We start from the raw sequence: 144179 nt of genomic DNA, 5'->3' as shown, positions 1-144179 counted from the left end.
CAGAGTTCTAGGAATAATGATTAACCCTTTCCTCTCCCTGGCTGAGTCAATGATGCATTTTTCTAATGTATCATTGTTTTGCCTTTTGCTGCAGACCCCGTAGGTTATTAAACAATGGTTTGAAGGCCTCCAACTATGTATATGGTTTCAATTTAATAAAAATGTAGTAGCTTCTGTATGTTGTGGAAAATGTAAATCTTCTTTAGACTAGGGGTATATGTGATTTCAGAATGAAAAGGGCAAAAACAAACTGTCTTATGTTGGAGGGTTTCAACAAATAATGTCAAGGCTTTGCACAGTTTTCTCTCAAAATTACATCCCCTACTACTGGAAGCAATCCAAGATATGGCCTGGTATCTCTGGCACATCTCCTAGAATGTTAATCAAAAGTCTATATTTTCAGGTGCATAATAAAGGACCTTGGGACATTCAACAGATAAAAGCCAATACCATTAACATTCCTTTATTGGGTTTATGTGAATTAAATAGTTTTATACAACTACTGTCTAAGTTTCACACACACAACTCCCAAGGCATGTTCTACACTGGTAATAAGAGCTAAACCTGGTATATTTCATTTCAGCCTTGCTGATAGCATTTATCAGCAAAATCTGGCTAAAAATGGAATATGCAACTTAAGCCTGATCATAACTGGGCTGCAGAGAAGGAAAGTGGGGGATTATCTGGGGACTGGGAGCACAAATATAAGATTGTATTGTCATTGTGTGCTATAGCCCTTTTGGCAAACTGTAGTGTAAGCCCTAGCTGACAGGCCTTTTCACAACTGACAGAGGAGTATATGAAACTTAAATTCTTCATGACAGATAAATCTGCTGAATGAAAGGAAGACCAATAGGATAACTGTGGGACAAAAAACATATTGCTTTTGGGTAACTCCCTTAAAATCTACCTCTTTTGTGAATATACAAAATAGGCATTCAATGAATATCTTCTAAACTCCTACCTACCAGCTTTGCTAAGCAAGCTGTTAAGTTGGAATGATAAAATAAGCATCTTTTCTTCAGTAGATGAATACAAAGTCTTACAAAACAGGGGTGGCAGATTAAATTTAATATGTGGGCATGAAAGACATTTCCTGGATGACTATCAACTGGAGTGGATTTCTTGAACCAAAGTTGACATGTTACTATTGTAGAAGGCTCATTAATTGAGATATTAAATGTACCTAATCCACCATGATGGGGATCTTTGTCAAATTTAAAAAATATGACTATAAGTAATTGCTCTTTTCTGTCAGTGGGTCCCAAGTCCATGAAATGTAACCAGAGACCATCTCTTAGGATTAATATCATTGGCCTTTCCATTGGTGGTACATACCTTTTACCCTTGTCAAGGGCCCTGGAGCCTCCAGGGGTTTAGGGTTCTTTACCTTTCCCATGCTGGTTTAGCACCAGCATTTTTCCTTCATCCTGATCAGCTATGCTAGTTCTGTCCAATTCTGGTGGTAGACTATGGAAAACTACCTCAAACCATGAAGAAGCCAGATTAAACTGAAAAGTAAAGTTTCTTGTATAGTTTTTTTTTTTTTTAAATCTTTGCAGCTACTTCTACTTAGCTATTTATAGTATAGCCCCACTGCTCATTGGCATCTCCAGGAGGAAGATATCTGAGTAGCACTACTTCTGGGGGAGAGGAGGAATTAATACAGGCTGCCTCTTTTATTAATGAATGGCTGGACTGCCTTGGCAAATCCCAGGTCAAGTTGATAGACAATACCTTGCTGAGATAGCCCGAAGCAAGTTTCAGGGCCCAAGAGCAGGTCTGCCTTGAACTGTCACTTTCCCTAGCTGCCATGCAATTCATGGCTAATCTCCACAAAAAAATCAAGGTGAGAACTAGACAGAGGTAGGGAGAGGGAGAGAAAGAGAGAGAGAGAGAGAGAGAGAGAGAGAGAGAGAGAGACTGAATGGGCAAAAGGAAAGATGAAACTGATAAAAGTGCTAAGGGTCATTTTTTTTTTCCTCTGAGACTTCATGTCCTGACAAGCATGGGTTTTTCCACCAGTCGAGAAAGTCCTGGAATTTCTGGCAGGAGGACTAGGGCACAGTATCATGCCAATGGAATCACCCACCAAATCACTGGGAGGAGGAAGAAAGACAGTGAGAGACAGAGTTAGAAAGACAATAAAAAGGAGAAGGAGGAGGGATAAAAAGAAGGATGAGGGGAGCCAGTCTGGAGTGTGAGAGCAGAATCCAGGCACCATGGTATAACAGCTGCCTCAGGTATGCTAGCCAGTTTCAGCTCATTCCCAGCTCTTTTTGGCAAGCCCAAGGCTCAGGTGTGCACACAACAGACGCACGCATGCGTGCGCACATACATGCTCAGAGCTGCGCCTGTTGTAAAGAAGCTTCTGGCCTTTCTGCAGTAGTGTCTTTCAGATGCGGAGAGAGCTGGGCTTGTTGGGCACTGTTTTTCATAACTGTGGTAAAATTGCCTAAGACCTTGGTAAATAACAAAATCTACTCAAATACAAAGGGATTTAACTTACTCTAAAGATTATTATGTTTTGTCTGCTGGATTAGAATTGCTTCCAAAGTCATTAGAGAAACTCAACATTAGCACTTACTTTTCTATAAAGAAACAAACCACACACACACAAAGGTGCAGCATTATACAGTAATTATCCAAAATGCTACCGCTTGGAATAATAAGATGCTGTGTGTTTACACATCATCTTTATTCTCCTAAGAATTCAAATAGCCACACCACCCATATCCCATTATTTCTATCAACAGTCTTCAATGAGCTATGCGGGTGGCAAGAATAATTATCTATATTACATGGCAGGATTAACTGAGGCACAGAGAGGCATTCAGGATCACACAGTAATGAAATAGCAATTCTGGACTTACTATACAAAACATTAACTGTCAAGAGTTTGCTTTTGAAAATATATATTCCTCTTTTCCATCTTGATTTTCTTAAAACAACTTACAAAAAGTCTTTTGTCTTTTGGTGACTCATTTCTGGCCCTTCTTTGTGCTCCATCTCAACCTTAGCACTTAACAATGTTTTGTAATACTCCATTTATTTGCCTACCTCTTTCCTGATAATATATTCTTGAAGGCCAGGACTTACTCATCTCTGCATCTCCAGTGCTTGGAACATGGTTGATATTGCTTAAATGTTTGCTGGTGAAATGAATGAAAGAAAAAAGAATGAATTAATTAATGGACAATCTTTATAAGAAGAATTTCTGACAATGTAACAATAAATGGAAATTTGGGCTTAAACTAAATATGTCTGATCTGATTTTATCTTTGCTGTGACAAATATGTCCACTCACGAGCCTTCTTTCAAAAATCCAGTGAATACATTTAGAGCTAATTCTTTCCCTGCCTGGGATGTTGGATTTATTGTTTGGAACAATAAACTAAGACTTATGGAAATACTAGGGCTCCAGATGGTCTATTGTAATTATTTTCCCCATTGCTTTTTTTTTTTTTTTTTGATATCTAAGGGAAAGCATTTTAGGTGTGGAGGTTTTGGGGAGTGCTAATATATGGTTATTATGCTGTCCCAAAACCCTTTCCTCTGTGTATTGAGTTGTAAAGCTGGTTTGTTATTTGGGGGAGGGGTGCAGACCCCAAAATAACAATAGGAACAATGATTGTTCTTCAAGGAGACTACAAATTTAACTCCCTTTTATACATTTTTCAGTGATCAATACAAAAAAAGGCAAGGTAATATATGTTAATCTTTACCAGATGTACTTTATGTATCCCCTTACGTTGGAAGCCTAGCAGGAGTAGAATGTCACAACAGACATTTACTGAAATACCTGGGGAAATGTAACAAAAAGTGTTAGAGGAAAAATGGTCTTTCAGCTAAATTACCTAATATATTTGCTAATGGTATCTGATTTAAAAGCCATAAAAATACCAAGTTAAAAGCACATTAGAAGATGTGTTATATTTATAAGTGTTTGTCACCTTGGCAACAAAAGCTATATTCCAAATCTAACACTAGCTATGATGGGCCAAGACCTTTTAAAATTGGTAAATACTTCTTTATGGCAATGATCTGCTTTCAGCTACTGAATGTTAGAACTAGAAAAGGTAAGTTCTTCATTGCATAGTAAGTTTTTTTGCTAGCATTCTACGATGGATAAGCTTTTTCTTTCTATTAGTAAGTATGGTTTTATTCTTAAAAAGAAAAACAATGCATTTTCAAATAAAGCATCAGTCTTAATTGCACTCAGGAATGCAGATATAATAGCTTGAAGATTCTTGAAAATAAAGAGTTTATCTATCAACTCTATATTTCAGTTTATCAACCATAGGACTGACCTTGGTTCATGTATGAAATATCACTGGTATATACTATAAAACCGACCTTATTCTACAAAGTCTAACCTCTACACAACTGGGTAGAATATGTCTAGTTTAACGGGGAAATTTTCACATACCTTTACCTTCCAAGTGAGTTGCATGAGGACTGAAAAATTATCTGCCAGTGTGTTTCACTAAAATTCTGTTTCCAAATTATATCTAGTAAAATTAGATGGTTTGATGATGGGAACCCATGCTTTAAAAGGTAGATTTAAAATAGACCTGAAAGAGGTTTAGACTAAACTCTTACTATTCTTCCTTCATTTTTTAAAGTTGCAATCTGCTTTCCAAATCCTATAAATAATGTTTGGGTTACATGCCAGTCAAAGATTATAATTCCAAGAGTCTAACTAGATTCCCATGCGGTTGAACTAATTTTCAGAAGTAAACCATGGAAAAGGTCTGGGTAAACACACATTCTCTGTGGGCTGTGGCTGTTCACTGGGAGCCTAGACAAGTTGTCTCTACAGCCAGCTTGGGAAAACCCAAGCCCAATTGGTGATCTGTAATCATGCTCAGCAGGTTCTCAGATAGAGGGGCAGCTCAAATGGCTAAAGACCATCACCCCATGTAACTTTTTGAACACAAGGAGACCATATCCTCTTCTACCCAGAAGAAATCAATAAAAATTCCCTACCAAATCAGTCCAAACTAAATATTGCTAGGAAGTATGTCATTGCTTCTTTTTTTATTTTCTTTTTCTTTTTTTTTTCTTTTTTTATTTTCTAAGAAATAAAGTCTTCTTAGTGAATGTAAGAAAATGTTTTAGTCTATGGGATGGCGATATTAACAGTGCACAAAGGGAATGTTCTAGAAGAAGAGAGATAAGCCTCCAGCCTAGAACTAACAAATCAAGGTATCACCTTTGAGTTCAAATATAAATTATGTGAACAAAGCTGATAAAATGCATTTAAACATAGTTAACCAGATTTACTTTTCACTGAGGGCAAAGGAATACATGGATTGACATGTATTCTAGTACTTAAACATATTCATTTGACTGATAAATATAACTCTTGAGAATGTGTTCTGATTATATCACTTTACCAATAAGCCCTTTGTTTAACTTCTAACAAATCGATTACCAAGTCATAATCTGTTGGAAAATTTAGAAGAAATTGTCTATTTTTGCTCAATATAAGTTTTAGATAGCCTAGATGGCATTTTATTTATTTATTTATTTATTTATTTATTTATAGATGGCATCTTATTTTAAAATCATCATATATTATATTATTTAAAGCATTGACTACATAATCTCACTTCACTATCCAGAAAAATACAAGCAAAAGGCTATGGCCTGAATTCTGCCAAATATAAAGACACAACATAATTCATAATAACTCCCTTACTAAGTGAAAAATACAACATGCGGCATTACTCATTTCTTCCCAAGGGAATAATGGGCCTACAAGGGAAGAACTGATTTTTCCCCCTCAACTTTATATCCTCTGCATAGTAGCCAAGCAATAAAATTTGGACAATTATAAATGTCACACAAATGAACTTTAGTAAGTCTATTTTATGTATTCCCCATGATATCTGCAAATTAAGGAATGATCACTTTACACAAATAGGTAGCTAAAAATATTAGAGGTAGAAGTAAAATAAAATAACGTGACTCATTTCCATTTATTTTCTTGATATTTATGTGTAGATGTTTGCCTTATAGATGTGAAAGAGCAGAAACTAGGCAAAGAGAATGAGAATTAGCATGGCATGAACATTAAGGCGACTTGCCTTGTTGGAATGAAAGTTGTAAGTTTAGAAGTGAGCAGGAAATGTGGTTAAGTAGGTAGAGTGGGGTCAGTTGTAGACCAAGAAAGAAAACTAACATCTGCTGAATGCCAGGCATTGCACAGAGGTTTCCTCAGGTTTTCCCTATAATTAAGACTGTGAAATGGGTATGATTATCCCTACAGACTGGAGAAAAGCTCAGAAAGTTTAGACACCTGACTCAGCAGCTCTCAGAAAGTATGGGTTAAAGATGAGCCATAATTCAACATTCTTTTTGTGACATTTTAGTGTACTGAGAAGTGGGCAGAGAGATGTAGAGGTTAACACACATTGAAAGCAACAGCTTATAAACCACGTCCAGAAAAGTCAAATCTGAATAAATGACTTAAAAATACAAATGGTTCAATAGGACCTCTAACTGCCCTAGGATTTTTCCATGTGTGAAATGAGCAACATTATCACATAATCATGTTCTTAACCTCGAAAGGGCAATGTGATTAATTTTCAGTTACAAATTTCAGAGTAATACTGATTAAGACTTTGCTGCTTAGGATGTTACTGTTCATCATTCCAGAAAACCCCAGGTCTGATTTGGAAAACATAAAATATTCTAAAGGCAGATCTAGTTATGGAAATGTAGACATTGTCTTGTATTGGCAGCCTGACAAATCTGCTGCTATACTCCTCCCTTTGTGGTTTACATGGTGCTTCCATATACGACACTGGCATCCCATTCAGAAGTTGATTGTTGTGTTTTGGTTTATGTTTCATACAACAACTGCCCTGAGCCACTTCTAAGAGAGGATAATAATGACAAATTTGAAATTTTCTCCCCAGGAAAAGAGGCTGTGGTGAAAACACCAGATGACATTTAAGCAACTACCATTAAAGGCATTTTAATTTTCTGTTGACAAACATGATTTTCCAAATGATTTACAGTGAAGTTTCTGGGCTGACAGCCATACAGCCTGTCTAGGACTATGTTTTCTGGCTCTACAAAAGTGCTAATGAAATCTTCATTCTTCTGTGAGAGACTTAATATCTTGAAAGCCACAGAGCTATTCAGGTTCCTGGTTACTCAGCTTCTGCTGTTACCTTCCTTTAGAGTCCCTTGTCCCCATCTCTTATATCAGGCTCTTCTAATCCCAGACTCTAACGTCATACTCAAGAAAGACAACAGTGCTTTAAGGAGCATAGGTTTCATACTTGGCAGCATGTGTATCTGTCAGCAAAAGCAGCCTCATTCTTAGGACCCCTCTACCCTCTCACTCCTCCCCCTCCCCTGTCCCTTCTGCAGCCTGTAGTTTCATCTGGATCAGGGAATTCAGTCTCCACTAACTTCAGCATATGTTTTCCTGTCTTAAACTCTGTCTGCCTTATTAGCTCCCTAGATATCCAACCTCTCTTAAGAGTTAAGATCTGTTATGCTCTTGTTACACTGTCCTCTCTGACTTCCTATTATACTCAGAGTCTGGAACTTGCCAGGTGCTTAAGGCCTGCCCTTCTGTTTGTCTGGATTTTCACTTTTGTTTTTAGTATCATTCTGTACAATATTCTCACATGCTAGACAAGAAAATAAAAATGTAATGAAGTCGGGAAATTTGCCCAAGTTCTCAAGACAGTATTTGAACTTAGGTCTACTAGTTTGAGATCTATATGCTATTACATGTTTGGGTTAAGCTTATTCGATGCCCCCTTTTAAGACAAAATCCCCTCTATTTATAATTTATCTAAATGTCAGAACATCTTTGGGAAGAAAAGCTGTTCCTCAACTTTTTTATTTTTATTTTTTTAAAGATTTTATTTATTTATTCATGAGAGACACACACAGACAGACAGACAGACAGAGAGACAGAAACAGAGACACAGGCAGAGGGAGAAGGAGGCTCCATGCAGGGAGCCCGATGTGGGACTCCATCCCGGGTCTCCAGGATCATGCCCCGGGCTGAAGGCAGGCCCTAAACCACCGAGCCACCAGTCATCCCCTATTCCTCAACTTTTAAAAAATGTTAAAATAAAAAGCAAAATACCCATCCTTGTTCAAGAATATTAGTCTATGGGAGGTTTTGTTTATGAAGTTTTAAGAGATGCAGTTTTTTTTTTTTCTTTTTGCAGTTGTTTTTTTTAAACGTGAGTTTGTATTATCAGTCAACCTGTTTCTAAATTGTTATTATGGAGACTTCTACTTTATTAAAATGGTCCCTTTTCCTCTGGAAGAATTTTTGCAATAGTATAAAAAGTGAAAAATCATTTTCCATGTCAAGGATGTGGTTTTTGTTATCCTTGTGCATGAATTCCAGCTGAGACCTTGCCCATTTTCTTTTCTTTTTTTCTTTTATTTTATTTAAATTCAATTTGCCAACCTATAGTATAACACCCAGTGCTCATCTCACCATGTGCCCTCCTTAATGCCCATCACCCAGGTACCTCAGCACCCCCTTCCTTCCCTTCTACAACCCTTTGTTTGTAAATACCTAGTAGCGGAACTACTGGATCATAAGTTACATTGATTTTATTTTATTTTTATTTTTTTATTTAAATTCAATCTGCCAATATATAGTATAATACCTAGTGCTCATCCCATCAAGTACCCTCCTTAGTGCCCATCGCCCAGTTACCCCATCCTCCCACCCACCTCCCCCTTTTACAACCCGTTGTTTGTTTCCCAGAGTTATGAGTGTCTCATGGCTTGTCTTCCTCTCTAATTTTTCTCCACTCAGTTCCCTTCCTTTCCCATACAGTCCCTTTCACTATTTATTATATCCCACATATGAGTGAAACCATATGATGATTGTCTTTCTCTGTTTGACTTATCTCACTGAGCATGATACCCTCCAATTCCATCCATGTCAAAGTAAATGTTAGATATTTATCCTTTCTGATGGCTGAGTAATACTCCATGGTATATATATACCACATCTTCTTTTGAAGGACATCATGGCTCCTTTCACAGTTTGGCTATTGTGGACTTTGTTGCTATGAACATTGGGGTGCAGATGTCCCATTGTTTCATTACATCTGTATCTTTGGGGTAGATGCCCACTAGTGCAGTTGCTGGACCATAGGGTAGCTCTATTTTTAACTTCCTGAGGACCCTCCATACCATTTTCCAGAGTGACTGTACCAATACTTGCATTCCTACCAATACTGCAAAAGGGTTCCGCTTTCTCTACATCTTTGCCAACATTTATTGTTTCCTGTCTTGTTAATTTTAGCCATTCTCACCGGTGTAAAGTGGTATCTCATTGTGGTTTTAATTTGTATTTCCCTGATGGCAGAGCTTGCCCATTTTCATTTCTCTACTTGCATGTCTTGCCATGAGATTCCACTTTCCATCTCGCCTACAACAGTCCTTTCATTCCAAGAAAGGGATTTGTTACCAGTTTGTTCTCTTAACCCCTAAAATGTCAATAGAGCCTTTTCTAAGTCTATTACATCTTAAGACATCTTACATTATATTGAAATACAGCAGATACCCAGTGATTTAAAAAAAAATCTGTAACTATCTTAGTGTTTTGAAGACCTCATATTTTTGGGAACTAGATATGCCATATGTTCTACAATGGTTTTCATTGTATAGAACCTATAATAAACAAAGCCACAAATCTGTGTTATGGATCATATGATAGGAAATAAAAACAAGACATCACAATGAGATGAGATATGATATGAGAGTCTGTGTTTGAGTTTTATCCTTCCCATCCACCTTACCCTTTTCTGGAGTGGAAGTAAGTCTTCCTCATGGGGCACTTAGCTGGCCACCTCCCCCCAACACACCTGGTCTACACAACACGTTCTCTGTCTTTAACTCTGTGTTCTTATTATGTCCCATCATTTGGATGTGATTATGATGCCCAGTGTAGAGTACTAGGAAGGACCAATATCTGAAGCATCTGACTTTTATCTGACTGGACTGTTGGGTTTTTCAGGAACTAACTGCAGTAAGACAAGGTAAATTTTGTCTTTCCTGTTTTTTTTTTTTAAGATTTTATTTATTTATTCATGACAGACAGAGAGAGAGGGGCAGAGACACAGGCAGAGGGAGAAGCAGGCTCCATGCAGGGAGCCTGACATGGGACTCGATCCCAGATCTCCAGAATCACACCACAGGCTGAAGGCAGCGCTAAACCACTGGGCCACCGGGGCTGCCCTCTGTCCTGGTTTTCAATGTTGGTATCTTGTCTTCTCGAGTCAACCATACCCAGAAGCCTTAAAGCTATTCTATTTTCTTCTCAACATTTAGAATTTTTGAAGTTTTGCCATTCATTGGTAAATCATCAAACCATTCTGAAGTGTATGTGTGTGTGTGTGTGTGTGTGTGTGTGTGTGTGTGTGTGTGTGGGGAGAGAGAGAGAGAGAGAGAGAGAGAGAGAGAGAGAGAGAGAGGCAGAGACATAGGCAGAGGGAGAAGCAGGCTCCATGCAGGGAGCCTGATGTGGGATTCGATCCCGGGTCTCCAGGATCGCGCCCTGGGCCAAAGGCAGGCACTAAACCGCTGCACCACCCAGGGATCCCTGTCAGCCCTGTCATAAATGAAGTTTCCATATTGGGTGAGTCTCTTCCTAGACATCCTATTCTGTTCTGTCAGTTTTCCCAAAGTAACAATACTACCTTACCTTATTAATCAGTGCTCTGGAATAAGTTTGTATCTGGCAAAGCAAATCCCTTCACTTTGTTCTACTAGTTCTTCAGGAGTATCTTGGCTATTCTTAGTTCTTTGTTCTTCCAAATGTGTTTTAGAATCAACTTTTCAATTAAAAAACTGTCTGCTGTAATTACATTAATATCAGACAAAATTATAAGAAAATGCCTTACTTATTTTGTAAAATTTGAATTCTTATAACTCAGCATTATTTATATCTTACGCATTTTATAGCTTCTATATTCTTGATGACATAAGTACATATCTGTTGATGATGAAATAGAGAAAATTCAAGGACAAAGTTAATTTGACCATCTTTGTACTACATTGGCTTTATTTGCTTTTTTCCTACCTGATTGGCTCATGTGATCCTTTTCTAGATCATTTATGTATTTGTGTCATTTAGGATTCTATGTTAGTCAAGGTTCAATGCAGTAAAGAAAGACCACTTTCAGTATTTATAACCAGGAAGAATTTAATACAAAAAAATGAGTTCTTATAAAATCATTGGAAGTGTGTAAGGATCAGACTGTACTCTGGGTCTCTAGAAGTGATGGCAGGATAATAAAGAGCCTACCAACAGCTACTACCACTGAGGCACCACTGGAGCCATGCCTAAGTTAAGAAAGCTAAGCTACCATTCTGCTGCCACTGCTACCAGCATTTCTGGGTACCCAAGAAATTACAGCACAGGGATTGGGAGATCAGAGCAAGTAGCCGCTGCTGCTGCTGCTGCCACCACCCCCAACTTCTCATCACCAAGGAAGCTAGAGAGTGGACAGTGGGACACTGCTGCAGAGAAATCTCAGATTTTCACAGCCATGTTTATCAACAAAGATTGCCATAAAAGAACAGGAAAATGGCCTCTGCTTCACTTCAGACGCTCACACTCATTCCCCATTCTGCTTTCATCCCCTATGATGATGGAATTACTGCCCCAGTTCTTTACTCTCTCTCTCTGGGGTCTCCTATTTCCCCATTCCAGTAGTGCCCAGGCTATGTGACTTCCTTTTTTTTATGTGACTTCCTTTAACCAATGAGATGTTTACAGATGTCACGGGCATTTAGGCTTGGAGTTGTTGGTGCAGTGAAACTTGTTCTCCCTCATGCCTGTTTTTGCCTTGAGGGGACTATGCCTCAACTAGCCAGCTGTTCTGAGAAAGATGGGGATAATAGCCCCCTGGCTGACCTACAGACCTGCATCTTAAAGCTGAGAAGCCCAGTCGCATCTAGCCTAGCGCATCTAGCCTAGAGCAACTGATCTTCCCTTGATTTGCATATGCATGAGCAAACCCTACAGAAACCAGCAGAGTTGACCCACAAACATATAGCAAATACATATTTATTGTTGCATGCCACTGAGACTTTATATTGTTTTATCTGATGTCAGAATAGCAGTGGCTAATGAGATTCACTTCTAATTCCCTCCCTTCTTTCTCTCCCTTTCTTTTTCTCTCCTTGTTTTTCTCCATCTTCTTCATCCTTGAAAAGTCTCCCTCCTCAGCTGGTGCTGGTCCAGTAGATATATCAACTGTCTACTAGCTAGTAACACAAATCCTGGGTAATCTAGTTTGAAGTTTATCTCAATAAAGGAAAGAATTTGAGTAGGCTACTCTTGCTAGCAATCAATGCCTCTTCTCTAACAGGCATTTTTTAAATGTTTTTATTATTCACTTCTATATATCACTATCATTGTAACTTTCACTATACCACCATGTATGACAAATTAAGTCATATAGTAAAAATGGTATTGAGGGTAACTGACTTGTAAACTATTCATATCCCATATTATAGGATTTTCCAGGAGATAATCAAGTGAGAGGAATCTCAAAGGATCCACGCCCCCCCCCCCACCCTACATACAATATAGGACATCTTTTCTTCTCCTTGATCTCTTGTTTGTTCTGTTATTTTCTTTTTTTTTTTTCTGCCAGCCTATTAAGGAGCAGTTTGCCAGGCACAAAGTTACTGTTCCCTTTTCTCCCTTACCATGTAAATGTCAGCTGAAAATATGCCAAGTTCCAGATACAATATAATCATAATACTACCACTGTGCCTCTGGATTAATTAATCATAATGAATGAAATTTTTCTTGATTTTATATGCCAAGCCTGGAAGCATAATTCAATTTCATCTTTGACTTCTGTAGCCTGAAGCAACCACTTAAACTCAGCTGTCATAAAGCTTTTGGAAGGAGATCAAAAAACATTAAATAAATTTTTAAAAAGATCCAAGTCACAAAAAGGCATAAGAGGATGTAGAAAAATATTCTTTAACTATCTCAAAGAAGGGCATACATGTATGCATAAAAGAAGGGTACAATAAAATTTTGTTTGTTTCCAAATATGAGGATAAAACATGATGACACTGCCTTAAAAAAAACTTGGGTTTTCTTTCGTCCAAACCATCTGGAAATAGTGTTAGATATAAGCAAAACACACATTGGAACACTGAATAGGAACACTGAAAGCCTCAATGAAAACTAATTTAAAATGTATCAGAACTTGTTTTCACTTTGAGAACGAGTAAATCATTATGAAGCCTCTTCGTTACTCCTTTCATACAACTGTAACATGGACTTCTTGTTCTGTGAATTTCTAATGCAAGTCCCATCCCCTTGGAGGCCTTCTATACATGAAGTCAAATTGCCTGTGGTTTAATTTATAATACATAATATTATTTTCATTCACTGTGAAAATAAAGATGACCATAAAGAAAAATAGAAGATTCCTCTGTAATCCCAGCACTTAGAGCGATTCCCAGCTAATGTTTTGGTGTATGTAATTTAATTCTTTGTTCCCTGAGTTATGTGTGTGTGTCTGGTCTGTGTGTAACAAAATCAGGTCATGTAATGCACACCCAGTATATGTTTAACAAGGTAGAAGGAACATCCTTCCCTGTCATAAGGTTCAACTTCCTCCTTTTAATGGCAACCTATTTCAATGATGTTTCAAAGGGCTCCAAACTGAGATATGCTCAGAAAGAAATAAATGATATTGATGGACATTTAGCAAAAAAGAGAGTACTGGGATGAATGCAGTTTGTGCTTACACTTTGAGAATATATCTTGGATCTCCAATATTCTTTGAATGACAACTAAAATCTTAAACTTCAAGCTCATTCACTATGATTACAAGTCCCTGAACACTAGAAATTAGTAAGCTTCATATTTCCGGGAAAATAGTTCTACTCTGAAGAGGCTTTTTCTGTATCCTCTGAGGATGGTATTTCTGCATTCTTTGCCACTTCACTGGTGACACAAGTTAGACACAGCTTTCAGTATTACTCAAAGCATCCACCCGATCCCAGGCATCTACTCCATTGTAACATGACAGAAGCCAAGAGATTTAAATGAACATCTCCATGCTTCTTAGCAGCAAAGAACTGGGGAGAGGCAGTAATAAAGCAGCTGACAATACACAGAAAGCATATTGAACAGTCAACACCTTTTATTCATCCATAGAATGATTCCTGGGCGGGATTAGTAGGAGGAGACAAGAGGGAGTGCATGCAAGTTTAAATCTTGCACAACAAAAGAGATGATGCAAAGAAGCATGAGCAAGAAGGGATGGGAATAATTATTTGATCAGAATGATGAAAATATAACACAAAAGCCACAGGAATCTATTAGAGTTGAAGGGGGGAAAGTGTGAAAGAACCAAATGAGTTACATTACAGGAATAGGGCTCAATCCAGAGATTAGAGATGCTTTGGTGGTGAGTGGGGACCCCCAGTGAAGCAAATCCACTTAATCTTTGATTACCACCTCTAGCCACAGTGGAATAACTGTGGATTTAATTTTAGGTTGAATCTACAACTTGAGGAAAAGTATTTGTTTTGAATTTTCACCCCATACAGATTTTTAATAATCATTTTACAAAATAGTGTCAACCCTGCTTAAATCCTTTCACCATTGATGCTAGCACACAAAAATACTGTATATAGAAGATATTTACTAATACTTTTTTAAAAATGAAAATCTAAACATCAGACTAGTTATAGCTACATATGTGCCCAATTTTTCAAGGAAAAAAAATCCTATTGGTTTGTAAATTGGGAAACAGCCATTGTGATATTTCCCACCCTTCTACCCCAAAGTAGCTGTGAACCAATTCATTGTTCATTTGATGTAGTAATTTTCACCATACAGAATCCTGTGGAAATCTGGAACTGATTCCCAGTGATACCCATTACTCTGTGAAACTCTAAAACAAGTTCCAAAGAACAGCATTAAGGACTAGAAAAGCCTTCCTCTGCCTCAGGATGAGATTATGTACTTGTACTGAGGCTTCAATCCATTTCCAACAGAAAATAGCAGCCAACAGTGCTGATAACTGACTAGCTAACTACCCCTACATGGGGTCTTTTTGCTACAGCACTTTTGTAGGCATTTCTGGGACATCATACTCATAATTAAATGGAAAACCTAGGAAAATACTTTTCCCCATGGTGAATGCTTGGTAGCAATTCTGGCCCTGTGATTCCACAAGACTTGGCAACAAGGTCCACTGACAAACCCCTTTCTGGTCTCATACACAGTTTCAGGGGCCACCTCTCCTTCTCCAAGAATAAATTAACTCTTTTCAGAGTTTCCAGAGAACTGGATTTTTTTATTCTACCTCACTTGAAATGGAATTTCAGTTTAAGGACAGGTGCCATAGTATAAGTTTTCCAGCCACAGTGATTGGCATGGGCCCACTTAGTTACAATGTACTCATTGTGATTACTCAGTGATGGTATGTCTTACATGTGATGCCTCCCTTCAGCATCCCCTTCTCTGCCCATCCTGGGAAAAGCAATGCTTGTTAGATGCTAGATAAGCCATTCTTTACTGTTTCTGTCAGATATCATTCATTGGGGGGCACTAATGTGGCCTGCGGAGATATGGTGAATTGCCTGTTTCATGGCACTAATCTGAAAGCATCCTTGAATTCAATTCAATAGTCTGACTGCCAGACGGCTCTTGAAACCATGTAAGAAAAAAGAAAGAATGGGATTCTTATCTGAGAAGTGCTCTACTGTAAAACTATGAGCATAAGGTGCTGACTGACTGACCAACTGATTAGTAGGTGGATTATGTTAAAACCTGAATAGCAGAAATAAGATTTATTGGGAGGAAAAAGAAAATGGCTTTATTTATTAAAAGTTGTCTACTTGCATGCTTTCTAATTTAAGATATTTTTTCCATTTTTGTTAAAAAGATAGATGATTTTACCCCAAGCAAAACTATAAAGTGGTTGAATTTATCTCTGTCATTCATTCCCTTTCCACCCACTTTCTTGCTCAGAGAAGTCACTTGTCCACATTATGTTCCTTGTGGTTCTCCCACTTTATTTTATACTTTGTTAACTGGGCCCCCTCCCAGTTAAATATCATTTCAGGGGAAAATCTGATACTTTCACTCACACATGATGCGAGATCTAGATCACTAGAAAGTGAGCTTTACAAGGGTCAAAGAGTATTTTGACTATTCTATTTATTCGCACAACCCAAGCACCTAAAATGGACCTGATACTCAGTAGATACTCAGTAAATACTTGTTGTCCAGTGATAATGGCCCAATACCTTTCCTGATCCAAAGGTAAAAGTAGTTTTTATTATGTATTCTTGTGTGTGTGTGTGTGTGTGTGTGTGTGTGTGTGTGTAAGAAAGAAAGAGAGACCACTGGCTATAGAAGCTGAAGGCTTAAAATACTTTGAATCTCTTAGCTTTAGAGGTAAAAGTAATGTGTACAAGATAAGACTGTGGGGATTTTCTCTTCTATAGCCTAGCCTATTATTTTACTCTTGAGAGGGAAGGGAGCACTGCCTCAGGATACCTCTGTGAGGAGGTGAGGCCACATTATAAGAAGCTATATGGCAACCATTCTGTGGCCTGTTCACACTCAATAAAAAGACTGTGCCCGAAATTATGTCGAAGGCTGAACTCAACCATGACCCAATGGAGCCAAAAGTCTGACACAAGTCACTTAGAGGATAAAAGGTTTTCTGGGAAGATTCTTTGGTACTACCTAGAACTTTCATTTCTGACATTGCCTAAATCTTCTTAGTTTCTGACTCAATTTTCCCCTGAGGTTTAAGTTTCGAGAACATCAGACAGAGCTCATGGTGTATCTCCCATGATTCCCTTTTTCCCTCTCATGTCTCTGCTTCCTGAATTACAAATGTAACCTGACCCTGGTCATGCAAGTGTGATGCTGTGTAACATATTCTAAGGCCTTCGTTCTGCTCCCACTTGGTGTAGAGGGCAGCAGGTAGGTGTAGTAATGTGGTCCTTTTATCTCTAATTCCTGAGGAAAGGATACTCAAAATACCTTAAAACTTTATTTTCTTATAATTATTTGTAAGGTGATCAAATGTAAAAGAAAAAGTATGTAAATAACAACTACTATAGTAAAAGTTAAAACGATAGAAAAATTTAAGAAAGACTTTTAAGAATTATTCATAACTTGTCAACCTTCTGCAAAATCTTCCCCAAACCCCAAAGTGGAGTGTGGATTCTGTTTACCCAGCAACACTTTTCTTGGTGAAAGAACAATTCTTGACTCTTAGGGGAACTAACTTTTCCCCTACAAAAGACTCATGAATAATGCACATAGGTTTGAAACTATGTAACACTGTGTGTCAACTATATGTCAATGGAAAAAATACACATAGGCACTGCTCTGGTCCCTCACATGATTCTGGCAAACCTCAACACAGAATTTTCCAAGGTTCTATTTGCTTAGTATTTAGTCTAACTCCATATGAACATCTCTTTGAGCTGTGGGCTTGTTTTATCTTTACTTTCTTAGTGCTTAGTACAGTAGTTGGCACATAGTAGGTACTCAATAAACATTTGATAAATAAATGAACAGATTCTGAAAAGATGGTCTGATATTGTTGAGTTACACGGAGAAAGCAGAATTATTTCATTTTTAATTTTCCTTTATCTTTTTTGGCAAGGAGAATGATTTCCAAACAAAGTGAGGGATGTAACTGACAGAGCAGTGTTTCTTAAAATGTGGTCCCTGGACCAGCAGTATCACCATCACCTGCGAGCTTGTTAGAAATAAAAATTCTCAGGCCCCATCTCAGACGCATTGAATCAAGAAACTCTGATTATATGTATGTTTTAAAAAGCTCCAAAGATGATTCTGATAATGCTAAAGTTTGAGGACCAGAAAGATAAAAGCAGTAAGATAATAGAACACAGCACCACTGCATTTTAATGAATAAATATGTCTATGCCTAAATACTTTATACTCCAGGGTGCTAAAGAACTGCAGGAGTGGTTTTCAAGTCAACATTAATTCTCTTGGGGACATCATAGAAAATAACTGAGAGTCCTAAAGGGTCTTGATTTTAAAAGAAGAGTAAAGAAGATATTTTTTGGAAATTGCCTAAAATATGAAGTTGATTTCTAGTAAAATTTTAGAGTTGTTTGTAAACAGATGATGTATGAGCATTTTGAAAATGATACAGGGATCTTAGTGCCTAGAAGCCCAGTAGAAAACCAAGAAGGTGAAATTTAATAGGGTCATTTGTAAATAGAATTTGAAGACAACATGGCTTAGTAACAAATGAAAAATGTCAGGTAACAGATAAAGACATTAGTCATTTTGCCTCCTATTATCAATTCTCTATGGAAACTCAATCCCTTCTCAATCTTACTCCATGTGGTTCAGGTGGGGCTGAATCCACCACTCAATTTTGGAAATAGACAAGACTCAGGTCTGGTCCACCAGAACATTCTAGTCTCCTAGCCAGTATTTTGGGTTCAGAGATAGACACATGACCCAGTGGTAATTAGGTTGGGATTTTTACTTAAAAAAGATTTTTAAAAATATTTTATTTATTTATTCATGAGAGATACAGAGAGAAGCATATTTCCTGTGAGGAGCCCAATGTGGGACTCTATTCCAGGACCTGGGGATCACTACCTGAGTCAAAGGCAGATGCTTAACCATTGAGCCACCCAGGTGCCCCCTAGGCTGGGATTTTTAATATTCACCATGCTCTGTTATTAGTTGTATCAGTTCATCTAAAAAAGTGACAGAGGTTTTTGAGCTTATTTCCTAATAAAACTATCCCTTAGCTCTTTTTTTTTAATTTTTATTTATTTATGATAGTCACAGAGAGAGAGGCAGAGACATAGGCAGAGGGAGAAGCAGGCTCCGTGCAGGGAGCCCAACGTGGGACTCGATCCTGGAGACCCAGGATCGCGCCCTGGGCCAAAGGCAGACGCTAAACCGCTGCACCACCCAGGGATCCCCTCCCTTAGCTCTTTTTAGAGACAAATATACTTGACTCTAAGTGTAGAGGAAGAAAAATATTGGGAGGTCTGTGTGTGTGTGTGTGTGTGTGTGATAGAGAAAGGCAGAGGAAAAAAGGGAGAAAGAAAATCACTTATGCCATCACATGAACACTTGAAACCAGACATGTCTGAAATCTCTCCCTGGATGTTCACTTATATACAAAGCCACCATACAACTACACAGGATGTATACTGCATAGCCTACACAATTATATGTGGAAATCTCATTTATATACACAAAAAAATAGTCTTTTTTTCTTTGACAATATTCAAAGTTCTATATGTCTCAGAAATGAAACCCATTACAATGTCTTGCTAAGAAGCATCTGCCTAAGAATCATCTTACTCTGTACACATTGAGGTCCATAAAAACACAATAGAAACCATGCAATTGGAATCTAGTCATTTTTAGGAGTTTTGTCTTTACATTGAGTTAGGTCAAATTTTGGAGCAAAGCTTCTCCAATCTCCTTCCTCTAATCCTCATACTTCCCCACCTCTGCATGAGGAGGAGGGCATCAAAATAATTAAATAATTCTTTGGAGAAATTTTTCAGAGAGCAAGGCAAAAAGTTAAGTGCTTATCCCAGTTACCTCCTCTGAAAGATTCAGAAGTTGAATGCTATTCACATTTATAGATCTGAAAAGAAGAGAGTGGAGAGAGATGAGGGGGCCTACTCATCTGACATTTAATTCAACTTCAAGTTTAGAGAGGATATCTGAAGATTTAAAATAAGTGGGTCTTTTTTTTTTAAAAGATTTATTTATTTATTCGTGATAGACATAGAGAGAGAGAGAGAGAGAGAGAGAGAGGCAGAGACACAGGCAGAGGGAGAAACAGGCTCCATGCCGGAGCCCGACACGGGACTCAATCCTGAGATTCTAGGATCATGCCCTGGGCCAAAGGCAGTCACTAAACCGCTGAGCCACCCAGGGATTCCAAAATAAGTGGGTCTTAAGCTTCAGTACATAACAGCTTAGAGGACATTGTGATTTGGTCAGTCATCTAAGTGACTAGTCCTACCCTAGGGAGAGACAGAAGTGAGAGAAACAAAAAAGCAGTACCATCTACCTGATAAACTTTATATTCTCTCTCTCTCTCTCTCTCTCAACCGCTTTCTTTTTAGAGAGTGCATGTGCTACACAAGCAGGCAGGAGGTGGGAGTGGGCAGAGGGAGAAGAAGAGAGAATCTTTTCTTTTTCTCTTTTTCTTTCTTTCTTTTTTTTTTTTTTTTTTTGGAAAAGACAGTCTTAAGCAGACTGCATACCCAGAATGGAGCCCAACTCCAGTCTTGATCTGACAGCCCTGAGACCATGGTCTGAGCTGAAATCAAGAGTTGGATGTTTAACTGAGCTACCCAAGTGCCCCCTATCCCTTCTCATTCTTAATCTAATTAATTTCCTCTTTCCACCAAAATACTACCAAGTGGACTTTTTAGGACTCTCATTACTTTAATGAATTTACAAGCAAACTTCTGAGATTACTATTCCCAATTTTGAGTAAGTAACTCCAAAGATGTTCATCTTAGTATCTGTCCTGCCAACAAGTGCCATATCCACAATAAAAACTCAATAAATGTGTGACAGATGAAGGAAAACACTTTCCATTTGGCTAAATAGCCTCTGAAAGCACCAATGATTTCTTGAAACATTTTAACAATCATCCCCATTTTTCTTATTTTTACAACCTTAATACATTTATTTCATTGAAAAGCTAGTTAGCTTTGGGGAGTTTAGGCCCCAGTACGTTACAGAACAGGAATGATCTATCTCTGCCAGATATAGAAAGGACTCGGATTCAGGGGTTTGCAGTTACAAATGAATACAAGCCTCTTGGTGTTGAAATGCATTTATACTTGGCAAATCATTGCTTCTTGTTTTTAGAATAAAAGTTTCTTTAAAAGTCTCAAAAGCTTCTTTGACATCAACCAACTTATAAAAAAACACCATTTTGATTATTTAAATTTAAATGAATCAAAAACACATGGGTTAAATTTCCCTTAAAATAAATATGGTTTTTAAAATGAGAGGAAAAGGTGCTTGGCAAAAAGCAGCTTGGGTTTTATTGAACCCAAAACTTTTCAAAAATGGTTTAAACTGCTTGATGAGCCCAAACCATGGTTATTTAAATCATGATTTTTAAAAACTGAAAGCCAAAAATATGTTTAATAAAAATACTCAAATTTTGACCTTCTATAAATATTGCTAATAAACGACTTTAAGAAAGTTCATACAATTTACTTAATGGATTACACAGACCTACAGAATTCTTTGAAATTGTGACCCAAGAATATTACATATGGCTTAATACCTTCAGACCTGTTCTTTTTTGTGAGCTATAGATTATCTTTAGTCTCTTTAAAGCATGGCAACATGCATTATTATTAGAAACATCCCCAGACAAATTCAACACTTTGTGAAGCTGTTTGGAAGGACCTATTAGTTGTTATGTTTTGTTGTCATCTATTTTGTTTAAAAATAATTGGTAATTAATCCAAATTGCTTGGCTGATACCATCCAATTCTCTTTATCCTTCACCACTGTTCCCTTCTCATCCTGTTTCTCCCCCTCAACGAAAGAATTTCTAAGAATATTTTTCTCTAGGAAAATAACAACGGTGTTAGTTTCATAGATTCATCGTAACTCAGGGAGAAAAAAATGCCTCTGTTTTCTATGATTAGTGCCATTATCAGTCATTTATTTGTCCAAACCTAATTAAATAAATATATACTATTGTTCTATTGGGTTAAGCCTAATGGTGGTACAAAGATAGGTATTCAATACTTCACAGGGGGTCCTAAGTGAAATTTGAATTGACCATAGGGTCTCAAAAATGGCAAAAAGTTAATCTGGAAGTAGACTCAGATTTATGGTCTTCTACCTCCCTATCTTTCCCTGCCTCTCCTCCTCCAAGTTGAGGCTATTGTTGAAGAGAAAAGCCTTTTGAAAATTTGACACATGTATCCATAGATCTGGCCAACATGAGCCCCATTTCACAGAAAGCATCACTATATATGATGTATGTGGGGGTGGAGCTATAATGTATATGTGTGTTGGGAGCAGTGTAAAATATAGTGTGTGTGTGTGTGTGTGTGTGTTGGCTTAACTTATGTTGCAATAACAAGAAATCTTAAAATCTCAGTGATCTAGCAAAAAAAAAAAAGTTTATCTCTTGCTTCTACTATTCATCTGTCACTGGCCACCTGTGACTCTGTGCTTTATTTTCTTTGTTCCAGGATCCCAACTGAAAAAAACAGTTCCCCATCTGGGACATCACATAGTCTGTGGCAGAGGGAAAAGAAAGAGAAGAAAGCCACATAATGGCTTTTAAAGCTTTTGCTCAGATATGACACATACATTTTCACCCATGTTTCATGTTGGTCAAAGTAAGTTATTTGATCAGATTTGACATAAATCTCCATAAGAAGGGGGTATTTTAAATAATGATATACCTACTAGTTATGCTATCATAGTTAAAATATGACCAAAGGTATATCTTAGGTCTGTTCTTCAAAGGATTTGCAAATTCATATCTCAAAACTGTATCAAAACTCCTTTTAGGGTTAAGTCAATGAGGTGCTATGGAGCTGGTTACTGGATACTTTTATGCAGGAAAGGATTTCTTCTTGTACTGCTGCTTTTGCACTAGTACCTTAATTGTTTCATAGAACAATGTTGCTGTATGAGATTTTTCTATTTGTCATCTCCAGTATCTTATCTTAACATTAATTTTTCCCTTAAAAAGCTTAAATTCAATTAATTTAAAGTCAATAAAACCCTAGACTAAAATACCTCTATTTTTCCAATGTTGCTAACTTAAATTTTCTCAAGAATCCTTATTATGCCAAACTGAACTTATTTTATGTTTACACTATTCTGTAGATACTTCTATGAGGTTGTTTTTCTAAAGCAATGAAAAGTATTCTTTTTTCCTCCCTTTTCCCACAACGCAGCAAGGTTTAACTGATTTTATTCATTTGCCTTGAAAATTAAAAAAACTCATCTTTTGGCTTAAACCCAGCCTGGAAAATTTTGGCCCCAAAGGAATATTTTGGAAGACAGTTGTATAAACAAACAAACAAAAAAAGAACTTGGATTAGAAAGGCTTTTCACATTTAGCTACGATAAATCCAGCTAATTTAGGGCCATACACATAAAACATTAGTTTGTTCTTAGTGATGATAATAATAAAAATAGTTAACAATATATATAATAATAATAAAGTAGCTTTTATTGCACTTAACGGTTATATTATTTAACTTATATATATAACTTACTGGTTATATTATCTCATTTAATCCTCATCAATCATATGAGGTACCATTATTATCCCTATTTTACAAAAAAGAAAATCAAAGATTTGAGAGATCAAAAAATGCAACCAAATTTGCACAGTGAAAGAAACCACCAACAAAATGAAAAGGCAACCTACTGAACAGGAAAAGATATTTACAAACGATATATCCTATAGGGGGTTAATATCTGAAATATATAAAAAACTTATATAGCTCAATACGTGCATAAACACACAAAAATCCCTCAATTAGTCCAATTGAAAAATGAGCAGAGGACCTGAATGAAAAATTTTCCAAAGAAGATGTACAGATGGCAAACAGACACATGAAAAGATGCTCAACATCACTAATCATCAAGGAAATATAAGTCAAAACTATAATGAGATATCACCTTGTATGTGTAAGAATGACTAGAAACAAAAAGAAAAAGACAAGAAATAACAAGTGTTGTTGAGGATGTGGAAAAAGGAACCCTCAGGCTCTGTTGGTGAGAATGTAAATTAGTGTAGCCACTGTGGAGAACAATATGTAGGTTCCTCAAAAAAATAAAAAATAGGAATACCATATGATCCAGTAACTCCCACTACCAAGCATTTACCCAAAGAAAATTAAAACACTAATTCAAAAAGGTATATACATCCCTATGCTTGCTACAGCATTATTTACAATAGCCAAGATATGGAAGTAACCTGCATTCACTGAGAGATGAATGGATAAAGAAGATGTAAGATATATACATATGTGTGCATGCGTGTGTGTGTGTATATATATATATATATATATACATATACATATACATATATATATATATAGGAATCTTTAAGCAGAAATGGACCAATGAATACTGAAAACAAACTGATGGTAGCCAGAGGGCAGAAGTATGGAGGATGGGCAAAATGGGCAAAGGGGAGTGGGAGATACAGGCTTCCAGTTTTGGAATGAATAAGTCATGGTGATTAAAGGTACAGCATATGAAATATAGTCAATAGTATTGTAATAGGATTATATGATGACAGATGGTAGCTACATTTGTGGTGAGCAGAGCATAACATAGGTTTATTGAATCACTATGTTGTATACCTGAAACTAATGTAACATTGTGTATGAACAATGTATTTCAATAAAAAATAAATAGAATAAAATAAACTTTCCAACTGCCTACCAGCTGATTTATAATGTAATAGTGGAAAACTGCTTCTAAAAAACAAAGATAGTGAGTTGTATTTTTAAAAAAGATTTTATTTATTTATTCATGAGAGACACAGAAAGAGGCAAAGACAGTAGAGGGAGAAGCAGGTTCCTTGCAGGGAGTCCAATTTGGGACTTGATCCAAGGACCCTAGGATCATGCTCCTAGCCAAAGGCAGATGTTCAACCACTGAGCCACCCAGCATCCCATGACTTGTATTTTTAAAAAAAACAGACAGAAATGCTACCAAGATCTCAAAATGAGTATATGGCTGAATAGGGTTAACTAACTCTAGAATTTAAAGCTAACTCCTATCCCAGTGGTTCTCAAGAGTGATCTCCTGGAGCAGTGCCACCGCTGCTGCAGCAGCAATAACACCTGGGAACCTGCTAGAAATCCACATTCTTGGCCTCAACAACTGACCCAGCAATCAGGAATTCTAGGGGTTGGTTCAACAATCTGTGCTCTAACAATACAAACCCAGAGGTAATTCTGGAAGTTTGATATACACTATATTCTATGCTTCCTCAAACAACACATTTTACCAAAAACTTTGCCTTTCATCTTTTCACTTTATTTTTGAGGTATACATACAGTAGAGAATATAAAGTACACAGTCTCCTGATTTTGGCATGTCTGGGAAATTTTTGTTTGCCAGTTTCTGTGAATGTTATGTTGTTTAGTGTTGTATTCTGTTGCCTTTCTTTAAGGAGTGTTTAATTAGTTCTGGTAGATTGTTAAATTGGTTGCATTTTATTTTAGTTTGATCTTTATGAGACTTGCTTTAACAGTTTTTAGTGGGTCTACAGTAGCTGTTACTCTAGGGATAGTTTAGCCCCACCATAAAACGGATGACCCTTCCGGGATCTCTACTGAATATTTCAATTAACTAGTGAGGAATCTCCAGTTTGGTTGATGGGAATTCAAACAATGCCAAGCCCTGTATGAATTCTGAGAAGTTTAGCTCATGACTCTGTTGCTATTTTCCTGAGCTCAAAGAGTTCTATCCCATGTGTGCAGATCTTAGTGTTAAGCAAAAACCCAAGGGGAACTCTATATAGATTTCTGAAGCTTTCTTTGTTTAGCTGCCTCTCCTCTGGAATTCTCCCCTGCAACTTCCAGCCACCTCATATTCTCTGAACTCTCATCTCTACGTCTTCAATTCAGGAAAACTGCTGTGTTCTCTTTGACAACCTTCTTCCTATTCTACAATTCAAAATGTGCTTCAAAGCAGTAAACTGAGGTGATCATATGGCTCAGTTTATTTATTTTCCTTCTCTTGGGGACCACAATCTTGTAACTGTCTGTTGTTTAGTGTCTGAAAAAATTAATGTTCATGTATTTTGTAGAATCTTCCAAGTGGTTTATTATTTTTATTTTTCTTCTTTTTTTTTCCCACATGGTTTGATTGAAAAAGTAAATCTAGTGCCTGTGACTCCTTCATGAACAGTAACAGAATTTCACCACGCATTTTTAGAAAGGCACTGACAAGCTGATTACAAAACTTATAAAAGCAAAGGATAAGGATAGCTGATACAATTTTGAAAAATAACAAAGGTGGAAGACTTATACCACCCCATTTCAAGATGGACTATAAAGCTACAATGTGGTATTAGGAAGAGAATAGATCATGCATTCTCAATGGGAGTAATATCACCCCCAAGGAGGTGGAAATTGGTTCTTGGAATAAAATATTCTTATTCTTTTCACATATAAAGTACATGTATACCTACAGTGCATAAATTAATACACCATATGTATCTGATATTAAAAGTTCATGGGGGGAAGGTGTGATTAGGAATAAAAATGTCTAGGAAGACTTGTTAGGGGAATAATAATAAAAAGATTAACAAACACTGAAGTAGACAATTAGATAAACAGAAGAGAAGAGAAAGTCCAGAAATGAACTCACATTCAGTAGTCAATTGAATCTAGTCAAGCCACCAATGAGGAAAGGTTTTTTATTTTTTAAGATTTTATTTATTTATCCATGAGAGACACACACACACACACAGAGAGGCAGAGACACAGGGAGAGGGAGAAGCGAGCCCCATGCAGGGAGCCAGATGCAGGACTCGATTCCCAGACTCCAGGATCACACCCTGGGCCAAAGGGAGGAGCTCAACCACTGAGCCACCCAGGCATCCCAGGAAAGTCTTTTTAACAAATAGTGAACTAGATATTAATAAGGATGAAAATGAACCTCAACTTCTATCTTACTCCACTCACAAAAACACACTCACAATCACTCATGGTTCAAAATATACAACTTGGAAAACTAAAGTTTCTTTAAGAAAAGAATGGAGAATAACTTCACAAATTTGGGAAGATAAAAACAAAGATTTTTTTTTAGAACACAAAAGTACTAACCTTAAAATATATATTGATAAGTTAAACGCTTCACCTCCATTTAGAAAGGCCAATAAACAAGTTACAGAGTGGGAGAAACATCTGCAACATATATATCTGATGAAGGAATCATATGCAGAGCATACAAAGAATGCCTACAAAAACAATTAAAAGAACAATAACAATTAAAAATTAAGCAAAAGACCATGACTTAAGTAAAAAGGTAAATATAATAAGAACAAGAGAAGATGCTCAATAGCATGAGTAATCATGAAATCTAACAAGACACTCTTTACCTTCACTAGAATTGTTAAAACAAAAATGATTGATAGTACCAATTGCAGGCAAATGTGCGGAGCAACTAGGGGTCTCATGTATTGCTCTTGGAAGTGTAAAATGGCACAAGCTCTTTGGAAAACTGGTTTTCAGTTACTTACAAAGTTAAGCATACATTTACACTATGACTATGAATTTCACTCAGGTATTTATCCAAGAACAATGAATACAAATATTTACAGTAGTTTCTCAACTGAGGGTGAGTGTTGACACTCCCACGTCCCCCAGTCAACGAACCCTGGCAATGTCTGGAGACATTTTTTATTGCTACTCCTGGGGAGTACTAGCATCTAGTAGGTAGAAGCCAGGGTCCTGCTAAAAACCTTACAATACACAAGGCAATCCCCAACAAAAAAGATATTCTACACTTTAAGTCAAGAGTTCTGAGGCTGAGAAACTATAGTCTACACAAAAAAGTTGAAAATGAATGTGGTTTTTGTTTTAATGAATGTTTAAATAGCCTTATTCTGGGACATGTGGGTAGCTCAGTGGTTGAGCATCTGCCTTCGGCTCAGGGCATGATCCTGGAGTGCTAGGATCAAGTCCTGCATTGGGATCCTGCGAGGAACCTGCTTCTCCCCTGCCTATGTCTCTGCCTCTCTCTCTATGTCTCTCATGAATAAAGAAATAAAAACTTTTTAAAAATATAAATAAATAGTCCTATTCTTAGAAGACCCTAGCTGGAAAATTCCAAATATCCACCAGCAAGTGACTGGATAAGTAAATTGTGGTAAATGTACAAAGAGCAATCTATAATATAAAGAAGCAAGCTACTAATATATATAATAATGTGGATGAATTTTAAAAACATTTTGTGGGGGGGAAGCAAGACATAAAAGAGTATGTCTATTTGATTCCATATATATGAGTGTCCAGGAAAGAGAAAACAGGGAACAGATCAGCAGTTTCCTAGAACTCAGGCAGAGAGTGGTGACTGTAGGTAGAGTAGCAGGGGAGACCTTTTGGGAATGATAAAAATGTTTTATATCTCAATTGTGGTAGTAAATACAATAGAGTCTACTTTTTTCAAATTTATTTAAGTATACATTTAAAATGTGTGCATCTTATTGCATGTTAATTTTGGCTCAATAAAGTTGATTTTTAAAAAATAGTCTTTAGAGGTTGCATTGCATTTATAGGTCAATTTGGGAAGAATGGATATCTCAAAAATATTGAGTCTTCTAATCCATGGGTATGGTTTATCTCCCCACTTAGTTCCTTAACTTCTCTAAGAAAAGTTTCATAATTGCTAGAGTAGAAGTTTTATATATCTTTGCAAAATTGATTACTAGGTGTTTGATATTTGATGATGCTATTGTAAATGATAGTTCAAAAATTCCCAAATGTTGTTATGTCTGTTTGCTTCTAATTTAACAAAGCTGTGGAGAACTAATGATATGAGATTTTTAAATGCTCTAAACAGGTATGGCAGTACTATTTCAAAAATGTGGATGAAGAGACCTGGTCTTTTTACAAGATGTATTCCAGCAAACATTATGCATTATATTTTATATGTCAGCTAGGTTTCCTGTACATTTACTGAATACACCTAATACACCAAAATTTATTAGGTCACAACACTTGTACAGTGAGATGGCCTCACCAAGACCATGGTATTTTGTATGATAGTCATGGAGGTTTCCTGCTTATATCAAGAAGCAGCTTCTCATGGGATGCCTGGGTGGCTCAGCAGTTAAGCGTCTGCCTTCCAGTTCAGGGCGTGGTGCTGGAGTCCTGGGGATCGAGTCCCACGTTGGGTTCCCTGCATGGAGCCTGCTTCTCCCTCTGCCTATGTCTCTGCTTCTCTCTCTGTGTGTCTCTCATGAATAAATAAACAAAATCTTTTTTTTTTTTTTTTTAGTAAGCAGCTTCCCATTCATCTGCAGGGAACATGGTTAGTTAACAGCTTCTAATTGCACAGCCTTTAGTTCTCCTCAGCTTTTGAGCTGAGGCCATGTCTTCCTGGGAATGAGTGGGCATGGCAAGGGTATTAGGGCCTGGCCATCCTGCTCAACTCAGCCTCTGCAAGCCAGTTATCTGTGCTTGGAAGCTCCCTGCTGTGTTGACCAAGACCTTGTTGAATTTTAATCATGGTCTGAGGCTCTTCCTGCTGAGTTCAGTTTCCCCAGGCCTCTTTCCTTGTGTAAGTGTCAGAACCACATCTTAGTCTGAAGGCTTCCCCTGGCCAAGTCAGCTTCCTCCCTCCTTTATCTTTCCTAACGTGTATTCCTCCTCCACTTGCTGGCCTCCCAATACCACTTAAACTCCACTTCATCTCAGCATCTGCTTCTCATAGGCTGCAAATGACAATTTCATAATACTTTCAAAGAAATTAGAATCTTTGCTTCAGTTATCCCTGCCATCAAGCCCACCAAATTTTAACATTTCTTTTACACTCAAGTGGCCTTTCTCTTCCTTTGAATGTAAAAGCTCTTCCCCTTCTTAAGCATTTATATCCAACCTTGTGGCACATCCTACCTTAGTTCTAGGGTTACTATGTGAGATTCCTCCTCTTTTTCCAGAAGAGAGCTCTGAAATGTTATGCACAGATTACAAATCTCATCCAATGAGTCTGTCTTGCACATGGATCCTTAGCTCTCTTCCTAAAGACTACATTTTATATTACCAGTGAGTCAATTTACAGCTGCATAGCTACCAAATTAATATCTCTTCCCATCATGCTACAAAACCACTCTCTTGTTGGCTGGAAACACTGTTGAGTTTTCTATCTTTCATCGTAGGAAGGCTTTTTTTTTCTTTTTTTCTAAAAAGTACTGCCAATTCTTTATGCTTGGTTTGAGTTGTAAGGCTAAGATTAAGAAAGGGGAAAAAAAACAGTATTTTTCTCTTCAAAAGTTCTTTCTTTAATGGAATATGTTGTTTGAAGGCTTTTGTCCAAGTCTCTGGGGTCTATAGAAGTAAAGGATTTCTGGATTTCTCATCGCTCATTGATTTTCTGAAAATGCCTGAGACATATAGTGGTTCTTATTTAGACTCTAACAACATTGCCTTGCTCTCCTTCCATTCCTGTGTGGTCTTTTCAGGAAAGAGTAATTGCCCTGTGGCTGCCCCACTACCATTCATTCATTCAACAAATATTTATTCAACGCCTACCATGTGCCAGGCATTTTAATGCATATTTCACTTTATTAGACAAAATAAAACTAAAAAGCAAAACTAAAGCATAGTACAATCGTCATGTGAATTTTAAAATGTGGAATAAAAAATGTTTTCTGTTTTGTTTTATACCAACAGGTCAATGGGAGGCTGTATACAATTGGGGTGGTAGAGAAAGGAGCATTAGATAATCTGTTGTTCTCTTCATGCTTTGTAGTGTAGTAGAAGCTTCTATGCCAAGCTGCATCTCAAAATTCACTTACCCAAAATGGAGCTCCTGATATGCACACCCCAAGTCCCCTTCTGTCACAAAATCCCCTATTTTAGTAATGTAAACTCCATAGTTGCCACTCAAAAAATATTTGTTGAGTGACTATTCAAATTCCATAGTGGAATGTAGTTTGCTTTTTTATTGTTTGTATACTGCAAGCTTATAGTCATCTCTTTGTTTTTGTTTTTAAACAAAATCAAAATCAATGCTTTATAAAGCCATAGCACCTTACACTATACTTAGAAATTCTGTTTCTAAAAAAAAAAAAAAAAAAGAAAGAAAGAAATTCTGTTTCTAAAGGACTCTGGAGAAGGAGATTCCATAATTCTCTCAGGAACTCCAGTATTTAATTCTCATTATCAAAACCTTTTTTATTCTAGCCCATCTGTGATGGTCTGCATGTTGGTGTATTATCAACATTCATAATGTTGAAATTCTAATGCCCATGATATTGGTATCAGGAGGTAGGGCCTTTAGGAGGTACTTAGGTCATGAGGGTAGAATCCATATGAATGGGATTAGTGCCTTATAAAAGAGACCCCAGAGAGATCCCTCACCCCATTCTGCCTTGTGAGAATATAGCAAGAAGTCTACAATGTGGAAAAGGGCCCTCACTACTGCTGTGGGCACCCAGATCTCAGACTTCCAGCCTCCAGAACTGTGAGAAATACATTTCTGTTGTTTATAAACCACCCACTCTGTGGTATTTTGTTAGAGCAGCCTGAATGGATTAAGACACTAAGACCTTTAGCCTTTGTTTAGACCTATTTCTTTGTGTCTGTTTTCAGTGAAAATGGGTAAAATTGTCACCTTTGTGAATTATTCTCTTCTCCAAATCAAATCATTCCAGTTCCCCTAACTCTGTCTTCAAGGTTGGATTCACAAACTCTTTAGTCAGCAACTCTGTGGCTCTTCTGTCACTCATGCTTAAGATCAGTATCCTTTCTAGTGACGAATTCTCTCTTGGGCACAAGCTTTGATAACGCAAAGAGCATTCCAATGAGACAAATGGAGAAAAACACACATCCCTTCTTACTTGCCACGACAAACTGGCCTCAAATTAACACAATAAATGGAGTTTGCTTAATATCATGTAGTAACAAAATTTAAAAGGCATACTAAAAGCATACACATAAATACTATAAAGCAGATCCATCTATATCACCATTGGCCTTGCTCAGGCCTGCCTCTCCTGAGCTGACTCATACAGCAGCCACCCTAGTACTCCTGTCTTATAACAATCTCTGCAGGTTTTCCTCCACACTAGTCATCATTATCTCAGAAAAAAAAGATTCTTCCAGGTGGCATGAATGGCTTCTACTTCTCTGTCCAACCTAACTCACCATCTAATCTTCCCTGACTTTGCACTTTAGATTCTGGTTACTGAACTAACTAGAATTTCCTGAGTAGACCACAACCTCATACTTCATTGTTTCTGTTTACAATGTTTCCTTTGTCTAGATTGTCCTCTCCCAACTTACCTGCCTAATTTTAATCATCAGGGGGAGGCGGTCTTTGAAGGGCTTCATTATAAAATATCCCTCTTCCCTACCATCATTTATGAATAAGTTGAAAAATAAAATAAAGGATGAGAGGATCAGAGATCAAAATAGCATCCTGCTTACTGTTGGAGCTCAGATTAGAGGTCATGGCTTCAGGTGTGTAAACCCAGTGAAGAAGCTAATGAAGTACCCTGGAGTTGGACAGCTCACCAGCTGAAGTGGTGGGACTAGGTGGGACTAAGCTTCCCCCATGACCAAGGAAGACCCTCTTCTGGTGACCAAAGGGGACCCTGGAGAAGCATTGTCACAAGTATGCCTTGAAGGCAGCAGATCACAAAAGAAAAAGAAAATAAGCCTGTTAAGCCTAGGGATTTGGGCACCAGAAGTGGGAGAAAGGCAGTCCTCTCTAACATTCTTCAGGCCTTACTCCAATGTTTATTCCTGTGAGTCTCCTTCCCCAGTTTTTGCTAAGAGATTTAGAGGTTCTTTCCCTCAGTCAGTGGTTTTCAACTAGGAGTGATTTCCCATCCTTCTCCCCTAAGAGGGGACATTCGGCAATGTCTGGAGATATTTTTGGATACCCCAACTGGGAGTGGGCGTGCTACCAGTGGTTAGTAGGTAGAGGCCAGGAATGCTGCTAAACATCCTACAATGCACAGGATAGACCCCCAAATAAAGAATTATTCAGCTCAAAATGAGAAGGCTGGGAAATCTTGCCCTACACATGTATTGCTCCTAATTTGTACTTTTCTATCCTTGCCTCCTTAAAGTCCCCAAAGGTACATTATATGTTTCAATTGTGGATTCCCAACACCTACTAGGTAATCAATAAGCATTTGTTGAAAGACTTAATGAATGAATGAGCCAGATCATAAACATTAAAACTACAAGATAATAGTCAAATAACCCTCTAAATTATCTAGAGATCATTTATTCATTTATACCCTAGGGTTACTAATTTGGAGGCTGAATGTGTATGATGTCTGTGAACTTCTAAAATTCTGTGTAAAATGGTGTGTGTTCATATCTACATTTTTTAAAAGATTTCATTTATTCATTCATGAGAGACACAGAGAGAGAGAGTGAGAGAGAGAGAGAGAGAGAGGCAGAAACACAGGCAGAGGGAGAAGCAGGCTTCATGCAGGGAGCCCGATGTGGGACTTGATCTCGGATCTCCAGGATCAGGCCCTGGGCTGAAGGTGGTGCTAAACCGCTGAGCCACCTGGGCTGCCCAATGTCTGCATTTTTCTAAGTAGAAGGACTAGGTTTCATCAGATTTTGAAAGAAGTGCATTACTCCAACAATTTAAAAACCACATTTAAGACGCTAATTAAAAAAATCATACCATGAGAATCAGTGCATCAGGCCCTCTTTCTAGGAAAGGTCTGGCCATACCTGTCTGTCATGAAAAGATTACCTTGTGGTTCTGACTCATTATACCCAAATTTAAGAACCGCAAGTGCTTGTTTTTATACCTACAGTATCCTGCCTTTGACTTTCTCATTGTTCTGTTACTGTTCATGACCCTTAGGTCACATTTGCTGTGCTGACTTTCAAATATTGTAACCTGAGTATTTTCATTTCTCATTCCATTTTGTTTCTAATTATGCATTAATTTACCAGGAGCGCATTAAATTTTAATAAGGACATGAGAAATTGCCCAGTGCAGTAATTTTATAGATGACAAAATGGACGCCCAAAAGAGATAAATCAACTGCTCAATATCAGGACTATGAGGGTCTCTTGTTTCCTAGTTTAGTGTTTTTTTTAGCACATAAACTAAATTTTAACTATCATGACTTCCTACTGATTGCCCATACATGACCTTGCTTAAGAAATTTTAGCTTTTTGTACATAGTGGAAACTGCCAAACATTTTTTTTTTAAATCCCAGCCAAAATCAAACCAGAGGGGGAGAGAGAGGGTGGAGGTGAAGGAGAGAGAGAGAGAGAAAGAAAGGAAAGAAGGAGGATAATAGAAAACACAATGACTAATAATAATTATTGACCTTGGAACAAACCCCAGAGAGTTCCTTACACAGTGTCTTAACTTACAGTTCCTGGAAAATAGGGTTGCTTGGGCTGTTCTCTCCTCTTAGGAGAACACAGAACTTAGTATCAGACCACAGCAGATCCCCAGGGCCGACCCTGCACTGAAGTCTGGCTTGAACAGGTTTAATGAGCTGGGGTCTCATATCATGAGTTCCAGAGGACAAGAAAGGCATATAGAATGGAGATCAAAACCTTGATCAGGTAAGCTGTCAGAAGGGAGCAGAAACTTGGCCTACCAGGAAAAGGCATGACTCCACAAATCACCTTCTTTTCTACCTAACTCTAGGTAGAATCAGCTTCTCTGCTGGTGACAGTTTCCTGTGAGAAAAAGGAAACATCTCTTAGACCTGGTTGTTGTTGTTTTCCATCATTTTGGTCATTTATTAACTAAATACTTTCCATTTCTAAGTCTGTTTCCTCATTTGTAAAAAAAAAAAAAAAGATGATAATAATAGCAATCACCTCATAAAGTACCTGCAGAATGCTTAGCTATTGTAAGCTCTTAATAGATATTAACTATTCATGTTTTAATATTTTAATAGTATTGGAAAGTAGCAATACTCCAGCTAACTATATTTTTAGTTTCTTAGGTAGTTAATAAACTCTTCTTTCTCTTTGAATAATTTTGATGAAACAACTTCTTGACATTTTAGACAAGAATTTTACCACTGAGCAAGAGAAGTTGGGGTTTAATTTCCTGTTGGCAATCTACTAATCAAAATTGCTGTTTAATTATCTGATTCCCCAATTAACCTGCACCAAGAAGATTCAGTACATGGAATGGGTATATTTTGACTAAATTAATTTGAATTCTATCTTATCTTCACAAGTTCCTTTTCAGTATTTAATATTATTAATTCATTAAAGCTGTGGGGAGTAACTGATGTGGGGTGTGGTGTTGACTGGACAGAAAAATCAGTGTAAGGAGAAGAGGAAAATAAAAGTACAAACCATCTTAACTGCCTTAATTGATTTGACTAGTTGTTAGACACAAAATAAAGCCTTCCAATTAAGGCTTTAAAGACATTTTTGTCTGGCTTGGCTCCTTCAGGGTTTGTGTGTGTGTGCATGTGTGTGTGCACATTTGTGTTTGTGTGTGTTTACATTCTATAGTTGAGATTATGCGAGAATTTGTGTCAATAATTAGACAAGGCATTGGGACTTTCTTCCTTTGAGATTCCAGAAGCACAGCTGTGTTCATTACACTCTTGATTTCCTGGCTCTATGCAGATCTTCTCTCTTGTTTTATTTTTTTTTCCTTTCAACCCCAGTGCCCACTCTTTCACCACTAGATAGCCACTCAAATTTGCTTAATATGCCCCTGGATACTTACATGTCTTTGAAAACTGTATCAATATGTACACTGCTTTTGTCATGTAACATTGTGTTTTTAAGATCTATCCATGTTGCTGTATATACACTGAGAGTATGTTTCTATCTGCTGTGTAGTATTTTAGGCACATTCGCTACATTTCATTTATGCATTTTCCTAGTGATTGCACTTAAGTTGCCTTTAAGTCACTTAACTTACCAAGTCACTCATCACATACCACTTCACATTAACATCCTTATATATAACTTCTATGGATCTGTGAGTATATCTTCCGAGGTATAAACCCAGGAATGGGATTGACAGGTCAGCAAATAGAGAATATATATTAAATGTATATAAATAAATATATGCTTTTATATATGTGTATACATATGGATATGTATTTAAATATAAGTAGCAACAGACTACTCTCCAGAATGGCTATTCCTGTTTCCATTCCAACCAGTAGTGCTCTGGTTTTCCTGTTTCCACATACATCTCACCAATACTTAATACTATCCTATTTCTAGTTTTTGCCTCTTAAATCAGTAAAATATGATATCTCGTGTTGTTTTAGTTTTCTTTTTTTTATCTTGATTACTAATGAGGTTGAGAATTTCTTCACATATTCATTGGCTATCTTCCATTTTGTGTATCACTTCTATAGCTATGGTTCCTTTTCTCTGTTTTTTTTTTTTTTTTTTTTTTTTAGTTACTAGGCAGTCTCTTTAGAGCTAGCAAACATTTTCTTCTAATGACCTCTCTATTAACCTCATCTATGGTACCCTTCATAGAAATTACTAAACTTTATATTGTTATAGCCATCAATTTTGGGCAGTATTGTGTATACTTCCTTGGTTCAAGAAGCCATTCCTCAAGATGAAATTAAAGAACATTCCTTTCCATTCTATGTATTAGTTTTATAGTTTAACATATAAGCTTTACAGTTCATAGTGTATGATGTGAATAGAAAGCTATTCTTTTTTTTAAAGATTTTATTAATCTATTCATGCCCTACTTTATTCTTCTTTATATGGTAAACAACCACAGTCAGAATCATAGATTTAAAACGTAGTCTTCTCTAATGCTTTGCAATGCTTCCTCAATCATAGTCTAGTTTTTATGTATTCATGGGTCTGTTTATAAGTTCTCTGTTCTTGTATCAATACCATATTGTTTCTATTGCTATGAATCAGTGGTGCCTCTTAATTTCTGAGGTGAATCATTTAAAAATGACTTTGCTTTTCCTTTTAAAAATGGTCCTAGGGCAGCCCGGGTGGCTTACCAGTTTAGTGTCGCCTTCGGCCCAGGGAGTGATCCTGGAGATCTGGGATCCGCTCCCACGTCAGGCTCCCTGCATGGAGCCTGCTTCTCCCTCTGCCTGTGTCTCTGCCTCTCTCTCCCTGTGTCTCTCATGAATAAATAAATAAAATATTTTTTAAAAAATGGTCCTAGTAATTTGGGTGCTTTTATTCTTTCATATATTTCATAATCAGTTGGTTAAATCCCTAAAAACATACTGCTAGAATTTTATTAATATTTTCAGGTGAATATTTAAAGAAAAAAATGTGATGCTGCCACTTTATCTACTTCCTAATATTTTCTTTTATATTCTTAATACAGTTCTAAAATTTTCCATGTATTTTTGTGTGTTATATACTTTAGTGCTTGTAAATGGTATCTCCCTCCTATTAATGTTTTTAAGCTATTTATTGCTGGTTAAAATTTTTAAAAAGATTTTATTTATTTATTTATTTATTTACTTATTTATTTATTTATTTATTTATTTATTTATTTATTTATGAGAGACACACAGAGAGAGAAGCAGAGACACAGGCAGAGAGAAAAATAGGCTCCCTGCAAGGGCTCCATTGTAGGCCTCAATCCGGATCCTGGGATCACACCCTGAGCCAAAGGCAGAGGCTCAATGGCTGAGCCACCCAGATGTCCCTTGTTGGTTGAAATGTTTAAACTGATTTTGTTTGGCAAATTTGCCAAACTCTCAAAAAACTCCTAATATTTTTTTTTGTCTGCTAATCCCTTTGAGTTTTTTTTTTTTTAATATAGATACAAAAAGCCACAGTTGTTTATTCCATTTTAATCCTATACCTCTTTTTTTTTTCAAATATTATTATTTGGCCAGAACTTCAGTATATCAAATAATGGTAACCACTGCAGTCAATCTTCAAAATTTCTCTATTTAGTATAATGTTGCCTATAAATTTTTGTAAATAAGCTTTATCTAGGGAAAAAATTTCCTTTAGTAACAGTTTTTAAGAATCATCTTTATTAAATTCTTTTTCTACAGCTATTTGAATAACAGATTTTTTTCTCTTAGTCTCTTAACATATACATTTTCTTAGGTTGAAAGACCTTTGTATTTTCCAGAGAAAAACTTACTGATCATGATGTTTTTTTTTTAAATACACAGCTTGATTCCATTAGCTAATAATTTTATTTAGAATTTTCTCATCTATACTCATAAATAAAGTGGATCTACACATATATATTTTTTCTTATACTGCTTTCACCTGGGTTTGAAATCAAGGTTTTGTTGGTATTATAAAATTACTTAAGTAGTTTTCCCTTTATTGTATTTTCTGGGATAACTCATATAAAGTTTAATAGCTCTTCAATAATTTAGTAAAATTCGGGATCCCTGGGTGGCGCAGCGGTTTGGCGCCTGCCTTTGGCCCAGGGCGCGATCCTGGAAACCCGAGATCGAATCCCACATCGGGCTCCCGGTGCATGGAGCCTGCTTCTCCCTCTGCCTGTGTCTCTGCCTCTCTCTCTCTCTCTCTCTCTCTGTATGACTATCATAAATAAATAAAAATTTAAAAAATAATAATAATTTAGTAAAATTCAACTGTAAAATTGTAAAAATGCTTTGATTGCCATAAAAAATGTAATTGTATTAGTCTATTAAACTTTCCTATTTCTTATTGGGCTAATTATACATTTTATGTTTTTTTCTCAAAATGTATGTATTTTATCCAGGTTTTATTGTTGCTATTCTCTATTTCATTAGAATGTGTGCTTGAGAGAGTGTGCTTTACTCTTTTTTTTCTCTCCTTAGCTGAATTCTTAGCTCATGTGTTTTCATACTTTCTTGTTTTCTGATAAATATATTTAAATATATATCCCACATTATCTGTTTTGATTGCCTTCTGGTCACCCCTATGGTGAGAGAAGGATTTTCCCACCTTAAATAGTATGAGATGGCCAAACACAAGACACCTGACTTGAGACATATGTGACAGCAGTGTATTAGGAGGAAAGGAGGACACCACACACCATGGGAGGCCACAAGGGTTGCATTTGGCATCAGAGTGATCTATTTTTTTTCTACTGGAAATATTTGTCCAAGAGTATATTTTATGGAAATCTTATAATATTCTCAGCCTTATATCATAATATCATAAAACCCCAAGTTCAAGGACTTTTCCTTTAATACTTTGTGTTAACCGGTAACACAGATATTACTCTATATTATCTTTTTCAATCTAGGAAAAATTTGATAATAATAATAGTTAACACCTACAGAATGCTTGCTGTGTGCAGGGGAGTGTCCGTTACAATTTGCATACATTAACTCATTTAATGTTGATAATAGCAACCTCATTCTTACTTCTTTATAGGTATAATACCCTGTGCCCACTCTCTACCCCCATTTTGGAAGCTTGTAGAATTTTTGGTTGATGGTCTTAGATGTTAGTATATTATGCATAGGTATGATTTCTTTTTTTCATCTACTCTATTTACCAGCCCTTTTCTATGTAAGATCTTATATATACATCTTCAGTTCTGAAAGTTTATTTATTATATCCTCCAATATTTCCTTTCCTCCATTTATTTGGTTTGGTTTTTGGGCTTTTTTTTCCACCTTTATGGAGATATAATTGACATGTAACATTGTGTAAGTTTAAGATGGATATGATGATTTGATACACGTGTATTATGAAATGATTACCACAATAAGGTTAGTTAAGACATTCATCACTTCACATAATTACCTTTTTGTGTGTGTGCTGAAAACATTTAAGATCCACATTTAGTAACTGCAAGAATACAATACAGTATTGTTAACGATAGTACATTAGAGTACATTAGATTCCAGAACTTATTCACCATATGACTGGAAGTTTTTACCCTTTGACCAATATTTCCTTCTTTCTGTCACTCCCAGCTCTTGGCAACCACCCTTCTACTCTCTGTTTCATGAGTTTGGCTTTTTTAGATTCTACATGTAAATGATATCATACAGTGTTTGACTTTGTCAGACTTATTTCATTAAGCATAATAATCTAAAGGTCTATCCATATTGTCACAAATGGCAAGACTTTCTTCCTCCAACTATTTTTTCCCTCTTCCCAAGACTATTTTATATATATCTCAACATTTTTTAACTTCTATTGTCTGTATCTCTTATCTTTCCTTTTATATTTTCTTGCCTGTTGCTTCCTAGAAGAGTTCTTCAGCTGATCTTCCAGTTCACTAATTTATTTGCAGGTATATTGAGTTCTTTATTTCAAGACTCATGTTTTGATGCCCAGTTTCTTTCACTGATTCATTCTTATAATGATTTGTGTCCATTTTGTGTTCCTAATAATCTCCCTTATTTGAAAATCTTAATTACACTTTAAAAATATTTTTCTTCTATCTGATACATTAATGGTGCTTCATCTAGTATAGGTTGTTCAGTTTGTCTTCTTTTATAGTGCTTACAACTCAGAAAATTCCTACTTTGGCTAGTAATGTTTCCAAGCTAAAACAGCAAAAGCCTAGGCCCTGTCTAGTACTCATCCAAGTGTATTTGGAATTGGGGAGGGAATGCTCTTCTTGGAACAAGGTCTCTGGTATTATAACTCACCCTCTATCACTCATTCCACTTGTTCTTCCCAACACCAACTATGCAGCTGGATTTGAAGCCTTCCTATACCTTGGCCTATGGCAATAGTATTTGTCAAAAGCTACCTCTCTGAATGACAATCACCTATCTCATGGAGTATTAAAAGGTAAAGGGGAGAGGGAGGGATAAATGCTTAAAGATTAGCCTCCTGCAAGTATGGGTTATGTTCATTTGTTTGCTTTTTATTACTCTCCCCAAGCTATAGAGCTCTTCCCCATCTGACTCTGATCCAGAGCACAAGACAGCCCCTTGCTTTTGAGTTGATATGCTCCTCACACCTGGACCTAATCTCCTTCCATCTTCCAGGAGCTTCTCACAATTTCAATGTCAGGTTCTAGGATTCCTCAACCTTTTTTTCTTTTTTCTTTCTTTTTTCTTTATTATGTTGAGGTACATGCCAAAAGAGGCATCTCCAGAAGTGGATTAGGGGAAAGCCAGTCCCTAGAACTACTTTACTCTCTTAACAGAACCAGCCAAGTATTGTCTGGGTACTCCCAACTGTATCTCAGCCCTCACTTATAAAATATTTTCTAAGGAAACATGTCTGTCCAGAAATATGTTAAGGCTGAATTTTTTTATCCAAAAAGTTGTATTTCTACAATGATAGAAGAGGGTATTTCACAGACTTGAGGTGGCAGGTTAGTGCCAAAGTGTATAGCTTTCAGAAAGAACATAGCCAGGTCAAGACAGTATGACAAGCCATGATAAATACACATACTTCAGTCATATTTATTGGCCTCCAGTAACCCTGTAGAGAATTTTCATTCACTTTCCTCTTTTTCTCCTTCCTTCTCTTCTCTTCTCCACGATCCCACTCCATCTCCTTCCTGCCTGCCTTCTTTTTCTGCATGTGAAATAATCATAAGCTGCTTGCCCACAGCAATATGAATCCACACAGTGGGACACAGGTAAAAGCGGATTTACAGCAGGATGTTTGGTGGAAGGGCAAAGAAGCACTTTCCTCCATAGTCAGAGGATTATGCCTAGACAAGGATGACTGATTTGACTTCCAAATTAAAATATTGCAATGCAATTTCCCCAACAACAATAGGTAATTCTTATAAGCAAAGCATTATATGGTTCTTTTTTGCTCTTCTAATTGTAATGTCCCCTCTGATTTCTTCCATTAATGTGCTTCTTGCCAGAAGCAAGCCAGATAATTGAGTAAAGACAGCTGGATTAGTCACTCCAAATTACCTATAGTCTACAAAAGAAAAAAAAATTACCAGAAATCGACAGTCAATTTTTATTTTCTCCTAAAGTAAAAATGTGCAGGGGACTATTCAAAAAATGTTATTTTATTTGCATTCTACGTTTATGTAAATTCACAAGAATAAATGGTTTCCAATGACATCATCCTCCCTCCTAAGTAGATAATTAACTGACTGGTACACTTTCCGAAAGAAAGATTTTACCAAATAAGGGCCATTGCAAATGCAAATGCACAAAGCAAACACTTGCTGAATAGAAAAATAAGTCTACCCCCAGAAGAGAAAGAATATACCTAAGTAACTGCTTTTTAAGAATAATAATGTTATTCATTTACTTCAGATTTTCTTATTCAGATATTCTTGATTTATTCAATAAAGAAAAAAGGTTCTTAAAGCTATCCTTTTGCATTTTTTAACATCTAAATTTATTTCATTATGGCCAGAACGTGTTTCACCCAATTAATTTATCCTTCAAAAGTATGTCATAATCATTTCATTCCTCCTTTCTATACCACTATTACACTCCTAAACCCCTGTATCAGTTACTATTGCTGTATAACAAATACACCAAAACCTAATGGCTTAAAACAATTATTTAGTATTTATTATGTGTTTGTGGGCTGCCTGGGGTTAGGTGGAGCTCAACTGCTTCCCATCTCTCTCTCTCTCGCTCTCTCTCTCTCTCTCTAGGCCAACTAAAACATGTTCTTCTCCTGATAACAGCTGAAATAGTCCAATCATACAACTGCTTCTTGAGTTCTACTAACATTCTAGCAGCCAAACTAGATCATATTGTCAAGTCCAAAGCCCAGGGGTGAGAAATGTAGGTAGAAGAGAGAGAGTAAATATTTGGAATAGTAATTTAACTTACCTCATCCCCTTATTCATTTATTATGGTACACTGACCTCTTAGCTGCTTTTGATGATTATAGAAACATTCTTGTCCAATGGTTTCTGTATACATTTCCTGGATTAATCTTCTTTAAACAGCACCTTTATTATGTCATTCTTCTGCTCTAAAATCATGAATGGGCCTCCATTTCCAACTATACTCTATCTAAAAACTCTATCAAAACCCTTCATAATTTGGCCATTTTCCATTTTTTTTTTTTAATTTTTTTAATTATTATTTATTTATGATAGTTCACAGAGAGAGAGAGAGAGAGAGAGAGAGAGAGAGAGAGAGAGGCAGAGACACAGGCAGAAGGAGAAGCAGGCTCCATGCACCGGGAGCCCGATGTGGGATTCGATCCCGGGTCTCCAGGATCGCGCCCTGGGCCAAAGGCAGGCGCCGAACCACTGCGCCACCCAGGGATCTCCCATTTTCCATTTTCTTAACACATATCCTCCACTCTAATGAAGATAGATTCTTCAATATTTTATGAAAATCTTTTACCTGTTCTCACCTAGGTACATTTGTTCATACAGTTCCTCCCATCATAAATGCCACCTTGTCTCCCCAGTCTTAATGTCATCTTCTCCATAAAGTTCCCTAGGTAATTTCCCCTAACTTGTATGCCTTTTATGCTGTTGAATCAATGTGTTACTTCTCCCTTGATTCAACAAGGTTTCACTTAGTATTTACTAAGCATTTCCAGGCATTATAGTAAATGCTGGGGATAACACAGGGAAAAAGACCCAGCCCCTATATGACAACAAATTGGATAATCTAGAAGAAATAGACAAATTCTAGAAATACTCAACCTTCCAAGACTGAATCATAAAGAAATATAAAGGGACGCCTGGGTGGCTCAGTGGTTGAGCCTCTGCCTTTGGCCCAGGGCATGATCCTGGAGTCCTGGGATTGAGTCCCACATCAGGCTTCCTGTCTAGAGCCTGCTTCTCCCTCTGCCTGTCCCTGCCTATCTCTGTGTCTCTCATGAATAAATAAATAAAATCTTTTTAAAAAATAAAGAAATATAAAGCCTGAATAGACTGATTACAAGTGACAAAATTGAATCAGTAATTTAAAAACTCCTAAAAAACAAAAACCCAGGACCAGACCACTTCATAGGTGAATCCTACCAAACATACAAAGAGAGTACCTATCCTTCCACAATTATTGTAAAAAATTCAAGAGGAAGGAACACTTTGAGGGCAGCATTACCCGATACCAAAACCAGACAAAGACCCCCACAAAAAAAGAAAATTACAGGCCAAAATCCCTGATGAATGTAGATGTAAAAATTCTCAACAAAACATTAGCCATCCAAATTGAACAATACATTAAAAGGATCATATATCACCATCAAGTGGGATTTATTCTAGGGATGCAAGGATGGTTCAACATCTGCACATAATCAATATGATACTACATCATGTTAATAAAATAAAGCATAAAATCATTTAATTACTTCAATAGATGCAGAAAGAGCATGTGACAAAATTGAACACCCATTTATGATAAAAACTCAACAAAGTGGATACAGAAGGAATGTACCTCAACATAATAAAGATTATGACAAATCCACAAGCAGCATCATGCTTGAAAATGAAAAGCTGAAAACTTCCTCTAAGATGAGGAACAAGACAAGGATGCCCATTCTCACCACTTCTATTCAACATAGTAAAAGAAGTCTTAGCCACAACAATTAGGCAAGAAAAAGAAATAAAAGTCACCCAAATTGAAAAGGAAGAAGCAAAACTGTATTTGTAGATGACATAAATATTATATGTAGAAAATCCAAAAGCCTCCACCAAAACTTATTAGAACTAATGAATTAACTCAGTGAAGTCACAGGACACAAAATTAACATACAGAAATCAGTTATATTTCTATACACTCATAATGTACTATTAGAGACATTAGGAAGACTCCCATTTACGCTTGCATCAAAAAGAATAAAATACCAAGGAATCAATTTAACCAAGGAGGTGAAAGACTCATACTCTGAAAACTATAAGACATTGATTAAAGAAACTGAAGACAATATAAATAAATAGCATAATATTCCATGCTCACAGAATGGAAGAATTCACAGTGTTAAAATGTCCATATTACCTAAAGCAATCTACAGATTCAATGCAATCCCCATCAAAATACCAATGGCATATTTTTCATAAAACTAGAACACAGAATCTTAAAATATATATGGAACCACAGAAAATCCTGAATAACCAAAGCAATCTTGATTTTAAAAAAAAGAACAAAGCTGGAGATATCCTCACAAAAACTAAAGACACAAATACCATATGACCCAGCCATTCTACTTCCAGATATTTATCCAAAAAACCCCCAAAACACCCATTTGAAGAGATATGCACCCGTGCATCTTAATTGCAGCATTACTACAATAGTCAAGATATGGAAGCAACCTAGCTGTGTCCCTCAACAAATGAATGGATATGTATATATACATTATATATGTCTACATATGCACACATACATACATATATCTCTATATACACATACACACACAGTGGAACATCACTCAGCCATAAAAAAGAATGAAATCTTGCTATTTGCAACAACATGGATGAATCTAGAGGATATTATGAGTAAGTCAAGTAAATCAGAGAAAGACTATCATATGATTTCACTAATACATACACTCTAAAAAACAAAACAAATGAATAAAGCAAAACAGAAATGCAAAAATTTTGTCCTTGTAGATATAGGACAAAAATTCTTGTTTACCAACTGGAGTAGGGTTTGGGAAGTGGGCAAAATAAGTGAAGGGGATTAAGAGGTAAAATTCCAGTTATAAGTCAGTCATAGGGATGTAATGTACAACATAGGGAATACAGTCAATAATATTATAATAACTTTGTATGGTGACAGATAGTAACTAGACTTATTATGACAATTATTTCATAATGTATAAAAATTGAATCACTATGAGGTACAGCTGAAACTAATAGAATATTGTATGTCTATTGTACTTCAATAAATATAAAAATCAATAAGTACATTAGTTAAAAAAAAGTCCCAGTCTCTGGGACAATCTCTAAGGAAATATTAAGGTGTGATAGAGCTGCAGAGAGGTGAACATAGAGGGGGGCACAGAGTGCACAGGAGGGCCATTTAATCCTGTCTTGGAGGACTATGGAAAGACTTGGAGAACAAGTTGTCTAGAGTTTAATCTACATAGTAAATGAGAGTTATTCAGTTGAAAAGGGATTAGTAGAAAGCATTAAAGGTTGAAGGAACTAAGATGAGGAAGAACTAGCATATTTAAAGTGCTGCCCATAATTCTGTGTGGCTGGGGTATTGAATGTGAGAAAGAGAGAGGAGGGAAATAAGCCATGTGTAAGGATATGAAACTCATTGAGGTCAGCAGAGAAGTAAGTAACATGCTTAAGCAGGGACATGACATAATCAGATTAGTGTTTGGATTTTTTGTTTTGTTTTGCTTTCTTCAATTGAGATATAATTAAAATATAAATTTATATTAGTTTCACATGTACACTATGATTTAATATTTGTATATATTATGGTATGATCACCACAAATCTACTTAACATCCATCACCATACATAGTTACAATTTTTTTAAAAAAGATTTATTTATTTGAGAGAGAGAGAGCATGTGCACTCATGAGCAGAAGGAAGGGCAGAGGGAGAGGGAGAAATCAGGAGTCAGAAACTAAAGCAACTAAGCCACCCAGGTGCCCAGTTCTTAATTTTTTTCTTATGATGACAATTTTTAACATCCACACTCTTAGTAATTTTTAAATATACAATATAGCATTGTTAACTGTATATCACATCCCTATGTCCTATTTATTTTATATTTGGCAGTTTGTACCTTTTGATCCCCATTCACCCATTTCACTACCACCTGCTTGCCTCTCACAATTAACAATCTGTTCTCAATATTTATGAGTTCGTTTTTAAAATTCCACATATAAGTGAAATCATATGGTATTTGTCTTTCTCTGACTTACTTCACTTAGTATAATGACCTCAGGGTCCATCATGCTATTGCAAATGGTAGGATTTCCTTTCTTATGTCTGCATTCCATACATATATACAACGTATATGCTATACATTTCTGTTATAATTATATATATTATTGTATATATAAATATTATACATATATTATAAACACTATAAACTACAAATACTATAAATATATTATGGTATATAATGTAATAATAATAGTACATAATACACGTATATCTTTTTTTTATCCATTCATCCATGGATGGACATTTAATCTGTATTAATGTCTTGGCTGTTGCAAATAATGCTGCAGTGGATATGTGGGTGCAGGTATTTTTCTGAGTTAGTGTATTTGTTTCCCTTGGATACAGAATTCAACAAGTGAAATTGACAGATCATATGCACAAGTGCACAAGTGTTCTCTTTTCTTCATATCTTCCTCTGTTTTAAATATTTTAACACAGATTAGTGTTTTAAAAGATCACCATGGCTGCTCTATGGACCATGGATTAAAAGGAGAGAAGAAGAGAAGCAAGACCAGTTCAGAAACTGTTGTAATAATCCAAGAGAGAGATGAGTGTGGATCAAACTATAGTAGTGAAGAAAAGTGAATTATTTTAGAGATATTTGGAAGTGGATTTAACAGATCTTGGCTATTAAAATGAAATAAGGGTGAGTGAAGTGAAGTAAGTCAATCGAAGAAGGATAATCATCATATGGTTTCACTCATACAGGGAATATAAGAAATAGTGAAAGGATTATTTTCCCTTTCGGAGGGAAAATGAGTGGGAAAAATTAGAGAGAGTGACAAAACATGAGAGACTCCTAACTCTGGGAAACGAACAAAGGGTAGTGGAAGAGGAGGCGGGGCGGGGTGGGGGGAGTGGGGTAACGATGACGGGCACTGAGGAGGGCACTTGATGGGATGAGCACTGGGTGTTATACTATATGTTGGTAAATCAAACTTCAACAAAAAATAAAATAAAATGAAATAGGGGACAAAGCATAGCAGTACCACTAGTTTGGGGGAGCTTGAGAGGAAAGAGAGGAGATATGGAGAAGTGGAAAGTAAGACAGGAACAGGATGAAGAGGAGGATGATAAAGTGTGGTGAGGGAAGAATGTCACACCTTGATGCTAATTAAAGAATGATGTTTGTTGCAGATATCACCAAGCAGGCAGATAAGGAGGACCTTCCCAGCACTCTTGAAATCACTCCACGTTGGTGGCCACCTAGCCTGCTCATGAGTGGGTGTAAGTTTAAGTTGGAATGGGTCTAGGAGGAGTGCTATGGCCCAACATTGCCTGGGATCCAGAGCAGCCCAGTTGTGGATACAACAGGTCAGGTACAAATTTGCTGAATCTAAGACTATGAGTCTGTGTGCTCTTTCTCCTTATTTGACTTAGAAGAGTGATAGTTAACAACTCCTCATTCCTTAAATACATATCAATTGGTGGGATTCCTGAGACTTGCAGCTCATTCTTACCCACTTGATGTTGCTAAACTAATAGTGTTCTATTAAAAAAAGAAATGAAATAATTAACTCCAAAAAGTTAAAGTCAGTTTTGCATTTAATGAAAATTTATATTCCTTTTAAGGAAACTGAAATTAATACTTAATCCTTTATATCTGGAGAAGTAAAATTTTCTTTGCTGGGAAGAATGGTCAAAATATATGTATGTTGAATCTTAAAAACAAAGACAGACATAGAATTTTTATGGTAATATCAGTGATCCTGGAAGGTTGCCCCAAAAGAAAATAGTGCCTATAGGAATGACAGCTCCACACTCAAGGGAGGGAACTGCGTATTTCGTGGTTTACAATGTGTTCAATTACTGGGTAGATCAGTGACTCAAGGCCCTTCGCAGTGCAAAAGACTATTAGATCACTTACCAACCACCCCCGCCTCCCCATCTCACCAGTGCAAGATTCTTCTCTTTGGTATGTTCATAAGGACTCTGTTCAGTCTCGTTTTAAAGGTCTTAGGCTTGGAGGTTTTAATCACCTTCTTTAGAAGACTCTTCCCTCCTATCATAGGAAGTATGTCCTTAAGGGAAATTCACTGATACTTAACCCATATTTTACTTGTTATAATTTCCTATTACTCTAATTAATACCTTTCTCTGAGCTTTTGCTTGTGACTCACCCACCATGTATCACCTCTTCCTCTGTGGTGTTTTTCCCATTTAGATCCCTTGCATGTGGACAGTTATCCTGAGTCTCTAGTCAGTCTTAATAGTTAGGAAATGTTTAAGCCTGTAGTACTAATAAATCAGCTCAAGGTATAATTAGAGGCTTAACTCTGTGAAGAGAAGATGTAACCCATTTGTTAATAACATCACTTAGGTCTTTTGAAAACATTCCTGCCTAAAATAACTGAGTCAAATTAAGAACTAGCCTTAGACAAAATGTCAAAATAATGGCCTTCGAGGACATTAAGGAGCCCAATTCCTCTACTGAAAGTGTAGCTAAGAATGTGCTGCAGCTTTCTGCTAGTTATTCCATAGGTATGTTGACTTTCAGCTTTTCCAAAGTTGATTAAAATTCAGATAAAATTAATATGCATTGATGTGCTACAGGCTTTTGTTTAATCCTTACATTATAGTCATCTTATAGATAATTACAACACAGCCAAGAGATGTTAAGTAATGTTTACAATGCCACGTAGTAGGAAGTGACTGACCCAGGATAGATACCCAGGTCTTTTGACTCCAAATCCTGAGCTCTTAAAATGTCATTCACCTGTTTCAGAGATGATAACACTATTACTTAGTAGATCTGAGTCTCTCCACCACACCATGAGGCCTTAGCAAAATATCTGCTTCATATTTTCTGCTGTGCCATAAACCATATGGGCATTAAGAACAAACATGCTTATGGATGTATAAGAGCTATGGAATTGATATTCTCCACCTTATAGTAATCATGCCTCCTTGCTCAACCTATTTCACATTTATTCATTTTGTCTTCTTACACATATGGCTACTGCCCCCTTTTATGGACAAGGTACTCTCAAAAGTTTTCTAAAGAGACACAGTAGAAAGTGGCTAAGTTCAAAATCAAACACAAATCTCTGATTCCAAAGCCCTTCCTTCATTTGTTGAAAGTGAATGAAGGAAGCTTTACTTTGCTTCTTCATTAGGAATGGGGGGTTGGGTGGGGAAGATAACCAAAGAGCAATTGCAACATGTTTTGCAAAGTAAAATATGCTAGTGAACTGATTGTATCAACCAGCTCCATAGGAATCCTGCACATGATAAACTTTAAGACTCACTAAACCAGTTTTTCTGTTGTGTAATTCCTCCTCCTGTCACCCTCCTAAATATGCAATGTCATCTCTTATGTATTGTAACCTGATCAGTGAAAGCTAGTTTTAGTTCTATTGCTACTTGGATAAATTACATTTAAGGTTAATAATCTTTAATGAAGAGAAGATTCTCTATGATTAAATGAAATTTCAAAAGAGCATGTAACCTAATAAAACTACCTTGGCCAGGTGGTCAAGGTGATCATCAACAGTGATAAATCATGGGATTAAATTGGCACTTTATGTCTGTGGTCTTGCTTCTAAAGACTGTAACTTCCATCTTACCAACAGAAAAAATATAGAAAAAATCTCAATAGAAGGACATTTTACAAGATACCTAATATAGATATAGATATAGTTGAAACCAAAATACCTAAGTATTCTTCAAAACTGTCAAAGTCATCAAAAACCAAGGAAGTCTAAGAAATTGTCACTGTCAATAGAACCCTAAGGAGACATGAAGAGTAAGTGTAACGTGACCTCTTAGATGATATCCTGGAACAGAAAAAGTACATTGGTAAAAACTAAGAAAATATAAGTGGACCTAGAAGCAGCTCCTCGAGCTCCTGCTACCTCTGTCAGGTTCTGCCTCCTCGCCTCCACTCCAGCCTCCACCATGTCCATCAGGGTGACCCAGAAGTCCTACAAGGTGTCCACCTCCAGCCCCCGGGCCTTCAGCAGCCGCTCCTACACGAGCGGGCCCGGCTCCCGCAACAGCTCCTCCACCTTCTCCTGGGTGGGCAGCTGCGGCGGCAGCTTCCAGGGTGGTCTGAACAGCAGCATGAGTGTGGTCGGGGGCTACGGCGGGCCCGGGGCCGTACGGGGGCATCACGGCCGTCTCAGTGAACCAGAGCCTGCGGAGCCCCCTGAAGCTGGAGGTGGACCCCAACATCCAGGTGGTGCGCACCCAGGAGAAGGAGCAGATCAAGAGCTTCAACAACAAGTTTGCCTCCTTCATCGACAAGGTCGGACACCTGGAGCAGCAGAACAAAATCCTGGAGGCCAAGTGGGGCCTCCTGCAGCAGCAGAAAACGGCTCGGAGCAACATAGACAACATGTTTGAGAGCTACATCAACAGCCTCCGGAGGCAGCTGGACACCCCGGGGCAAGAGAAGCTGAAGCTGGAAGTGGAGCTTGGCAACCTGCAGGGGCTCGTGGAGGACTTCAAGAATAAATAGGAGGATGAGGTGAAATTGCGTGGAGACATGGAGAATGAATTTGTCCTCATCAAGAAGGATGTGGATGAAGCTTACATGCACAAGATGGAACTGGAGTCCCGCCTGGAAGGGCTGACCGGCGAGATCAACTCCTTAGGGCAGCTGTAGGAAGAGGAGACCCAGGAGCTGCAGTCCCAGATCTTGGACCCGTCCGCGGTGCCGTCCAGGGACAACAGCCGCTCCCTGGACCTGGGCGGCATCACCGCCGAGGTCAAGGCCAGTGCGAGGACATCGCCCACCGCAGCCGGGCGGAGGCCGAGACCATGCACCAGATCAAGTACGAGGAGCTGCAGACCTTGGCCCGGAAGCACGGGGATGACCGCCGCCGCACGAAGACTATTTCCGAGATGAACCGGAGCATCAGCCGCCTCCAGGCTGAGATCGAGGCCCTCAAACACCAGAGGGCTGCCCTGGAGCCTGCCATCGCCCACGCCGAGCCGCGCGGGGACCTGGCCATCAAGGACGCCAGTGCCAAGGTGCCGGGCCGGGCGGGAGCCGGAGGCCGCCCCGCAGCGGGACCAGCAGGACACGGCCCGGCAGCTGCGCCAGTCCCGGGAGCTCCTGAACGTCAGGCTGCCCTGGACGTCGGGACCGCCACCGCCCGCTGCCGGAGGGTGAGTCTGGGATGCAGAACGCGAGCATCCACACGAAGACCACCAGCGGCCACTCCGGGGGCCTGGCCTTGGCCTACGGGGCCTCACAAGCCCCGGCCCCAACCGCGGCCAAGCCCCTTCCAGTCCGGCTTTGGCCCTGGGTTCCTTCAGCCGCAGCAGCTCCTCCAAGTCCGTGGCTGTGAAGAAGATGGAGACTCGCGATGGGAAGGGGGTGTCTGAGTCGTCTGACGTCCTGCCCAGGTGAACAGCCAGCGCGGGCCCTCCCAGCCTCCTTGCTCTTGTGGCCCCATGAAGCCTTTGGGGGAAGGAGCTGTGCAGGGGGCCTCGCGTACGAGAGACCCGCCTAAGGCTCAGCCCCGGTCCCCAGCCCACCCTTAGGGGGAGTCTACTGCCCTGGGTACCCCTTCTTGTCCATGCCCCCAACCGAAAGCCAATTCAAGTGTCTTTTCCCAAATAAAGCCACTGCCAGTCAAAAAAAAAAAGAAAGAAAGAAAAGAAAATGTAAGTGGAGCACAGACTTTAATTAAAAATAATTGTATTGATATTGGTTCATTAATTGTGACAAATATACCATAAGAAGGTAACTTACTAATGACAGGGCAAACTAGTTGTGGATTATATGAAAATCTCCATTCTCTCCTTATAGTTTTTCTATAAATGTAAAACTGTTCTAAAAAATAAAGTTTTAAAAAAATAAAGTTTATTAGAAAAATAAAATGAAAGAGAATGTAAATAGGATTTTGCTTTGAATAAATTCCTTAAAATGTACATTCTCCTTCTCCAGTTCTTGTTTTGTTTTTATATCACAAGCACACAGAAAATAACAGCATTTTAAAAGATTCACAGGAAATGTGTTTATCATGGAAGTGTAATAAGTTTCTTTTCCCATCCTGCCATAATGAACAGAGATTAAGAAATCCAGAGCTATTTTTCTTTAGCTTCATTATTGATTGATTATGATCTTTAAAAAGTCATTTTTGTTTGTAAAATAGATACATTTTTACCTCATGGGAGGCTTATGAAGTTTAATGAAATGAAATAGTTTATAAAAAGAATTACTTTACGGCTAATGTTACAGTATCAGAGCTTTTTCAAATCAATTTTCATCCATTTCACCAAGTAATCAGAATATTTGACTTTCCTGTCAATGATGATGCCTATGATTTTATTCCTTTGTTGAATTTTCTTCACACAAATCAGCATGCACTTAAACTTTGCTTAAATACCAAGACATGTTGACACAGGCTGGGGACAGAATTGCATAGACAGTCCACACCCTGGTTCCCGCTCAGTTTTTTAAATCCAGGACACGGTATAACCCAGCAAGTCACTGTTTCATGAATCAGCCCCTCGATGTGAGGGGAAAAGTCCTTGGCAACCTGACTGTGCTGTTCTAAGGTAAGAGAAGTGATTGCCTAGGGAGAAGACATCAAGGCCACCACATGTACAGACTTGCTCTGCCCAGGATGTAGGGAATTTTACTTTGCTTGGAATGAGCCCCAGAATTCAGAATTAAGCTAACTACAGTTTGCTTTTCTAATATCCTAAAAATAAGATCCAAGATGTTGTCCTTCACTATCTGTGCTTGCTTCGCCTCTGCTCACCATCCCTGAACCCTTGGAGTTGACACACTATTCCTTGATCTTGTCAGGTAATGTGAAACAGAGTGAGGCAATCAGCTATTCAATTTAGTCACAGGTGTGAGTGTAGAAACAACCCACATGTAATCAGAAGTCACAAGACAGAAAAGGTGACTGCAGGTTCTGAAAAGAGACCTGATTAGGTCTATACTAGAAACTAGGCAGCCAGGGTGGGGTATGGTCATCACTTCTGTGGTGTCTGTTGTTCTTATGGTTTGTGCTATCATTGCCTAATTCAAGAGAATCTCACCTGGTAGGACCAACAGGAGACAGGCAGGCTATTCTTCTGTGGAACCTGCTGGGTCCAGTCTCTGGCCTAAGGTAATTTCCAACTGCTCCTTTTCTTCACTCATGTAGGTCCCTGGAACTCAGGGTGATTAAAGCTTATGACTCATGGTAGCTACTGACAAGAATTTTATGAAACATAAATTCACTACATGACTTTAAAGTTGTAAGACTTGAATTCCATAGCTTGCATTCCTTTTCTGTTTGATACTATGCCACTGCATCTATCCCTATAGATCCCTGTTTCTTCTCATCTCCAAGATTGGCTATGAGTGGATCATGTACTCTCTAGTACTTTCTTCTTAAGTGTATGGACATGCACACCATTTCTGCTTTATAGATTTAAGTACTATACAGGAATGAGGACACCAGAAAGGAATGTAATAAGCATGGAGGAAGTTGTAAAAACTATTATAGCAAAGTCTTCCAGTCATAGTCCCTAGTCTGAAGTTGTGAGATAACACCCTTTGGTTTTTAGTTCTTGTTGATAAGAATGAAGTTCACAAGATACAATAAGGAAAAATGTTAATTGGATTCTTATTTGGGGGTAATGTTTCTTTTTCAAGAACTTTCAGCTGAATGTTACCAAATTCAGTGGGCATTTTTCATAGAAATAGGTATTTAAAGAATTACTCTTCCCTTAAACATACTGAGATACTTACATTACTTTATCATATTCTACTCAGCAATGTTACTTGGACTCAATGCTAGTCTAGGATTTTTTCCTCAGTCCATAGATCCAGAACCTCATCTAACAGTTTGGCTTATGTTCCATAAAGTCACTAGAAATCTTTATTAATTTATAATGCAAAGTATTTACACTAAGACATTTTTTTTCTCCAGATATTGGCCTCAGAAATGAACCAAAAACAGACATAGGCTTAAGATTATGGAGGCAAGGAACAAAGCAAAGAGAAATGTTTTCAAGCTAAAAGAGCTTGATGAAACCTCCCCTTACAATTATGGCACCACGGACTTCTATCTGCCCAGGAGCCTAAATATTCCTGTCACTCATCTGAGAGCCCTTAGTTTACGGACACGCCAAAAAATTCTTACTTTATAATTTTCATTTTTCTGGGTGCCACATGCACCCACACCTTTATAATTCTGTATCTTCACCCTCACTGCAAACCGCTTATGACTTTTGGACAATGTGTTTTATGTTTCATTTAGCTGACTTCCTATGGACAAGAAGTATCTATGTATATCAATTGCTGTCAGTCTCACAATTGGACTTGCCTTTTTTTTCTCCTTTCTAAATTTTTTTCCCTAGCATTCATCTTATTTAGGTCTATTTTGTACATCTAATTACTACAATTGCATATAGCAGTAACTCACCATATTTCAAATTTGTAATCAGTTAAATAAGTACTATAAGCACAAACAAGAGTGAAATGTTATTATAAAATCACAAAGGGGAATCATATAGGAAAACATTCCTTTGTTTCTCATCCTATATGTGTGAATAGGAGAATTAATATAGGTTGACATAATGGTAGGGATGTGGGTACTTTAATACATAAGAGTGAATGAAGGAGTCCAATTGAACAAGCCTATCTTATGGTCAGTCATTACTGACTTGAAATTTTAACTCAGAGGACATTTGTTTTGTTCTAAATACAGTGTTTACAAAGTTTTGATAAGATAGTAGGGAAGCACCCAGAGAGGAAAAATAGTATTGTAATTAATATTAATAAAAATACTTAATGCAACCTTTGAAGTATTTTTAACTAAAATTTAAAAGGATCCTATGATCAACAAATGGTGCTGGGATAACTAGATATCTATATGGAAAAGGATAAAATTGGGCCCTTTTTTCACACCATATACAAAAATAACTGAAAATGGATCATTGACCTAAATCTTTCATGACCTTGGATTAAGCAATGGTTTCTAGATGTGACCTAAAAGCACAAGTGATAAAAAAACAAATAAATTGGATTTCATCAAGATTAAAGACTTTTTAATGGTAACTATGTGAGGAAATGATATATTATTCAGTTTAATTGTAGTAATCATTTCACAGTGTATATGTATACCAAATCATCAAGTTGTACACTTAAATATATATAGTTTCTACTTTTAAAATATATAAATTACAAGGTTAAAAACTTTTTGCTTCAATGGACACCATCACAGAAAGTGAAAAGACAACCCACATGGAAGAAACTGTAAATCATATATATCTAATAAGGAACATGTACCTAGAATACATACAGAATTCTTATACCACAACAATAAAAAGACAACCCAATTTAAAAATGGGCAAAGGACTGAATAGACATTTCTCCAAAGAAGATAGACAAATGTCCAATAAGCACTTGAAAAAATGAACAACATCATTAGTCATTAGAAAAATGCAAAACAAAGCCATAATGAGACACTACTTCACACCTAGGATGGCTATAATCAAAATGACAGGCAATGGCAAGTATTGGCAAGGTCATGGAAAAAATGGAGCCCTCACACATTGCCAGTGGTAATGTAAAAGGGTACAATGCTTTGGAACCAAAGTTTGTTTTGATAGTTCTTCCAAAAAGTTAGATATAGAATTACCATATGAGTCGGCAATTCTACCCCTACTTGATCCACTCCTAGTTATAACATATGAAAAAATAAAAACAAATACACACAAATTCTAATAGCCAAAAAGTAGAACAACCCAAATGTGCATCAATTGATGAATGAATGGATAAACAAAATCTGGTGCATCCATACGGTTTTATATTATTTGACCATAAAATGAAGTACTGATTCATGTTATAACATGGATAAACCTTGAAATCATTATGGTAAGGGGAAGAAATCAGACACAAAAGACCATATATTATATGACTTCATTTGCATGAAATGTCCAGAGTAGGCAAATACATAGAGAAGGAAAGTCGATTAGTGATTGCCAGGGCCTGGGGGAGAGGAAAAACAGAATAAGTGCTAACAGGTATTGGGTTTCCTTTTCAGAGTGATGGAAATATTTTGGAATTAGATAGCAATGATTGTTGCAGAACTGTACATATACTAAAACTCTGGAGTTATACTCTTCAAAATGGCAAATTTTCTGATTTGTGAAGTAGGTATGTGAAATATCCACAGTTTAAGATAAAGAAACTACGGTTCAAAAAGGCTGAGGACTTTATTGACATTGGGGGTTGGTGGTAGAAGTGCATTGAATTAGGCTAATGGTTCTCAAAATGTGGTTTGCAAATCAGTAGCATCAGCTTCACCTGGAAACTTGTTAGGTATGAACATTCTTAGGTTAAACCTCAGATCAAAAGAGTCAGGGCTTCTGGAGAGAGAGCTCAGTATTCTGTGTTTTAACAAGTTCTGCAGGTGATTTCGAGGAACACTCAGGTGTGAGAGTCACTGGGTTAGTTACAGCTTTAAAGCTTTACTGCTCCCCTGGTCACTAGATATGTAGTCTTTGGTAAGTTTCTTGACCTTTTGGTACTTCAAATTATTCATCTAGAGAAATCATTCCTCATAGAGTTATTATGAGGATTAAATGTTTTAATACAACTAATTTGCTTGGAATAGAGTTTGTCACTCAATGAGCTGAGTACTCAATAAGAATCAGCTATTTTTATGCAATAGTTCTGAGCTGATACAGGGAACAAATACAGATTCCCCCACTTGGAGAAATCGAGCCACAGATAGAAGTTTAAATTTTCTAGTAGCCACATATAAAAAGTAAAAATAAATAAAATATTTTATTTAACCCAATGTGTTAAAAATATTAGCATTTCAACATATCATCAACATAAAAAATGTTTAGTTTGCATTCTCTTTTTCAAACTGGGCCATCAAAATCCAGTGTATTTTATATTTAGAACTCATCTCGATTTGGACTAGCCATATATCAATTGCCAGTAGTCACCCGTGGCTGGTGGCTGGTGTATTGGACAACAAAGGTCTTACTCAAATGCTGTGCTCTTTTCCTTATCTAAAGTTCCTAAGGGAATGACCAGATGGGGACAAGTCGTGAAGCATCCTTTCCTGACATATCCCACCTTAAAAGGTGATACTGGGGGGCAGCCCCGGTGGCTCAGCGGTTTAGCGCCACCTTCAGTCCAGGGTGTGATCCTGGAGACTCGGGATCGAGTCCCACGTCGGGGTCCCTGCATGGACCCTGCTTCTCCCTCTGCCTCTCTCTCTCTCTCTCTCTCTCTCTCTCTCTCTCTCTCTGTGTGTGTGTGTGTGTCTCTCATGAGTAAATAAATAAAATCTTAAAAAAAAAAAGGTGATACTGGGTTGCAGATGAGCCTCCAACATATGTTCTCAATTGCAGATTGTTACACAAGGATGACCTGGTGAACTGCCTGAGAAGAATCTTAATGGAGTAACATAGTAGACTGCGGGCTTTCCTGTATTGTAATTGTACTCTTTTGTATCCATAGGGTCTAGAAAACTTGCCAGGCACACAGCAGGAACTCAGCACAATTTTTTCAATTAATGAATGAACAGTGAGAGGGCTTTTCTAGCTTAATTTTTAATTTTATTACAATTTTTTTTCAAATATCTGAAAACGTTTAATAATTCCTTTTATAATGTCTCTACTTCTCATAAACAGACCTATTTTTTTCTAAACCGATTTCTTAATGTTTCTCCTTACATTTAAATATTCATCAAGCCCCTAATAAAGACTAAGTTTCAACAGCATGAGCCAATTCGAGCCCCTAATAAAGACTAAGTTTCAAGAGCATGAGCCCATAATAGAATTGCTGATATCAGGATTTTATTTTCTGTGACAGAAGACATATTTCATATATGTGCGAATATAATACAAAGATCACAAATACAATTTTGTTTGGATTTTTTATTGCTGATCTAAGAATAAATGCAAGCAAATATCCAAAATTTCAATGCTGATGAGTCTTCCTCATTCTCAGTAGCAGTAACTATAGGACATATTTTTACATTAAAGGCCCACATCCCTGGATAATGCTGACATGAGTAAAGCTTATAGACTGAAGTAATCTGCAGAAACACTGTTGACATGTGGGTGGAGTGGTTTCCCAGGAAAGTTGCTACCTGGCATAAATTAGTTTCTCACTGAGTTTCTAGAATCCTAGATGCAAAATGTGGGTAGTTAACTCAAATGGAGTAAAAGACAAGATCCTAATGACCACCTAGAAGGCTTCCTTGACTCACTCCATACTTTTCCTTATGCTCATTCCTCTCCAACCACACTAGTCTCCCTCTTCTTCCTCAGACACACCAGATTTGCTCCAACCTTCCTGCTATATGCTGAATGTTCTTTCCCCAAATCCACCTGGCTACCTCCTTTCACTTCCAGTCTTGCTCAGGTGTCTCTCCTCCTTGAGTTCTTCCCTGGTTGCACTATTAAATAGTCATTTGCCCAGATTCCACCCCCTACTTTTTACCCCACTTAGCACTTACCACCCCTTAGCTTATATCATCCCGTGCTGTTTATTGCTCCTCATAGTAGAATGTGAGTATCACAATAATAGAGGTCTTGTCTGTTTTGTTCACTGAAGTACCCTATCCTAGAGTAGTGGCTGGTGTATAGCAGGCACTCCATAAATCCTTGTTGAATGAGTAGTTCACTCAGAGACCAGATTCTTTAATAGATTTCTTTCTCTTTTCACTTTTTAAGCCTGCTCTAGTATTAAGATCAGCTGGGAGTTTTTGCAAGCCTAACTGAGAAGTTGAACTCTCCCAACCTTTTGGTTGGGTTTGCTCACTGAAGGGTCCTGTCTCTGGAATTCATTTCTCTGGGCAGGTTGCCAGAATCTGAATTTATTGTCTTTGGTATATGATGCAAGATTTAGGGTTTTTGTTTTTCTTTTTTGGAGGGGCGTGTTTCAATTTTGGCTAACTTTATTGTTTTGTCTGGGATTTTATTCTTGTGTGAGTTTTGTTTGTCTGGGTTGATCAAGCAATTTAGCAACTATTCTTCACAGAGCTATGGAATACAAGAAATTAGAGCTGGAAAAGACCTCATGGTTGATCCAGTCCATCCCCCTTGCCATTGAAGTCTTGCTCTCCATAATACAATGTCCACGGCTTTGTTCAATGAGGTTTTAAATGTCCTCAGAGATTCCTTTAGGCGCCCACTCAACTAACTTAATACTCTCAGCAACTAACACAAATTCCCAGTGTAGCTCTAAACTCTCCCTTTTATATTTTCATTTGATTTCTATTTGTAGTCCAAGGTAGCAAGACTTTTATGGGATTTTACATCTTTCAAGAAGTGTGGACTAAAAAAAAAAAAAAAAAAAAAAGAAGTGTGGACTGATATTTCTTCTCTTAACAGTTCTTTAGCCAAACTATACATGTGTTCCTACCTTTCTTTATTCTCTTCAATTTTGGTTTTGCTTAGTGAATTCTTTCAAACCCCTCACCTTGATTTTTAGTATTGTGTAGTTTCACTAGTAATCCATTGAATGGCTGTAAGACAACGCTTTTCCTTCTGAAATCTTAAGACAAAGCACTGCCATCTACTATTGAAATTGCAAATATATCATATTTGCTGCCATAATCAAGCTAGGCTGTTTTTATTTTATTCATTAGAATATTAAACAAGTTCTGTACAATGCTCTTCTTACCTTGACTTTAAAATTTTGATAGTAATTGTGTAATACCAGACATCTCACTTAAGTCCTTGGTACTTTTGTTTTTATATCTGCAAAAGGAGAAAATATCGGCTTCAGCCTCCTTTGCTATAATCTTATGAAAATAAAGATGTTATTTTAGGACTAGAAAGAGATCTTTCAGAGATAAAAAAACTTTCACTTCCTAGCTTTCAGACAGAATCACATAGGATAAATTATTTTCAATAACATGAAGTTCAAATGGCACTTTTTTTTTTCTGGTTTATAATAACTTATGCTGAATCAGTGCAACTCAAATTAATTGTACTAAATTTTAAAAATTCCCAAATGCCATGGGCTGATTTTTGTAAGATATAAAATCACAGGATTGGATGAAATGGCAATGTCAAAGTGCTTTAAGAGTCACTGTTTGTATTTATCTTTTCCCAGATAGGCACTGATCCATGGACCCTATTTTGAGTACCCCTAATGACCATTTTCCTCACTTTATATATATTTCTCTTCTGAAGATTAACATAATACTTGCTTTTACTTATCAGCTTGCTTTCAGCTTCACTTGAAAATCAACTTTTAAAAAACAGAAGAGTCAATCAATTAATCATTTTCCCAAAACATTTGGTTACATGTTTCCCACTTATTTATCTTCCCTTTTTTAAAAGTGTAATAATCTCTAATTTATTTCATAAAATCAAATCTGAATGAAAAATAATTTTATGAAAGAAAAAAAAAACAATTTCTTGGAGTTTATACCAAGTCAGTACCTTACAGGATAGTCTCTTGATCACACAATGCCAGCAGCTTGACTTCTCAAACTGTTTCTAGTCTCTAGCAATCCTGACCAAGTCTAGGGCAATACTGTGAACAGCAGAAATCCACCAATCCAAGAAGGTAAAAAACACTCGCTTATTCCACCCTGCCTGGCACTCTGCCATCAACCTGCACTTTTTGGATTTAAGACACAGATTATATGTCAGCAATAACTGGAGTAGCTATTACATAAGCTGGTTATGGGATGCCATGTGCTTTCAACCGGCATCTTTTATAGTTTGGGCATTACGAAAATTTAGTTTTAGCACTCTTTTCTGAAATAAGCTTCTCTTATTTTTAGTGGGTTTTAATTACTTTGAGAGGGATTAAATAAAAATATACTGAAATATCATTTCTCCAGGGAATTAAAAAAATAAAGTTTATGGGAAAACATGAAATGTGAGGAAATATTAAATATAGTAAACTGCACAAATGTAATACATAAGTTACACCTTGGGCTTTTTATGATCTAAAAATCTATTCCAAGAAAAAGAAAAAAATGAAACTTGAAGACTTATGAGCTTGTTTCAAAAAATACTAAAAATAAGTTCCAGCTGGTGTGAGAACACGGTAAAGGTATAACATTGTACCAGGGTAAATAATAGCACAGGATGGGTGAGGCATTGGCAGGGGGAAACTTTAAATGCAGAACATTTTATACTGCTTTTTAAAGGGATTTTTACAAAAGTAAGAAAACATATATACACACATCAATAGCAGAGAAAATGTATTGAAACAATATATCAGATGATGTTTTCTTTACACAATTTTCCAAGAGCAAGCACATAGCTAGTGTGGATTAATCACTAATGAATTAACAGATTATTAGCTCCTAAAGCTAGTTATTTTATTTTCTAATGTTTCAATGTGCCAGATGTTTCATAAAAATAGTTTTTACTATTTAAAATGATTTATGAAGCTAGAATGCCCAACTTTTATTTCTGTGTTAAAATTTAAGAGTTAAAAACGTTAACAAACAGAATTTGCAGTTCAGTTAGCAGTCACTGAATGTAAAAAGAGTTCTTAAAATGCTCCTCTTCAAAGCCATTCTTGTTCCCATAGAAACCAATGTGAGATCCTGGAAAACAAGGTAAGTTCTAAAATAATCACCATTATAAATACCCATTATATAAATGTAAATACAGGCAATTGAAATGATTTAGATGATTTTGAAATTGCATATCATTTCCCAAACCATAATGATTCCTTCAGAGTGGTTCTTGTCTGTCATATAAATACAGCATTTACAAAATTTTTAAAATTCTTATGATTTACTTGTGAGACCATAATCGCCTTTTCAAACAAGTCTTGGGCATGCAAATATCGATTTTTGAACATGTATTTTGGTGCAAGATGGGTATTTTGGCTGAGCTTTTCCTTTGTGGTAGATTAAGTACTTATTATTACTAGTCTTTGGATTTTATATAACCATTTCTTTATTCATTATTAATTGTTCTACAATGAGATTTAGATATTTTAGAGTTATTTTACAACTATAATTTTTCACATTTTTATTTATGCAAGCATTTGTCATATTAAAAGAACCAAGAAATCTCCTTTTATTGGGATTGTAATTCTTTCCAAAGTCCAGAACCAATCATTGGATATAGAGTACTCATAATGTTAATGAACATGGTAGTGTGCCTTGTTCACAGATATACATGCCTCTAAGAGATAAGCCTCCTAAAGTTTAAGAAGCAAGGGCATTTCAGAGGTCAAATTCCAATAGCAGGAAGGAAGCATTTTAATTTTGCCTAATTGATGAAGGAGTTCTGGACACGCCATCCCAAAACATGCCACTTTGGCATAGTGATTATTTTGAGGTGAAAGCACTTGAAAAACAACAGATACAAGAGAGGCTTTCTCTGAACTTCCCATTTCTGCCTAAAGACTGGGCCTTCAGGGGATCCCTGGGTGGCGCAGCGGTTTAGCGCCTGCCTTTGGCCCAGGGCGCGATCCTGGAGACCCGGGATCGAATCCCACGTCAGGCTCCCGGTGCATGGAGCCTGCTTCTCCCTCTGCCTGTGTCTCTGCCTCTCTCTCTCTCTCTCTGTGACTATCATAAAAAAAAAAAAAAAAAAGACTGGGCCTTCAAAAGGAATTCAATGGTCTTTAAATCCCCTTCCTGGGATTGGCTCCTCCCACTGGGAGGGGTCTAGAAGTCAACTCCACACCCAGACAAACTTTGTCAAAACTTATCCTATCTTATCTTCCACCTATTCTTCTAACGGCCCATTCATCTTTCCTAAAATAATTTATTCTCTCCTAAATTGCCTATATGCCCTCCTTCCTCTGTTAAAGATGGCATATAAGCTCTCAAAATCTCACCACTTTTTTTGGCATTTACTTTTTTTTCCCTGCGATGTCCTGGTGGGCATGATATTAGAAATTAATAACTTTGTTTCCCTTTTCCTGTTAATCTGCCTGTTGTCAATTTATTTTATAGACCCAGTTATTGAACTGAGGAGAACAAAGGGAAAGTCTTTTCTACCCTACACTGTTAAGGGAGTTACAAGTTATAGACTAGTCATACAGTATTGTTAATTTGATCTATGTTCAGAAAGTCAGGTATTTTGTTTTCCATTTCATCTAAAGTTTTGCTTCTTAAAATGTAATCTAGATCAGCAATATGAAAGCTTATTAAAAATGTAGAATTTCAGGCCCTAGGTAGATTACCTGATTCAGAAGCTGCATTTTAACAAGATCACCAGGGTTGAATGCATATTAAAGTTTAGAAACAAAGCCAGTCTCAACTATTTGCTCCAAGCAAATTATAGCTTTATTCCAGGTAGACTGATGGAAGCTAAAAAACACACTAGGATGTAAACTTTAAGAGGGGACGGACTGTGTTTGCAATTGGCATCTGCACATCATGTGGTTTAGAGCAAAATCCATAAACAATGTTAGATAATTTTGAGAAAAGAGAAAGAAAAATATCCCTTTATTTCAAGAATGACATATTTTCAAATTTTATGTCTTTAGAAGAAAATGTTTATATTTCATTTTGTTTTTATCCCCACAAGGCAAACATACATCATACCCCAAAATCAACTTAATATGGAAGATTTAAATGTAACACCTGAAGTTGCAAAACTCCTAGAAGAAAACAGGCAAGAGCTTCATGACATTGGTCTAGGCAGTAATTTCTTGCATATGACACCAAAAGCACAACCCATAAAAGCAAAAATAGACAAGTGGGACTATATCAAACTAAAAAATGCTGCACAGCAAAAAAAATTAATCCACAGAGTGAAAAGACAACTTACAGAATGGGAGAAAATATGTGCAAATTATATGTAACTAATAAGGAGTTAATCTCCAAAATATACATGGAACTTCTACAATTCAATAGTAAAAAACCAAATAACCCAACTAAAACATGGGCAAAGGGGGAGGGGTGCCTGGGTGGCTCAGGCAGTTAAGCCTCTGACTCTTGATTTTGGCTCAGGTCATGATCTGAGGGTCTTGAAACTGAGCTCCCCACTATGGGGGCTTTACACTAGGTGTGGATCCTGCTTAAGATTCTCTCCTCCGTCCCTCCCCCAAACTCATGAGTGTACACACTCTCTTTCAAAATGGGCAAAGGACTTCAATAGATATTTCTCCAAATAAAACATACCAATGACCAGTAGGTATGTGAAAAAATACTCAACATTATGAATCATCAAGGAAATGCAAATAAAAACCACAATGAGATATCACCACCTCATATCTACCTGTCAGGAGGCCTATAATAGTAGGAATAATAATAATATTAATAAAAAGGTAACATGTATTGACAAGGATGTGCAGAAACTATAACCCTTAAATACTGTTTTGGGGAATGTAAAATGGTGTACCTACTATAGAAAATAGTATATAGATTTCTCCAAAAATTCCAAATAGAACTACTAAATGATCTAGAATTTCCCCTTCTGGGAATTTATTCAAAAGAACTAAAATCAGGATCTCAAAAAAATATCTGCACTCCCATGTTTATTGCAGCATTGTTCACAACAGCCAAGATACAAAAATAACCTAAATTTCCATTGACTGATAAAAGGATGGAATATTACTCAGCCTTAAAAAAAAAGGGAAACTCTGCCATATTCAACAACATGGATGAACCTGGAGGACATTATGATAAATAAGATAAGCCAGTCACAGAAGAACAAATATTGCATGATTCCACTTATATGACATCTACAATACTCAAATTCATAAAACCAGAAAATAAAATGGTGATTGCCAGGGGCTGGGAGAAGAGGGAAATGGAAAATTGCTGTTCGATGGGTATAGAGTTTCAGTTATACAAAATGGGTAAGTTTTAGAGATCTGCAGTACAGCATCATGCCTTTAGTTAACAATATAATGCATTAAAAAATGTAAGAGGGTAGGTATATTAAGCGCTCTTACCACAATACATTTTTAAAAAAATAGATCACAGCAGGATTTAGAGCTAGCTGCAGGTGTTCAGAGTCTGATCTCACAGACTTTTCTTAAAGACCTTCAAGATCTTTTTTAGGGGAGAAAGAATAAATTTTAAACGCCCAGAAATAATGAAAATTTGAACATGGACTATGTATTTATATGAAATAGAAGATGTTCTATAAAAGATATCCCAAAGTTGACTTTCTAAATCTCATCCTTTCTATATTTCCCCTGCTCTATTTCCATTGCTGCAAATTGCATATGATTTAGTTTTCCTCACCCTTTTAAATTTCCATTTTCTCCTAACAGAGTTACACCTACATTTATCACAATATATGTGAAATTTTGATGATGATGTTGGTAACTGCCTAAATGTTGTGTCCTGGTAGGGAGGGGAGGGTCCTGAAGGTGTGCTTACAGATTTAATTTCATCTAGCACCCGTCCTTTGGAGACTCAGAGAGAAGCTCCAGCAAATGGTTGTGTTCTGGAGGTTAGAAAGATATGGCACAGCAAACATTCAGTACTTCTTTTTATTTTTAAAGATTTTTTTTCATTTATTCATTTGAGACAAAGAGATAGAGCAAGAGCAGGAGGAGAGGCAGAGGGAGAGGGAGAAGCAAACTCCCTGCTGAGCCAGGAGCCTGGGGTGGGGCTTGATCCTAGGATGGGGAGATTGCAACCTGAGCTGAAGGCAGATGCTTAACTATCTGAGCCACCCAGGTGCCCCCCCCCCGCCATTGAGTACTTCTTGACGACAAATATGGATGCTGTTGGAATTAATTATTTTCTCTAACCTCAAGGAGTTCTATGAATTGCTAGAGAGTATGAATCAACATTATCATTCTCTTTCTACTTCAAACTATTTATTGCCTATTCACCATATGCCAGGCATCCTTCTGAGTGTTTTATATGAAATAGTTCATTTAATTCATTTAATCCTTCCAACAGCTTTGTGGAGAAGGTAACTGATTACTCCTACTTCAGAGATGAGTAAACTGAGGCCCAAGAGGGAAAGTAATTTTCTAGGGCCCCTCAGCTGGTAAGTAGCAGAGTCAAGTAGAGTGACTGTGGAGCCAAAGCTTTTTACACACCCTGAAAGGACATCCTAGAGACTTGATGTGTGGACCTGTCTTCTCAGTTCTTCATGGCTGGCTAATTAGCTGTACCTTCCTGAGGTTAAAATGAGTGACTTTGAAATCAGTCCTTCCTCCAGATATTAGCCATTTAGCAGTCCCTTACCATTTCTTCCCGGATAGAGACAGATACAGAAAGGTCAATCTTGTAGAATCCATTCTGCCTACTTATTGAATGGTCACTCTACAGCAAACTTAAGGATTCAGGTATTTGTGTCATAACTAAAACTATATAGATCCCAAATGGGATATAGAGGGAAAAAAAGATTTGCTAGAGACAAACTGAATCATCAACTATAAAATCTGCTGCTAGCTTGACTTCTTGTGAAGTTAAATATAATCAACCAATTGCAGATATGATATGTAGGTAAAGGCATAGTTTTGATTTCAATGCTTCTCTCTAAGTATTATAAGGGCCATATCATTATTTTCTAAAGTTTTTATCTAATTGAGGTTCCCAAATTCTGGTCCAAATGTGTGCTATATTTACTTGCTCTATTCTCTTTACACGCATACACTGTGTTCATTTCTCAGATAATTTCCTTTTAAAATAGAAATTCAAGTGTATTACTATGTACCAATGTGATTTATCTGATTACATGTCTCTGAGTGGAATCTGAACTCCTGGAAGAGAAGGACTTCGTGCATACATGCTTGATCTCCAATACAGCGCCTCATGGGTGGTATGAACAGATACTGTAACTAATGTTATTGAATGAAGGAATAGGATTTGAATAGATAAACATGTATCAAAATTTATAACGCCCAATTATATATTATATTACATAATATCCATCTATAATATTACATACACGTGCGACAGTTTTATAAGTTCACATCCACATTAAAAATGATATTTAATAATATCTGAAAAATTCAAAATGATATATTTGAACACCATTACATGTGAAGTACATCGGGTTTTACATAGTGTGACTTTATAATAACTTGTAAACTCGTTATTACACACACAGAAACACACTGTTTAACAGGGTATTCACCACTGCGTAATTACAAGCTGCAGGAACAACGAATAATGGTTAAAGTTTGGAGAGTCACCTCAGGTAAACAAACCTGCATTTGGATTGTCTAGCACTACTTGACTGATTTTGGTTATTTCTTTGTGAACCTGAATTTTCTGTGATGTGGAGATATTTAATATCATGCTTACAGAATTGGTTTAAAGATGGGACTAATAAATAAAAATCTTTAAAAAAAAATCTGGCTTGCTGCCTATGATAAATAAATAAAGTCTTTTAAAAAATCTGGCTTGCTATTGTTTATGTTGCTAAAATCTTTAAAATTTTTATTTTAATTGTGGTAGTATAGAGATTTGATGTTCTAAAATTTACACAACACTCACAAGATTGTTTATTTACAAATACTCATATTTATTGTAGAGATATAATTCAGCAAGCAGCTTGAAGTAAGAAGAAAAATTCCATCTCCCAGAGACAGTAACTGTTAATACGTTAGAATATGTCTTGAATATTTTAAATATCTAGCTATCTTCCTTTCCATGTCTACAAATATGCATATCAAATATCATGTGTATATTTTTTTAAATGTGAGCATATAATAAATGATAAGAGTACACAAATTATTTTTAAAAATCTGGCTTGCTGCCTATAATAAATAAATAAATAAACAAACAAACAAACAAATAAATAAATATAATAAAATCTTTAAAGATGGGATTACTCTACATTAAAAGGCCCTTCAGGAATTTTGGCAGGCATTTTATCCCTCAGATTTAAACTAGGTAAAGGTGTTCCATTTTTCTACACTCTAAGAGTTTTTTCCAATAAGGGAAACCTACCCGGATGCCAAATTTGCCAACTCATTGAGTCCAGGTAAAAGAATTAAAGGCACAAAACGCTTCACCTCTAACCTCTGACGGATTGCTACACCCGCAGGAAGCGCCGGGCGGACCTCCAGCATCCCAGCGTTCCCCGCGCTGCGCCCGTTGCTCTCCTACCGCGTCTCTATGGTAAGTGCCGGCCTCGGAGGCAGCCGGGGCGCTGGTGGCTCAGGCGAGGAAAAGTCAAGAGTTCCAACTTTCCTCTCGGCCTGACAGGCTTTTGGCGCGGAGCGTCGCCATGTCGGAGAAGAAGCAGCCGGTAGATTTGGGTCTCCTGGAGGAAGACGACGAGTTCGAGGAGTTCCCTGCCGAAGGTAACCGGCCGCGCCCCGGCCTCTGGGGCCTCTGGGGCCTCTGGGGCCTGTGGGCCGCGCGGACGGTGACTCAGGCCTCCGGGGTGGAGTCGGCGCCGGCGGGAAGCCTGGACCCCTGCGGCCGGTCCTCGAGGCTCCACACGCGCGACCCTCCTTGCGGCAGGCCTGGGGCTCGGCGTGCCCGGGGCGCCTCCTCAGCGAGGCCGAGTGCCTCCTGCTTCCTCATTGGGAGGAGCCACGGCGTCCTGGGCCTCTGGCCCCGCGTCCAGCACGCTGGGCCCTTTCACTCTTCCGCTGGGTTACCCGCCGCCTGGTTCTAGCCTCTATAAATCCCCTCCCCCCCCTTTTTTTTCGTTATTTTCTTGTAGTGTGCCAGCCTTCCTCTGCCCCTAAGCCGTCTAGAACGGAATTGCTGTATCTGGTTAGGCCAGAGTTGCTCACTTTCAGGACTTTACAAATGAAGCCTGTGAGGTAGAATGGGAGGATCGGTGTTGGTGGTTAATAAATAACACGTTATTACCTTATCCTTGTTTTTCATTTTTGACCGCTTCAAACTAACAAAGTTAAGTATTTGTAAGACGCTAAAACGTCTCTACATTTTTATTAGTTTCATAGTTACCAGGAGGAGCTTCGTTTTCTCATTGTAACTGATGGCAAATAAGTAACATTTATTGGGCGATTACTTGTCTAAGTACTTTGCTTGTATTAATTCATTTTCCAGTTCTAGCAAATAGGTACTGGTATTACCATTTTTCAGATAAAGACATCGACGTTTGGAACTATTAAGAAACTTGTCCAGTGGCACATAGCTGGCCAGCCATGATGGATACCTTTTTTTTTTTTTTTTTAGAAATAATGTACTGCCTCTGTTTATTTTTTACATCGTTGTTGCCAGGTAGGCTTCCAGAATAATTTGCTTTATTGGGTAATTGTAATGTGTAGGATAAATATTTGTCTTGTAAGAAGAGGCTACTATGGGGTAGGCTTTCTGAAGGTGGTAGGAAGAGAATTGTGGTTAATGGTGTACAAATCTGTTGTTGAGCAATTACTGCTTCACTAACATTGTCATAAGTTGTACCCCCCGGTGATCCTGTTGTGCATAAAAACCACATAGCTTGAGCATCTGTTCTTTTTACTTATGGTGTGTACTCTCTTATTTTGCTTAGTGGCAGAAGACATTAGTGTTCATAGGACACAAACTCATAAGCTAACCCAGAGGACATTTCAGTGGGTTTAATCTGTCCACACGTGTTTTCTCCCTCTCTCTTTTTAAACGATTTTATTTGTTTTATTTGAGAGAGAAAATGAGCTGGCGGCAGTGAGCAGGAAAAGCAGGCCCCGGCGGAACAGGGAGCCTGGCGGAGGCTGGATTCCAGGACCCTGAAGTCATGACCTGAACTGAAGGCAGATGCTTAACTGAGGCACCCAGGCACCCCCAGACATGTTCTTTACCTCACTGTTAAATTGGTTCATAATCCAACATTGAACTGTATAGTAGAGAACTGGTTTATTGAGGGAAGGATCAACTTTTTACTCAAACTTCATATTTCAAATAGCTTTATCACATACAAAGTACAATGTTAAGCACTTTATTTACATTATATAGGCTGTCACCACAGCCATCAGGAAACCGATGCTTAGATTTAAAAAGCTTGCTATTAAGTAGTGAAGCCAGGATCTGAAAGGTCTCTGTGACTCCCCAATATAAACTCTAGTTTTAACCTTTATCGAAGTGCCTGGCACATATGTAGTAGCTGGTTAATAAATGCGTGATGAATGAATGAACCTGTATTTAAAGTAAGTAGTTGAGAACTGTTTAGAAAGCTCTAGAAATAATTCTGTACCTAATGATACACATGATTTTTCTCAGCAACTTCCATTTCATCAGTTTTTGCAGAATATGTAGTTCTTACTCTAAGCTTATGTTGTGAGCAGCAGACTGTTCAGTCTTGTTATATAGTAAAAAATCTCATTAAATAGGAAAAGCAGAGGATTTTTCTAGAGGGGAGAAGAGGGAGAGAAAAATCTTAAGTAGGCTCCATGCTCAGCAACCCTAAGATCATGACCTGAGCCAAAATCAAGAGTTGGTGGATTAACCAACTGAGCCACCCAGGTGCCCTGAGAATTTTTTTTTCTTTTTTGAAGACAAAGCCCTCTTACAGCAGAACCAATTTATTAGAATTAGTAATTCACCACTTGTTGGTAACTCACCACTAAAGAATATTTGTTGTCTTCAGGTTTGAATGTGTAGAATCTAATTCATTTAGGAATTTTTCCATTTAGAATGAAAAATAACATTAAAACGCCATTGTTTGGTTCAGGTTTCTGTGTTTCTTCTGTGGTTTGTAACTTAGGTTTTCGTTTTGTGTTAATTTGAATTGAGATTTTGCGGGGCACAAAATTAGCCCAATAGGTGAAACCAATCAATATTTACTAATAAAAACTGCTCTTATAAAAAACAAAACTAAAAGAAAAAAAACCTGGAAAAATATCACCAAGGAATTACTGAATTATTCTCTCTTGAAACTACATTTCTTCCTTTGGGTAGTCATAGTTTAGTCTCACTGATGCTCAGTGTGATCCGTGGACCAGCAGTTTTGGCATTAGCTGGCAGCTTATTAGAAATGCAGTGTCTCAACCTAGACCTTCTGAATTAGTTTGGACTTTACCAAGATTCTTAAAAGATTTGTATGCACATTAAAGTTGGAGAATAACTAAATGGCCTATTTTGAATTTTCTTGTATGTGGGTTTTCAGTTCAATGATTATGCCCTGAATTACTTTCCTAATTCTCTGCCTTCTTAGGAAATTCTCTTGAGATTGTCCTTACAGTAAATGTGCCAGTGACAAACTCACTAACAGATACAACTTAAAATGACCTCTAATCACCTTTTCTATCTATAGGAGGTCTGATTTTCAGTGGCCTTGTTGCCTCTCTGCTCCAGAAAGTGGATGATACCCATTGTCTAGGGTAGCATGCCGTTACAAGAGACTGCTACATGAAAGCCATTCCTGAAGTTCTGTATCCCTGGTTTGACTAATGGATTGTCCATCTTTTTTGGGAGTGTTGTTGCTACATCTCATCCCAGATAAGAACTTGTTTGCAAGGATGTCATCCAGTCATTTTAAGGAGGGGGAATTTCTGTATGAAAATGTGCTTTCCTGGAGCTTCTTTGTTTCTTCTTCTTTTTTCTTTTTTTTTTTTTTTTTTAAGATTTTATTTATTTATTCATGATAGAGAGAGAGAGAGCGAGAGGCAGAGACACAGGCAGAGGGAGAAGCAGGCTCCATGCCAGGAGCCCGATGTGAGACTCAATCCCCGGACTCCAGGATCACACCCTGGACCAAAGGCAGGCGCCAAACCACTGAGCCACCCAGGGATCCCCTTCTTTGTTTCTTCTGAATAGTTACTCAGTGTGACCTATAACGGTGGTGGTGGTGGTGATTCTCTGAATGTCTAAAGGAACAAATGCTTCTTTAAAAAAAAAAAACAAACTTGTCATTATTTAGTCTGTGGATCTGTGTTACATTGGTAGTTCCTCACAGTTACTCTAACTGATAGATGTATAATCTGGTCATTAAGAAGTGTTTAAAAATCATGTTTAGGATCTTTGTGAAATGCATTCTGCAGCTTTTTTGAGTATTTAAACTGAGAATAGGCTTTATGAGGAGGATATTCAACATACTGGATATGATTGATTATAATTGTGGAGGCTTTGACATGGTTAGAACTGGAAAGCAACTTAAAATCTGAAGGTAAAACTTGTCAAGCTCACCAGCTAGGTTGGTAATAGTAGAGTAGGGTCTAAAACTGAAATACTTTATAATTTATTTGGAATGTCAAACAATTTTTCATATCAGACAGATATTGAAAGGATATTTAAAATATTTTCATTAATCACCTTCCTTTGACAATTAGAAGTGGGTGAGAGTAAAAATGGGAAGAACAAGTGGGCTTTTAGGTTCTTTTATTCTTTCTGTGCTAGAATTGAGATGGGGTTTTTTGTTTGTTTTTTGCTTTTTGCTTTTGTTTTTTTGGTAGGGAAAAAAGTCTTTAGAGTATTTAAAAGGAAATTGAGTTTGCCTCTAGAAGTAATGGTATTTATAAGAAATTTCTGTTATACTAAGTATTCTATAATTTTTCTATGATCAGTGAAGCTACTTTATTATCTGATAAAAGGCAGTGTACTACCTATGTACCTTCCCACCCTCCTTGAGAAATTGCTGCAGAAGAGACTGTTATTGATGGAAATCTGTCTGTTGAGACAGACAATAAACAAACTGCTGGTTCCCTCTGGAATAACTGAGGTACTCCCACCTAACAAAGTAGGACAATTTATAATGGTTCTTATCCAGGGAGGTATTTTTGAATGTCATATTCACCTGACAGGTGCAAATGTGAAGTGATGACCAAGATTTAGGGGTAAAAGCCAAGGATTTTAAATGCTTGTTATGCATAGATCTGTACTGCACAAGAAGAATCATTCTGTGAAAAATGCCACGGAGAAATATTTACAATGATTGGATACTAACTGGACTAAACCATCAATAGGATTTCTTAGAATCTTAAATATAAAGGTAGATATAACTGAAACTGACTGTGTCAATAATGTACTAGTCAGTTAACCAGTGCCCACAAGGGCTCTGCTATTTTCAATTATTAAATGTAATATAATGGACATGTAAATAACACTATCACATTTAAATTAGTTACATGGTAGTAACAAGAAATGAAGAAGTTGTATTACTAAAACTAAAGATAAATACGATGAATGACAGAGTGCTTGTTGAGTGTCCATTCATGGTAATTCTATGCAAGAAGAAAGTTTTTGAACCCTGGGATGGAAAAAGCACAGTGAATCTAAGATCAGACCTAGGTTTACAATTCATCTTTCATCAACTTGTAGTTTTTCAATTCATGTTAGTTACTTAATTTCTTTAAAATACTTTTATTGTATTATATATATGATAATTATACAAGTAACTGCTTGTAGTAAAAATTTAAGCCTATAAAAGCGCATAAAGTAAAAAGGAAAAGCACTGTTTCTCTCTGCCTTTCCCTCAAAACATTTGTCATACTCCAGGGGTCGCCACTGTTAATTGGTTATTTTAGTATCCTTCCAAAATTTATGTATATATTGTGTGTTTATATATTTTTTTAAAATACAGAGGACCATATTATAGTATTTTTCATTCTAGAGCAGTTCTCAGTTTGTCTTTGACTTTCATAATTTTGACACTCTTGAAGTTTACAGGCCAGTTACTTTGCAGGATATTCCTCAACTTGGATTTGTCCTGTTTTCACATGATTAGATTTAGGTTCTACACCTTGGCAAGAGTATCATAGTTGTGATTCTGTGTTCTCATTGCATCCTGTCAGGTGGAACATGATTCACATTTGTTCCATTACAATGATGTTCACTTTGATCACTTTATTAAGGTAGTGTCTGTGAGACTTTTCCAACATTAGATTACTCATTTTCCCTTTTTAATTAATAGGCATTTTGTGAAACTATGGAAATAACAATATTCCATTCGTTGTATTCCATTCGTTGTTCTATATTTGAACATGGGGAGCCCCCTTATACTGTCTTCTGTGACCTTTTGACACATCGTCGTCATTCTTTGTGCATTTCCAAGCATTCTGACACAAAAAGATATTATAAGTTGATCTTGTTCTTTCCCTTCTCTAATTCTGGAATCAGCTATTTCTCCAAGGAGCTTTTTTTTTTTAGTGGAGAATGATATTCAGAAGGCAAGATCCTAACTCCAGTTGTGCTATTTGCTTTGGGGACCCTCTTAGTAAAGGGAACTAGGAAATATACAAATGTGTGTATACACTTAAACTCTTTTGCATTTATATGTGTGTGTTTATAAAATCATGAGTTCACACAGTATCTCCAATCACAGTTCAGCACCGCAGGGTCCATTCTAGCTTTTTTCCTTTCCATATTTGTAACTCCCTTCCCCAACAGTGAGAAACCTGACTTTCATTGTCTTAAATATATTGTCTATTAGGTCATCCTACCCCCTAGCCAATCTTTGTTACCCCCTCCACCGTAGTTGCCTTCTTTATGTCACTTGGGCTTCAACATTCTTTGCCAGGCCACCCTCTCCTTACTTCAGCACAGGATAACTTCTTCACCCTGTTCAGGTCTGACACACCAGTCATGCTATGCTCTGCTTCTATAGGAATGCCCTCTTGGCTTTGCTTGGGCCCTGACACCTCATCTGGTACTAGGTGCATTTTTAATTTTGACATATAGCTTTAAATTGCCTTCGAGAAGGGTTAAACCAATTAAAATTTCTATCTGTAGTTTACTTCTTCTCTCATAAGGTTACCTATACTTCATATTAAGCTTTTTAGTCATTGTGAAACTGATGGATGAAGAACGGAATGTCATCATTATGATTTTGGGATTGATTTGAGTGAGATTGACCATTATGTTTTTCCTTGTACTGTTACCATTTTAGGCTAAATCCTCAGTTTCTTCATATGTAATTTGTAGATAATAGAGTCATGTAAGTTTTACATGAATGTGTTGAGATATTTGAATTGCCATAGCAGAATACTGTAGACTGTGAGTGGCTTAACAATGGAAATTTGTTTTCTCACAGTTGGAGGCTGGGAAGTTCAAGATCAAGGTGTTGGCTGCTTCAGTTATTGGTGAGAACTCTGGTTTGCAGACTGCTGCCTTCTCATTATGTCCCCATAAGGTGTAGAGAGAATGAGTGAGCTCTTTGGTGTCTCTTCCTGTAATGGCACTAATCACATCATGAGGACTCTACCCTCATGACCTTATACAACTCTAATTACCTTCCAAAGACCCCAGCTCCGAATACCATTACATTGGGGGTTAGAGCTTCATCATAAGTATTTTGTGGTGGAGGGAGGGACACATTCAGTTCATACCAGTAGTACATGTAAAATGCATAGCACAGAGTTTGGCATTAAGTGGTATTCAATAAACATTAGTCCAGTTTCTTCTTTCTAAGCTTCTTAGGGAATTGGATTTTGGTTATTTGGTATATACTTAGAATTTCAGTTTCTGGCAAGTATTTTATTTGTAATTTTAGGTATATCCAAAATTAAGGTTGTTAAGTTTGTTGATTATTTAAAAATTGATTTTTTTTCTAGTATTAAAAACTTTTAAATAATACTGTCACTTTTTTCCCAAAAGTGCTTTAAAAATAGTGTATTATTCACATAAAATATAAAGATACACAAAACAACAGCACATATTATTTAAGGATGCACAAGATAGATGTACAAGAAGTATAAAGAAATACAGTGGAGTGAAAAAGCCCTAAATCAGGATACTGGTGCTTGGGAGGGGATAGTGAGAGGTGTAGTCCAGGATATTAAACAGTAAAAATTACTTTGAAAAACTATTTGGATTAGCTGTTTCACTGATTCTATAGAATAAACAAGCAGTAAGTAATTGTGACTTCAGTATGTAATATTATTACTGGTTTGTTGTTAAACATTACTCATTGAAAGATGTGATAAATTGTTGAAAACATTGAGAGGAAAATAAAAGTTTCAAAGTTTCAAAAACTATACTCTTCTGAAATATTAAAAATTCACCAAGTATATTTTTTTCCTGTGTTGTGTATGTAATGTTTGGTAGAAATAGTATTGTCTTTTTTCTGGAACATGTTTTTCTTCTTACTTTCTTTACCCCCTCGAGTACCTGTGAAGTGATTAGTGCATAATAAATGATTTATTCATTCAGTATATATTTGTTGAGTGCTTCCTATAAATCTGGCACTGAATGGTGGAGAGAGAATGATGTAAGCTGCCATTTATCAGCTATAAGTGCTTTAGATACATAGTCCCATCCATATAGTAGCCTTATGAAGATTTTATGCTTGGGACTCCAAAAATTTCAGTAATTTACTAGGTCACAGTTAAGTAGAGGCTGCACTGAGACAGATTTTACTCCTTAGGTAGATACTTGTCTTTGAATTTAGAAATACCAGAGAGTCAGGGCATAGTGATTTTCGCAGTAAGTTTGAGCTTTTTAGTATTTTGAAGGTGTTTATCTTGTGGAGGTAGAGCTCCAAGCCCTTCCTTCTTCACTCCATTAAACCAGAGCAACTTTGTTTTTGCTTATCTTTTGGGCGTCTGGGTAAGATTTCATTGAGTTTCTTTCCAGTGGTGGGCGGGGGTAAGGAGGGTTGGGAATTAGACAAATGGTAATAAGGTGTAACAGCAGTTGAAAAGAAAGGGGGAAAAAGAAGGGATATTATTTCCAGTTGTATACAACTGAGATAGTAACATTTGAACAGAGCCTTAAAAAGATAGAAACGTAGAAAAGGGTTTTCCAAAGAAAGAGAAAAGCATAGATTCTTGGAGGTGAAAAAATAATGTGTTTTTATTTGGCTGTGAAATAGTGTTTATAAGTGCAGGTAGTTTGGGCTTAATATCGGAAAGCTTTAAGCCAAATGTCCAGTTTGGAGTCTATCCTTTGATACATGAGAAGTGGAGTTTTTTGGTTTGGTATGTGTGAGCTTCCTTTAAGCAGTAGGTAGTTTAGGAAAAACCAACCCAGCAGAATTAATTTGGAAAGGTAGAAAAGAGACAGTCAGGGAAGCCGATTAGCAAATTGTTGAAATAGCTTAGCTGCGGACTAAGGGCCTGAGGAAGGTTGTTATTAGGAAAGAAGTGAAGAGAGTGATGCAAAAATAACAAAACTTTGGCAGCTAGTTTGATAAGGACTGTTGGGAATAAGAAGAAATAGGTTGTGATTTTGCACTTGAATGTCTATTGAATGTCTAGTGGAAGACAGGTTGGTGGGGTTCCCATCTTAACTCAGTCATTTGGAGGATCAGAATGAGGGAATTGAGACAAGTGTAGGGCATGAGGGCTTACAAATGATGAGATTAATGGCTTTTGGGAATTTTCTAAAAGTATAGAGAAAAACACTTAGCACTAACAAAGAGAAAGTCAGCATGACTTTATTGTGGAACCATTCTCCTAGAGGCTTGTATTCTTAAATTATTGATGAAAGGAATCATGTTTGAATTTTCTTCTTTTAAAATATAAGAACAATTATAAATGGTTATGTAAGTTTTTTTGAGCCTCTGTTTCAGACTGCTGAGCATAAATAACTGAAAGCTCTCCAGTAGTATGGTAACATCATTTATGACTTGCTTTTGGTTGTTTGGTCTGAAGTTCCTTGATGAAATTTTTGGGCCTTGTTGGAGAAAATATGGTAGTATGATGCTATGCTAGGAACTGATTTTTAGCCACTGAATAGACATGACATCTGTAGGGTCTAGTTGTTTTTGTATCATGGTAACCTATAGAAATTACATTTTTAAAAGGTTTAATCTACTTTATATAGTTGAAGCAGGAACACGTATAGATCTCAAAATGGCTAGATCTGGTGTGGCTTTATTATATTCATGAGCATAATGATGATGATTGCAACCATTACTGTTTTATTTTACACTTACCTGTGATGGGACATGTACAATTAAAATTTTTTCAAACTTTAATCTTTTCTTTCTTTCTTTTTTTTTTTTTAAGATTTTATTTATTCATAGAGATGCAGAGAGAGAGAGAGAGGCAGAGACACAGGCAGAGGGAGAAGCAGGCTCCATGCAGGGAGCCCGATGTGGGACTCGATCCAGGGTCTCCAGGATCGCGCCCTGGGCTGCAGGCGGCGCCAAACCGCTGCGCCACCGGGGCTGCCCTAATCTTTTCTTTAAAATACTTTTCTTCATATAATGTTCTGCATATAGAGGCACATTTTTTATTTGAAGAAACTTTGTCGAAGATTATTTTGTTTATATGCGGATTTGCTTTACTATTAAGGAATGAATGAAAATTTGATGCCCCACATTGGTATAAAATAGGGCATTTGCAACCTTATATGGTATAAGTGGAATTTTTTCTTTATTTTTCTTCAAAGTAGTGTACATCATACATTTAAGAAATTTTGGAATGTGTATTGAAGAGTAGGGAAAGTAAGTAATTTCACAGATAATAAGTTGAGAGGAAGCCCTTTTCCATCCTTAAGTATCAAGGTGCTACTTAAAGTATGTGGGATCTTTGATAGTTCAGATTTGTGAAATTTAAGGCCAGTTACAGATGTAATTCTCTGGCATATGTGGGCAAATCCAAATTTGGGGGCCAAGTCTTAAATAATTTAGAATTCCTAGAAACTTATGTATTAGGCATCTGTTATTGGTTATTTCCAATACTGACTTCTTAAAATATGGTAATTTTTTTTTACCAGTACACATCTGGAGGCCTGCACACTGAAGTAAACACAGCTGTGGTTATTTAAATGATTAATCACAATCCTGGCAGTGCATTTAGTGTTGAAGATAAAGTGTATACTTTTATAAAGTCATCTATGTATTGAAGAAAAGCATTAGACATGAATCAGGTATCCTTTGATTTTTTTATTTTTCCCTTTTCAAAAACTAATTTTGGGTTTAAAGCTTTAAAAAGGGGTGATTAAATAAAATTGCATAGTTATCAGTATAGAGTTATAATTGAAAATTAAAACACAAATCAGGGATTTATTACAAGAAATGCCAGATATCAGCGATTATAACAATCATGGCTTTTTAATTTTCACATCCATTTATTATGAGTATACATACATTGTAATTTGCATATATTGTAACATGTACAGTGTGGAGGATTTATAAGTGTTGGCAAATAATACTTAGGTGTATTATACCTTATCACTTAAACTTTTACTAATATACTATGTTCAGTACATTCTTTATTAATAAGTCTAGGGGCTTTTGGGTGGCTTAGTTAGCTGAGTGTCTGCCTTCAGCTCAGATCATGATCTCAGGGTCCTGGGATCAAGCCCCATATTGGGCTCCCTGCTCACAGGGAGTCTACATCTCCCTCTCTCTCTGCCCCTGCCATCTGTCTCTCTCTCTCAAATAAATAAATAAAATGTATAAAAATAAATAAAATCTTTAAAGTTTCCACCAAAAATAGATTATGGATTCCCATTTGTCAGTGTGAATGAACACGTTTTTTCATTGGTGTTCTTGTTAAATAATTTAAGATGCTTAATAAGTTGTAATTCAAAAGGTTATATATTATCTTAGATTCTTCACCTGTGATAATTGGAAGGATAGTATGTCATACAGAGTTCTTCAGTGGATCTTTCTCCTAAGATAAGGCGTTAAGATTAAAGAGTAATATACTGAAATTCATATGATTATTTATGAAGAATTTAACCAACTTTTCCATTTTTGTATCTTTGTCTACTCAATAGTGTCGTAATTATGAAGTACCCTGTAAAACTTTTAAAGAAATACAGAACTATCATGATGAATCTTTTTGTGTGTTCTACCTAAAATTTTGCTCTCAGTATGGTCCTGCCCCTCTCATGAGCCAGTCTTTTCTTTCAACTTTATTTTTACCTTCTTCATTTTCCTTTCCTTGCCATTAAAATAGCATGAGACAGTTTTAAAAGGAGAGACACTTTATCTGTATGCTAAATGATCATCAGAATTCAACTTGATAAACCAAAACTTGTACCATTCTTAAACATTTTTTAAAGACACTGTTTAAACTAGTATTTTTTTGTATATTTTTTTTATTGGAGTTCGATTTGCCAACATACAGGATAAACTAGTATTTTTCATGTTAAGAATTTTGATTTTTTCTATCCTACTTAGAGTTAGGAATTGGGAGCTCCTACAAAACAAGTTACTGAGTTTGTTACGTTTCTTTTTGGTGAGTCTCTGAGGCTGTTGGATACAAATTAGCAGGTGTGGATTTCTTTTTGTTTTTTTTTTGTGTGTGTGTGTTTTTTTTTTTTTTTAGTCTGTTAAGTTAAAAATTCGTCAGTTACAAGCCAGCTTGAAGACATTTGAATGATAACAAGTAATACAGTATTGAAATCAGCATTTTGAATCAGGTCATAGTAAGATTAAAAGTTCCTGGTGGAGGGTGGTTTGCTCTTCTTGAAAGGGTAGGCCTACAAGATTAGCAGAGAAATGTGAAGTATTTTATTTTACAGTTCTAGACACAGTATTGTTTACTAGGGAGTAGTATAGGTAGAAACAACCTAGTTAACAGTTCAGGAAGCTGGTTAGTTAGAACCGTTGCAGGCTGATGATAGGAGGCTTTATGTCTTAGAACTTTTAAAAGTTTAGTTGTGACTTGAGTTACGTCACCCCCTTTACTCAAGAGCATATTATCTAGTCTTAATGTATTCAGATTATTTTGTTGGAACATTATACTCTATTAGATATCTTTATGAAGAGTACTTAAAGTACAGTAAAACAAATACTTAACAATTCCTATTTCTAGGCTCAGTGCAAATATATATAAATTTTAGGATTTGAGGTCATGAAATTTTATTAGAAAAAGTTAAATATTTTCTTGTAAGACAGTCTTCACCTTCTTTGTTGTATAGTAGTGATAATGGAGCTGGTTTTCAAACAAGGGTATAATGTTCAGTGATCTCCAAAGCTTTTTCTGAAATTTTGTAACTTTAAGCAGTATTTCATCTTAGCCATTTTATAAAAACTTAAAGTATTAAAGCCATGCCTTGCTACATTGTAGTGTAATTATATAGTTTTATGCCAATTTTTTATACTGGAAGGCTTAGTGTAATTAGCACAACATAAGAATCATAAAATCCTAAGCTGTCTGTTAATACTATTAGGTAGCTCCAGAGCTATAGGTTACAATAAGACTGGGGGGAATGTAACCTATAACTCTGGAACTATCTAATAGTATTAATAGAAAGTATAGTTCCATTTACCCAGTGTTTTATTGAGTGTCAACTGTGTGCCCAGCACTCAGCTCTGGATATCAGACTTGAAGATTTAGTAAAATCTGGTTCCTACCTGAAGGTTTTGAAAAGTAATGGGTAGGAATGGTGGTGATATTTTAGACATCAGTGGAGGATGGATATAAACTGTATAAGACTGGGGTGGGGGGACAGAAAGACTACAGTAATATTTATGAAGGGAATAATCCTAAATTAATATGTGACAGTAAGAATAGAGAAGTGGAGACTTATTCTGAAGATAATTGGCACTTGGAATGGAAGGGACATAATGAGTGATTGTGGTAGTTAAAGGAGAAAGCGTAGCTAAGATTCCTCCTAAGTTTATGTCTTGGGGGACCAGATAAATAGATGTACTTTATTCTGTTCTTAAATCATGATGATGATATGTACTGTATTTAAAAATTTTGTTAGGTACATAACGTAATGAATAATATACCCATGTTATGAAAGATTGTTGAATAGTTTTAATTTATATGTACATTATAAGGGAAACCTAATATCACACCTTTTGTTATTTTTCAAGTTGAAATGTTCTTAGCCACGATTCTAATAAGTAATTACTAAGGTGATGCTTATGGCTAGGACATAAGAGAAGTATAACTTTACTGTTTTGGGAGGGAAAGGGGTCATTCAACAATATACAAGGTCTGATTTAGAGTTCTGTTTCATCATTCATAGCCATTTGGTGTGCATGATGCTAGGTCCTGTTTGTGGTTTAAGAATAAAAAGGTAAATAAAACAGAGTTGTTACTTTTAAGGAGCTCAGACATAAGTGATGGACATAGACATATAAATTGATAATTATGGTTGTAAGTGCTATAATTTAGACACAAAAGAGGAACCTAATCTCTGAAGGTAAAGAGGGGGAGATGGGCATAGGGAAGGCTTCCAGAGATGATTTACAAAATGATTTTTTTAAACTACTTTTCCCACCTTTTAATTTTGAAACTTTCAACCCTATAGAAGAGTTTTTAAAAAGAGGACCAAAAAAAAAAAAAAAAAAAGAGGACAAGGTCCGGAGTGAACAAAATGGATGATGGGTCAAAAGGTACAACTTCCAGTTACAAAATAAGTCATAGAAATGTAATGTATATAGCCTGGCAACTATAGTTAGTAATACTGTATTGCATATTTAAAAGTTGCTAAGAGAGTAAATCTTAAAAGTACTCATCACAAGAAAAAATTTAGTGACTATATGGTAATGGATGTTATCTAAACTTATCGTGGTTATCATTTTGAAAAATATACAATTACTGAATCATATTGTATATCTGAAACTAATGTTCTGTGTCACTTGTACTTCAATTTAAAAAAGACAAATATCTAAGGTTTTTCAGTTGCTAACATTTTGTCATGTTTATTTCTATCATATATGACAGAAGTATATATGATATATATCAAATCTGTTTGAAAACCACCTGCAAGTAAACTGTTGACAAAGTAACACAATTCTTAAATATTTTAACATGCATGTCTTAAAGGGGGGCATGCTCCTCTAAAACAATTTTACAATCATGTTTCAGAAAATTAATATGATATCCAGATATACAGTCCATAACCACAGACATTACTGACTGTTCCAGAAAAATATCTAGTCAGTTTTTTTCCGCAATCCAGCATACATACCATTAGTTTACCTACACATTATATTGGTTGTTTTATCACTCTAGGCTTTTAAAAATGTAAAGCAGTCTCTTTTTTTTTTGTTTGTTTTTCATGACATTAACTTACTTGAAGATACTAGTTATAAAGAGTTTCATATTCTGGATTTGCCTGATAGTTCTCTCATGGTTAGATTAAGGGTCAGCATTTTTAATGAGAGTACTAGATAGGTGATGTTTATTTCTCGTTGCATTACATCAAGAGACATATTACAATTTGTCACAAATTTTTGGTGATGTTAAATTTAATCTTTGGTTAAGATTGTGATGATCAGATCTCTCCATTTTTTTCCCTTTGTTGTAATAAGTATGTAATCTACCCTGTAGTCCCAGCTATTTTTCACTCACTAGTTTTAGTATCCATTGATCCTTGCCTAAATTGCACTGAGGATTGCAAAATGGTGATTTTCTAATTCTGTCGTTCTTTCTGCATTTATTTCCGTGGGAATTGTAAAGAGCATCCCCTCCCCAGCATCTTCTCCCCCAACATATTGCTATGGACTCATGGATTTTTCATTTAATTCAATCTGTCATTCTTTGTGATTCTTAAATTGTTCCAGATTTGGCCAGTGGAAACACTTTTAGGCTAGTTTTTGTACTTTTTGACATGTTTTCGGGCATTATAAAAAGGAATCCCACATTTACTTATTAACTTCCTTATTCTAGATCTAGATCAGTTGTTTCTTCAGCGAGCCATAGTTCCTTTTAATGAGGAATGGTATTTTAACTAAGTAGGCATCAGGTCCAGTAGTAGGTTCAAAAGAAGGCAGAAAGACAAAAAGATGAGAAACAGCATATTTGATGACTAGAAAATTTTAGGAAATTTCAAAACATGAAGTGAAGTTAGGGCTGAATGAAAATGAAGATCTTGTGGATTGCTCTTCACGGGTTTTTTTCCAAGGAGGAAATGTGTATGAGAGAGTACTTTAAGCCACATGACTAACATGAGTGAGTCATCCCAGTGGATTTAAATTTAAATAATTAAAAATATTTGTCTTAAAACAAATACATTACGCAAAATCATACAGATATTTTGTAAGAAAACAAAGCTATGTCAAAATTATAGCAGGTGGTCCATCATAAGTAGGACAGCAGAGTATGCATAAACTCTCTTCTGGGATGCTTTGATGTTATTTGAAAAAAAGAATACATAGTGACATTCTCACCCTAGAGGCTAGATTTTTATCAGGATCGAGAAAGTAGAAGCAAGAAGAACTTGATAGAAGAATATTGCCATTATATAGGTAAGAAATGGTAATGTGAATGTTTGAGGTAATAGGGAAGGAGATGTTAGTTTACATATGTTTTCTAAATATTGTAAACAAAAGCTAAAATCTAACCCCTCCCCCAGCACCAAAAGGGAAAGAAGAAAAAAGGAAATTGAGAAAACTAAATACTACAGCATTCCTCTTTGTAAATATTTATATTTGTCCTTTAAAAATAAAAATTTTACATTGATAATAGGCAAATGTCAGTAATGGCTAATAATTTGGTCCATTTTTAAATTTATGTATGAGTTACCCTTTTATATGTTTAGCAGTTTTGAATTCCAGGCTGGTATCTTCCTGCTCTTCAATTTATTTTTGCGTTGTTGGTGCTGTTTTGGAAGATTGTGAAATAGACCTTATAAAAATTAGCCCAAGGAAAAATCAGGAAAGTAAATATCCTCCTGAAATTATAATAAATTTTCATGACAAATGGAATTTTTAAAATTAACTTCTGTTTTAGATTATCTGCAAATTCAAGAATTGAGAGAACAAGACAGCATAAATTGAAATTTAAAAAGGAAGGTTGCCATTTCTTACAGTATTAAATGTTTTGAATTGTGAGTCTTGAATGGCAAACTTTCTGAAGTTTCTGTATTTATGGAAATAACATGTGAGAAGTATTTAGATAGCATCTGTTTCTGTTTTTAGACTGGGCTGGTTTAGATGAAGATGAAGATGCACATGTCTGGGAGGATAATTGGGATGATGACAATGTAGAGGATGACTTCTCCAATCAGTTACGGTAAGCATTACATCAGATTTTATATAGCTTAGTATTAATTGTAAGGACGGAATATGTAACTTACATATGATAATTGACCTCTTTAAAAGATAATTAATCTTTAAAATATGTTTTTGAATTATGGAAAAGAAAACCTATTACATTCATCTATGTTTCTAAACATGAATGCTTTGTGTAATTGCATAGGACTTTTATTCTTTCTAGTTTCTTTACAAAGGTAGTTAAATAGAAGCATATTTGCAATTTTTTATTTATGTGGGTTTAATTCTGTCAACATTAATTTTCCACCAATGTTGAATAACTCAGCAGAAATTAGAACCAGAGTGCTAGGATCCAAAAGATTGGTGATTCTTAAACTGGAATGGAGATTGGGGTGATGGGAGTGTACCTTTTCATATTCCTGTACAAATTTACCTAATATGGTTGATTGAAGTAAAATTCATGTATCATAAAATTAATCATCTTAAAGTGTTCAATTCAGTGGCAGTTTGTATATTCATAGTGCTGTGCAGCCATCATGTCTATGTAATTCCAAAGCATTTCCATCAACCCAAAAGGAAACAGCATATCTATTGAGCAATTACTCTGCATTCCTCTTTTTCTAGTCCCTGCTTTCTGTCTATAGATTTGCTTGTTTTAGATATGTCATAAAAATGGAATCATACAATAAGTGATCTTGTATGTCTAGCTTCATATAGTTAGTATAATGTTCTCATCTTCCATCCATGCCATAGCATGTATCAGTACTTCATTCCTCTTAATGGCTGAATAACATTGTATGATATGCTACAGTTTGTTTATCCATTCATCAGTAGATGGGCTTTGGGTTGTTTTTGGATACTGTGAACTGTGTTATTACTGTGAGCATTTATGTACAAGTTTTTGTTTGAATACTTATTTCCAGTTTGGGGGAATGTAATCCCAGGAGTGGAATTTGTGGATCATATAATTCTGTTTAACTTTTTGAGGAACTGCCAAACTCTTTTTCCACAGCAGCTTTACAGTTTTACATTACTACCAATCGTGTATGAAGGTTCTAAATTGTCTACATTCTCATCAAAACTTTTTTTACTTTTTTTTTTTTTTTTAGTATAATCATCCTAATGGATGTGGACTGATATCTCAGTGTGGTTTTGATTTTCATTTCCCTTATGACTAATGATGAGCCTTTTTTTTCATATATTTGTTGACAATTTGTATATCTTCTTTGGAGAAATAATCTAGTCAAGTCCTTTGCCCATTTTTAAGTTGGGTTGATTGTCTTTTTGTTGTTGAGTTGTCAGAATTCTTTATATATTCTAATTACTAATCTCTCAGCAGACCTATTGTGTACAGATATTTTCTCCCATTCTGTTCACTTGTCTTTTCACTTTGGTCACAGTGTTTTTGCACATAACTTTTTTGGTGTTTCTTTCTTTTTTTTTTTTTTTTAAACTATTTACTCATGAGAGACATAGAGAGGCAGAGACATAGAGGGAGAAGCCTGCTCCCTACAGGGAGCCTGATGCTGTACTCCATCCCTGGACCCCCATATCATGCCCTGAGTTGAAGGAAGATACTCAACCGTTGAGCCAGCCAGGTATCCTTGCACATAAGTTTTTAATTCAGATGATGTCAAGTTTATCTACTTTTTAAAGAAATTACCGCCAGATTCAAAGAAAATTTATCCCTATGTTTTTATCTAACAATTTTGGAATTTTAGTTCCTGACATTTAGGTCTACGATCCATTTCGAATTAATTTTTGTACATGGTTTGCGATAAGAGTCTAACTTCATTCTTTTGCAAATGGATATCTAGTTATACCAGTACCATTTATTAAAGAGACAATTCTTTCCTCCCTAATTTTATTTTGATTCAACCCATATATATCTGTCTTGGCCCTGGAGTTATCTAAGTAAACTGTCATACTTTGCTCAAATCAAGACCTAGTGGTTCTACTGCAGTTCTAACTTTGTGGTCTAGTTCATTTGTTTAAAAAAGATGATTTATAATAAATTTAAGGATGATGCAGTACCTTTTGTTCTACACTGCATTTTTCACAGGCTCAAAAACCCTACATTCTAAAGACATTTTAGTATTTTGCTGGAGACTAATAACAATTTTATCTATCACCTTTCTCCCCTTTTTGAAAATGGCACAATTTACCTTTCACTGTTATTCTGGTATTTTTACAGTTCTCCATGATTTCTCAAAATGGCTGACTCTGTTTTTTTGACTGTATCTTTCATTCTTTCAGTTCCCTGAGATGTAATTATTCAGAACCTAGAGATTTTAAACTACTTTAATACAGCTTAGAGTTACCTCACCTGTCTTAGTTTTCAATTTTGTATTAACGATGTTTTTCCTGTTGCACTTTTATGAACAAGATAGGAACCATAGCTGTTAAACAACAATTCTGCTTTTTCTCTAAATCTGTTAATACTACATCTCTTCTAAGCATTGAATCTGTTCTCATTCTTCTTTATTCATGTATGGCTCTCAGAATCTTTTTTGTTCTTTTCTTTCTCAGTCCATTTTGTGATTAAATTCTGTGTATATAAATTCTTGCCACTTTTCTTTTTGCATTTATTTTTGATTTATGTTCTTTTAAAACTGAACATCAGAGAACACTTTGCTACCTTGTTTTTAAGTAGGCATCCCCCCCTTTCTTCCCTCACTAGGCTCATATTATGTTAGAGTATTTTCAGGTCTTCTGCCTCTGCTGATCCCCATTCTGACTTCTTAATCATCTGTCATTTTTTTTTTCTCTTACCTTGAAATTTTTCAAGTTGAAGCTAAATGAGTTTTGTTCCTTTGCTATTCACAAAAGTCAAATTTCTCCAAAATATTTTCTTTTTTGTCTTTCAAAATCAGAAAATAGCACTTTTCTCTTAAAAATTACATTAAGACATTATTAAATACAGTGATCTAACCAGGGGACTTTTAGTAGTAAATACATTGATAATTGGATTTTTTGCCACTACTGCATCTTGCCCTTAATGCTGGCTTGAAAGTAGAGCATATCATTTGTGGCTTATTGTTTTTATAATACACCTACATGATGTTCTTATGTTCTCTCTTGTGTTCTGCCTTTAGGCTTGTGGATTTCCATGAGAATATCAATTTTGATACTTTTATTAGTGAATAAGATTTTTCTTTTTATTTCCCTGTGTGAATCATGAGTTGTTTTTCCACATGTGGATTGATATATCACCAGTGCTATAAAATAGAACTTACTGTATTAGTGGAAATGTTCTATAAACTGCCCTATCCAGTACAGAAGCCCCTAGCCGCATATGGCTCTTGAGCACATGAAATGTAGCTAGTGCAACTGGTGAATGGAATTTTATTTTATTTTATTTTAATAAATAGCTACATGCAACTTCTATATTGGACATTTCAGCCTCAGATAATATTTTTATCTTTGCTTTAAAAAAATTATGATTAACAAGTCTTTTGCAAAGATGTTCTTTCTAGTTTTGGAAAACATATAGAAGTCCCTAATATGATATTATAAGCCACGGTAAGTAAAGAACATGTTTCACTGTGTTCTGATATTGTATATGAGTCCTAATCCATCTCACTTTGGAGAAGCAGTACATTTTCTAGAATCACTCTGATTCCCTGGGTTCCAACTCCAGACTGCCTGTGAACAGCTACATGTCTTAGCAAGGACTTAGCCTTCCACTCTCCAGTGTTTTTCTCTTTCAGTGTAATTACTCCTAACAAGTAGAAGTAGAAAGAAAAAGGCCACCTGTGTCTCCCGAGTAACTACAAGTCATTATAGAGAAATATATCAGAAAGAGCAAAAACAGAGTAACTTAATTCTTCTTAGAGTTTTGGAGACATGTTCAATAGGAATGGGTAGGATTAATTCTGCTGACCTTACTTCACATGTTACATTAAAAAATCCAAGGAGCCAATATTGTTCTTGATTTACTGTGTTAAATTTAGCCACTGTCCTATAGCAGAATACTTTCTTGGATAAGAGGGGTTCTCAAACCTACCAGTGGCTATTTGTCATATTCTTCTTTTGTTGAAAAAGGAAAGCTGCTGTTTTGTTCAAGCAGTGTACATTTGCTCTGTATGTCCTATGCTACTGTTCCAATACTGCTGGATTTCTTTTCTTCTCACATCTCTTTGTTAGATTTTTTTTCATTCAACAAGCTGATGACACTAGTGTATTTGTATTGTTTTGTGTTTTGTACTTAGTGGCCTCAATTTATTGTCCTTTTGATTGATTTTTATCCTAAATTCTAGCAAAAAACTTTTCATCTTCTCTAAAAATTTAGCTAATAGGATAGCATATCATAATCTCCTTTGAGTTTGTTAACAATGTGTAAATGTGGTTAGTCACCACCTCCTCTCAGTAAGGCAGGTGCAAACCTGGACTGATTTGGTATACTTGTTAACTAAATTGTAGGCAGAATTTTGGGGATTTGTTGTTGTTGTAAAATAAGAGAAAGTGAATAACAGAACATTGGTTCTGTTAAAGTCAACAGGAAATTATTATTTAAGAAACTTTTGGGATGCCTGGATGGCTCAGTGGTTGAGCCTCTGCCTTCAGCTCAGGGTGTGATCCTGGGGTCCCCCAGCCTGTCTCTCTGTCTTAGATAGATAGATAGATAGATAGATAGATAGATAGATAGATAGATAGAATCTTTTTTAAAAAAAGAAACTTTTAAAATTATTTCCATTTTAAGTAGAAAACATGAAGGACAGACATAATTTTTAATCTCCAGGCAAAGGGCGAAGGGTAGGGGAGTGGGTAAAGGAAGCATTTTGGTTAAATTTAGCAAAAGGAGTAGTATCAGAAATTTGTGCTGATCTTTTGACTCCTAAATGGATGATTTACCAACAGTCTATACTGTCTTCTACACTTGACCAGAAGAAAAAATATTTTATATGAATAATCTCTGACTTTAATATTATTTATGGATCTTAGATCAGTATTTGTATTATAAAGAACTATAAAAATTTTAGAGACATTTGGTTAAGTGAATAATAAATATACAGCATTCCTACATGTGTTTTTTGTTTGTTTGTTTAAAGGTTTATTTATTCATGAGAGAGTGAGGGAGAGGCAGAGACATAGGCAGAGAGAGAAGCAGGCTCTTCGCAGGAACCGGATGTGGGACTCAATTCCAGATCCCGGGATCATGACCTGAGCCAAAGGCAGACGCTCAATTGCTGAGCCACCCAGGCGTCCCACCTACATGTGTTTTTTGTGTTGTGTTTACATTGAATAGTGTGATAATGTCCAAGCTAAATTATACTTGAGAACAAATGTCAGTTTATCTTACGGGATATAATGGTGTAGGACACATTAAACCTACTTTACATTTATACAGTGTTTTATCATATTTTGGCCCTGAAATAATTTTGTTGTGAACTTCTATAAAATTGAATTGTGGCAAAGAAGTTACTGATGATACTTGGAGTGGTAGTGTAAGTAGCTGAAATTGATTACAAGGCTAACTTTTTTTGTGCATCTGTTTTATACAAAGCAGATCAATAATTGCAGTTAATATGCTCAGAGTATGACTGAAACTTTAGGTTGAATAAATAAAATTATAAAAATATCTTTTAAAGTGTGTGTATTTTTAAATTTTTGAGTTTTTTATCCATATTTAAAATTTTTAAAGTAAAATTTTTAGTATTTTATAACTTATATTTCTTTTGTCTACATATAGTTAATGCAGAATAATTCCCATGCACCTTTACATTTGATTAATAATTTTTGTCTTGGTCAGAGCAATAGATATATGTCAGTATAAAGCAGTCTGTCTATTCTTTGTGTAAATAGTGATAATGCCTATTATGATGATTTTAAAATTCCTAAAAAGCTTGATATCAAATATCTTGTGTTCTTGGCCGTGTGGTTGGTAATTCTTAAAATTTGCTTAAATATTTATTATAAAAAAATATTTATGATGAACAGGACATTTGTATGTATTTCAAAGATATTTGGAAGATAGTAGTAAATCTCTCACATTTCTTTGTTAAATAGATTTATCAGAAAATTAAGGAGTATGAAATATAAGTTAACTTATGGGAAAGCAGAATTTTATTAGCATTATGTTGATTCACATTCAGTTTTTTTCTTATACAGATTTTCTTTTAAGGGAGTAAAGTAAAGCTACCTGATAGTATTTTAAATGGGTGCTTAGGCTTAGCTCATTGTTTTATTTATTGTATTATTTATAAAAACACTCTATTCCTTTAATTTATCATAAAGAATGTCCAGTGATGTTGTTCTTTTGTGTTTTATTGTAGAGCTGAACTAGAGAAACATGGTTATAAGATGGAGACCTCATAGCATCCAGAAGAAGTGTTGAAGTAATCTAAACTTGAACTGTTTATTAAATTCTAGGACAGAGAACCCAGGATGGAACACTTAAAAAATGTTTATTTCATTACCTGTTTGGATTTATTTTTGTTTTTGTAACAAAAAAAATAAATGTTTTGATCTAATCTTGGTTTGGATCAGAAGTCTTGATCTTTTGCTGCCTGTCATTAATTTTCTCAGACTATTTGTGATTTTCTCGGACTTTAGTATATAGAGATAGTAAATTCATCTGATCCCCAATTCAGTACTTTTGTTTAACCACATCAATTTAATGCTGAACTTATTTATAAGGTTACTTCTCCTAAGTTACATTTAACCTTAATCTCATCTGTATTTTTGAAAGCTCAGGAAACACTTGCTGACATCTCTAAGATGACCCTTTAAAACCTGTGTTTTAAAAATATTAATCATTTTCAATTGCTGTAATTAGTTCCTAGCCATTAATAATAGTATTAATAGTTGACAGAGTAGTACTAGTACTTAAAATCAAGTGGTTTGATCATAGTTCTAAGAATATGTCTTCTGTCAGAATTGGTGAGGTAGGATCAAGATACTTTGTTAACATAGGCATATTCTCAGGTACTACGTAACAGATGCATTTAGTATAATTAATATTCTGCAAAGTGATTATTGTTGCCACACCTACTTTTGTGAGTGAGATATAATTTAGTTGGTAAAGGATTCTTCCTGATAAGACTTAGAATGAAGCTAATGTATAGCTTTTATTAGAAATATTTTCAAAGTTGAATGTGTTATTTAGGAGAATTAGAACTGTTGAATAAAGTGTAAAATTTATGTGACATATATTGACACCAAAATAAAGTTAGGTGCCTAAAATATAATTTCAGTTATGCCTCAAAATGATTTTGAACATAAGTAAGTTTTTTCCTTAGACCAAGCATAAATCTGCCTTGCCTACATGACAGAACTGCTGGATAAGCAGATAGACTAAGAAATAACAAAGATCTCTGGAAAGTGTAAAAGCAGCTCCTATTTTTATGATCCTGTTGTGCAGCACAAGCAGGCCTGCTACTGTTGTGGCATGTGAAGAAATATTTTGACATATATGTTCTCCTTCCTCTGGTCAGTGATTAGATGCTGTATCAGTGGTCACTTGTACAGTGTCAGATCATTACCCAGAAGGATGGCTACCTCATAGGACTTTAAATTGGTGCAGGGTATAATCTTGAAACCTTATCAGAATTGGGCAGAGGCTTTCATGGGTTTTCACTAGTTATATAGTGTTTTGTTCTTAATGAAATTTCAAACTTTAGTTTTGGTGTTCTTTTCTGTTAAGGATTGAGTACCTGAAAACTGGTATTTGGTATTAGGATGATGAAGCCATCAGTGGTAGAAAGTGAGACTAGTAAGCAGCTGAAGAAAATTATTTTTATGGGATTTTACAGTTAATAGATTTCTTTAAATTTTGATTTTCACGACAGCCCTGCCAAAGCAGGCTGGAAGGGCCTATCATAAACAGAAAACCACCTCAGAAAATGAGGTGAAAGAGGCCAAGGTTGCATAGCTAACAGGTGTCAGATAAAAGACTAGAATCCAGGGTGGTTGTTTTTTCTTTGTCATTTTCCATAATCACTTAATTCCATTTGAAATAGTGTTGAATTCAAATTGTAGGCCTTGGATTAGAATTGTTGCCACTGGGTGCTAAGTCTCTTCTTCCTACTTCCACTAAATATTTAGAGAACTATGATAATGAGCCAACGCTCTTTTGAAAGATTGTATGGTGTATGAGTAATACGTGTTTATGACATATTATGATCTGCTCTGTACTTTTAAAAGATAGCCATATCCTTTCTGTTCCTACCAAGTTGAGAGAGGTAACATCTTCCATCCTTTTGGCAGAGAGCTAACATTTGCACTACTTTCCATCTACCCACACATATGATGCTGGGGAGTTAGACTTGAGTTTTATAGCTGCTTTAATGGCTCTGGTTGTATTCCACCTCTAAATCTTGTCACGGGTCTAGATTCTGTCCTGCATCCACTTCTTGCTCTATCCATACTACATTCTCTGTAGTAATTTCATCCAGTCTCAGTTGCTTAAAAAACAAAACAAAACAAAAACCCTCCATATGTATGATTTCATTCTCTGTTTTCAGTCTTGGCCTCTCCTTGAAATTCTAAACTTTCATATCCACTAACAGCTTGATCACCTCTCCAATATCTAATGGGTATCTTAAAGTTAACTGAGGAGAAACAGAAGACTTGATAATTATTCTTAGACTGATCTTTCATCCAGTCTTTCCCATCTCAGTAAATACTTCACCTTCTTTCTGATTGCTGAAGCCAACACTATAATAAGACCTATTCTTGGAATCCTCTCTCCTAGTATTTGATCTATTGACCAGTCCTGTCAACTCCACCTTCAAAGCATACCCATGTAGTTGATATCACTGCTTGCTACCCAGCATCTATTTCCCCCTTACTCTTTTCTAACAAATCATCATTTTTCTCCCCCTCAGGCATCCATCCTCTTTTCACATAAGCTATGTAACTCAAGTCAAGTCAAACCCATTCCCAGTTCAGGGTGAACTTTTCTTAGTCTTTAGTCAATCATAACTGCATCTATTATACAAATAAATGGATGATGGTTGGGCAGGCTTAAATAAATATGGGCCAGGAAACAATTGGCTAGGGGCATCAGACAAAGAAGAATACGGGCTTTTGAAATAGCCACATAAAGCAAAGATAATTAGTCTGGGAGAATATGATTCTTTGATAATATATATCATTGAGACTGCTCTGACACTAAGCTTCCTGTAAAATAAGCATGTAAATTGTTTTATTTTAGACATCTTAGGTTCAGTATTTGGTTACTTATATCCAGAAACCGCTGATAAATTCAGAATCTATCTACTCCCACTTACTAGTATCTTAATCTAAACCATCATCATTTACTAGGATTTACTGCAATAATCACCTAACTAGTCTCCCTACTTTTACTTTTTCTGCCTTATAATCTTTCCTTTAAAAAACAGAGATCTTGTTAAAATTTAGACCGTGCCATCCCTTTCTTTAAATGCCATCAAGGGCTTCTTAAAACAGCATAAAACTAAACATAAAGTCCAATATGATCGGCTTCTGCCTATCTCAGCTTACATCACTTGATTTTCAGTAATGTCTTATTTTGGTCACTTCTGAAAAGTAAATGAAAGATAAATCACTAAGCAGAAAGTTATACTCAATTTTTTTAATGCATCAGGGGTCTTTCCACCAATTTGGTACCTAGAAGGCTTGCTGCCTCCTCATCCTCACAAGTCAGGCCTTTGGAAGGGTTGGCAAAATCAGCATAGACCAGGAAACAGAGGAAGGACTTTTTTTTTTTTTTTTTTTTTTTTTAACAGTGAGAGATGACTTTTGCCTCCCTTCTTGGTTGTAAGACACAAATCCATGTAATAGGACATGTCATCTCATTGGTTGTACCTAGACAATTCAAACTTTGTATCCTGCCAGAAGATGTCAGTAGGATCACCAATGACTGAAATATATTTTTGTTCTTATCTGCAGCGAATGTCTTGCAGAAAAATCTTCATAACTTTTTGTTTTGACCAAAATATAACCTCATTGGTGAATAACTTCAGTACATTAATCATATGAATCTTGTTTATGTTTTCAAGAGTAATCCTTTACTCAAGGTAAAATGATGTGTTCTAATCTACATTAGTGTTAAGTAAATAAAGATAACTTTATTATTTTTTTTTATATAATTATTATTTTTTTAAATTTATTCATGAGAGACACAGAAAGAGAGAGAGGCAGAGATACAGGCAGAGGGAGAAGCAGGCTCAATGCAGGGAAGCCTGATGTGGGACTCGATCCTGGGTCTCCAGGATCAGGCCCTGGGCCAAAGGTGGAGCTAAACCGCCAAGCCACCCGGGCTTCCCCTAAAGATAACTTTAATAAGGATGTTTGAACTTTGGTGATCTCATACTCAAAGACTCATTGCATTGTATGTGTAGAAACTTGTGGTCTGGGCAGCCCTGGTGGTGCAGCGATTTAGCACCGCCTGCAGCCCAGGGCATGATTCTGGAGACCCTGGATCGAGTCCCACATCAGGCTCCCTGCATGGAGCCTGCTTCTCCCTCTGCCTGTGTCTCTACCTCTCATTCTCTGTGTGTCTCTATAAATAAATAAAATCTTTAAAAAAAAAAAAATTTGTGGTCTAAGTTGATAGGACACTCTTAGTGATTTTGATGATATTTCCAAGTAGAGGAACAGATTTTATGAGACGAGCAGTTGCTTTTCTTTGCTAAGGCTATGAAGGTCACTATTATTAATCAAAAAGATGAAAATATGTGTTTATGTCATTGAATGTTTTTCAGTAATTTCCCCTTTGGTGATTAAGAACAGTGTATTTATATCTATATAGAGATATAAGCAGATATATAGATAGGTAGATGCTAAGTTAACTTTGGCTTTGGAGACATATATCTTTCCACTGAAGCAGGACTGTAGGAAAAACATTTTATAGGATAAAGATGTCTTGCTACAATGTATAAAAATTATAAGTGAAGTTTTAAATGCTATTGATCTATACATTGGAGAATTAAAGTTCTTCATATTTTATAACAGCTTGTTAAGTCTAGTAAAACATTTTGGAAGCTAAGTTTTCACTGACACAATAGTCTCAGTCTATATATTGCTAGTTGACAGTGGCATAGGCGATTAACTGCTGTTATATTTTGTTTTTCAAATTAAAATTGTTGATAGACTAACAGTTGTTTCTTTTTTTTTTTTTTTAATTTTATTTATTTATGATAGTCACAGAGAGAGAGAGAGAGGCAGAGACACAGGCAGACTCCATGTACCGGGAGCCCGATGTGGGATTCGATCCCGGGTCTCCAGGATCGCGCCCTGGGCCAAAGGCAGGCGCCAAACCGCTGCGCCACCCAGGGATCCCAGTTGTTTCTTTTTTGATGCCATTGAAAGAGAGCATATATACTTTTCCTCTTCCTTGGAAAGCTTTTTTCTTAATTTCTCTTGCATGAATTAAATTGGTAATCTCATTTTAGAACTGTCTAGGATATCCAGTCAGGAATTTGATGTCTAATAGTGTTCCTAGAAGCTGTGGATGAAGGTGTGATAATGGGGGCCCACACACCCCTCTTTGTTTCATTTGGAGCTTTCTGACCTTTACTTTTGTTAGACATTGGGATTCAATGTAGGATTTCATTTGAAAAATCGATTTTGCTGCCTTTCTTTTAAAGTTTGATAACAGTGATCTAGATTTTCTATGATATTGGCAATTTGTCCTAAGTACTACCAAGTAAGTTAGGTTTTGCTTTCTGTCCAGATTCAGGGTAGAGCCACTACATACTGTGAAAATTATAAACATTTTTTTTCCTAAATTTGCTGAGTCTTTGTCATCTATGTATTTGTGATCATGATGTTAGACTTACAGAATTGGACAGATTCTTAAAGAGCCTCTACTACTTCAGTTTGCAGTTGAAGAAATAAACGCAAAGCTGTTATGACCTGTCCCCAAGGTCACATTGGGCAGAAGCAAGAAAAGCTTCTACTCCAGTACTCTTTCTACTGCATTGAACTTTCTCTTTTGGGGGTTCTACTTCATCAATCTGGAATAAAGAATAATTATTAAATATTAGCAAATATAAATGGTATAAAGGAAGGGATGAGAATACACTGAAGAAGAAATTCCATAAAAAGTTTAGTGAGTAGGTACCATGCATCAGGCACTGTGTATTTACTGTTAGCTTACATACAAAATCTACATATGCTCTATGCAGTGTTTTAAGTTGAATAGATGGTTCCTGGCCTTTGGGCTAAAACAGTTTGTTTTAACACCATAGTGGACATTGGTTTCACTTGACCACCCACAGTACATTGCCTCTTATGTTGATAACAATACCCAGATTTCCTTATGAGTAGTTAACACCACCACCTCCCCATCACCCACCCTCCAATCTTCATGAAGCCAAAAATTTAGCCCAGGTGAAAAGGATGAAAGCATATGGCCAATTCTAGGCTAATTAAACTCTTCTCTCAGACTTTCTATCTGAAGCAGAGAGATTAAAAAATGGGAAAAGCTGTCAGGATTCATTCCTTCTGAGGCTCTTCTCTCCCCACCAGGGCACCTTGGATTCCTTTTTTTTCAAACTTGGCACTTCAACATTGTTTTTGATTCTCTTAACTCTTACTTCCATTAACACCCCCTTTATGTTAGGCAAAGTTGGCTTCTGTCACTTAAAACCAGTTAACCCCAGTTGTTACCTATGTTTGTGAAAAATTCTGCAATTCTTTTTTGGATATGATAAACTGCTAGAGAAGAACAGGACCTATGAAAGTTTAGGCTCTTTGTCTCAAAGGCCAAAATCTGAGTCACTGTACTGAAAGATGATGACCCTGACCCCAAAATGAAACTTGTAGCTCTTTGTTACATGAACAAGCTTGGTACCAGGAGACCTGTTATATAATAAAGATAATTCTCTTCCCTCTATCACCTTTTCCCTTCCTGCTTAGAGGCAACTTCCTAAGAAGCCATACTGGGCCTCTTAGGACGTGAAGGACTGCCATCTTTTTCCCAGGCTCCATTTTGATCTGAAGTACCGCTGGACTGACCCTCTGTGAAGTGCTGTTGACCTTGCTCACTGATTGCTTTTAGTGATTCTTTTCAGTGACTGATGGGATGACTGGACAGTAATGAAAACAGCTGGTTCACTTTATCTTATCAGTATTAAAGCCTGAAAACAAATCTAATTTTCTTTTATGGGATGGAGAAGTAGGAACAAAAGAATTTGATCATTTTAAAGTAACATGAAAAGAAGGCTAGAGGATTTAATATGGTAAAAGGAAAAGCATAACTGTCAGATTTCTAATGGAAGAACTGATGAGTGCTTTTATTTCCATGTTAACAATAAATGCCATTTGCATACCAGGCACGTTATACATACTAGCCCCAAAATTCTCCAGATAAATTTGTGAACTAAGTTGGGGGGAAATGACATATGGGAAATGTAAAAACTATCATGGGCAAGTTGAAGAGATTAGAATAAGAGCTTTGGACAATGTAATTTGAGATCTTTCCACAGTACTTCTATAAAATCAGAAAAATTTAGTTTATAGGAAACTAAAGATACTTGGAAAGTTCTTGAGTTCTTTGAGTTGTTTTTCTGCCAGTGGTAATGAATATGAAAGATTAATTTAAAAGCTAGTATAACATAGAATGTTAGATATTTGTAAATACATTTTAAATTAAAATTCCAAGCCTATTAATACTTAGATGCAAATTACAGGTATTTGGGACTATGGTAGGCCCAATTATAGAAGGATGAACTGTATAAGAACATTTTCTTGTCCTTTCACATTTTCCCTGCAGGAACAAATAGGTGGTTCAATATATAGGTAGAGAGAAAGGCAGCAAAATAGCCCAATGTGGTATCATTGCATGAATGTAATAGTTTATATGCCAGCGACTCAATCTGTAGGCCTCTGTTTTACAACTGAAAAAATGGGATGTATCAGTTAGGGGCAGGGCCACTGCCCACCTATAAATGCCTCTAAGGAAATTGGAAAATGCCACCCCTTCAGAATGTAGCCCCACAAGCTTGGCAATTGGAGCACAGGCTGGATTTCAGTCACCACACTTTCTTTTGCTTGATTCTCTTGCAAAAGTACAATTTAGATAGCCTTGGTCTGAATTCTTGGTTGCCTGCAAAAAAGGTCAGCCCCAAATATCTTGAAGGAGAATTCACTGGCAGGATATTTGAGGCTGTAGGACTATGAGAAATTGACAAGAGCTAGGGCATCTCTGGCATCAGGACCTTATTTAACCAAAGTTTCAACTCAGGAACTGCCTGGTTCCTGGGCCTAGAGTGCCACCACAATGGATTTGGCCTCCATCTGGGCCCTCTTCCTTTGCATTGCTCACTCACTGAGATTTACAGTCCTAGGAGTGGTGTTTGATTGCCTGGTCCTAGAGTGTACCAGGGAGCTAATGAAGCAAGGAATGAAGGAGGAAACAGACTCCCTCTATTGAAATGGAAAATGGTAGTGAGAAGTGGCACTTGGTGCCCTCCCACTAAGACTACACACTACTTGAATTATCCCAAGGGGAAATGCTATTAGGAAGGTGGGTATGTGTGGAGACAGTTGGGTGCTGGATAAATACAGAATGGTAAATTGCTATAGGACTTAGGTATTTATATTTGCTTTTTGCTTAAATAAGGTCCTAGCTCCTATCAGATTCAGAGCCTTCCAAATGACCCTGTCCCCACTCCCTCCTACTGTGAAAGACCACTAGGGCTTGTGGGCAGGATTACCAGAATAGAGAATATAACAGCAATTCAGGTTTTCAGTACTTGCCCAAGACATTGCTGATCTTAGATGTGAATTTTTTATGCCAGGACACCTGGGTGGCTCAGCAGTTTGGCGCCTGCCTTTGGCCCAGAGCGTGATCCTGGAGTCTGGGGATCGAGTCCCACATCAGGCTTCCTGCATGGAGCCTGTTTCTCCCTCTGCCTGTGTCTCTGCCTCTCTCTCTCTCTCTGTTTCTCGTGAATAAATAAATAAAATCTTTTTTTAAAAAATTTTTATGCCCTTGAGTTTCTGCTGTGTATAAAATTTTGTAGTCAAGTCTCTGTACAAACTTCTAGCCTAGCACCTAGTCCAGTGGAATTTGTCTTTCTAATGCTATTGTCCATATTATGAAACAACAAACTTATATGTAGTTATTGTGATGGAATGGTGTTCATTTATTTTTTAAAAATACACTTCTAAGATCTAGTGATGTTCTAAATCCTGTTTAAATTATTTTGTAAGTAAAATCTAGATAATCTTATAGATTCTTTGTGTGTTATAGTCTAGTGGTGGAGACAAGAAAAAAAATAAGTGGACATGTTAATGTAAATATGTAAGTACAAATTATGAGGGGAATAATTTTAAAGAAAAAACAGGGCTCAATAATAGAGGATAACAAGGGTGAGACCTTAAGAAAGGGTGGTCATTAGGCTTCTCTAAGGAACAGATGAGTCATGAACTAAAGATTGACAAGAAACCTCTCAGGCTGGTGGGTGGGAAGGTAGAGGCCAAGGATGTACAGAGTAAGATTAGGATGGAATTGGGGTATAAGTGGTGTATATTATTCAGTATGGGCAAGGCTTAAGCTGTGGTAGCAAGTAGCCCCCAAATCATAGTGTTGTAACACTTAAAAGTTTATTCCTTGCTTATGCAAAGTCTTTTCTCAGGGATGACTATACTCTTGGAGATTTAGGTCCATCACATGGACCCCCCCCCCATCTCTACACATGGCTGTCATGTTCTCCACCAAAATGGAAGAGCAAGAGGGAAGGTTATGCAATGTTTTCCTCCACTGTTAACAGACCATTGATCTGAATGAGTTCACAGCCCTATCTAACTTCAGTAAGCTGGGATGCTGAGGGAGGACTGTAGAACTGTGTACTGTGTGGCACTAGTTATGCCTTCCTCAAAGAGTGTAGGAGTAGAAGGGGACTAGTATTCTAGGCAGAGAGAAAAGCGTGGAGGAAGGTCTAGAAATAGGATTATGATTAGCATACTGCAGTACTGTTGGGTACCACACACTTGAAGAAGGTGCACGCTTGAAGAATGACACCTGAATAATTGTTCCAGCTACTAGAATTCAGTGGAAAATCATGTCTTTTATACAAAACTATGGATTCTAGGACTTCTGGGGAAGATAACAGAGTAGGAGGATCCTAAGCTCACCTTGCCCCACAGATACACTTAGATAATGCCCACATCAGTGTAAATAACCCAGAAAATGACTTGAAAACTGGCAGAATAGACTCTCCACAGCTAAATTAGAGAAGCAGCCATATCAGGAAGAGTAGAAAGGGCAGAGACATGGTTGGAAAGCAAGCTGATTTGTGAGAATATCCATGGGAGGGAGGGACACCACAGGCACAGAGAAGGAAGATGAGTAGATCCCACACCAGGCACCCCATGCCAAGGAGACCTGTACTGGGAAGATGAATCTCCATAATGTTTGAAGGATTAAAAAACAGACTTAACATCAAGAATTCTAACGATCAGTGGGGCTTAACACCTACAACTTTAAAAATCAGCAGATTTGGCTCTGGGAGAGCCTGAAGGTGATAGTAAACTGAATCCTGCCCTAAAGAGACAGTATATCAAACAGCATGCTGAGATACAGCATGGAAGCAGCAGTTTGAAAAACACCTGGGAGTATATGGTAGGGAGATTCGTTTACTATTCCCAGACTCTGTGTTGGAAGGGCAGGAATACTGAGAGACCTCTCCAAGAAAAAAAAAGAAAAGCTGGAGGGCACCATTTCCCTCCCCAACCTCCCAGCCTAGATACATGAACACCTGTGGGACCTGACACAGTGCCAAAACTCAACCTAGCTTGCTAACAGCATGCCCTGCCCCTTACTGTTCTATAGACCCACCCCCTCCAATTCAACCTCAGAAAGTGTTCTCCAAAATGGTTATAGGTCCCCTCCTACAGCAGCCCTGCTCAAATCTTGCTAACACAGGGCATCACACCCATGTGTTCTCTTGTGGACTCATACCCTCCAATACACTCTTGGCAGAAGCCAATCCAAAGTGGCTCCACAAGCCTGGCAGTGTGCAAGCAGTCGTGACGGGGACCAGCACCAATCCAAAGTGACTCCTTTACTGGGGAGAGAAGATACCATTTTGAGTGCAATTTCAACAGTAGGCTGGGGCAGGTGTCTGGTCTGACTCCAGGCCCTGCCCACTTACAAAATCTTCTCAGGGGACAACACAGGGAGACCTCCCTACAGTTCAGTGCATCTGCAGTTCTTTTTTTTTTTTTTTTTTTTAAGATTTATTTATTTATTCATGTGAGACACACAGAGAGAGGCAGAGACATAGGCAGAGGGAGAAGCAGTCTCCCCATAGGGAGCCTGATGTGGGACTCAATCATAGGACCCTGTGATCACGACCTGAACCAAAGGCAGATGCTCAACTGCTGAGTCACCCAGGTGCCCCCAGTGCAACTGCAGTTCTGTGAAATGCTTGGTCTGACTCAACTCAATCCCAAGGCAGCCCCGGACTGGCCCATTAACAGCACAGCAATCAAACAATGCTCACAATAGGTAAAGAGCCATTGCAGATGGTACTGAATTGAAGGGAAACACAGCTCAGCTGCAGCAGTAGGGCACATGCAACACACACAGGAGATACCCATGAAGTGCAAAATTCTGGTGAACAGGGGAGATTGCACTGCAGGGCACTATAGGACCTCTATTTCATAAAACCAGTACTTTCAAGAGCAAGAGACATAGCTAACTTACCTAACACATAGAGATAGACCCAGAAAGTTAGACAAAATCAGGAGACAGAAGAATATGTCCCAAATCAAAGAACAGGACAAAAATCACAAGAGAGTTAAATGAAATGGAGATAGTAATATGCCTGATAGAGAATTTAAAGTAGTGGTCATAAATATACTCATTGGACTTGAGAAAAGAATGAAAGATCTCAGTGAGACCCTCAACAAAGAGATATATAAAGCATAAAAAAGAACCAGAGATGAAGAATCAATAACTGAAATAAAAAAAAATACCCCTAATGGAATAAATAGTAGACAATGCAGAAAAATGGATCAGCAACCTAGGAAGATAGAGTAATGGAAAGCAAACAAGTTGAACAGGAGAAAGAAATTTTTAAAATGAAAATAGATTGAGGGAATTCAAGCATAACAATATTTGCATTATAGGGATCCCAGAAGAAGAGAGATAAAAGGGGACAGAAATTTATTTGAAGAAATAATAGCTGAAAACTTTCCTAATCTGGGGAAGGAAACAGATCTAGACTTAGTAGGCACAGAGAGCCCCCAACAAAATTAACCCAAGGAGGTCTACACCAAGACACACAGTAAATAAAATAGCAAAAGGTAGTGATAAAGAATTTTAAAAGTAGCAATAGAAAAGAAAGCAATTATATACAAAGGAACCCCGCCCCCCCCCAAAAAAAACCAAAGGAAACCCCTTAAGGTTATCAACTGATTTTTCATAGAAATTTTGCAGGCCAGGAGAGAGTGGCATGATATATTCAAAATGCCAAAAGAAAAAAAAAATCCTGCAACCAAGAATACTCTATTTAGCAAGTCTGTCATTCAGAATAGGTGAGATAAATTGTTTCTCAAAGTTAAAGGAATTCACCACTAAACCAGTCTTACAAGAAATGTTAAAAAGGACTAAAAGGGAGTGGAAATGAAAGACCATAAGCAGGAGTAAGAAAAGTAGGAAGCGCAAAAGCAGTAAAATGAAGTATGTCTATAACAATCAGTGAGGGAGTTCACAAAATATAAAGGTATAAAGTATAATACCATATATTGAAAATGTGCAGGGGACAAAGAAGTAAAAATATAGTGCTTTTATAATGGGTTCAAACTTAAGTGACCATCAACTTAATATAGAGTGCTATATCCATAAGATGTTATATAAAAAATGAATGGTAACCACAAACCAAAAAAAGTGGAAAAGAAATGAAAAAATAAAGAGAAAGGAATCTAAGTCACTAAATAAAGCCAAAAACTATGAAAGGAGAACAAGAGAAGATAGGAAGAGAGAAGAACTACAAAAACAACCATACAGCAAGTAACAGAATGGCAATAAATACATACTCATCAATAATTACTTTGAATGAATGTAATGGACTAAATGTTCAATCAAAAGATGAAATGAAGCAAAATCTATCTATATGCTGCCTATAAGAGACTAATTTCCAACCTAAAGACTCATGCAGATTGAAGGTGAAGGGATGGAAAAGCACTGATCATGCAAGTGGAAGTGAAAAGAAACCTGGGGCAGCAATACTTAGATCATACAAAATAGACTTTATTTATTTTTATTTATTCACAAGAGACACAGAGAGAGAGGCAGAGACACAGGCAGAGGGAGAAGCAGGCCCCATGCAGGGAGCCCAACGTGGGACTAGATCCCGGGTCCCCAGGATCAGGCCCTGGGCTGGAGGCGGTGCTAAACCACTAAGCCACTTGGGCTGCCCCCAAAATAGACTTTAAAAGAAAGACTATAACAAGAGACAAAGAAGGACACTATATAATCATAAAGGGAACAATCCAAAAGATGTTCTAACAATTGTAAATACTTATGCACCCGATATGAGAGCACGCAAAAACATAAAACTGTTAACAAACATAAAGGAACTAATGCATAATAATACAGTAATAGCAGGCAACTTTAATACCCCACTTACATCAATGGATAGATCATCCAACCAGAAAATCAAGAAGGAAACAGTGACTTTGAATGTACATTAGACCAGATGGATTTAACAGATATATTCAGAACATTTCATCCTAAAACAACACAATACGTATTCTTTTAAAGTGCCCATGGAACATTCTCTAAAATAGATCACATATTAGGCCACAAAACGAATTGAAAAAGACTGAAATCATACCATGTATCTTTTCCGTTCACAATGCTATGAAATTAGAAATCAACCACAAGAAAAAATCTGGAGAAAACACAAATATACAGAAGTTAAACAACATTATACTAAACAATGGTCAACCAAGAAATTAAAGAGGAAATCAAAAGTACACGGCGACAAATTAAAATGAAAGCACAATGGTCCAAAATTTTGGGATATAGCAAATGCTGTTCTAAGAGGGAAGTTTATAGCAATACAGCTCTACCTCAAGAAGCAAGAAAAATTTCGAATAAACAACCTGATCTTACACCTGAAGGAGTTAGAAAAAGAGTGACTAAACCCAAAACTAGGGAAAGGCAGGAAATCAGAGATTAGAGCAGAAATAAATGAAATAGATACCAAAAAACACAATAGAAAAGATCAGTGAGGGGCACCTGGGTGACTCAGTGGTTGAGCCTCTGCCTTCGGCTCAGGTTGTGATCCCGGGGTCCTGACATCAAGTCACATATCAGGCTCCCCAGAGTGAGGCTGCTTCTCCCTCTCTCTGTGTCTCTGCCTCTCTCTGTGTGTCTCTCATAAATAAATAAATAAAATCTTTTTAAAAAGAGAAGAAAAGATCAATGAAACCAGGAGCTGGTTCTTTGAGAAGATCAACAAAATTTATAAACCTTTAGTCAGACTTACAAAAACAAAATAAAAACAAAACAAAAACAGAGAGAGGACTCAAAGTCAGAAATGAGGGACACCTGGGTGGCTCAGCAGTTAAGCATCTGCCTTTGGCTCAGGGCATGATCCTGGAGACCTGGGATGGAATCCCACGCCTGGCTCCCTGCATGGAGCCTGCTTCTCCCTCTATGTCTTTGTCTCTGTCTCTGTCTCTGTCTCTGTCTCTCTCTCTCTCTCTCTCATTAATAAATAAATAAAATATTTGAAGAAAAAAAAAACAAAGAAAGCCAAAAAAACAAAATCAGAAATGAAAGAGGAGAAATAACAACCAACACTACAGATATATATGATTATAATAGAATATTATGAAAAATTACAACACCAAAAAATTGAACAAGTTAGAAGAAATGGATAAATCATGGAAACATATAACCTTCCCAGCCTGAATCACAAAGAAATAGAAAATTTGACAGACCAATTACCAGCAATGAAATTTAATTAGTAATTTAAAAACTCTCAACAAACAAAAGTCCAGAACCAGACAGCTTCACAGGTGAATTCTACCAAACATTTAAAGAAAATTGAATACCTATTCTTCTCAAACTATTCCAAAAAATAGAAGAGGAAGGTAAGCTTTCTAATTCACTCTCTGAGTCCAGCATTACCCTGATACCAAAATCAGATAAAGACACTCCAAAAAAAGAGAACTATTGATGAACACAGATGCAAAATCCTCAACAACTTTCAGGGACTTACACTTGAAAAGACATTGAGTTTCTATTTGTCTTACCTGGCATTACAGTAAGCTTTCTTTCTTTTTTTTTTTTTTTTACAGTAAGCTTTCACCCATGAGGGCACTGACCTGAGAGCAGGCATGAGCCATGTCACCAACTAAGAGACAAAGGAGCATTTTGGTTTTCTAAAAATAAATAAACTTCTATAGAATTTCTAGGACCAAAGTCTTCATCCTGATATGGGCATCATATAATAGCAATCAGTTTTCCAGTTACAGTTTACCCTGTGAATTTAAAGCTTTTAAATAACATTGTCCAGACACTTAATTTTTTGTGTTTAGGAAGGCCATGAATTAGAGTTTTCAAGTTAGTAGTTCTGGTCCCTCTCCTCAGAGCACACTCTTCCAGCATTCTTTGGTGTTTCCCACCTCTTGGCTCCGCTCCTGCAGATTCCCAGGGCTGGGATGCTCTTTTCTCCTCTCTTTAATTGGCTAAATCCAAATGCCCTTTCTGGACTCATTTTGGGCATCATCTCCTCCTGGAAGCCTTTTTTGGACTTCCAGGTTATGCTCAGTGCCCCTCTTCCAGCTTCCCCTGGCACTCAATACCTTTATCTTATCCTTTAGCTTCACTTGATTGAAATTATTTGTATTGAGGGCTTTTCCTCCTCTTTCATTAGAATCTCAAGTCCTCATGGGTGGGGTCTTTTTTCAGCCTCTTTACTTCTAGATCTAGTAAAGTCCTTAATAAGTGTTAGTTGAGGCGCACCTGGATGGTTCAGTCAGTTAAGCATCTGCTTTTGGCTCAGGTCATGATCCCAGAGTCTTAGGACTGAGTCACACATCGAGCTCTGTGTCCTGCTCCCTGATCAGTGGAGAGTCTGCTTGTCCCTCTCCCTCTATCCCTCCCTCCCCTCACTCATTTTTTCTCTCAAATAAATAAGTAAAATCTTTAAGTAAATAGATAAATACATGTCAATTGAGCCATATTAAATGAACAGAAGCTGGTTTCCTATAAGATACATTGAAAGTTCCATAATTCTATTATAGCTTTGGAAGTGAGAACTGATTCTATACAGCCATCATTGAAACAATGGAGCCAAAACTAAGCTCCATAATCTTCCCATCTCAGACAAGGTAACAAGAAGACTGAAGTTGGATTTGAATCTTATTGCTGACTTTAATTCTAGCCTGTTTTGGAGCAAGTTGTTTATCCCGTGTGTCTTAATTTGCACAACTGCAAAATAGCTGTGAATATTGCCAAAAACATAACATGTGCAACTTAATCAATACAGAAGTGAAGACCAACAATCTTGGATCAGTTGTACTGATTTGACATTTTCCTGGAATCGACAAGGAGGATGTATTTTCATGTGGCAAGCTACTAGATCCGCTCCCCCCCACCTCCAAATTTCAGGTTATAAATACTTTTCTCGTTGACGTTTATTAGAAAGTAACACAAAGCAGATTGCTGTGTTTGCACTCTGTGGACATTTTATCTAGGGGATATTGCATGTTCTCTGTGTGCCAGGCATGATGGCATCCATGGAGGTTAAGCCTTCAAATCCTATTCTACCATTTTAATAATTCCATTGACTTAACCTTTATATAGATGAAGTGTATAATTTCCTCAAAGAATACTTTGCTGCTCTGTGCTTGCTCAAAGAATGCTTCAGGTTAGAAATTTGGTCTGTGATCTGTCAGGTGATGATACAAAAGGTTTAACTCAAACACAAACATTAGGTCACAGAGGGACAGGATCCAGATGGTTTTGTATTTGATTACACCATCCTCCATCTCCCTGGCATCTCTATCCTTTCTTCTCTTTTCTGCCATCTGTCAGTGCACTTGAATGAGGAACTTAATCATATACGGTATCAACAAGTTGGTTGGTATTTTTTTTTCTCTTAACTGTTCTTTCATTGGGTGGTAAGAAAATAGTATATTATAAAATAGTATCTAGTTTTACATGTTTACTCTGCTTTCCCCAGAAACAAGTAATTTAAGACCATGGCTGGGCTGTTTGCTCATGCAATTCCAGTATTTGAGGCAAAGAAATAAAATGTTATATTTGATCTAATTCAATGACTAGAATGAAGTGTACTTCTTCCATTCTTTGTTGCTATTGTGATTATAGATTTAATTATTTTTTAAATGCTTTTATTTAAATTCCAGTTAGCTAACAGTGTAATATTAGTTTCAGGTATACAATATAGTATTCAACACTTCCATACAATACCTGGTGCTCCTTACAAATACACTCCTTAATCTCCATGTAGATTTTATTATTAGTGGTTATTATTTACTTGTTATTAATAAAACTGAAGGTTTTGTTATTAATTATGAGAAATAATTCATTATGGTAAATTGCAATATATGTTTGGAAACTGAACATTTAAAATTAACCTTAACAAGAAACTAACAACAGTATATAAAATAGTTTATTTTCTTTTAAAGATTTTATGTATTTATCCATGAGAGACACATGAGAGAGGCAGAGACATAGGCAGAGGGAGAAGCAGGCTCCCTGCAGGGAGCCTAATGCAGGATTCGATCCCATGACCCCAGGATTGTGTCCTGAGCCAAAAGCAGACGCTCAACTACTGAGCCACCCAGGCATCCTGATAAATTAGTTTAATATAAACCTTGTAGTCAGAATCACCTGATTTATTCCTGGCTCAGTTATACATTAACTGTGTGGCCTCAGGCACATTACTTAATCTTTCTAAGCTTCTTCCGTAAAGGGGATAAAGGACTGTGTAACCTACAGGTTTATGGTAGGATTAATGAGATAATTGTGTACAGCATTTAGCAGAGTGGTTGGCATTCTGTAATTCCTCAATAAATGGTCATATTTATTAATATTTGTTATGTAGTTTTTAAAAAAACTTAAAACTTATGTAGCCGAATTACGGAAAGAGCCCAAATGTCCATTGACTGATAAATGGATAAACACACACACACACACACACACACACACACACACGATATATATACACAATGTGTATATACACAATGTATATAAACAAAGGTGTATATACATACATATATACATGTGTGTATATATATGTGTATACACAAACACACACACACACAAAGATGGAATATTACTCGGCCATAAAAAAGAACGAAATCTTGCCATTTGAAATGACATGAATGGAGCTAGAGAATATTATGCTAGGTGAAATAAGTCAGAGAAAGACAAATATGATATGATTTCACTGATATGTGGAATTTAAGAAACAAAAACAGGTGAATGTAGGTGGAAAAATGAAGAGACAAACCAGGAAACAGACTCTTAACTATAGAGAACAAACTAAGTTTGTTAGAGGGGAGATGGGTTAAATGGGTGGTCAGTATTAAGGAGGGAACTTATTATGATGAGCACTGAATGTTGTATGTAAGTGATGAATCACTAAATTCACTTGAAGCTAATATACTGCATGTTAACTGGTGTTTAAATAAAAACTTTTAAAAATCGTGCATTTTAAAATGTGATAGTTTTATAAAAAATAGTTTTATTATAGAGAAATATAATTTGGTGAACACAGTTATCAGCATCCTCACAAAGTCACATTGCATATCTCATGTGTCTTGGATAAAGGGCTGCATATAGCTTTTCTATTATGCTCTCTACCAAATCGGACAAACTTATGTTAACGACTTGAAACGGTTTAGCAAATCATAGCCTGCAGACCAAATCTAATCCCCTCCTTGTTTTTGTGTGGCCCGGAAGCTAAGAAAGGTTGTTGTATTTCTAAATGGTAGGGAAATTTTTCTGTTAAAAATAGTATTTTGTGACATAATGAAATTACATGAAATTCAAATTTTAGTGGCCAATAAATAAAGTTTTATTGGAACACAGCTGCACTCGTTTATTTATTTATTGCCTGTGATATTTTCAATCAGCAGAGCTGAGTATTTATGACAGAAACCATATGATCTGAAAGACTTAAAATATTTGTTATTTGGTTCTTTACAAAAAGTTTGTTGACCCTTGAATTCAAATAATAAAAATATATTTATGGATGAGACTTGCAGAGTCCAGCCCTCCCGGTTTAAAGATTGTATTTGAATTTCCTAGGGCTACCGTAACAAAGTGTCACAACCTAGATAGTTCAAGACAACAGAAATTTATTATCTCACAGTTCTAGGGTCTAGAAGCCTCAAATTAAGATGTGGACAGGGCTATGCTCACTCTGAAACTTGTAGGGGAATCCTTCCTTGCCTATTCCTAGCTTCTAGTTGTTTGCTGGCATTTGTTGTTTCGGCATTTCTTGGCTTGCAACTCTGGAAGTCCAATTTCTGCCTTTATTGTCACATAGTGTTTCCATGTGTGTTTGTCTTCAATGATTGTCTTCTTATAAGGATAATAGTCATGTTGGGTCATATGTTCATCCTACTCCAGTATGACTTCAACTTAACCAAATACTAAATAGGGAAAGGGCCTTATTTCCAAATAATGTTATATTCTTAGGTAGTGAGGGTTAGAATTTCAATATATCTTTATTTTTATGGCATTGAGAACACACAATTCAAGCCATAACTATCAGGAAATTGGATCCTGAAAATGTAAAGGATTCACCCAAAGTCATAAAGAGAGTGACAGAACCAAGATGAGACTTTGAAGTCCTACAGATTAAAAAAATATATATATCTTATTTATTTATTTGAGAGAAAGAAAGAAAGCACAAGCAGGAGGAGCTGCAGGCAGAGGGAAAGGGAGCAGTAGGCTCCCCACTGAGCAGGGAGCCCGATGAGGGGCTCAATCCTAGGAGTGTGGGAACATGACCTCAGCTGAAGGCAGACACTTAACCAACTGAGTCACCCAGGCACCCATGAAGTCATACAGACTTTAACCAGAACCTGGGAAGCTGAATTTCTAACTGATGAATAATTTTTCCACTATACCATATGGGTTTGAAGTGATTTAATCTCCCATATCTAATGTATATACAATACAGAACTGTTTTGAGTCCTTTTAGAACATATATATTTAAGCATTAATAATGAAAAACAGTATTTAAAGTTGTGGATAGTAATTGCTAAAATCGTCAGTACTGTAACTTTATTTATACCAAGAGAGATAAGTATTATTAGCTTTTTTCTATTTCAGTTGTCAGCTAGCCATTCTAGAAAACAGAATAGAATGTATTCCTAACCTACATTAGGTGGTGACACCTTAATATTCTGCTAAATTGTCAACATTTACATTCTTATTCAAAAGTAATATGCATACCAAACAATATTAGGAAGGAAAACTAGTAATATAATAATAATTTATTTAACTTCTCTTAGGAATAATATATCTGCTAGCTGTATAATTTTTTTTCTTTTCCGAATGGTTATCACTTTTATCAACTATAAAAACTCAAGCTTAAAGTAATATCTTTCTCAAAGCTACTCTAAAAGTAGTGTTTGTAGATGGATTCTTACTTCTATAACTGTTCATGGTTGCATGCAAGGAGCCAGTAGAATTTCTCAGCATTAAAAAAATCACTAAAATATGGAATATAGGAAAAAGATTCCTTTAGGACCAAAAGTAATAGAAAAATGGGAAATAAAGAAATACATCGGTGTTACACTAAACTGGAAGCAGAGATGGAAACTTTTCATTAGGTTTTGTTTACCTGTGAGTATCAAACTACTATTCTTTAGAATATTTTTCAAATGGTATCAGATTTTAAAAAAAAAAAAGATTAAAAAACCAAATGGTATCAGATTCTTATATAATGGGGAAGCCTGGATATTAAAGAAAGCCACCAGTGTGATTTAGCAATGCTATTCTCTTGAGCTGAATCCAAACTTTTTGGTTTAATATTTTGGAAGATGCTGCTGCCTCCATCAGCCAGCACTAAGGCATTTGGGTATGTGGCTTAGTAACCCTGGAGAAAAATACTCCCAAATGAACCTCGAGCTATAATGTTCAGACATCCCAAACCTAAAGTATCCTAAGATTAAATTATACTTTGAAGGAAAAAGCTGACAATAGCTTTGTTATTGCATGGAAAGTTTTAAGTTTACTATGGTCATGGGGTTAATTAATTGTCATAACATATGCCTTTGAAGTAGCTGGAAGAAAGGAAAAACTACCCCATTTGACTGATAGAAAAACTGAGACAAGGGCAGCTAACTTGCTTGTGGTTACCCAGGGAATAGTTGGCTGAGACTCCAGGATTCCTGACTCCAAATTCATTGCTGTAACCACCAGACTGAAACCGGCTGCCCAAGGCTGTAATTTGGTCTTGAGGCCGTGGCTATAGTTTAGAACCACAATAGTGAGGGAAACACACTTTAAGGAGGACCTTGAAAATCTCTCAAGGGAATTATGTCTCTTTATCTATGTTGATTATGCAACGAATGGAATAAATGAGGGTTCTGGCCCCACTCTATTTGTGGCTTTGGGTTAGACTGGGATCCCTCTTAGGAAACTGGGAAAGTTTACCTCACCCTTGAGCCCAAATTTTTAAACCAATTGTGTTGAGTTTATGATGCACAAATTAATGAATGTGTTAACATTATGCTTTTTATTTGACAGAAGTTATAGACTGGGTTGCCATGGGTATAGCAAGATGGGCCAGAGAGAAGAGGATTGGAAACTTGGAGAGTGTGAGAGCACACTTCTTGGGGTCACATGGTGATCTGAAACAGCCTTGAGGTGAGTAATCTGTGGGGATCTGAAAGGGCAGTCTTTGTATTGAGATACCTCAATATCTCCAGAAGACAGAGCATAGCAGTAGTGGATTCTGACCAGGTACGAGGCTCACATTCCAGAGGGCAAGCTTTAAGCACCCTAGGGGTTGGACTGTACACCATTGGAGTTGGGGCTTAAAGAATGGATTTCAATGGCAACATTAAAGCTATTTTAAGCAGAGTAAAACAACACTATTTATTGGACACGGGTACCAGGTATATCATTATGTTCATATCAATAATAACTATACTACATTTACTTTTTATTGAACACCTACTGTTTGTTATCTTGTTCATTCCTCTCCATAGCCCTGCAATATAGATTTTATTTTTTACATTTAATAAATGTAGAAATTGAGACTTGGAGAGGTTAACTAACTTGTTCAAGTCACAAGGATACATGGGAGAAGGAAGAGATTTGAACCCAAGACTCTGATCCCACTGCCGATGCTTAATACTTATCCTTACTAGCAATAGGGAACATGTCAGTACATTTGTCCATAAGGCAAGAACCTAGTTACCATATCCAGGGGGCAAGGCTGATGGATGCACTGGGCAAACTCTTTGTATGTCTTTTAAGAATAAGATTGGTCCTAGAGATTAGGCCTTGGCTATGTCTTCAAGTAGTAATGGAATGGCTCTAGAGTGGGAAATTGAAGTTGCTAAGCAGGTCCTTATCCATATTTAAGTGTTCTTCCCCATAATGACACCTTTTCTTCACTAATAGTTAAGTACATGGTCTTTGAAGTCATATAGATTCAATTTCAAATCTTGTTTCAGACCTTTACTAGCTGTGTGATCAGGGATAACTTAGTTAACCTCTCTGAGCCCTCATTTCTTCATCTGCAGGCTGGCATCTCATGGAATTGTTGTGAAGGGTCAGTGAAGTCTGGTATACACATGTTCAGCCTGGGAGAGGCTGTCAGCAGTCTCAATCTTAGCTGTACATTAGACACCTGGAAGGCTATAAACCCCCAATGGCCAGGCACATTCCAGATCACTGAAATCAGAATCTCTAGGCATGAGACCCAGACATCAGTATTTTTTCCAAAGCTCCCTATGTGATTACAATGTATAGCAAAGGTTGGGCACCAATATAAGTGAAATAGTATTTTTCTCTTGTTTAGGAGAAGTGGTTTTCTTTCTTAGTCTAGCAAAAAAAGGGGGGAGGGCAGGAATTTCTGAATGAAAATAGCAATGGCTAAATCTTAACCATAAAAAGTATTTTCTTATTTATAAATAAAGAACTAACTTCGTATTTGGTCTCTCAGATATTCAAAATTACTACATTTCCTTTATATTACTGGGTTTCCAGTTTAACTATTAATTTGGACAGTGAACGAGAATGAGAAACCAAGGGTATATGTTTTTAAGAATGGGTATATACTTCCAAAATAGATCATCTTCTATCTCTTCCCTGTTCTGAAACCCTATCAATATTTTCCCCTTTGGAGGGTGGTAGGGGAGTCTGTAACCAAGCTGTATCTAAAACCCATGTCTGGGGGTTGGCAGGCCAGAGGGCAGTCCAGCCTGAAGGGGGCTGGCTCCCACGGGGTGGGGGGTGGGGGTGCTGGAGTAGAGCTGCCTTTCTTGGGTAGAGGATTGTGAGGATAGCAGGTGGGAAGTTGGGGGAGGCTGATGCCTGTAGGGGCACTGAGGGTTTGGAACTAAGAGGCAAATGCTGAGTCAGCTGAGCAGGCATGGGTTTGTAAATGAGGGAGAACTGAATGGAAACTGGGTTGAATCAGGAGCAGTTTGGAAACAACTGAAGAGGTTGCAAAATGGTTGTCACTAATGCCACTGCTCAACTGTGGGTGTTGGGTTAGTTTAGTGGTCAAGGTAAGCCACGATAAAAAAAGACATATATCATGATCCTTAAATCATTCTATGACTAGTAATTTTTAAAAACTATCAATTGGTGTAGAAAGAGTTGGCATAACTGATAGAAGAAGCTGGTTGTTAAAAGAGCACAGAATGGAATGAAAGTAGGGTGACCATTCTGGTTACAGGGATGATTTAATTATAAATAGGACTCTCTCATTCTCAAAGATGTCCTGATTTGGTCTCCAAAATCATATGGCCCCCTCTGTATAATAGTCTTGGAGTTCCATAGTCTCCAAAATTGGAACTAACTGAAATAACTATACTAACAAGACTTTTCAAATTGCAGAAACTAGTGTTTGAACACCTGTGAGGAAAGGTAAAAATTATTCACCAAAATTTCCTGATATTTTGAGAGAGCAATTGCTCCACAAGTTGAAAGCTCTTTATAGCTAGAATAAGTGGTAGCAGAAATTAGTTTTCATTCCTTTGGTCAAAGCTATCTATTTCTATGCCAATACCACACTACTCTAATTAATACAGTATATCATAAGTCTGTCAGGAAGCCATTATTCTTCTTCTCCAGGAATGTCTTAGCATTATTGACCATTCACTCTTTCAATACAAATTTTAGCATCATTTTGTTGAATTCCTAGAAGCAACATGTTGAGATTTTGATTGAAATTACATTGAATTTAGGGAACAATTTTGGAAAGAATCGATATATTTCCAATCAGAAATGCATATCCCATTGATTTATTAGGTGTGAATATCTTTCTCTAAAGCTTTGTGGATTTCCCTAGAAAGATCTTACATGTTTTTAGAGAAGTGGCAAAAACTAGGGTCTAAGAGTGTGGAAACTGACACTGAACTGCCTGGATTTGAATCCTGCCATGTAAATTTATATAACCTCTCTGTGTCTCAGTTTTTTTATCTTTAAAATGGGGATAATAATTATATGCACTTCAAATGACTGTTGTAAATAGTAAATGAATTAATACATAAAGAATATATGAACAATTCTGGGAAATAATAAGAAACATGTAAGTCCTTGCTGCTAGTATTATTTATTGCTAGGTTCCTTTTAGTGTATACCAAATGAAATGGAATAATTTTTTTAGAAGAAATTACATTTTTATATTTCTGTGTATAGACATGTTATTACTTTATGTATTGATTTTGTTGTGACCACAGACTAGTTAATAGTCTGTGTTTCCATAATTTAGTTGAAATTCAGTTGTTTCCATAATTTAGAAGAAATTTCTTGAGAATTGCTCTATGGGCTACATTTGGTCAGTTTTCCTAAATATTCCATGATTTCTTCAGAAGAATGTGTATTTTTATGTTATTGGATACAGATTTTGCTCTATTTTCATTAAATAAATTAATTATTTATTAAATAATTAATTATTTATTTCATGAAATAATTAATTATTTCATGAAATAATTTAATTAATTAAATTTATAAATTGTCTTATTCAAATCTTCTATGTTAATATATTTAAAATGGGTGGATCTCACAAGATTAGTGGATGAAATTGGGTTATAAGGTAGAAGGTCTTTAAATAATTTAAAATTTTCAAAATACCTACTGGAAATTATATATACAACAACCATGAGGCTTCTCAGTTTATATAAGCATAAGCTTCCTTTGCTTTTTACTGGGATTAGATCAATCTAATCTGGGATATTCAGAGCGGCAGTTATTTATATACCTGATTTTTAAAAATGAAATTATTGCACAACAATATGCCACTAAAAAATCTAAATACTACTAAATCTCTACTAGTTTTTTTTAATCTCTTTGACCTATCAGGAATTGAAAGAGGTGTGTTGCAGTCTCCCATTATGAGAAAGGATTTGTCCATTTCACTCTATGATTCTATCAACTTTTGATTTATATCATTTTAAGCTATTTTATTAGTTATATGCAATTTTAGAATTGTTATATCTTCCTGAGGAGTTAAAACATTTCTTCTGGTGTTTGGACATTCTCTATCCATAAGAATGCTTTTTTTGTCTCAAAGTCTATCTCATCTGCTACTATTATAGCTATCCCAATTCTATTTTGATTAGTATTGGCATGGGTAGTTTTTCCTGTCCTTTTATTTTCCATAGACATTTATTTTCCAAGGACTGTACCATGTCCTTTGGTATGTTTTTTGTATAGTGCCTGTAAACAGTATACAAATGGATTTTATTTTCGTCTAGTATAATACTTTTATTTCTAACTGGTGAGATTATATAATTATACTTGCTGTGATTACTGATATATTTGGGCTGTTTTGTTTTTAACCATCTTACTTTGTTCCTTCTATTTGATTCACATTTACTATATTTCTTTCATTTTTTTCTTGGCTTTTGGTTGGTGGAATATTTTGTTTGTTTGTTTTCATTCTATTTTTCTTTCCTCTATTGGTTTAAAAGTTATTCACTTTACTTCTGTTGTTCTGGTAATCACCCTTGAAGTAAGCTTGGGAAAATAAGTAATCAATGCCCTAGTCTCTCTCTGGAAGAATACGTAGATCCTCAATATATTTTATTTCTAATCACTCTCCCATCTTGACTTTCTGTCTTTTTTAAGCTATCAAATTAGAAATTGTAACTCTTTTATACAAGTGGCATTATTTAGATTTACCTCCCTGTTTAAACTATCTTTGCTTACTTTTCTTCTTGTGTCTCTCAGATTTTCCTTCTTGGGATCATGTTTCTTCTTCCTGATAATCACCCTGTGGGCATTCCTTTCATAAAGATCTTTTAGTGATGATTGCAAATTTTGTTTGCCATAAATGTCTTTGTTTTGCTTTTGTGATTGAAAGACGGTTGTGCTGAGGATGTAAGTTGGCAGTTAATTTGTGTCAGCACTTTGAAAATATTATTTTACTGTTTTCTGGCTTCCTTTCTTGTATAAAAGATCTACGTATAATTTGTGGATTATATTTTCATGTTGCTTTTAGGATTTTCCCTTTGTCTTTGGTGTTCTTCAGTTTCACTAAAATTTATCCAAGTGTGGATTCTTTTTATTTATTTTGCTTGACATATGTCATGCTTTTTGTGTCTGTGAACTCATGTTTCCTCAATTTTGGAAAATTCTGAGCCTCACTTTGGATGTTGACTTTTTCCATACTCTCTTTTATATCTTTCTGGGGTTTATTGTGGTACAGCTCTGCTGTATTGTTACAAGTAGTTCAGAGATGGTCACTATAATATAACCAAGCACAACTACAGGTCCTTTCTTAGGTCATATAGTGCCTCCTTGCAAATTTGAAAGAAGTGCTCCCTTCAGGCAGATTTGGGGCATTTTATTTATTTCATTTTATTTTTTTATTTAAATTCAAGTAGCCAACATATAGTACATCATTAGTTTCAGATGTAGAGTTCAGTAGTTCATCAGCTCCATATAATACCCAGTGCTCATCATATCACATGCTGTCCTTAATGCCCATCATCCAATTACCCTACCCCCACACCCCACCTACTTCCCCCCTAGCAACCTTCAGTTTGTTTCTAATAGTTGTTATTTAGTGAACAGGAAACATGGCATCAGGAGCAGCCTCAGGGTGGGTTTTAGTCATTTGTTGCTTCCTTAACTGGGTGGTTTAAAACAACTACAGCACCCAGGAAGTGGTAGGACTTATGGTGGCTAGGTGCAGTGTGAAGATCAGATGTGTGGGGAAGGAGCCCAAAAGGGCTACAGAACAACAGAGAAATCTTCAGATTATGCGTTAGGGAAAGACAGCTTGATGACAGGCCAGTCTCTTCAACACTTGTGCACAGAGACTCTGCCCGTATTTGTGGATCACATTCTAACATAAAGACAGGTTATGAGTCCTGTCTTCTAAGAATTGCATAGCTCCTGTGTATGGGTTTAACCTTTGTGGGGATTTTTGTTTCTTTTTATCTGCACTTACTCTCGGGGGCATGTGTACTTTAAAAAACAAATTATTTGGACATTTTTTACTATTGAAAAACATCTGTATTATTTAACCATTTGAATCAGTAAGGAAATGAAATGACTATACATTAGAGATGTTCAGCATTTGTTCATTGTATAAAAGGTATACATTAAGCTTTCCTGATCACCAACTGGGTACTTAGTACTGACCAAACCCAGAGAAAAGAAAGGCATTGAGATTTATACTCAGCCATTTTTCATCGGGTGTTCAATCTATGCCCAGAACCAGGATGGCACCAAGCATTGCACTACAAAACTACAAAGGGAATATTAGCAAAATACTAACATGGTAGTCCATGAAACCAGGAGACTTGCAGGCCATTGAATCACACATCCTATCCTCTGATTTCACTTGGGATTTATCAACTTAAATAACCTAATTGACGGTCATAATTGATTTGGGAGACTCATTTCCTTCTCTGGAAATCATTAAAGGTGGCCAAGTCTTGCTTGAAGCAGCACTTTCTCTAATGGAATCCCCTGGACTCCTGCAAGAGGAAGAAAAACCCTGTCAGCAGGTGGCTGCTCAGTCCTGCTGGCCTGAGGCCTGCCCAGACCTGCCCTCACCACAAAGGCAGTCAGTAGCTCCTCAGGCCTCCCCACTGGGCGCCTTTCAGAGTACACAAAAAGGGCATATTGCCATTCCTAATGGAGGCAGCCACCCTGGGCAAAGGGCTGACCATTGGTGTCCTCTTGGCCATCACCCCAATTAGCAAGACACACTCTTTGCCACTGAAGAATTTTCAGCAGGAAACTCTTTTGTGAGTGGCTTGACTTCTTCCTTGTGTGAAATACTTAGATATTGTGACTTCTTTTTCGAAGCCAATGCTAAATTCCCAATTAAATCCTTACCTTTGAGGTTTTTCAGCCAACTGAGAAAGCCCACTAGAGGTGGCCCTAAAGAATTTGCAATGCCTTCTCTTTGCTTTCACCAGGAAGAGCTGAAGCTTGGAGTAGCTACTCTGCCCAAAATATCTTTGGAGCTGCAAGAGGTGGTTCTCCTTTCCCTAGATATTAATCTCTCTTCTACTTTTTAAAGAAAGTTTATTTAGTTATAATTTCTACACCCAATGTGAGGCTTAAACTCACAACTCCAAAATCAGAATCGCATGCTCTTCTAACTGAGTCAGCCAGGCACACATAATCTCTCTTCTACTGAACCAAAATCTGAAGGAGCAGCATCAAGTTCCAACAAATATGCTGAAGTTTAGGGTCACAAATGGAAAGATACCAAGATTTAATTTTGTGACATTCATTCATCTTTGTAAGTACCCTGCTCTTAAGCATACATCTCTGACTGCAGTGGAAATTTCTATTTGAAATATACTCCCTGCAAGTATAAGTCAATCTCAATTTGGAATTATCTTCGTGGCCCTGACATAGCCTCAAATCCATAAATGGCCTTTCTAAATATCTGTGTCATTGTTGAGACAGAAATGATTCTCTAACCTGTTCATTAGCTTAACCACTTTCACTTTTCTTTCATACATCCAACTTAAATGTTCTTTCTGCCAGTGAAATTCTTGTCTCTGTGAAGATGTATAACAGATGTCTCATATTTTTCAAGGCTTAAAGACAATATTTCTTTAGGGCATATAATCACAATTTTATTCTATAGACTGCATATTTTTATAAGCACCATTACAGTCCAATTTATAAACTGGCCCAACTTAAAAATAAACCCAACTTACATACTACATATATTTTTTAAATTTATTTTTTATATTTTATATATTTTTAATATGTGCATTCTTCAACCAGGCTGCACTAACCCCAATAATTGAAGAGTGTGCAAGTTAAAAGTGCTAGTGTGTGGCATTTTTCTTCATCCCTCTCTTACAAATTTTCCAGGATTCAGAGCTTATTTTTCCCACCTCTTCTTGCATCACTAATTAAATAAATATAAATGATTGTTGATATGCAAAACTAGATTTCTAAACATTGATCCTGTATTTGGATGAAAGAATACCGTTTTATTTTACTAGGTCCTAAACTGACTCTTGGGGACTAAAGAAAAAAGTATAATTTATTATGTAAGCTTCTTAAATGCAAAATTAATTAGGCTAGGGGAGGATGGACATGGGGATTAAACTGTCATACTGGGATTTGGATGGTTAGTAACAGGCCAGGTGGGCTAAGAGGCCAGGATGGGGTAGGGGTTAATTGTCTGGTATATCCGAGGCTTATAGAGGAAATTTGGCTGATGCAGCAATGATATATTGAAGGAGTCTCTGGAGAGACTTGGCCTGGGGAGATGAGCCAAGTTCAGAGGGAAGAATATTTGGGCAGTAGGAATAGGGGAGACTGGAAACTTGTGGGTTTGGGCAACCATAAGTCAAGAACTGATACTAGAGAAATTAGGCAGTATCTTCTACGTGTAGCAGATGCTAGCACCAACAGGAAAAAATGGAATTTGATTTTGAGCACAGAATTTGGGTGGAGGGGGCATTTATATGCTCCTGCCCAGGGCCTGTCTCTGAAAGAAGACTAGCCCAAGTCTTTGGCAGCAGGGAGACTCAAGATGGGGAATAAAAGAATCTGGGCTGAAAGTCTTCACTAAGCAAGTGTCCTTACTGAATAATTCCATTAGACACTGCATGGAAACTGTTGTGGGAATCTCTGAACCAAAGTTTCCATCATCAAGATTAATTGCTAATTAATACATAGTAGCCAGTTCTAATAATAGTAGCCAGTTCTATTTTTACTTTTCCCTATTATACTAACAGTTATATATCTTGGCCTTTGTTTTACAATCACTAATCCTCAAAATATTCTGGTTTTGAAGATAGCTTTATATTTATTATGGAGATGATAAAATGAAAGCTAAGTAACTTGTTCAAAGCCAGCCACCTAAATCATAAAATAAAAAGGGTAAAAGGACCAAATCAAGATACCCAGCATCTGTTGTGATGAAGAATGGACTGGATTGCCAAGGGGCATGAGAACACTTTTGGGGGTAATGGACTCACCCATTATCCCTGTGTTTCACAGGTGTGGACATATGTCAAAACTTCTCATATTATGCAATTTAAATATTTGCAGTTGATTGTATGTCAAACATGCTTCAGTAAAGCTGTTCAAAACATGAAACAAAATAACTGATAGTACCAACAGTTGATGAATGTAAGCAGATATAAGCTGAAGTTTTTGCATAACCACATAACAAAATGGAGTCTTTGGGTACTAAATCCCTTTCCATTCTTGCTGTCAACAAAACTGATGGAAAAATTTGAATAAGAGGTAAAGGGTTAACTTGTCTAAGATTGACCCCTTGCTGGCTAGCCTCCCTGAAAAAAGTTGGCCTCTTGCAAAACTCCATGGAAAAAGACTAGGCTCTAGTGCTTAGAGCAATCAATCATCCCTGCTCAACTACCAGGCATGAAGTCTAGCCTCTCCTTTTCCTGCCAAGGGAGGGCATGGTGTTTTATAGTCATGAACATTGATGTGCTGCATGCTCCAAACAGCTTGCCATATACCATAGCTATAACTCCTGATCTCACCAAAGAAGCCCATGACCTTCTGTCATGAACCCTGAGCTGGCAGGACAGGCTTACGCCAAGGTTCCATCACACTATGTAGCTTTATGTCCTGGCCCTTGGCTATGATAATGCTTTCTAATGAAGTAGCTTAAAAGTTCATATCCCTTTCCTCAAATCTGACACCTGGCCTGGCTAGGTGTCTCTATGGTGCTATAGAATTAAGTGAGAAATGGGGATTATATCTCTTGTTTCCATGAATTTTCTCCAGTGAATACTGGTATGAGTACTTCTTGGCCAGTGCCATTGTTTTCACAACACTGGATAACTGTGCTGATTGGCTTCATTACAATTATAAGGCTTTCTTCCTCACTTGCACTCTCAGGGTTGCTCTGTAAACTCCTTACTCTTCCCTAGTTAGCTCCCAGGTAGATGTGAATGTTTACAACTCTCTTCAAGTCTCCTACCCAGTCATACTCCTGCATTTGGGGAGTATGATTAGCCTAGCTTCCAACTTCATAGAGAAAAAGATATCATCAATTATAATTTCGTCCTTTCCTACTACACTTTTATTCCTACCTCTTTCAGAAGAAAAAGAGGGGACTATTGTAAAATGGTTAGGAGATAGATGGCCTAGGTTCCTGTCTTGTCTGGTGTGATGACTTTGAATAAGTTATGTCACCTGTCTCGGTGCCCTCATCTGTAATGCAGAAGCAATATGGTTTTGGTCTCCTAAGTTATTGGAAGGAATAAATAAAGTGAATGCTTAGTATACTATCAGGTCTGTAACATGTACTCAAACTGTACAGGCTGGTGTCAGTGCTATGATGACTCCTTTCTAAGGCTAACTCCTTTTGAAGGCTATTTGTGTCCCCATTTCTGGGTCCTAGATACAACAGTCACTCCTCTCTTTTATCTCTTCCCACTCTTAGCTGAAATGTCACCTCTTCTGTGAAACTGTGTTGCCTGGCAAAATAAATTACATTTATTTGTTTCTGTATCAGTCTCCTCTGTTATGATCTGAACTTGGCCCAGATAATCTATCTCTTATAGACGCTAATATTTGTGTGATTTGTTAAGTATATCAGATTTAGGAAGCAGATTTCCTCCCTTTTTTCTTTCTTTTTTTTTTTCCTCCCTTTTTTCTATTAGGAATCAGCTTCCTGTGTTAAAAAAGCCAAATGTGAAAATAACTCCTTTTATTGTTTTGTTCACTTTTGAGTGGTCAGCACATTGGTTTGGAGCCAGTGAAGTCTGGATGGGAGTCATGGCCCTGCCATTTACTAGCCATGTGACTGTGGTCACATGACTATTTAAGTCTCTGATGCTTCCATTTGTTCATATGTAAAATGGAGCTAATCACAGTAACTACCATGCAGGCCAATGCTTGGCATATTAGCCATTTCTATCATTATTGTTCTTAGATTGAGGAATTTCCAAAGCAATGGTACTATAGCTGCTAGAAAATCTACCCAGATCATGCTTGTATGTCAACACTAATGGTGCTGTCAAAACTACAGAAGGAGTGGAAATAAAAAGAGAAAAGGGGAAACATTTTTATTCTCTTCACAGGCTCTCTTTTCAGTGCATGCTTGAGTAATTATCTGTATGAGTGTGTGTGTGTGTTTTAAGTTTAATTCATACAATTAGCTTATCATTTCACAATTCAAATAATTTGAGTACAATAGGGAAAAAACTATACTTTCTTCCTTTAAGAAACACAACTGATGATGAAAAGGAAATTTTTCTCAGGTAGCTTAAATTTCACTTGGGGTAGATTTTACTTTTAAATAGTGTTGTACACAAAATCTATTATGCTTTTAAAGTTTTAAAAATTGATATTTAGTCACTGTAAAAATTGAAATAACCCAAATAATGGACTGGATTATTTATGCAGTATGTATCACCTTGAGATGGTCAGTTATGTACAATTTTCCCTTTTCTTTTTGTGTTGGTTGATAATTTTTCTGTAATTCCTCTTCATGTTTAGCAAAAAAAGAGAAAGTATTTCATCATATCCTGAATGTTCTCAAACAAATTTACCAAAATAGATGCAACATACATATGGAATGCAAAGGATTAGCTCATAAAAATCAATAAGAAAAATACAAATGTTACCATATAACAAATGGGCAACAGACATGAACAGGCAGTTCACACCATAAGAAATACAAATGACCAGTAAACAATAAAGAACAAATATTATTTTAATATAAAAAGTTTACATGACTTGGGCATGCATTTTACCATGAAATTCTTCATGATTCAATGCCATTTAAACTAAATCTGCTGACTAAGAGACATTCTGTCTTTTCGAACAACTTTACATCAATGTTACATGCATCCAAAATGAAATAAATGAAAGAAAAAATGAAATAAAAAGAGATGGGAATATACAAAATAAATAAGAAGTGGAAATATGTCAAATATTTAAAAATGAGGCCCATCTGCTCTTCTCTGAAGTCTCTGGATAAAATACATTTCAGTTTCTTCCCAGACTTTGAGTTTGGTAAACCCATGACCCATCTTTTTTGTATCATAAAACCCTTTTGTCATCTTGTTCTTCATTAGCCTGACAGGAGAAAGCTTCTTTTTCAATCTTGATGGCCACAAGTGTCATTATCCATGAGCAGAGACCCTGGCTTCCACTGTGACCTGGTTCTTAACTATGTCTCTGGTTCTATCTCTCAAGTCCACCTAACATGAATTACATTTGATGGTATAGATATTCCAGAAAGACTTCCTCAATTACTTTAAGTAAAAAGAGTTTATATTTTAAAGATCTTGTTTGCTATTTTAATAAGATATGGGAAATCATATTTGTGTGTGTGTGTGTGTGTGTGTGTGTGTGTGTGTTTTAAAAAAGAATCTTAAAGGAGGAGCCTAACACCTTTTCCAGTGTGGAACTTTAAATTCTCTTGATCCCTAATTTATTACCACTCTGGCCACAGAGGTGACATTCCCTATAAGGTTCAGAAAATTTATAGCAATACTAATAAAAACCAATCCTTGACGTGCCACCCACATGCTGTTTGAAGCTGTTCTTCTGGAGAACCTGGAAACTGTGGCATCTTAAATTCCTGACTTTGTGTTATTCATCCCACCCACCCTTCATTTTTCTCCATGAGTAACTGCTTTCCTCTCCATTCTAGTAACCCAGAGGCACAGAGGTCCAAAGACAACAGTCAATTGGAAACATAAATCACAGATCCTCACCTGAACACACCATAGGCAAACTTATTGCCCGACTGAGTCTGGGAAGCAATTGCTGTCAAATTGAATGGATGAGACTAGCATTATATAAAAAGAAAAAAGTCATTGCCTAAAAGATAGAAAAAAAAGGAGATTTATATATTTTGAAATGGTTATAACTGTCAGGCCAGTTTTTAAATATTGTGTTTTAACTGCAGCTTTGAGCATGTATGTAATGTTCTTCCATTTGCTTTTTTCATTTAGAAGTGAGTAATTCTTATTGGAATTCAAAGTAATTCCTTGCAAAGACAAAACAGCCTAGAATGTTGTTATTGTTATTGTTTTGTTTTATTGTTATCTTTTTTCTCCAGAATTTTTTACCATTATATCCCTTCATATTAAAGCTGCCAGAAAAAAAAAATCAGTCTCCCCAAATGGCTGGGCTTCCTAGCATTGGCCTGGTATGACTGAGTGAGATGAAGGGCCCACTGGCAAAATATCTCCTTTACTGCTTGAAGAGCATGCCTAGGAGGCTGGAAGAACCTGTTCCCCATTGTGATGAAAACCCACCTCCTTGTCAACTTGGCAATAGTGTAACACACCAGGCCAAAGTAGACTTTTTAACATCTAGCTGAAGGAGGATTGTATTGACTCTTGTGCAGCACAGCTTCCCTTTGTTCTGTGGATCTTTAGTTTTGTGAGATGCCCAAAGGAAAAAAGATTTTTGTGGTCAAGTCAATTATGGAAACCTTTGCTTTTGAGCTGTTTATAGATTCACAAGGCACATTAGCATGGACCTGTTCTGAGACTTCCTGTGCTTAAAAAAACCCTCTGTTTAACTTTGTTTAGCCTAGTGATTTCTAAATTTGTTAGACCACAGAATCTTTCTTGGGGAAACATTATTAATATTTCATAGAACTGGCAGGCTGTACTGATGGAAACATATAGGATGTACTGATCGACGTTAGGTGCATAGATCAAATTATAATGGAAGAAGGATGGATTTGGAGTCACAGACATATGTGCAAATTGAATCTGCTCTTTGCCTAAAAATACAATTTTTAATTTATATCTCTAGACCTCTCTAATCCTCATTTTACTTATCTGAAAATTAGAAATAATAACTGTTTACTACACAGAATGCTGATGGGTGAAAGGAGGCAGTGTGTGAGAGAACATGGGATTAATGCTTAGTGCAGTATTGTTCAAATCTGATTCTTCTGGAGGAATGAATATTAGGGTCAATTTACACCCTGGAGTAGATGGCACAAAGTGGTCTACCAAAACCCTGCTGCTGCCTTAAATGGGCATGTATCCTCTATTTTGATGGCTTTGTGCAAGGTTTAGAGTGGCACCTTATTGATGAGCTGAATGCATTGAAAGGATATAATAAGCCTTTCTATGCCAACAAACTGACCATCTTCAGAGTTGGTGAAGATTGACCGTCTTACAGTCACAAAGGATTAGACTTACAGCTCTCACAATACTGGACACTTTGTATTTTTCAATACAGGTCAGCAAGATGATTGATTGTGGATATCTGGTGGCCTCTTTCCTTAAGAAAACAAACAGATCTTTCAGTATTTTTCCTATCATTGACCAGGAAATCTTTTGTTGATGGTTTTGTGACTTTTTCATAGTTTCATGGAATATTTTTGTCTAAATATTTTGTTGTACTTAAAAAATTATCTTAGTTTTCTAACTTATAGTTTAAACAAAAACGTATTAGTTGATGAGCTAACTAACTTATAGTTAAGTCCTCAGGAGTCCATTGCTAGATCTCTCTGCTGTATTTCCAATCACTTCCACTGATGAAAGTTTTAATTAGAAATTCTCTAAGAGCCTTACAAATGAATTATGGTTGACATAGAGATCTACTGCCCAGAGTTTCTTTCTGGGATGTGCTGCTCCCTAACATCAAGCAGAGTCTTCAGTTCTTAGCTCCTGAAGGGCACATTTCAGTTTCAGAGAGCCATCTTTCTGGAGGTCACACCCTTCTCATGATTGTCCACAACCAATGACTGATCCAAGCAGGATAAAAAGACTTGCAATTTTGCCTCAATGTAAAACAGCCCTGATGGCCAGTATGCACTTAGCATCCCCTTGGGTAGGCCAAGGTTTTATCAGGCCTGAATTGCAGTTTGCAAAGGTCTGAGAAAAAACTGCAGTTTGGCCTCTGCTCAATCCTACTTCCTTCACCTTCTTTCCACAGGTATAGATCCTCCAAATGTAAATATCTGCTTCTGGAGAAGCCAATCTGTGCCTGAGATTGGCACTCCTCTATATCTCCTAAATGTCTATTTGGTGTTTTGTGAATATGATGTTTTCTCTCTAACTTGATTGTAAGGTTTTTGTGGGCAAGAAATATATGGCAACTTCTACATATGTGCCACAGTTTCTGTTGCTGTGCCATGGACTTGGAAGATAGATGTTAAATATATTGTGAATTAAATTATATGTTTATTAGGCAGATGGACAGCATACGTCCATTGTAGACAGACTTCTGTACTATGCAAATGGTCATAAATAAGAAACTCATGTTAGAACTTTGGAAATCCTTGCAATCTTATTATCTTTTTAATCGTTCTCTCAATGTTCACTTACTCTATAGAAATTTCCAGTATGTGGATCTCACTCCTTTTTTGTCTTCTTTTTCTTTTTGTGTTCAGAGCTAACACTGTTGTCCAGAATTCTTCCACCTATATCCTCCTACATTCTTCTATGATAGCTGAAATGATATTTTTCTTTATGAATTGTTATTTGCAGCAACCTTCTTGACTAATGCATTCAAAGATTGTGAATGCCATTTTCCCCTTAAGTAGGCCCCTTTAGACAAATAACTGCTAAGCAGTTTTCCTTGTGAATATGTAAATAGGTTAAAAATGAGGATGCAGTCAGTGTTGTGTGAATATTATTCCAACATTACACTTAAGATCCTTTCAGCACCATTTGCTAACATTTTGTACTCCTAGCCAAAGTGCCAAAAATTGTTCTCTCCTCATGCAATTTTCAGAAATTTCGCTGGCACAAAAATGAAGTAAAATCTCTATCTGCAGGAGAGAGCAAACTTCATTTAGCGTGTTTTACAAAGTGCTAAATAGGTTTTCTATTTTGGGAGTGGAGTGGCAGAGTGTGTGCTTCCTGCTATCCTGATCAAACATTTGCAATTCCGTCCCTGTACAGATTGCACATTCCAGGTTGTCTTAGGGATATATTCATATAATACTTGTTATTTTACTCAAAAGAAAAGAAAAACAATTACTGTGTGTTTAAGGGATGTGATGTCAGCACTGGAAGGTTATTTTTCCTTGTCTTTAATTTTTTTTATTATTTAAAATAAAATAGTGATTACAGCCCCTGTGAGAGGCTTTTGTATGCAACTGGTTTCAAAGTTAGAGCTCTTATTTCCTATTTTCTAGTACATCATCCAGAAAAAAAAAAGTGTCATGGTCTCACTGCTGAGAAATTTAGGAACTTGGATAACTGACACTATTTCAAACAGTCAATCAAATCTGTGTCTGAAAGAAACTATGCATGACTAAGTCGTTGCTGAATATATTTTCCTATTTTCCACGAAAAAAGTAACTGTCTCTAACATAACAACAGCAATACTAATTACTATTAATTGATTGCTCACTAATATCATTGATTGTTCATTGTTCTATGAACATTATTCTAAGAACCTGACCTGTATTGTATCTTGAAATCCTGACATCTACTCTCTGAGATAGTATATTATTGTCCCCATTTTACAGATGAGGAACTAAGAGGAGTTAAGGAACCAGGGCAAGGGAGTGAGTAGGTGGGCCAGGATTTAGAACTTGATTTGACTCCAGACCCTGCATGTTTATCTACTGTCTCACAAATAAAGAAACTGTGCAGTGATAGTACCTACACCCCTAGTGGAGTTTACCATTCAACCCATTAGCAAAATTGACTGAGAGAGCATAGAAACAGCGAATAAGGGAGGAAGCTGGAGAACACACAAGAAATTGGAACATATGGCTTCTTTGTAAATGTTCTCCATATTTACACCATAAAGTACATATACTGAGAGTATTTGCACATTTTTCTAGACTTTTCCAATGCTTATTATGTGGCTTTTGTCAATACCCAGCCATTGTTTGAAAGGAAAGAAAATTCCTTCAATGCCAATGAAGGTTGGAGAATTGACCTAGGCAACTAATTTTGGGTTAATAATGATACTTGTGAACATTAGCTTTTATAGATATCTGCTAACTCACAATCTCAGAAGCAGTTAACAAAAAGAACAGATAAATCATGATTCTGAGCTGGAACTTCAATTGCATCTTTAATTCACAGAGCTGACTCCCAAGTGTGTACTACCTTTGTGTCCAAGTATCCTAAAATGATGTTGTCCTTATCACTGGAGAGAGTTTGACGGTGGGTGGGGCTAGGAGCAAGCAAACAGTACCAGTGAGGAACCTAGTAACATTCTGCATAGTATTTAGAACTGTGCCTTGAATATGTAGATAGCCAGCAAATACTTTTTGCAAATATGGCCCCTGTTTTTATTTTATTTTTTATTTTTTTAAAGATTTTATTTATTTATTCATGAGAGACACACACAGAGAGAGGCAGAGACACAGGCAGAGGGAGAAGCAGGCTCCATGCAGGGAGCCAAATGTCGGACTCGATCCTGGGACTCCAGGATCACACCCTGAGCTGAAGGCAGGCACTTAACCGCAGAGCCACCCAGGTGTCCCATGGCCTCTGTTTTCAAAAAGCTTACATTTGTAATTGGTATTTTAAAAAAAACTATGCTTATAGGAAGAGAAGAAACTCAAGGTAGTATATAATAAGAGAGCTAAAATATGTGTGGCCCAGAGGGTACAACTACCAATTCAGAAGAATTCAGAGAGGAAGATCATTGCAATCTGGAGACTCAAGAGAAACTCAACTGGGCTTTTAGGGTTGAGAATGATTTGAAACAGTCTAAAGTAGATGGGGTCAGCAAACTTTTTATGTAAAGAACCAGATAGTAAATATTTCAGGCCTTCTGGGCCCCATATTATCTCTGTTGCAGGTATTAAACTCACCATTATAGTACAAAAGCAGTAGAGACAAATATGTAAATATTGTCTGGGCTGAGTTCTAATAAAGTTTTACAAAAAGAGAGAGCAAGCCAGATTTGGCAGGCAGGCCATACTTTACTGACCCCTGGTCTAGACCATGAAAAAAGACATTATAAGGAAGAGGCATTATCAAATGTAAGGAAGAATAAATCCCTGGGGCAATGAAGAATGGGCAAGAGATGATGAATCTAACGTGTGAAAGAAACCATACATGATTGCATATTCACAGAATATATTTTCTTCTTGTGGAAGATAGATGTAGCATCATCTCTACCCATGAAAGATGGCATTCTACCAGACTGAGAAGATGCTACCCACTCTCTGAGTTCAGACTTTCATCACCTGACACCTGAACTACCTGAAGCAGCCCCTTTTGCTCCCCAATTAGTCTGTCATTCCCACCTGTCCATAATCCATCTATCTATCCAGAATGGGCTGTGTAAAATACACTTCTGGGTACTGATGTGTCTTAAGCTCATTTAGTGTTTCCATGTAGCCTGAAAGATTAAAAACCAAACTTCTGTACGTGACATAAAAGCTAAATGTGCTCTAATCATGTCAAACTATTTGCAGTTCCTTGTGCATGCTCTGGTCTCTCATTCTTTGTAAAAGCTATTCTCTTATCTATCTAATAAGATAAGAGCAATAAAAGATTAAAATGTGTATAAAAACTGTTGGTATCAACAAGAAAAAATTGAATTGGACTGGCTACCCTGAGGTGGCCTCTTCCAACTTCTTTGAATGCCTATGAAGACACAGAAAAATATAAAAATAGCAAGACTGAAAACTAAGCCTTATAGAAAGTCTATTGATAGAATCTGGGAGCAGTCTCAGGAAACTACAAAGCTGAGAGTGCTTGGTCAGGGTAATCCAGTCCTCCCTTTGATTGGTGGCATTGTTTTGCCTCATAAGACAGAGACTGTAATCCAGAGAACCAGAGCTTACTCTAGCCAGAAATTGTGGAGTCATATCTTCACCACATAGTTCTGGAGGTTTCCTGAGCATTGTCCAAGTTGTTTTCTATCCTTTACGTCATTTAGAGGAGTAAGCCCCAGGAAACCATGAGAATAAGGAGCTGTGGCCAGTGGCTTGTTACATCTTAGGAGATGGATATACCACAAAGCAGTGGGGGAATAGGGATGGAGACTTGTAAAATTTGGGATTGGGCTTGGGGCAGTGAACATTATCACCCAGGCTTTCAGCTGGAGATTTAGATATTTACAGTTAACAAGAAAAAAGAATTGAACAAAAGGCAACCCTTTATTGTCAAATACAAGTTCTTTGTTGTTCTTACCTTATTTAAGGATATATATATATATATATTTTAGAGCCCATGGAAAACTAGTGCAAAATAAGGGAAAGAAAGTGCCATGCTGAGGCCTTGGAAGAATGGAGACTGTTTATCACTGAAAAGGACCAAGAGGAGAATCCTGAGGGAAAAGTTTGGAAAATCATTTGGAATTTTCATTTAAAATGAAAAAAACATAACCCCTATGAAAGTAGAAGTAATAAAAGGAAAAGAGATTAAGAAGAAAAGACAGGAGAATAAAGAAATTAATTAATCTGATGAGAAGGAATTATAAGAACTAAAAATAAAATAATGGGATTAGAATCCATAGTTTTACAGGAAAAAACATAACTTGGCACACAGAAAATAACATCAGTGATGTGAATGACTAACTTGGAACCTTTCTTGGGAAGGTAAAATAAGAGACAAAGGAGAAAAAAAGAGGACAGAAAACAGATGCCCAAACCGAGGAAGAAGCTAGGAAGGGGGGGGGGGGGAGCAAAACATTTTTAAAGACATAATTGAAGATAGTTTTCCTGAGACTACTTTGCACATACAGATTGATATTCTAACCTGAAATCTACAATTACAAACTGAAAAATTTAAATTCTATAAACTCTAGGTAGAAAAATTTTATTTTATAAAGGAATAAAAGACAGATGTCTTCGGTTTTCTTCTCTGAACTCCAGAAGTCAGTGAGTCAATATTTAGACTTCATGCTGTCCAAAAGAACTTTCTGTGATGATAGGAATGTTCTATATCTGTACTATACAGTATGGTAGGCCACCAGCTATGTGTAAATATGGAACCCTTACAATATGACTAGTGAGTTGAATTTTTCATTTCATTTAATTTCAATTAATTTAGATTAGTTCCATGTGGTTACCTATATATTGGACAGTACAAACTTAAAGTTTTAAGGTAGCTTTATTATAAAAGGCCTAGTGGTGACCACTGAAAAAATATATATAATGTAAAATCTGGACATTTATCATGATCTGTGCCTACATCTCCAAGTCATGTTAGAAAAGAAAAAAGAAAGAGGTAGGAATCATGCTAAATTCTTTTTAAAAAACTATCTATTTGTTTGTTTATTTATTTATTTATTTATTTATTTATTTATTTATTTATTTATTTTAGAGAGAGAGTGAGCAAGAGAGAGCTGGGAGAAGGGGCAGAGGAGGAAGAACAAGGACAAGCAGACTTGTGCTGAGTGTGGAGCCCAAAATAGGGTTCTATCCCAGGACACTGAGATCACGACCTTAGCCACAACTGAGTTGGATGCTTAATGGAATGCACCACCTAGATGCCCCTAAGTTGTTTTTTTTAAGGTGCAATTTTTACCTCTTAATCAGACAAGAAGAGGGATATAGAATATTTTACATATGTACATGTTGTATTTAAAACAATACATCTATAAAAAACTGGAGAAGATAAAAGTAAAAATATACATTCTTCTGCATTCAGAGAAAAATCCAATGTTTTTAATTATTATTCAATGATTTTATTATTGAAGAATAAAGAATTAAAATAATTCAAGCATTCAATTCAAGAACTTAGGAAAAATACATCAAAGCAACTCTAAGAAAAGCAGAAGATAGGAATACTAGATTATTAAAGCAAAAATGAATACACCAGAAAATTGGAAGATGGTAAGATAAAACTAAACCTGAAAGTTGGTTGTTTGGGGAGAAAAAATAATAAATAAACCTCTAGCTAGCTTATTCAAAGAAAAAAGAGAATAAAAGGAGCCAACATTATGAATGGGAAAGGTAATATGATGGTAGAAAAATTAGATTTATTTTTAAGGAGAGAGATGAAAATTTTGAAAAAAAAACTTAGGAAAGTGTAAGGAAATTTGATAACTGTAGGGAAAAAATAGGTATTTAAAATGTTACTTCAGAAAAGCTGGTTTTTAAAAAAAAAAGAAATGAAAAGAAAAGAAAAGAAAAGTAAAGAAAAGAAAAGAAAAGAAAAGTCTTGGAAGTTTTGAGTGAGTTCTTTCAAACCTTTAAGGAAGACATTTCTCCAAGTTCTTTTAATTGTTTCAGAGCATAGGGGGAAAATGTCAAAATGTAAATTCATTTTATGAAGATCAGATTGCTTTGATATGAAACCTGTCAAAAATTAATAATGAAAAAAAACTGGAAATCAATCCTACTTCTAGAGATGAGAAAGCTCATCTTAGGAGGGCATGACAAAGTGGAATTACTTTCAGGATTGAAAAGCAATGATAAACAGATAACACTGGTTAAAGTCTAAGATCTGCTCATATTTTAACTCAATTCTCACAACAAAAAATGAGGCGATTCCAATATATTATTGTTATTTGCAGATGATAAGACATTGTACCTAGAAAACTAAAGAGAATTAATTAAAAATCTACAAAAGCTAATGGAAGAGTCCAGTTCTAATAATATATAGAAAATAAATATACAAAAAATATTAGCTCTACTGTATATCAGGAGATATAAACCCACATGCTTTTAAAGGTCAAGCAGTAACCTAAATTCATGACCTCTTCTAGTATAGGAGTATGCTATTCACAATAGCAAGGAAAGTATAAACTAGCTAAGACTTACTAAGAAATACAGAATCTTTATGCTCAAAACTATGAAAACTGGGCAGCCTGGGTGGCTCAGTGGTTTAGCACTGCCTTCAGCCTGGGGTGTGATCCTGGAGACCCGGGATCGAGTCCCACGTTGGGCTCCCTGCATGGAGCCTGCTTCTCCCTATGCCTGTTTCTCTGCCACTCTTGCTTTATCTCATTAATAAATAAATAAAATCTTTTTTAAAAAACTATGAAAACTGAATAAATAAATGTACACAATGTTCTCAGGTCATTCAGAGAATAAATAGATGGTACTAGCAAAGTTTAGAATAACGAGAAATGAGGGAGAACTTACCAAGTCACTAAAATCTCAACAGTGAATGTGGTAGATGAGATTCTACTTCTTTCCATTCTGGTTGGAGAGATAAAGAATGCACAAATATACCAAAAATGAGTAAGAAAAATTAAGATAATCCAAGAAGAGTGGTGTAAGAATGACTTGAGGGGATATTTAAGCTGATAAATGAATCATTAGAAGGAGTGATTCATGTGTAATTCAGGGGGAACTAACCTTTCAGAGTAAAGAAATATTATGTGCTTCTCAAAATTATCAGGCTCTGTATGTTCAAGAAACAGACAGAAGGCCAGTATAGGTGGAGCAGAATAGGCAAGAAGATGATAGTCCAACATGATTGTGCCAGGAGCTAGATCTTGTAGGACTTTTCACCCACAATAGGGAGTTTGAATTTTATTTTTAAGTTTAATATGAAAATATTGAGAGATTTTAAAGCAGAGGATGACATAGTATGATTTGTAATTTATAAAGATTACTCCAGTTTTTATTGGTAGAATTTATTACAAAGAGGCCAGCAGGACAGTAGGTGACCACTTAGGAACCTATCCAAGTTGTCAGGAGAGATGAAGGTGGCTGGGTGTAGATGGTAATAGTGGAACTGGAAAGAAGTGGATGAGTTTAGAATATGTTATGGTTGAAGAGTTAAAACCATTGGATTGCAACACTGAGGAAAAGAAAGGAACCAATGGGTAATTTCTAGTTATGGGGTAAATGAACTGGGTAAATGATATTAGGAAGACTAGAGGAAGACCAGGATAGGGGTTGGTGTAAGGAATCAAAAATTTCAAATATATCAAGTTTTAGGTGTCAGAAATTATGAGAAGATAAGTAAGCAGTAAAATATAGAAATCTGATGTTCTGATGAGAATCTGGGCTTGAGACAACCATTTGGCAAATAATCCAAATAATTGATGATATTTAAAGCCAGGGCACACATGAGAGTGTTACCGAAGCAGATGAGGCCCAGAAAGGAGCCCTGGGCATTCTAACATTTGTAGGACAGGCAGGACAGGAGCAAGGCAGCAACAGAAACAGGGAAGACATAGCTGGCAAGGCTGGAGGAAAATCAGCCAGGCATTGCAGCTAAGAGAAGAGAGCATTTCAGGGATGGACAGTCGACTGTGTTTAGTATTGTTTGGAGTTTAAGTAAGATAAGAACAAAATGGAGGTCATTGCCTAGGCTGAAAGGAGCAATCTTGGTGGGGTTGGTTGGTATGGGATTGCTATTAGAATGAGAAGTGAAAAAGAGGAGACCACTCCTTTCTACAACTTTTTCAATATGATTTAAGTGACATTTCAAACATTTCAATACAATGAAAAAATTATTTCAGTTTACTGACGGTGACAATTTTCAAATCAGTTGGGAGAACAAGGATTATTTCTTAAATGATCTTGGTATGATTTCTTACTACTTGGGAAAAAAAGTTTGATTGCAGTGTTTTAGGGAAAAAAGTGAACTTCAAAAGGATAATAAACCTTATCTCTAAGAAGTGGCATAATGAATATTTTCCTTTTGTAGTTAAACATTTTTGTATTTTAATTTTTCCACAGTATACTTTTTTTTAGTCAAAAGAATTAATGTCTCTTCATGAAAACCAACAATTACTAGCAGGTTATTAAGTTCAAAACAAATTAAGTAAATTCAATTCAACAGACTGTTGCAGCTTTGCAACATTAGTGTGCCATCTAGAAAGGTGCATAATATAAGAATCTTGAGTTATAACACAAAAGTGAAGGGAAGTGAGTGTCCTAAGTGAAATTCAAGCACCTAAAACAAGTCAAAATAAGGACTCATAACTTTTGGTTTTTGATCTAGTAAAACTCTGAAACGAAAGGGCTTGACAAATGGAACCCCATGGTGATAGGGTCATATGAACAACATCATGGAGTGGGAAGGTAGAACTTGTACCGCATTGAGTAACCCTGTGGGAGAAATCCACAGGATGTGGTAAATGACCAGTGGTTACCCAGAGAGCTTGCCAGGGAAGTTAGTAATAGGGAAGAAACCTTAAAGTCTCCTTTTCTTTTCCCTTAGGGAATGTTTGGTCACTGATTCAATAGCGAATAAGCAAGTAGCATCTCTAACCAAAGATCTCTGCAGCGTGTAGATGCACGTGTGTGTCTCCAGTCACCATAGGAGATCACAGTCAGTTGTTCACAAACAGCCCTGGATTCTTTTCTTTCTTTCTTTCTTTCTTTCTTTCTTTCTTTCTTTCTTTCTTTCTTTCTTTCTTTCTTTCTTTCCTTTCAAGGCCTTGTTTCCAGTGCTCAAGTAGCTTGTCCAAACCTAATTAGAGAAGGGTTAGCTCTGATTAAGGTTTTTAAAAATGTGGTTAGTGAAAGAGGCCACAAAACAGAGACTTCGGAACTGGAGTTGGGTAGAAACACCACTCCTCTCTGTTTTATACAGTGGCTGTGATTGCTGTGAGTTGTGAAGATTTACTGGATTGGTCCATTGCTCACGCTGAAGTCCATCTAGTACTGCGTGTTACAAAGATATGGAAGATCTGGATTTCTGCATCTGACTCAGTCGTGGATGGAGGTGCTTCCTTGCAATTGAGACAACTACTTTCTGGGTATATGGAGGAGTAAAATGAAAAACAAAGTATGTAAGCAAGAGATGATTCAAAATTCCACTCATTTGTGACTCAGAAGCAATGAGTCTAAGGCTATTGTTAGCTACTTTCCCTGGCTCTCCGCAGTCCCTGGGTAAGTGCTGCCTAGGAAAGATCTGATGTGGAGAGGCCCTGACTGCACTGCTACTATCAGGAAACCATGGGGTCTCTGGTGTGTACTCAGATACAGAAAAAGAAGACTTTAAAATGCCAGTGGCATTACTCACATGTCTTTTCTTGCTGTCTCAGTGTGTTCTTCACCCTCACACAGAGATTGACACACATTCCCCTGGTCCCTGATAAAAAATAGAACCCATTTCTCATTTCAGCTCTCAAATGATGGAACGATGTGTCCCAAGCCTTCATAATCTTCTTCAATGCAGAACCTGAAGCCAACATAAACACAGTATTATCTGGGTGCCTTTATTATGTTTATGTACTTAGAACTTTTATATAAATTGTTTTCCCTTGAGATGCTACTCATTGCTGGCATGTCCTGTTTTGCTGCTTGTATTTCCCTTCATTTAACTTTACTTTGATGCCAATGGGTTGTGTGCTTGACTATATTTTCCATTTAATTTCAGAATGTTGGGCTCTTAGTAAAGCATAATGAGGAACCCAATTCACTCTCAGTTCAAGTTTTGGATAATGTGCTTCTGCGTGAGATGAAGGGGATACATCTCTTATGGCTTCCCTCAGTATTGTTGTTCTACCATGAATCATCTGGGCATGGGCAAATGGCCCCTGTATGAACTGAACACTTCTTTTCTTTCTCTGACAATCATCTCCTTCCCTCTTATTACACTGGCTAATTCTTATTAGACTCCTAATGTGTACCCTGGACTCTCTATGTTTGCTGGACTTACTGAGACTTTCTTTTCCAACTCAGAGTCTTTCATTTTCTCTCTACCTGCATGCTCTCTGAGCTCCCAAGGGGAATTATGACCAGCTCATCTATACACTTCTCTAGTAATCTGGCACAAAGACCACAGCTAACAGCTACCAATGAACAGTAAGTTAGTAGACACTGCCTTCACCTGGCCTGGCTACCTCATCAATTGCTGATTTTAAATATTCTCAGGTGGCATTGCCTCTACACTCAGTTTTTAATGAGCTCTACTTAGCCACATTCCTCTAATCTACCTGTTTCAAGATGATTTATGATCAAGACTTTTCTTAGAATATTTCAGAAAAGACTAAAGCCAGGAATTGCTACTTAACCTTTATTCCTTGAGCACCCTCTTTGCTCTGTCATTCTCGTATAGTGCCACAAATTCCTCTCCTTTCTAAGGCACAGAAGAACTGCTTCTTGTTGGAGAAATGCAGAATCCTGGAAACACGTGAATTCCTCTTTGGACTAATTCATTTGTACTTTAAATTTGACCTACCATATTTTTCTCTTCATTTGGGCAAGCTTTAATTTTTTTTAGACAATGTATTTTTTTTCTAATTACAAACTAAAGACATACGTGATAAATTTAGAAAATATAGAAAGCTCTAGTGAAGAGACAGAGAATCACCTATAATCATCCCATTTATTATTAATTGCTTTGTATCTTCCTAACCTCCTTTTTACATAGTAACGTAGTTAGGATCATATCGTACATACTATTTATATCTCCTTTTCACTCAATAATTCATCATTAATATTTCCCCATAATGATGAATATTATATGTTTTATGGTTGTTAATATTACACAGGGTACAGTAGTCCCTAATTTAATAAATCAAATCCTCGATTGATTTGTTACTTCATTGTGAAAATCGTTTCACAGCATATATATATATATATATTTATCAAATCATCATGTTGTACACGTTAAATATATACTATTTTATTTGCCAATTATACCTCATTAAAGTTGAGGGAAAAAAGAAAATGAAATAACAACAAAAATAAATAAAATGTCTTATTTCTAATTTATTGACATTATAGATGATGCTTGAGTAAGTATTTCTACCCATACATTTTTGCATTCATCCTAATTCCATCAAGCCACTATTTACTCATGGAATCAAGTTCCATGTTGTCCTCTCTATTGTCCTCATTTGCTTTGCCAATTAAATGGACCGTATTTCTGTACTAGTGTTTATCTTCTCCAACTAAGGCATGCCTATTTGAAGGGTGGGTGCATAAACTAAGGTGGCTTTTAAACAATCCCTAGGATTTCTTATAAATATTCTAATATCCACCTTTAGTGGTTCACCTATTTAAAATCAGGTACTACATGATAAATGTTTTAAGCTTTCTCCTCATTGGAGTTTGGTACTTATGGTCTTGATTATATAATGATCGTGATTATAAACTGGCTTACATAGGAATTCTGCCTACATCAGTTCCTGTCTATTCTTTAGAGCCAAGTCCAGGATATGTCTTTTCCACATGTATTCAAAGGGCGTTCATGCCAGAGGCTATATTTCTTATCCAAACCTCATGTCCACAGTTTGTCCCCACGATAGGCTCTGCCAATTTGGATGTGGATACTGATCAGAATCCAATTTTTTCAGCATCCCAATGTCACTTAATATTTCTATGCTTGCCTTGTGAATTTTTCCCTTATAGCTTTATAATATATCTTCATTATTGCCATACTTTTATTGTTTCAGTACAGAATCCACCCAAGGAAATATTATAATATTGTCTTTATCTGGTAGGCCATTGAATATTGACCTTGTACCCACTATATGCAAAACACTGTGCTATTTTTCACTCTGTAAATAAGCAGATTAAAGGAGGGTTTATTTATTTATATTTTTAAAGGGGGGTTTAAATATGGATATGCTAATCCAAACCTATGCTTAATTCGGGTCGCAGTCTTGTTTAATACTTCCATACATATAGCTAAATTTGAAAACCAATGTGCTCTCTACCTTTGCAACTCAAAGTGTGCCCTCTGATCCAAATCATTGAGATCATCCAGGAGCTTGTTAGTATTTCTGGATATCAGGTCTATCATATTAGCAGATGACTTTTGTCACATCAAAGTTTCAGTGGCACTGCTTACGCAAAGGATTTTAGCACTGAAGCTTAAAGCCTAAATTTTAAGGCTTGTTATTTTGTTGATCATTTTAATTCATTTAGTGAAGAGTAGAAAGTAACAACACAAGGATGTAGTTCTAAAGATTCATATCAAGTCATCTGAACTGTTTTAGGGAGCTGCATGTCTCCTTGGTATTTCAACTCTTTTGCTCTTGCTACTTTCATCTTTAAGTTTCTGTTGTAGTTCTTTCATTTTTTTTTTTTGCTTTTTGGTCTTGCACATGTTGGGTGACTGTGAGAGGTTGAGGGAAAATATGGTGCTAAGTGAGAAGTGAGGGAGCCAAAGCTCCCTTCTTTTGACCTAAAAATGAAATGACACCCTAAATCTGAAGTATGAATCACCTGGAGATGCACTAACACCCTGAGATGTGGGAGAAGACAGCAGGCACGGCATTTCACCTGAGAGGGGTTAGCTCTACTCCCATTTGGAACAATGGGATTCCCAAATTGCATGATCACACCTGAGCCTCCTCCAACACTACACAAGCATCAACCCCTTCATGGGACAGAGGGAGTGGCTCTTAAATAAGTGTTTATAGCATGGATTAAAAACATTTCCATTTAGATTGAGTCATAGTCACTTAGCACTGAAGAAGCTTCTTAGATATAATAGGTGCTTTGGGGATTTGCATGAACTCCTTCTGCATCATGGCCGAGAATCTGGTGCTGAGCAATGAGCAATTATTGTTTTCAGAATCCTCCTGCTTCATGTCCCCCCGCCCCAGCCTGTCCTCTGCCCCTGTGCAACTACTTCACTCCCTGCATCCCAGAGTGCTCTCCACTCCTGAACACACATACATACACACACATACACGGTAGGCCATCTGTGTCTCCTTCCTAAAAGTGTCTCTGTATTAGCTACCAGTAGCCCTTCTTCACCTGCAAGGAATCCTTTCTGTAGCAAATAGTAGACTGAGGTCTAAGTTCCTTTCCCTTCCCCCTTCCCTCCCCTTCCCTCCCCTCCCCTCCCCTCCCCTTTCCTCCCCTCCCCTTCCCTCCCCTCCCCTCCCCTCCTCTCCCCTCCCCTTCCCTTCCCTTCCCTCCCCACCCCTTCCCCCAAAACAGGGATAATCATATTTTCATGGTGGAAGGATATAGGCAGAAATACCACAGAAGTTAATATAATAATGAAATAACTAAAATCTGTTAGGCCCTTTTATTTGCCAGGCAAGCACTATTATATTTAATTCTTACAACAACTGTCCAAAGTTAGTATGATTATTCTTTTTATCTCCTTTTTATAGATGAAACAAGTAACTGACCCAAGATTTCACAGCTAGTCAATGTCAAGCCTGGCAGGATGCAGACCCAGGCATTCTGACCTCAGAGCTCACACTCCTACCTCAAATCTGAAATAACTTCTAAGTGATGCTCTCTTGAACCATGAGGGATTTATATGTGGTTTATTATGAAAATTTTAAGCATATACAAATTAGAAGGAATAATACAATGAACTCCTATCTATCTACCACCTAGATTTATCAGTCCTTAACCTTTTGTCTTATTTATTTCATTCACATTTATTTTTATTGAATCATTTTTTAAGTAAATTTCAGATAATGATACTTCACCCCTGTAGTGTGTTGAATGGTGGCCCCCAAAAGGCATCATATTACTTTATATGGTGAAAGGTCAAATGTTACATTATTTGGAAAATGGTTCTTTGGAGATATAATTAATTTAAGAACCTTAAGATAAGGAGATAATCCTGAGTTATCCTGGGGGGAAAGGGCCCTACATCCAATGACAGGTCTCTTTTTAAGAGAAAATCAGAGAGAGATTTGGTAGAGATAGTAGAGAAGAAGGTAGACACAGATGAGGAGAAGATGAGAGGCAAAGATCAGAGTTATGTGGCCACAAGCCAAGGAATACCTGGAGCTACCAGAAGCTGGAAGAAGCAGGGAAGTTTTCTCCCCTAGAGCACAGACCTGCCAACATCTTGATTTTGAACTTCTAGAACTGTGAACAAATTTTTGTTGTTTTTGTAAATCACCCTGTTTGTGGTGATTTATTATGGCAGCCCTAGGAAACTAGTACAACTCATTAATATTTTATATTAATACTTTATATGTATCACCAACAAAATAAAGATATTCTCTTACATAGTCACAATACAGTGATCACACCTAAAAAATTAACACTAACTCCTTAATGTTATCTAATATGAAGTTTATAATCAAATTGTTCTTCAGAGGTATTTTAGGGCTGGTTTGTTCAAATAGGGTCCAATGAAGGACCATATGTTGTGTATCATTATTGGTTTTTTACAAATCTGTTCTAATCTAGAGAACTTCACTTCTTCTGCTTTTCATGGTATTGACTTATTGAAGAGCCTATAGAATGACTCACATTCTGGATTTACTTGGTTGCTAGAATGGGGGACTTTTGTACACTAACAGTTCTGCTGGGCAAAGTTTTTTTCAAAGTCCTCTCGGATCCCACTCTTGTAGGATCCTGGCGGGCAGAGCAGATGGGAGGCAATGACAGAGTAGAGGATGTGCCACTGACTGCATCTTCTTGGGGCTTTCTCCAGGGGCTTATGCCTCTCCTTTCTCACATGAGATGTTAGAGTTTAGTGTTACTCCTGGAGAAAAGGTGGAATAGGGGGCTGTTCCCACTAAACTGGAATTGATTTGTGGCAGCCTGGAAAAGTAGGCAGTTTGGCTTTCAGGGATTTCCACTGGCACTGACCCTAAAGCATTCATACTCCATGTAGGACACACTAAAGCTGTAATTCCACCTTTGAGATGCTTGTAATTGTGTAAATGTTACCTGCCCCCTTTGAAAACATATCCCTAGACAGGAAAATGTATTGTGTTGTCAGCACAGTGGTATGAGTTGGTTTTATAGTGATATATACTGGTCAAGTGATCATGGGGGATTTGAGACTGACGGGTGTTTAATAAAGAAAACATCTCTTGCTTTCTAGTTTTGCCTATAGCTGATACCTGGAACTGGAGGACTGCAGAGAATTGCCAATACCAAAGTCAGGCTTCACATTGATCATGCTGCAGCTAGTGGGGAGGAAAAGGGTACCTAGCCCCTTGCCATATGAGAATTTCCATCAACTGTGGAAGGAGACAGAAAAGAAAATGATACACTCTGTTTAGAAATTGCCACTGGTGTCTTGATAGTCAGGTTACTTCTGAATCAACTACAGGCTTCCCCCACTATCTGAAAGTAGAACATTCCTATGAAACCTTTTGTGAGCTGAAATGGTATAAAGTGAAGAAGTAATTTCCACTTTATAACTGAAAACCCCCTTCACATTTTTTTTTCAGCTAGCAAAAAAAAAAAAAAAACAGATTCTAAGGTAGGTCTTTTGTTAAAGCAAAGTGGTGTAAAGTGAAATTTCAAGTAGTGGGGGAAACCTGCAGTTGTTTCCCCCAGCAATTCAAAGCCAAGGAAACATTTTCTCATCACTGTGTGTCTCAAAATTCTGAAATAAGGCATCCCTTCCTGTCTTTTATTTGATTTAAGGTCTGCTTTGGGCATTTATTGAACTGATTAGCACATTAGTTTTACTATTCTCTTCCATGTCCTTTTATGTTCTGGTGAGTTTATTAGGTGAGGCCAGTTTCCTTCTGAGAGTTTAATCCAAAGGCCTTTACTAGAAGGCTAGCATATTTCCTTTTCTCATAAAGATAAGAAAATGTCAACAGGCACAACAAAGATAGCAGCATCTGAGTCTGACTTATGAAAAAGACTCCATGTCAAACTTGCCAGTGAGATTGACTTCAACACTCACTGACTTACTTCTCCTGATTACTGGTTCACAAATGAGATAAGTAATCCCCTAAGTGGGGAGCTGGTCATATTCCGTTGCTTACTCATGGATCTGGGTACATTATTTTTTAGAATTTTTGGTAGAAAAGGTATGGTGTATGAGAGAAAGAGAGAAGTC

At 36.6% G+C, this 144179-nt stretch overlaps 1 protein-coding gene and 1 pseudogene across 1 annotated transcript; both read left to right on the top strand.

Moving 5' to 3' along the window:
- Nucleotides 1-50333: 50333 nt before the first annotated feature.
- LOC121474895 lies at nucleotides 50334-51831 on the top strand (annotated as a pseudogene).
- A 16584-nt stretch (nucleotides 51832-68415) lies between these two features.
- On the top strand, nucleotides 68416-91519 carry SEM1 (SEM1 26S proteasome subunit). The gene is made up of 3 exons (XM_041728051.1): nucleotides 68416-68610; nucleotides 84972-85065; nucleotides 91322-91519. Exons 1-3 carry the CDS (start codon nucleotides 68535-68537, stop codon nucleotides 91362-91364), a joined length of 213 nt encoding a protein of 70 aa, XP_041583985.1. The 5' UTR covers nucleotides 68416-68534; the 3' UTR covers nucleotides 91365-91519.
- Nucleotides 91520-144179: the final 52660 nt, after the last annotated feature.

The sequence above is a fragment of the Vulpes lagopus genome, chromosome 13, assembly GCF_018345385.1.
Source record: "Vulpes lagopus strain Blue_001 chromosome 13, ASM1834538v1, whole genome shotgun sequence".
Classification (NCBI taxonomy): Eukaryota; Metazoa; Chordata; class Mammalia; order Carnivora; family Canidae; genus Vulpes; species Vulpes lagopus.
The sequence above is the reverse complement of the archived record's forward strand: the minus strand, read 5'-3'. Positions and strand labels throughout refer to the sequence as shown.

Excerpts from the sequence above, each read along its gene's own strand:
- SEM1 (XM_041728051.1), top strand. The coding sequence starts at position 68,535 with ATGTCGGAGAAGAAGCAGCCGGTAGATTTGGGTCTCCTGGAGGAAGAC. Across the intron at positions 68,611-84,971 it reads CGAGGAGTTCCCTGCCGAAG|ACTGGGCTGGTTTAGATGAA; the intron begins GTAACCGGCCGC and ends TTCTGTTTTTAG. Across the intron at positions 85,066-91,321 it reads GACTTCTCCAATCAGTTACG|AGCTGAACTAGAGAAACATG; the intron begins GTAAGCATTACA and ends GTTTTATTGTAG.